Source organism: Lissotriton helveticus, chromosome 6 (genome assembly GCF_964261635.1).
Source record: "Lissotriton helveticus chromosome 6, aLisHel1.1, whole genome shotgun sequence".
Lineage (NCBI taxonomy): Eukaryota > Metazoa > Chordata > Amphibia > Caudata > Salamandridae > Lissotriton > Lissotriton helveticus.
Window position 1 is genome coordinate 312,720,537 of NC_136067.1, and position 144,179 is coordinate 312,864,715.

Below are 144,179 nucleotides of genomic sequence, written 5' to 3' on the forward strand. Positions count from 1 at the left end.
TTATTATTTTAAAGATTTATAGGATTTATAAAGCGCACAGCTACCCAACAGGGTTTCCCGCCGCTGACAGCGGAGCAAGCAAGCTGGAAGCTCAGTTGGCATTAGGCCTGGTTAAAAAAAAAAAGTCTTAAGCTTTTTACGGAAGGCAAAGAGGGATTGACAATTCCTGAGTTCTTTCAGAAGAGAGTTCCACAATTTTGGTCCCAGGAAGGAAAACAAACGCCCACCCATACGGCCAGCCGTACTCTAGGGACTGAGGGAAGGAAAAGATTGGCAGATCTTAGATTGCGAGATGGTCAATAGGGCTTGACAAGATTGAGTATGTATGCGGGGCCAGGCCCTGCTGAGCTCTAAACATGTAGCAGAAAGCCTTAAATTCAATATGCTTGCCAACCCAGCGCCAGTGAAGTTGATAGAGCAAAGGGGAGATGGAGGCGTAGCGAGGCAACCTAAAAAAGTAGGTGGGCAGCTGCATTCTGAATGAGCTGGGGATGGCGTACAGGGGTCTTGTCCTCACCCAGATACAATACATTGTCGTAATCAAGTCTGAAGATCACCAAAGCCTCCAGGACAGTCCTTTGAGCTGCAGATGGAATTAGCCAGAGAATGTTCTTTAATCACTTGAGGACCGCAAAGCAGGCCACGGTGACTCCCGAGATCTGAGTAGCGAGAGAGAGCTTGCTATCAATGGAGAATCCCAGGTTCTTAACCTTAGGAACCGGCGTTGGTAAAGGTCCCAGAGATACAGGCCAGTGGTTGGCTCCCCAAAGCTCAGGATTTTTCCCCAGGATGAGCACCTCAGATTTAGAGCCATTCAGACTTAAAGCATTGCTAGACATCCACAAGGAGATGTTACGCAGACCAAGTTTAAGTGCAGAAGGATCAAGATGTTGAGCAGATGACAAAGAGAAAATATTCTGCGTATCATCCGCATATGTAAAAATGGCCAACACGGATTTTTCTGAAATGTTTGCTAAAGGGCGAATGTAATGATTAAAAGCAAAACACACAAGATGATGGACGGAATGTTGCACAATGGCAACACATTCACCCCCAGTCACAGATCTGGGTTTAATCCATCGTAATTTTGCTCACCAAGCCACCCCAGTTCAGACAAGGCCATATGCAAATCAGTCTTGACCCTGTGCCTCATGGGAACAGTCCAGCCCGAACTGCCAAGCCATGTCTTCCCTGGACCATAATCAAGCATCCTAGGAACGGTTTCTGGCTATCAGCCGTCTTCAGCCAGGATAGCTTGACTTCAGTGGCGTAGTGAGCAAGGGAGCCACGTCTGGGCATACCCTTCCCACATAGGGTGAACAGCAAAACACACAAGATGATGGACGGAATGTTGCAAAATGGCAAAACATTCACCCCCAGTCATAGATCTGGGTTTAATCCATCGTTATGGATCTGTGACTGGGGGTGAATGATTTACCATTGTGCAACGTTCCGTTCATCATCTTGTGTGTTTTGCTGACATACCACCTTCTCCTCAAAACCACAAAGAAAATGGGCCTCCAAGACAGAATGAACAACAACACACACAACAGCAAATAACTCTTTGCTATTGTCAAGGAGTTTGCCTGGCCCAACAGTGAGACTATAGACCTCCCACCCTCCCAAAAAATGTGTCTCCTTCTTCCACCACAATATCAGGCAGATCTAGGACAGCTTCAGCACCCAAGAACCTACCACAATGCCCGTTACCATCGCACGCAACCATACCACATCCCAACAGATCCTACTCAACTGGACTCCGTTCACCACAAATGGCACACTCAAGTCCATGAAGAGCATCCAATCCAGAGCCCCATAAGACTCAAGCCATAGAACAGCCACCTCCATCACCCCTGAGCTTTGCCACACCATCATCGGCTCCATTGAGACCACCACCTTCCCTGACTACTGGAAACATGTTGAGATCAACCCCCTGCTAAAGAAGCCATCCACTGAGCCGACATACCTCAAGAACTTCAGACCCATATCCCTTCTCCACTTCCCAGCCAAGGTCATCAAGAAGTCTCTCAATGCCCAACTCTCCGAGTTCATCGAAGAGAACCTGGTCCTGGACATCTCCCAATCCAGCTTCCTAAGCAACCACAGCACCGAGACCACACTCCTCGCTGCCACTGATGACATTCGCTCCCCCCTCAACCAAGGCAAAGCCGTTGTCAAGCCTGAACTACTCATCCTGCGAACCGCCCTCTCAGCCTGTGATGACTCCTAGTGGCACATTTACTAGGAACCCCCCCACCCTCACGGACCACTCACGTAACCTTTGCATCATACTGGACTCATCGCTCACAATGAACCACCAGATCAACACTGTACCCTCATCCTGCTACTACACACTTCACCTACTTCGAAAAACCTTTAGATGGATCTCCACAGAATTGAGAAAGACGGTCACCCAGTCACTAATCACCAGCAGATTCGACTACGGCAACCCATCTTCGGTGGTGTCACCCAGAAACTGCTCAAGAAACTACAGAATGCTCAAAACAACGCAGTCAGACTGGTCCTGAACATCCCAAGCCACAGCTACATCACTGAACACCTTTGACAACTCCACTGACTCCCAGTCAACAAGAGAATCACTTTCTAGCTCCTCACACATGCTACAGAGCTCTCCATGACATAGGACCAGCATATCTAAACTGCCGCCTCTCATTTCACAAACCTACCAGAAAACTTTGCTCCTGCCCAACTTGCCCTGACCACGGTCCTACGGATCCATAAGATCAGAACCGGAGGAAGATCCTTCTCCTGCCTCGCCACCAAGACCTGGAACGCCCTGTACCTCCACCTCAGGCAATCCCCGTCACTGACCCAATTCAGGAAGGATCTCAAGATCTGGTTCTTCTACTGAACCTCCACTCACAGACAGATTAGCAGCCCCTCCCCACTCAGCGCCTTGAGACCCTCATGGGTGAGTAGTCGTGCTATACAACCCCCTGATTGATTGATTAACATGTTGTTTCATATCTTGCCAATTTTCCTACAAAGAACTATATGGAGTGTAACAGTTCTCCCGAAAATGCCTTTAGATGTTGGGTGTGGGAACCTTTATGCGAAGTTTGGGCATTTTGCGTTGCGTACTGTGGCAAACAGATCTATCTGTGGAAATCCCAAAGTAGGGAAGAAGTACTTGGGAATGAAGTTCCCACTCGTGTACTTGCTGCCTGCTTCTGCTGAGCAGATCTGCAATCTGATTGTCTACTCCTGGAAGGTGTTCTGCTAGGAGATAGACTTTTGTGGTGAATCACCCAATTCCAAATGCTTTGTGCAAGGCGCAACAGCTGGAGAGAGTGTGTCCCTCCCTGTTTCTGTAGGAAGTACATATCTGTCATGTTGTCTGTGCGAACTAAGACAGTCTTGCCTACAAGTTGGGTGAGAAAAGCTTTGAGTGCTAGGAACACTGCTAGAAGCTCCAGGTAGTTGATGTGTAGACACATTTGTGATGGTCTGACCACAGCCCCTGTACTATGAAATGTTGAAGATGGGCACCACAATGTGTTAACAATGCGTCTGCTAAGCTTTGAGGATTCCACCACTGCAGAGAGTGATGGGTGCGGCTGTCTACCAACACTAGATCAGTTAATAGACCCTGTGATTGATTCCACTGATGAGCTAGACATTCTTACAGAGGATGCATGTGAAGCCTGGTATGAGGTACAATTGCAATGCAGGATGCCATCATTTACAGCAGTTGCATTAAGACTCTGGCTCGTAATGATCGATTGGGTTGAAATTGTAATATTGTGGCCTGAATATTGTGAATCCTGGCTACATTAGGAGTGGCTAGAGCTTTTAGAGTGTTGAGGGAAGCTCCCAGATAAGATGGTACTTGTGCCGGACACAGGTGAGATTTTTGTGTATTTATTGTGAAACCCAACTGATGAAGTAGGTTACTGTTGTCTGAGTGTGTAGTATACAGTTGTGGTAAGTGCCCGCTTTGATAGGGAAGGAAAGACATGTTTAATTTGTCTTCTGAGATGAGCGGGTACTACTGCAAGACATTTGATGAACACTCTGGGGGCTGTGGTGACACAAATGGAAGTATCTTGAACTGATGTTTGCCTGCATTCACAAAACTGAGTTACATGCGATGAGTGGGATGAATTGGAATATGAAAGTAGGAGTCTTTTAGATCTAGAGTAGACATAAAGTCGCCTGCTGCAAGCGGGGAAGTACTTGTTGAAAAGTTACCATATGAAAGTGCTCTGAAAATATGTATTTGTTTAACTCTCAGATCTAGAATAGGTCCCAAGGGGCCATCCATTTTGGGAATCAGAAGGTGAAGGGAATAAACCCCTGACCCTTTGTACTGAAGTGGGACTGATTCTATAGCCCCTTTGAGTAATAAAGATTGAACTTCTTATTGAAGCAAGTGTTTGGAGGATTTTTGATAAGCTCGAGGCAATAACCATGTTGGATAATTCCAAGCACCCATTTGTCGATTGTTATTGATTTCCAAATGGGGAGAAAGTCTTGAAGTCTTAATCCGACAGGTGTGAAATAGTCGGAGGGAAGGGTTGGGAAGTCACTGTTTACTGGAGGAAGTGGAAGTGCGAGGTGTGGTGTTTTAACCTCTGCACCTGGAACTATTTCCCCTATAACCTCCTCTGAAAAATCATCTTGTGAAAGATGATTGGGAATTGCCTTTGTAGGAGGAAGTGTTCTGGTCAGTGCCTGTGGACTTGGACCCTCCCCTATGAAAAGAGCGCCGTAAGGAACCTCTATTTGAGGGAGACTGAAGCGCTCCCATCGATTTTACTACATCAATGTCTTTTTTTATTTTCTCGCGAGCTAGATCGACTTCAGGGCCAAAAATATGTTTTTTATCAAAAGGTACATTCAGGATGGATTTTTGGACTTCAGGTTTGAATCCTGATGACAGTAACAATGCATGTTGTTGTAGTAAGATGCTAGTATTTACCTCTCTATCTGCAGTGTACGCTGCATCTAGAGCTCATCTCATAGAGGCATTAGAAATTAGTTTGCCTTGGACTAAATCCTGAGCCTTTGCCTTATGCTTCTCTGGATGAAACTGAAGTAATTGTTCCATTTTGTCATCGTGGGCTTCATAGTATCTTGCTAGTAAACCCTATTAGCAGTACACCACTGATTAGCTGCTTGCGCAGCTACATGTTTGCCTGAAGCATCGATAAGCTTTGATTCTTTATCTGGTGAGGGTCATCCCAAGATGCTTGAGAGTTAGCTCTCTTTCTAGCATTTGATACAACTATAGAGTCAAGTGTCAAAGATGTAAATGTAAATGTGAATGTGTGGGACTTGCAAAGCGCACAGCTGCCCGTAAGCGTCCCGGCGCTGAAGACCGCTGGGGAACCCGTCCTGGCTTTCCCTGTGAGATGGTCCCTTCTGGGTATCTCCAAGGTGAAACCAGGCATCCCCGGCATCTGTGGGGGGCCGGTTTAGAGATGAGCCCAGAGTTGCCGAGTGTGATCCCTAGTTAGAGTAGGCACCGAGGCGAGAATTGTCAAGTCCACTGACCCTGGTCCACGACCCTGCCGCATCAGGAATTGAACCCTGGTCCCAGGCCGTTCCCTGCTTCCGGGTCTGCCGCCTCTAACCAGTGAGCCACACCACTCCAAGAGAAAATATTCCACTAAAGACTCTTTATGTAACTTCACCCTATGGTATTCTGCTGCTCTAGAAGTCAGTTGCTGGTATGACCGATTGTCCTCAGGTGGAGATGGCCTGACAGGATAAAGATCTGGGTCTGTATCCTGTGTAGGATCAGTTGTGTATGATCTGGTAACTGTGCATCATCATCGTCAGTATCGTCAAATTGAGGTGGAGGAAAGTGACTGGGTGTAATCTGTAATGGATCCAGCTGTGGTGGAGAGGGAGGAGGAGGAGTAGGAGTTTGAAGTGTATGGAAAGGACTAGTGCCTACATTTTTTTCCTTCAAATTAAGAAAGCTTGTGCTTAGATGGTGGTATAGCATGGATATTCTTTGAGTCAGGGTGAATATACAGTTTTTTCTGTTTCAGATCCAATTTAGGAGGTACAGTGTCTATGTTTGGATCCGGTTGTGTTGTAGACAAGTTTTTGCTTTTCGGCTCCAAAGCTTATGGAGCCAAGTTGGAATGTCCTTTCGGTGCTGAGGGTTTCGATTCAGAAGGCTGTTCCTTGGGTTTCGGTGTCGAAGGTTTGGGTTCCGAAGGTTTGGGTTCGGGACCCATCTTGGGATTTGAGCTCGAAGGCTTTTGCTCAGAAGTTGGCTTTGGCCGACTCGGTTCCGAGGCTGAAGGCATTTCAAAGTGTTTCGGGGCTGAGCCATGAGGCAGAGCGTGAGAAACCGCTTCTCGGTGCTGACCTTGGTCTTGAGGCGGAGGTGGTGCCGAAGCCTTAGATGTTTCAGGGACAGTGGTAGGGGGGAGAAGGTGTCTTCATTATTCATGTCCCCTTGTACCTGAGGCACATCATCGTTATAGAGGTCGATCTGTAAGTCTGATCCAGAGTCAGACTCAGCTGAAGACAGCTCTTCCTCTGCAGCTGATACATCTTCTTGTTCGGAATCTTTGACAAAGTGGTCCAGTGTGACATCCAACCGCTGCCGCTGCATCTCTTGACATCAAGCCCGACGACAAAGGAGAGTTTTCTCGCACGCATTGCAGTCTTGCTCTTTGTGCTCGGGGGACAAGCACAAATTGCACACCGGATGAGAGTCCGTATGCAGATATTTAAAGTGGCACAGGGGACAGAATTTAAATGGAGACTGCTCCATCAATGAGGAGCAGAACGGACGTGGATGGGCCAGAAGGCCACCTGCACATCTTCCTATTGAAATGTTGAAGTTTTGAAATTCGAATCGAAATGGGGAAAGAGAAAGCGCATTCGAAAACAATACCGTCGAGGTAGAGAGAAGTACGCATCAAGGGGGAACCCGAGGATCGATCCCGAAGCGGAGCGCAGCAATACCTGTCCAAAACTGATGGCGGAAAAAAACTATTTACCAATGAAGTCGATGCCCATACGCACTATCACCGAAAGGAAGAGTCACCTGCCTCGTGACTGGAAAAACTTCTTCGAACAAAAACAACTTGCAAACATCCAGACCCAACATTAGATGGCAGGAGTATGCAAAGCATGTGATCGACAGCTCACATGCCTCGAACATATATTTTCCTGAGTTGATTATGTACAAGGCATTGAAACAGTGGATGTCCTTACCATAATTGTTTTATTTGTAGAGATTACAAATAGTAAGTCTTTTTAACCTAAAATGTGTCAGGAAACTGTTTGTGCCACTGTCAACTTGATGCTACATGGCCATATGGCACCCTCTTTTGGCATTTCTTTATCCAAGACATTCAAATTTGCCTAATATTAAGAATATAATGCTGGAATTTTGAAATATACAAGTGCCCAACACAGAGTGAACCCTGTACAAATTCTTCAAAATGTTGAGATGATGCCCAAACTTTTCAACATATTTGGGGTGATTCCCTACCCCTCCAAATTCATCTGTTTTATAGCCTTTATTGGACATTTTGTGACAGGAAATTATATATCATATTCTTCTCTGACAAAATCTGTCAATTTGTGTAAGTTTTATCAATACCTTCCTAATTATTAATGATGATTCTTTTGTCCCTTAAGACCTAGTTTGTGGCAAGACCAGATGTAATATTGATAGTTGACCCTGTCGCACCTTTTTGCTGAACTTTAAAACAATGTTGTCTGGATTAACAGACCTGCTTGTTATATATTGTAATATGTATTTTGTAACTTTAGCAAACAATCATTCCTAGAACCCTGGCGTAAGATAGCATCATCCAAATAGAATGGGGCAAATTTTGTCTTGATTTCCTTCACTTTCTATTGGTGTTGATAAAATAGGCTAGATTGAATACTATGCATGGATTCTTTGTTGCTGGAGCCACATAGATACAGCTGTATGTCATACACATGACTGGAATAAGCCACTGCTAAAGTATGAACAGTGGGTCAATGTCAATAGTAAAAATGGTACATGATAACGAAGGGCCCCAATGAAAGTAAAAATCTAAATAGAGCTTAAATGAAGATGTTTTAAAACAAGGGCCTGCAAATGTCCATTGCCATGTACCTCACCAGGGTCCAGCGTCTATAATTAAACCTGATTGACTACTGTAAATAAATACAATACATAGTTCAAAATGACTGAGATGGTAGAACGTTGCCCTTAATTTGCATGTTATCTCGGTATCCTCGGATGCCACCTTAAACCAATGGTGCAATCAAAACTATCACTGGACTGAATAATGACCTCGGTGGCAAAAAGACTTTCCTAATTTGTAGGATATACTAGATCCATGAAGTAGTAGACTCTACCAGATCTCACAATAGAAAGCCTGATTCGATTAGAGAAGGGCAGTGGTGAATGTCCACATAGGCATTATGCAAAAGAATGACAACAATCCATATTTCTTGCAATATTAAAAAGATTAAACATTTCTTCAATTAGAGAAGCGTCATCATAAAACATGCTATGCTCTCTGGTATTAAAATTATTGCAAAACATAATGCCTTTAAATAATATCATGTTTTGAACACATGTTTAAGGTGAAATTGAATGCCAATTTATAAATATCAGCAGGATATCTCCTGTAGGACACAGGTTAAAACCAGTATTATAAAACACGCTAATGTCATAGCAATAGAATATCTTTATGGTTAAGTAGCAATCACACTACTTCACTCTTTCTATAATTAGGCCTCTGTATTAATTCAACTGGTAGTGAAATCTGAAAATAGAACAAACTTTTAAATTATTTTTACTATTATTAGTAGTAATGATTTTTAGAACAACCTTTTGCAAGGTTTTGTGACATCACCTCTGAGCAGAACTAATTAAACATATTACATGCTAGACTCAACTACAGTTGCTTATTGTTATAGTGAAGCGGACATGGAAGGAAGCAAGAAAAAGAGTTGGGCAACTTTAACTGATGAGCTCAACAAAAACATGTCCAGAGGTTTTAAATAATCTACAAGCAAATCCTCCACAAGTGCTATGTATGCACGTATGCAGGCAATTCATTTGTTTCACCACCTTACTTTTAAAATACCCAAGCCTTTTTTTTTCCTTAGCAGTTAATCGGGCATATGTACAAGGAAATGTAGGAGCGTGGAGCTGTGCCAAATTTGACAGCTCTGTGCTCATACATTGCCAAAATGAAGGGATGCGGCGTATTTACAACAATATGGCATACCCTTGCGTTTCCCCTGGCACTGGTGCTAAAATTAGCTGCCTAGCGCCATGGAGGCACCCTTGCACCATAGTGCAAGGGGGGCTGCAGTGCAGGGGATGATTGTTTGTGTGCAGGAAGGTGTCCCTTCCTGCACATAAACAATCCATAATGGCGATTTGTTACTTCTATGTGTGCTGCAGCACACATAGAAGTAGCAAATTGTCATTATTTGTTGATAGTTCATGTGCAGGAAGGGAACCCTCCCTGCACATAAACAATCATTCATGGCATTTTGCTTTTTCCATGTGTTCTGCAGAATGCAGCACACATAGAAAAAGCTAAATTGGGGAGAAATAAAAGTATTTTTCCTAGTATTGCCATTCTAAAGCCTGCCTTTGCATGGTGTTAGTTTTTGGCGCTGCCTGAGATTCGCACATCCTTGTAAATCTGGGGCAGTGTCAAAAAGCAATGGGTGTTGCAGTGGAATACCCACAGCAACACCCATTGTAGGCCCTTTCAAGCAGATACCTGTGTGAAAGGGTAACAATTACAAAGCGGCGTTTATCCACAAAAAGTGGCTTAACACCACTTTGTAAATATGGAGACTGGCATTGAGCCACAGGAACATCAGTAAAAGTGATATTCCTATGGCGCAATGCCCTTGTAAATATGCCCCTTTGTTTGTTGATGCATGAATAGCCTTTCATTTAAAAAAGGGGAAAGAAAAATTAATATTAGCGGTATATCAAAGCTTCTCCTTTGAACTGGTCTTCTCATTTAACCCGTTGCGTGCTTGCGTCGGTCAACGGCTGACACACGCACTACCTCGCTGGAGCTGCACACGTCCGTTGGACGATGCAGCCCCGCCCACTCTTTAACTGCGGGAGGATTTGCAGCTCTGTTAAGGGGTTAAGAAACATTAGAAGCTCAGATTGTGGCTGAACACAAACTTTAGTGGGTAGGTCAAGGTAGTATCTCTGATGCTCCATGAAGTGTTTATCCAAAAAGATGAAACATGCAAGCTTTGGAAGTATATGAGGAGGATTGGTGATAATTCACATAGTGAATATTTTCTAACACTCCAATAAGTGCAATAAGGGTTGATTGCACCAAACTGTCAAACTTCAAGGCAGTGAAGCCTTTCATTCCCTGTGCTTATAAACCAAAATTTCTTTACAAGGGTAGAACTTATTCATGAAACTAATAGTATATAATTGTATGGAACATCAATAATCCACACTTAAAGAGAAGTAGAGTACAATTAGCGCTGTCACCTAGTGTTACTCTAAATAAGAAACAAATATTTAAAAGCCATCATGGTACACATCTCCAACCTCTCCCTTATAGTTGTACATGTGTGCACACAAGAAGAAATATATCATAATGCATTGTCCTCTTCTTTAAAGGAATATCTGAAATATTGATTTAAATCACCAAAACATTAAGATTGAGCTTGAAAGGTTTAGCTAAATATAGAGAACAGATCCGAATTTGCACCCAGGATTCTCGAAAAAAATGTAAACAATTTAAACTCCTATGTTTATTTAGTTCTTTGAAGTAAATTTGAAATTTTTTGAGGTCTCAAATAATTCCAGGAGTTCTACACAAACTTAAATACTTCTGAAAAAGAGCATTCTCACTTTAAAATGTTATTCTATTTTGTGCATTTCAACTTTGAAATGTTCCACTAATTTGAGGTGTATCCTCTCCAGATTCTCATGTGTGCATATTGGTTTCCAATAATGTCCAGGGAAGGATATTGCTCCACACAGTTTTTTGAGTAGTTGTTGACCTTCTTTTCAAATCAACACCCTCCTAAAATAATCACTCCTCAGCGATGAGCCCAAATGACAAAGCCCTGAGTCACAAAGCCACCTGTCCACATAAACTGCACTTTAGTTTGAGCATGCCATGGTTGATATTTAATTTTGCAGTTTGGATTCACAAAACTTGAATTTATACTCACATTTGCGTTGTCTCACAAATAAAAATTAAACCAGTATGCCAATTTTAAATAGGAGCAGATCGTATTACTAGCCCAATTGGCAAAAAACTGTAAATTTACACTTGTATGCCTACTTCTGTATTTGGAGTACGCTTACAGTTTTTGGGAATTAGCGGCCATTTGGCTAACAGTATGCCAACTGGCCCCTGTTGATGCTTTATGGAAAGTGATACAAACCTCAGACTCTCACTTTTATCAAATGTCGAATAAAGTTCACAATGTTGGTTGGGTGGTAAACAACAGGATGACAATTACTGAAATGAAGAAAAAAGACAATCAAATATGGAATTGAGATACGGGGGCCCTGTGAACAACTAACACCATTTGTTATCCTAGGAATTGCAAAGAGATTCTTAAACTTCAAATCCTCTTGTCAAAAGAGCATGCTGCATTTGATGATGTGTATTTAAACCCTTTAATAGGATGGGCTAGGGACATTGAACTTATGTCAAGGATGCTTGATTCCTGTGGAATTTTCAGTATATCCACATAAGATAAAGTTACATAAATTAACTCTAAATTGTACTCATTTAGAAAGTCAGAGTTTATCCTTAAATTTTGCTATGGACACACCAATCCTGGATGAACATTAGTCACTTGTGAGAGGAGCAATGTCTTCCTATCACACAATGTTGATATTCCAGTACCCTTCTTAACATGTTCTGTGTATATTTTTAATATTCTCTACAATGTATAAACACAACAAGCTCACTGAAAAATGCTGCATCACACAAATTGAACTGTTCACTGAGTTAGGAGGTTTATTTGGTGCCAGAATTTCATATCCGCTCACTGGGAATGGATCTGCATGCATTTTTTGCATCACCGTTTATCTCGTATTCCATTTTCACGTTGCACATGCAGCGCATGCCATGGACTTAAATGATTGGATTGTGGCTCTCTCTTTATGTCACAATTTACTGCCACGCGACTGCCAGAAAGTGCAAGCACACATGCATCCTGAAGTACTAGGCTGCAGGTGCAGCGTGTTATATCATTTTTCTCTTTTTCTATAAATAGCATAATATCAATAATGTAAAAAAATAAAACATCAATGAGGCATTTATCTTATCCTTATCTAAACAATAAAGCATATATTATTAAAGAAATTCATGTTGCAAAAATATGGCTGTCATACCCTGAGAATTAAGTGCTTTTTAAGAAATCCAGTGTCTCTAAAGCTGTAATAATGAAAATTGCTCAAAACGACACAGTGAAGATAAGATAGAGACCACATTTTTTAACAGAAATTGCAAGCAGGAAATTGGGAAGGATGATGAACTCATTTTGCAGGTCCTTTGTCAAAAGATGTGTGGCAAACAGCTTCAAGCTCCTGCATGCTAGATGCATCTGTAGAGTCTTCCTCGCTTGCTATAATTCCAACAGAAGAAAGGCTGGAAATAAAGGAATTCATCCTTTTTGCATAGATATCCCGGATGTTAAAGTAAGGTAAGTCATTGCATTTTTCCTTCGCCTCTTCCTCATTACATTCGTCCACATCTATAACCTTTTGCTTCTGATAGTATTTAGAAAACTTGTTAAAAATAATGGTAATGGGTAGGGCTACCACCAATATACCACAGAGAATGCATACACTGCCAATAAGCTTTCCAAATAAAGTGACCGGGTGAGTGTCTCCATAGCCCACAGTGGTCATGCTGATAGTCGCCCACCACCAGCACATGGGAATGCTTTGTAGTTTTGACATATCATCATCTTTTTCAACTGAGTAAACAAGAACTGAAAAAATTGAAATCCCAACAGCCAAAAATAACAGTAGTAGCCCAACCTCGTGATAACTATGTCTCAAAGTTGCACCCAAAGAACGTAGCCCCACTGAATGCCGGGCAAGCTTCAGGATGCGGAATATTCTCATTAAACGAAGAATTTGAACAACTTTTCCCATGTTTTCAATTCCTTCATTTTCTTCGCCTTTTGTGTCTACAGCGAGAGTTGCATAAAATGGAATAATTGAGACAAAATCAATAATGTTCATTGGGTTTTTGCAGAACTTCTTTAGATTTGGAGCAGCTGCAAGTCTTACCACAAGCTCGGTGGTGAACCAAACTATACAAATAACCTCCACTACTTCTAAACCAGGGTCTTCAATTTCCCTATCATTGACATCAAATCTTTGAAACTCAGGCATACTATGAATGCACATAACCACAATAGAAGCAAGGACCACACTTATGGAGAAAATTGCAATCACCTTTGCTAATAAAGAGTATCCTGGGTTTTCTAGTCTAATCCATATGTTTCTTCTCAGTTCACCAAAGCATTGAGTATCAAACTTTTCTAACTCTTTTTCAAACATTGATGACTCGTCGATGGAAGAGTCTTCACTCCTTACATCACTTTTTTGATCCCAGTCTCTCTCATTATTAAAATCCTTCCTATCATGATATTTATTGGTGCAGCAGGCCCCAATGAAGAGCTCATTGATCCCCCAATACTCTATTTCTTGACAGAAGGAAAAAATGCACAACTCCTCCATGACGTGAAGTTTTCCAGTGTAGTAGAAGTTCAAGATGTATTTAAACAAGGATGGATTCCTGTCAAAGTAATATTCTTTATTGGTGCCATTGTAGTCATCGCATAGCTCCAATATGGCCTCTTCTGAGTGGCACTTGATCAGTTTTCCAAGTCTTGTGTGAGGAAATCGAAGGAGGGTGCCTTGATGGATAGATTGTTTGAAGCCTCCAACATTCAAGTTAACAAGTTCATCACTTTTTCCATGTCTGTGGAATATATCACCATACACCAATTTGAATGTAGGTTTGTCGCTACCAATGCGTAAGCCATATAGGCCACATTGCACCTAGAAAAGAAAACATTAGTGATTAGTCAATTAAATGATATTCTTACTATTGTGGTCTGTCATCAAAATACTTTTTTTAATCAAACATTCTCAATTAAGGTTAGGAAAACAGAGTCTGATACACAAAACAATATAAACCCTCTAAATATATTAACATTCATATGAATTGCTAATGCAGAAAATTGAGTATCAAACTAAATGGTCATAACTGACTGATATCCGAACCTCAAAGTGTCTAATTATATGATGCTTGCTATGCTTTTGTTGGGCAATAAATTATATAATCCGTTGTTTCTCCGTATACAAACATTATTTTTTTTAACTTGTAGTACCACTTGCATCTAACATCTTGACTAATACCCAGCAGGTACTCTTATTAGTACCATTACCTAAGACAAATAATTACAAGTTGGTGTACATTAAGGTGTGTCTATCAAACACAGATAGAAACATCCAGTCTTGCTTTGCTGTGAGGGTGACAATTTTGAGTGAGGCATAAGGCAGAGGCTTTTAAAATGTGCATACATTGGCAAAGTAAATAATAGTGACCAACCATGATAAAAACATGGAAAACATGGTTTATTAGACATTTCTGTCACACAAGATGGTGGTCATTTTGAAAGATTATAGAAAATGTTTTGCCAATAGTGTAATACAAATAGTCCACTTGATCAGGACAGGAAGCTGCTTCTGACAGTTTTTAAAATCAGTCTGAAAAGCTGTGGTTTAAGTAAGAGGAAGAAAAAGCCATTCTAATGTTCTTCTGACAGACTAGAGAATGTTGTATTACAATCAGCAGAGATGTATTTATTATTTTGGATATATGCTGGTTTGGGAGTGCCAGTAGCATGCTTTTTTTTAAAAATGTGAAGTGGAATACGAATGGTAGGTGGACCTGATTCAATCCCTAGAAAGTTCTCACACTCAACACTTCCACTTCTACTTCATTCTGGTGTACTTGCTACTTTTAAAGGTGGCACCTACATTTCCCCTAGGACTGCTTGCAAGTTCAAATCCAACCAATGAAGACAGCCATTTGGCTTAGGGGCTCCTTTTGGTACTCTAAATCCAACTTAAAGACTAATTGCCGGAGTTTTCTGGCGGTATCCCAACAGGTTGCATGGGCAGAAGTGAAGAGTGTTGCATGAGTCTACCTTCGTGTAAGAAGCTATTTATTGGCTGTGCCATCCACTGGTAAATGTGAGGGCAGTAGCTTCGGTTTATCACTCCGCCAAGTGTTTTTAATTGGGTTTTATCATTTGCAGCTCATGGATGGCAGATCGATTAGATAAGGTCATGAAGAGCAGTGAAATTAATGGCCAGTTGGCAGCTCAGACTTTGCATTTTAGGTATTTTGTTGTAGGGAGTCCACTGACAGGTTGTTAGAGAGAAGAGCTGGCTGCAGTCTTGATGTCACCTATAACTGAGATACCACAGTGTTCAACCAGAAGGATCACTAAGCTAACCAGGCTTCAATAAGGGAATCATTGACCCACAGTTGGTTTGCTCGCCTCAGCCCGGCCTGTAATTTCATAAGGGTAATCCATAGAGTAAATATGTTACTCTTGAAGATGTCTTCCAATCACAAGCGTGAATATTTCATAATTTCTCTTATGCTGGCCAGTTATTCAATCTTCCAAGTACCAAAAAGGAGGTATTCTAATCCGAGTTTAGATTTGATCTTTCTCACCAAATTATCTACAGGATTTGACTTTCATACCAATCACTGTCAAAATCTAAATTAAATATTAATTAATATATCTTATTATGAGGCAAGGGTCTGTACCTCAGCTGTCAGCAGATAGTGCAATTGTCTAAGTTGTGATAGAGCTTTATGATATTCATAGAAAAATTGCAGGGGTGCATCATAATCGTGGATAGCTCGCACCCGCATATATTCTTGTGTTATACTAAATGATGTTCGTTAAAAATGTGGGGTAATAACAAAATGTGTAAGAGTATTGATAGAAAATTAGTTCATGTCAGTCGAGAAGTTAAAACAACATTTAAATGTGCTCATGTAATCATTGATATTCATTGCAAATACTTAACGAAGTAGTTCACGAGTAATGTAATGCATTAGATTTAAATGTGCACTATATTCAAGTTGCACATGTACGAACGATTAACTGTGTTTTAATGTGTTGAAGAGTGGTGCATACAGATGCAACATTTATTACTGTGTGTTATTCTTGTTGTGTAAAGGTCTTAAATGAAGGTTCACGTTTGCTATGAAAGGCCTATTCATAATTTCTTATGTTAGCTGAATTGTGTAGGCCGAAGTGTATTTTCCCCTGGTAAAGCTCTCATTTGAAGGCAGTCAGCAAGATTCATGTGTGAGCAATGTTGTTCCATTCTCATGCTTCTGTTGCAGGTGCAAGGACACCGTTCTCGTTAGCTAGACTGATGCTCTTTGTTTTAGAAGTTAGGTATGGAGGAGACCTGCAACACAGTGTCCAGGAATGGCGATAACTGGAAGCTCGCTGAAGAAGTCTGAGACCCAAGGACATACCAACCGTTGCTGGATTGAGTACAAGTTTTGGTGGGAAATTACCTACGAGATGTGCCTGGCCAGAGGAGGTGTATCGGAGGCGTGTCCTATCTATTGTGGATTTTGTATTAGGGACAGTGCCCCGACGGATGAGTTAGCAGAGAGCCGTTTGGTAGGGTAGAAGAAGGGATCGATTCTTAGAAGGAAGATTTCGTTTTGGCCACTGACCCTTGCAATGTGAGTGTACTTCTTAGGAAGTCTTCATGAGCTGACACCTTTTCTTGATCTTGCCTGGAAGATGTTAAGTAGGGATGCCACTTTAGTCATAGTGTACGAACAGATTGACAGATTTATTTTACAGCTACTAATGAAGACTGATTTAGATGTTGGAGCATTTGTTGCCTGTTTAGTATTTTTAGAGTTGCTCATTCTTTTTATGCTACACCGGATCAGACTGGTGCGTAGGATGAACTTTGTATTAGTGCCTATGCATGTCTTCAACCTCGTCATGAGGTGCTTGTATGTCTAGTTATTTTTGGCTTTGTAATAAAAGCCCTAAATTGTAATGCAGAGTCAGTGATCCTTTCCGAGTCTAAATGGATTGGTCATGCTGTTTAATTGTGAATGTATTGGTTTTCTCCCCTTTACACTTCCTAGCAGATAACAAAGATCCAGTCGACCGAGGATTCTTAGGTAGATTTAGAGATAAGAATCCGGCGTTATCAGTTGTATGATATTCAATTTGAATTATGGGCAAAATAACCTTGGTACACAAAATCTTTCCTGACTCACAGACAACATGCAGTGTGATATGCACTTTTACTGTTGTCTTATAATAGGGTAGTGATTAATACTGTATTATTTTCCAGTGTCATCCTGATCCCCTAACAAGCAGCCTCGCCATTCCCCAAGGAGAGTCACTGAAATGGGCGAAGAAAAGCAGTCAATTTCAGCAGTGCATATGTGGCCGAAGGTTATTTAGCATGCCCAGTCTAGAGGTTTAATTATAGGGCTCAAAAAATGAAACAAGGGGCCAACACACATGCCAGGTGAAGTTCCTGTTGAAGTACAATACAGGAAGTCTTCGAGATTAAACCCATTACAAAAAAAAGGTTGTCAGAATGAAAGATGAAGAAAAACATGTCACATATAAAAGTGTTCTGAGTACGTTTTACTATCCATAGTCTGTTACTTGTTGCAATATTCCTCTGTTTATTGTGCTAAGATGTCTGAGCAATGTTCCTGAGTTAAACGTCCAGAGTGCCAAAATGATATTCACAACGTTGCCATCCATTTCCACAAACCGTGAACATCACAGGACAAAGATATGCCTCTGTCTAATTAGTTTGTTGACTGGTTTCCAGCAGCTAGTCCGGAATTTAGACTTATATGAATTATTCCTTTAAGGCAGTCCTCCGTGCTCTGTTGTTTATATCTACACTCACTGAAGGTTTTTATTAGCAAGACCTGTTCCGATGGATGCGTGTGTGGCTCCTTTCAAAATGGCTGCCTGACCACGGAGCTCCGTGCTACGTCGGGAGATCATCAGGGGATTTTGGGAGATCATCAGGGGATTTCGGCAGATCTAGCACTGTTTTCTGGACTCCAGGGGGGAGGTTTCCATTGCGGAACATCCCCTTACCATGAGGCTGTCTTGTGGACCCTTCCTCCTACCTTTTGATAAGTAAAATGTTGTGGGACACCTTCTCCTGCCTTCCAGCCACCATTTTGTTTCTTCTCCTGACTGGAAGTTCCTTTCAGCTCTGCTTCTCACATAAGGTACTGTGTTTGTTCACTGGCTTTTGAGATGTATACCTCTCTACTGTTGGTACCTTGCTCCAGCTACTCTTGAAAGGGCATTTTTCAAGCCACAGGTCTTTTTATTTTTTATTTCTCACTAAAGGGAGAACATATTATTCATTTATCTCTTCTACTCTGGTTCTACTGCAACTTTGTATTACATGGGCAGATCTAAACGGCTGCGTGACAGCGTGATCCTTCTTTTTTTGCAATTCACAGACCTTTTGCAAGTCCAAACTTAAGAAGCAATTAATATGGTCAGGATCTAAAGTGTTCATATCCCAAGATGTCTCAACAGTAACAGCTAAACAACGGAAGGAGTTTCTAGATCTTAGACCAGCTTTACATTCCATTGGTGCCAGATATGCTTTATTCCATCCATGCTTGTTCAAAGTAACTTTTGCAAACAACACCTCTACTTTTGAAGACCCTGCAGGCCTTTGAAAATGTCTTCATTCACACTCTTCAGCTACCATGGATACAGCCGGTCCTCCTTCCATAACATGACTTTTATGTGAAAGTCTCTCTGATTTTTTAAAGGCTCAAGTAACGATCACTCTAACCCTCATTAATCATTTTTTTTGCAGGTTATGTTTTGGTAATTATATCTGTTAATAATCATCCATGTTGTGTCTTTTACTTTTATCTTTTTACAGATAGTTTGGATTCCCTACATATTCATTTCCACAACTTCCCCTTCCTTTTTGATTTCTTGACGTGGTTCATCTCCCCTGTCTGGTGCCGTCTTTGTTGTCTGTAGCCAGTCCTAGTATCTGACTATTTCTCCTTCAGGTATGTATTTCAGTCATCATTTTGTGCATGACATGTACTGTCTTCTCTTACTATCTCACTTATTCTTTCTCTTTTTTCCTTCTCTTTTTCTCTTTCCTTTTTCTTAGTGATTTCATTGGATATTTTACTCTATAATTCTCTTTTCTCAAGACTCCTCTTCTTTTTCCTCATCGATGTTGATCGAGTTTCTTATATTTAATCAGTTTTTTTGCATTCAAAGTTGTTTCATGGAATGTGAAAGGTTTTATTAATCCTATAAAGAGGCAGAGAATACTATCTCATTTAGCCTCATAAAATCCTGAAGTAGTTTTATTGAAAGAGACTCATTTGACAGAGACAGAGGCTTTGAAGCTTAAAAGACAGTGGGTAGATTTAGTGGGTAGGTTTAGTCTTGATGTCTCCTACTACAACAAAGAAAACTAGGGTAATTATTCTTGTTTATAAATGTTTGGAATGTTCTGTTATTTCTAAAGAAATTGATTTAGAAGGTAGATGGATATTAGTTAAGTTGCCCATTAACAATATTTATCTTACAGTTTTTAATATTTATGGTCCAACTCAACCGGATTATTCCTTTTGGCCTAATATCACAAAAAATGCATTCAACATAAAAACAAATTCTTTATTTTAGGAGGTGACGGTAACCAAGTGATTGACCCTTTCATTAATCTACAATGCCAAGTCTGTTTCCTCCCTCATAAGACCCACAAACAATTTCAGAGTACAAAATCTCAGACACACCTTGTGGATACTTGGAGGCTCTGTAATTCTGACAACACAGAATTCTCCTTTTTCTCTCCCCCACATGGCACTCTGACCTGATTAGACTATATTTTTCTTTCTCCTGCTTTAACACAGAACCTTATTTCCTCCTTAATGGAACCCATTGTCATTTCTGACCATGCCAACCCAGATCTTCTAGATGGAGGCTTAATAATTCTATCTTGCAAGATCCACATTTTTCTTTCTCTTTTATTTCCTTTACAGAGGAAATATTTACCTTAAATTTGTCTCCAGATACCTCTTCTTCATTACTTTGGTACTCTTTTAAAGCTATGGCACGTGGTTTCATTATAGATTTTGTTTCCAGGAAAAAGAAGCAATTACTTAATCAGCAGAAAGTTTTGATAGCCAATATCAAACATTTGGAACACTAATTTTAAACATCCTCAACTGAATCTGAATCTGCCTTACAGGAACTTGTTCGTGCGAAATTTGACTTTAATAAAACATCAACTGATAATGCTTTGTCTATTCTTCTCCGAACGATTGCTTGGCTTTATGGGGGACGTAATGAAGCTGGCAAGCTTCTGGGTAAGTACCTTAAGTCTTGTAAGGACCGTGGTTTGATAGATTCTATTCATTCATCAGATGGAAAACTCCTCTTTAAAGACCAAGACATCTAAAATCATGGAATTTTATAAAAAATATATATACACCCCAGAATCCGCCTCACATCCCCCTTCTATCAATACATATAGGTACATATCTTAACCGAGTCCCGCTTTCATCTGAGGTAGACATGGATTTTGCTCCTCTAGAATCAGATCTAATTACCGTCCATTTCCCTAGTGAATGTGGACTACAAAATGTTCGCCAAAGTGCTCGCGTTACGCCTTGAACCTCTTCTTCAAATATTAATTGGTTTAGAGCAATGTGGTTTCATTAAAGGTAGATTAACATCGAACAACTCTTGTTTATTATTTAATGTTTTGAATAATGCCTCAACTCTTCCTTATCCCCTAGCTGCAGTCTCCAACGATGCAGATAGGCTTTTGATAGCGTAAACTGGTCCTTTTTATTTAAAGCTCTTCAATGGCATGGTTTTGGTCCTAAATTCTTCTTTCTGATTTCTCCGTTATACTCAGCTACTAAAGCTTCTGTTGTAGTTAATGGTCTTGTCTCTCAATTTTTTTAATTTGCAGCACGGTGTACATCAAGGTTGCCCTCTCTCACCCCTTCTTTTAATTTTATCACTTGAATCCTTTTTATCTCACATTCATCAAAATACATCTATTTCTAGGTTTGTTTATGGTGATCTACATTTGAAGTTACCAATTTATGCAGACGACATCTTACTCTTTATATATCATCCTAAAACTTCTGTCCCTCCCCTTATGCAAGAAATTTCAGACTTCTCCCTTGTTTTAGGGTATAAAATTAATTCTGACAAAACAGAAATTCTACCCATTACCAAATTCTGTTTCAAAACACATTTTGACTGTGACGGTGCCGCTGGACCGGCTTTCTCTGTATTCTCATCGGAACTTTGCCTGCTTTGCCTGAAATGGTTACTGTACTTTCTGGATCATCCGGGTCACGATCGCTACAACTTGAGTGTATTTTTGATTCGACTTCCTGTTATTCACCTCCTGTTTTATGTGATCTGGTTCCTGGTGCGCTGGACGATTACAGTTTGCGAAAAACGAGGACAGGGTTGAGCTGATCTTGCCTCTGTGGACTGTTATTTTGTGGTATGGTTGGGTGATCCGTTCATAATTGTATGATTATGTTTGATACGTCTTTACGTTCCTGGAGCTTATCCGTGTGTTTATTATCTTCCCGTGGGCTCTGAGTATTTTCGGGCGGGGGGGTGGGAGCTGAAGGGGTTTTGATTATGTGGCTCCTCTCCCGCTGTTTTTCCCTGTTTTCCCTTCCCCCCCTTTTTAATCTAAGTTATTCTTTCTTTCTTATATTTCTCTATATTTCGGGTTATAATTAGGGCGACAGGCACGCTGCTGGGGGGTAGGGCATAGCCTTCTGCAGGGGTGCAGGGTGGGCTGTGCGGGGTGGTGGGGGGGGTCTGTTTATTGTATCTTTCCCTGTTCCTCTTTTTGGTTCTATGGCTCTTATGTATCCCCTAATTTCGTGGCGCGGTGTTGGCACGTAGCCCCCCGGGGTGTTTGTGCTGGCATGGCCCTTTTGGTATGTCTGCTGTCACGGTTTACTATGCACTCATTTCTCCTGTTGCCACTAGTTCCATGTGCCGAATTAGTATTGGGTGCTTTGTTAGCCGTGGGGGGCGTGCACTGACGCTGCGCCCTCACTTTCCCCTCCCCTTTTTTGATGTCCTCTTCCTCCCCTTTTTTCCCTTTCCCCACCCCATTTTCTTTTCCTCCCTTGGGTTGTTGTAACGGAGGGCTTTTAGTTTTGTAAGCGTATTTTTCGCTGTTTTATTATTATGTGCCCTGGTAGTGGTGGGTGGGTGCTGAGCAGCGATTGCGATTGTTCTTGATGTGGGACTCACGTTCTGCCTTTGCCAAAATGTATTGCTCTGTTGGTCTTTTCCTGTATTCGAGACTTCGGCTTGCTCACGGCCCACCACGGCCCTCCGGACTATACCGATTGTCATTATCCTGTGACACCCCTTTTTTCTATTATAAAATTATCCTACTTTTATCCTGTCCGTGATGGCGACTTAGAGACTTGTTGCCTTTGCTTTTCATATGAGCTACTTAGAAATCCTGTTGTCTCTTCTGTATTGCCTCGTATGTCTCTTAATTGTGGTGGCCGGCCCGGTGGGTTGTAGGCCCGTATCTGTGCACGCCTTCTGTACAATAAAGGTTTAAAAAAAAAAAAACATTTTGATGCCACTGGGTTTCGTTAGAACAGTCCAGAAATCAAATACTTAGGCATTTGGTTTAATAATTCCATATTAGACTCAGTTAAATTCAATATGAAGAAAGTGATTAATTGTATTTCTAAACTTATCTCCTCCTGGAATCCTCTCATTCTCTCTTGGTGGGGACATCTTGATTCTATTAAAATGATAGTTACTCCTATTTTATTACATATATTTTTTATGATTCCCATTCACATCCCAAACATTTATTTAACTTGATTCCCTTCTCTCTAAATTTTTATGGGACAATAAAAAATCAAGAATTTCTTTGTCAGATCTTTGTAAACCTAAATCTGTGGAAGGAGTGAAGTTTCCCGACTTCCGATTATACCATAAAGCATTTTGTCTTTGACTAGCTTCTAAATGGCTTCTTACTGAAGCCTCCCCTTTTACACCTCTGTGGGTCACAATTGAACATCCCTTACTTGCATCCTTTTCTGGTAAGAAAGTCCTCACCTTCACAACAAAGGCCAATGCTACCTCTCATCCACTGTTTAAACATACTTGTTCATTATTAAAACCTCATTATCAATTGGAAATCATTTCTAGGGATGCTTTCCTTCAGTCTCCTCTTTGGTACAATTGTCTTATTACCATTAGTAATAGACCTCTTTTTTGGAAATCCTGGAGACTTAAAGGTATTATCTGGGTTCGGGATGTGTCTGATGGTTAATCTCCATATTCCTTTCTCCAATTTCAGAACACCTTTAATTGCCCGCATTCGTGCTGGCACAAATTTTCATCCCTCATGAAAACGTGTTTTATCCTCTCCCCTCTATTGAACCTACTCCCATAGTGGATCCTCTACTCAGAGTCTTAACTGTATTTACTAAAGCCATCTTGATCTATAAACATCTTCTTACTCTTGATGTTGTTCGAGCTAAATCTAAGATAGAAACTGCTTGGGAGATGGATCTGGATTGTGATTGGAGCATAGGTTTTTGGAACAAACTATTGGCTAGATCTTTAAAGATTTCTAGATCTGCTTCCACTACTCAATACTTGTTCTTTCTTTACCATAGATTATATTATACACCTTCATCCATAGCTAATTTTATACAGGCTAATGATAAGGACTGTTGATCCTGTCTTTCTCCTATGGCTGATTTGATGAACCTACTGTTTTATTGTCCCGCTGTCTATTCCTTTTCGAAGGATGTTTGGAAGCACCATTCAGCTATTTTTAACCTACATGCGCCCTTATCAAATATTATTCTTTTTACAGGAACTTTATCAGAATCATTGGAATTGTATATACATGAAAAAGCTTTATTTGACTTAATATTGGCCTTAGCTTTCCAGCAAATCACACTTGACTGGAAATGCTCAACTAAACTTTCAGTAAAGTCCTGGTGGAATAATGTCTGTTATTATCTTAAATTAGATATTGCATTTGCCTCTTTTGTTAAACCATATGTAAATAGAGATTTATTTTGGTCATCGCTATCCAATTATTTACCTAAGATTTCAATGCATTCATTACGTTATCGTTCTGAGACTTTTCAACCTCCATAATTAATGTTTGTCCCTGCTTTTTCCTCTACTTTAATTTTCCCCTGTTTCCTTTTACTTTTGGCTTGCATTTCTGATGTTTTACGTGTTTGCTTCTTCTTTAATAGGTTTACAATTTGTTTCCACGATCTTCAATTATAGAATTGTATTATATTTCCCCTTTTATTTTTCTTTCCCCCTCCCCCTTTCTCTCTATGTTATTGATAACATGAAAACAGCTTTCTACTCTGCTTACTGCCTGTTTCTCCATTTCTATCCTATTACAGATATATTATGTTTCATGGCATATCTTTTATGTAACAGTTATTTACTTAATTAAGCTTATTAAGCACAAAAAAGACCTGTTTCGACAGGTGAAAATGCCAAAAGATGTTTCATTGCCTGAGTAGCATTTGATCTCTGTCTATCACCCTGGGTGACATAACACAAATTCTACAAGGAATAATAGGTAACCCAGCAGCAACAAGGGATAGAAACATGGCTGTATGCATTGTGGTCACTGTATCAAGGGTTGTTAACAGAACCAGCAATAGTAGGTGAAAAATGTGGCTTTGTGCTTGGAGATACCCGTATACCTAATTGTTTTCTTTTTTTTCACTTCCCTAGGGTCCAAGCTGTTCCGTGCTTCCCACGTTTGCTTAATTGATGGTGAACAAACCGAGTCTATTTGCTTCCGGTCAGTCATTGTTAGCTACCTTGCCACTCCACCATAATACTCTCACTCATCATTTTGGCATCATCCAAGGCTTACTATGGTGATCCTGTTAAATTATCAACATTTCTTGACCTAACATACCTTTCACTTTTTGAATAAACATGTTTCATTTTCTGATTGATGCCCTTTATTGTCTCATATTCACTACCTTTTATTTGGGAAAGGTTATCTTACTTAGGCTACACCTTTCATAAATCAAAATGATTTCACATTAAATGATCGAGGATGCTTTCAAGAGAGATTTTGATTGAATGTATGACAAGTTGTAGCTTAATTGCTGGTCCGTGAGTTGCATATTAGCACCAAGCATGTGAAGGTAAGGTGCACTAGGTGCCATGATGTATTGGTCTCCAATTAAACACCCATTGGCCTGAAGAAAACAGATTTTTTTAAAGCAGGATTACCAGTTTCTGATAATCCAAAATGCTATAAACTATTGCCGAATTTAATGTTACTTAGCCTTGGCATTGGTCAAAACTGAAAATTCTCTAATTTCTACAGACAACTCTATATCTATGGTGGAAGAAATTAAGGTAGTGGATTTTATACCATATTTAGAGTTGGCAAAACTCTAAAACAGACCCATAGTTCTTTTTTGGGAGTACTGGATTCAAGATTAAAAAGGCAAAAAATACAGGAAATTATACCTCCAACTAGTCCATAACCAAAGTCTGAGGTAGCACTCAGACAGAGTAAATTTTCCCATGTGTGCGCCTGTAGTAAGAGTTCCTTTCATAGCACCTTCAAAACATTGTGGGAGATGTGGTCCTTGCATATTTCACGTTTGCTTTCATTCTTCCTTTAGCGGTAAAACACACCATGAGGTAATTGTCTTACTTGGAACCAGGAAAGGTTAGAATTTACTGGGGTAATCTGATATCATAAGACTTCGCTTTCATTAAAGCTCTTCAGAGGAACATAGGGTTATGTTGACTCTGAAGTCTGCAGAAGACTTTATATGGTAAAATACTCAAGTACCTCTTCCAGCAAAGAAGCAACCCCTCAGTGCAGACTGTGGACAGGTGCCATGGTTTTCAAAGCCAAACACAACTTTTTGTAATACTCATATAACGCAGCACAAAACATTTCAGAAAGATCAATAAGGTTGCCTTCAGTAAGCCTTCCTAGCAATGTGGCATTGGCAATGTGGCATTGTATTAGATGTATACTATTTGATACCTCTTGAAAAGTAAAGAAGTGGCCATGCACTTCATAAAATAAATCTACAGAGATGTAAAGCCCTTTGAAATAAGGAAATTTGAGATGATTAGAGAACTTTCCATGCCATGGAAATAAGAAAGGAGGAACAAACTACTTATATAGAGAAATAGCTGGGAATTTAAGTTGTGAGCAGGCACCTAAACCTAGAAAAGGAAGATTGAGAAAGGCCCTTGCCCAGGGATATATGAGTCACTGTCTTCAACTACATCATCAAATGAGGAAACAAATAGGTTCGAAGAAAGACCCATATTTAAACATACCTTACAGAGTTTCAAATCAACCCATTGGAGACATGATGCTGAATACCTTCAAGTCATAGGAAGCAGTAATATATTCTGGTCACCAACTTTGGATTATTGCTGAAATGAATGAAGCCATAAGCATCTATCTACTCTCAAGTACATGATATGAATAATGAATACTCTACCATTATTTGTATATTCATTTCATGCCACATCCTGTCATCTACCATAATATGTTGTTTAAAAACCACTATGGGCCAGATGTATCAAAGGGTTTTATCAATTCTCTGCCTATGGGAAAAGGTGCTCATACATATGGCCCTATATGTCTTAATTACCACCTTTATGTGAATAGTCAAAAAGACCTGTAGGGCCTAAAAGTGTCTATGGCCCCTATCATGAGAGGGGCCGCTATCAATACAGCACTTTATATATTATTACTGATCATAATGGACAGCCAGATTTCCAAAGTTATGAACATGTCTGTAAGAAAGTCTATGTATGTTTGGGGTGGGTGGAATAGTAACACTGACATGTCAGGGTGAACCGCAAAAGTCATTAAATTAAAAGGAGCTCAGCCCATTGGGGGCAATGGCACAAAGCAGACAGGCTTAACTTAAGGCAATGTGTAAAGTATTTATGCAGTACTAAAACAGTGTTAAAGTCACAACAGCAAAAAATAAAAATCCTAAAACAAGTAAATTGTAATAAAAAAATGATACCAAAAAGAATAACTGCAATTATGGGGATCAGAGATATACATTCTTAAAGATTTAAGTGAAAGCAGCACCATGAAGTACTATATACCAATCATAAATCATAGTCTATGGAGGCAGTAGTCTGGTATCTAGGCACGCTGTTAGGCTGACCGTGATGGAGAGCGGATCTGATATACTAGTCAAAGATTTTACCTTCTTACTTAGTCTTACTTATGAAGCTCAAATCTTTCAGCGAGGCAAGCCTGAAACTGTATCTTAGAAAATCACACTGAAATTGGACACCTGTGCCACAAGGTCACTCTGACACTCCGGAGGTCTTGGAAGTCTAAAAATACTCTAAGTCCCAACTTTTCAGGGTTTTTGTAACAGCTATTCTGGGTCACTTTTAAGGCTCCAAGCACCTCATGGGCAGCAATTAGCTGCGAGGACTCATTGCAGCACAATACACCAGCAGGGTTCAGTCTAGGTCCAGTTGGTACTGGTCAAATTGCCACTTCAAGAAAAAGGGCTCTTGCAGCTTGATTTGTCCCTGCAGCCACACAGAGAGTCAGTCAACCTACCCTTGAAGTCCACTTCTCAGTATTGGGTAAATTAGGGAGCAGGTCCAGAGCTTCAGGTATCCACACAGGTCACAGACAGAAGGTTCAGTCCTCTTTTGATAATCGGCATGTTCAGAAAGTGTTCTGATGAAGGCTCCAAGGGCTGCCATATTTATATCCTGCGGAAGCCAGTGGGTGGGGGTGACTTCTGGCCCCTCCATAGCCAATATGATAAAAATTCCCAGGTGTAGCCCTGCCCACTTTTCCAGCAGTTCGTGTTTGATCTACTGTAAACAATCCCACAGTGCACCTTACTCCTAAACTCCAAAAAGGGGAAACCCTTCCTTACTTATGAAAGCCCTTGCGTACACCGAAAGGTGTCTCCTTTCCAAGCTGGTTCTGGGACTAGCTTCCATCACACTGGATTTGGTACCAATCTGGCTACTTTTGGTCAAGGGAGCAAAGGCTTTGCTTGTCTGAGGTTTCTTCTTACACTAAAGCATTAACAGGAAAGATCTCACCCCTGCCTCTTTCAAGTTATTGAAGTACCTGCAATCTCCACAGTTGCACTTCCTGAACTGATCTGGATTACATGCTCCACATCCAGCCCAACCTGTCACCAGGCCTAAGCCATTGTTCTGCTTTGAGAGTAGTTTTCATGGTCAAGAATGGGCAGGGCAGTTGCTAGCAGGCTAATGCACATTTGCCTTGAGGTACTTCAGAAAGAGAAACGATAACTTTGAAAAAAGTTACTTATCGTACATATTTATTGAAAACCTAACTTCACCAATTCATTGGATTTTTAAGAAATACGGAAAATCATCTTTGAATGATTATTCTACAAATATTTCTATCAAAAGTTATAAATTACTTTTAGTTTATAGTCTGTACTTTTACTTTTTCTGGGATACAGCTACTGTCATTCCTGTCAAAATCGCTTTTGAGGGCTAGTCATTGAAGGAACATGCAATTTTAATGTTGCATATGTTCCACTTTTAATTCTAAGGCATTCTACCTTCAGAGTAACAAGGTGAACCTAGGGGTGAAGAATTAATATTTAAAAGCAAGGATTTCCAGGTGTCAAAGTGAATATTTTGACAGGTCTGATAGCAGGTTTTTAGGCTGCTGTAGCCAGACTACACGTTGTAGAAATGAAGCCTTATTTTGGGACAATTATTGAATGTGTGGTGATTGACAGAGTAGGCAGGATCTTCATGCCTCCAACTCTAACTGAACAAGGCAGTTGAACATTTCTGCAACTCTGACCTCACCATTAAACTAAGTATAATCCCATATACAGATAACAGGAATGTATATCCACTGATTTACATTTTGAATTATTTCCTTGTTTGTCAAAAGGTTGAAATATTATCTACAAGGAGTATCTTAATACAAACAAAAGTCTGTGAGCACTCACTTAATCCTGCTGGTATCCTCTCCAAGAAATATCCACATTCTTTACTTATTCTCCAGCATTTATGAATGTAGAAAAACTCCATGCAAGCACATTCTAAGTGTTCAAAAATGGACTGAAATGAAATGAAAAGGAAATTTGTATAGCGAGACTAATACCCAAGGGTGTCTAGGTGCGCGCTCAGGAAAGACATCGCGGGAGGCCTAACAGTGGCATTACAGGCTTAAAAAACAGGTTTTGAGTGCTTTCCTGAAAGCTAACAATTAAGTTTCCTTTTTTAATTCAAGCGGGAGGGAATTCCAGAGTTTGGTCGTTCCCAGAAGAAACGTCTGCTACCCCAGCCCGATTTTTTTATTTGGGCACTACGAGGTTGTGAGCTGGACTTGGAACGTAATGCTGAAAGTTGCGTTTAAAGTAAATCGGGCCAATGCCACGCAGGGATAATGCTAATTGTTGCACAAAACGTTGTGCGTGAGGCCTTTCAGCACCAAACAGAGCAGCATGCACAGAGGTAGCTGAGATGTTAGGAAATCTGTAACCAGAATCCTGTGTAGAACAGGGCAATGGCAAATGAGGACCAATTGTATTATACGTTTCATACAATCACCTATCTTGACTTTTGTAGCTCTACACGTTAATAAAACAACAGGTGTTACTGCTGTTTGCTCCAACAAGGTAAAATGTATAATGCATTTATAACTATAAATTATCGATCCTCACACTGACATTTATTGCAATTTAAAGTTATCACGTCATTTTGTGCAGTAGTATGTCTCATGTAAAGTGTTGCTGATGTTTTGGAGACACACAACACAAACATACTGCAAGCCTTTTAACACTGTACTACAAAATGCACAATTCATCTGAAGTAGTGGGTTTAATGAGTGGCATATCGACTCCTTTATTTGTTTTCTGATAATTCTTTCTAACAGTGAAAATGTAATATTTCTGAATTTCACATTATGTTCCAGGGCACTAATATTATGCTGCTGGACTGCACTGGCAGAAACACTAAATAATTGATATGCCAGCACTTTCCATTTTATATTATGTTGTAACAGTGTCTGCAAAATTAAATTCCCTTGAAGTGGTTTTGATGGCTTAATGGAACCTCGGTAAATGAGCTACAGTGCTTTAGTGAAACATAGCAAATTATTTCAGACACGTTCAACTACTTACCCTTATTTATAAAGTGGGGGCTAAACATAAATATGAAATTCGTTTTTATTCATATACACTAGCAATTTCCAATTGTTCATACGTTTTAAAGGTCAACCATTACATTTCAGCTGTGCAAAAATATCTTTAAAATTGAAAAATAGTACACGCATGTTTCTAAATCATTTGAAAACGTCTAATCATTTTCCCTTTATAGCACTAAAACATATCAACCAATGGCTTAGCTTCACAGCAAAGTAAATAAAAAAACGTCCACGCCACATACACTACGGTGTACCAAAAAAGGCAGATGCAACAAATTAAGGCACATAGACAACACTGAATGTAATTTGGGTTAAGGTATTCTGTCCAACACATAAACTAAAAATAGGCTACTGCACTGTGTGAAGGTCAGCATTGCTTGGGAAGAACCATTAACATAAAAATTGTAGGTTTGTGCTTATAGATTTAAACCAATGAATGATGTAGGGTAGTGGACCTGGCAAAGCAGATTGTTAACCGCATGCGTGCGGCCGCTTTTCCCGCTGTATGCGGCATTTTTAAAATTACCACGATTCATGACGAGCTCAGCTCGTCATCAGCACACGGCAGGTAACGCTGATGACGAGCTGAGCTCGTCATCAGCATGGAAGGGGTTAATTGCTCGGCCACTTCCACACACTACAAAGACTATTTCTGAACTTCTTCTGTAGTTGTGGACTACAAGGCTACTTCCTTACCTTGTCTTGTGGATATGCTGGCACTGTTGACATTCATGGGTGGGCAGATATAACTTCCTCACCTCACGATTCAAGACAAAAATAGTGTAAGATCATTACAAATCTTAGGCCAGAAGTATGGTTCATGCTTCCCTCCTATTATTTTTTTTAAACAAATTTTATTGGCATTTAATATCAAGCTGTGTCATTATACATCATGAAACACTCAGATGCTGGTCTTATCCCCTCATGCTTCCCTTCTTATAGAACATTTCTTCATGATGCTAATATCAGCGCCATCTTCTTCCTGAGATGTGCCCAGTCCCCTCAGGTGACCTCATTCTGAATCAAAGAACAGACTTTGAAGTGTATTGGGGGAGCCTGGCTCTCACTTCTATAGTGGGTTCCAGGAATGCAGCAATTACAAATCTGTCTGGGGAGTTTACTTTACCTCCTCATGTTTTGCCATGCAGCCCTGGGTTTCCTAACATGCAACCCAGAGTAATCCATGTATTGTACTATTCACAGGCACACATTCACCCAACACATGAAGATAAAGTACATGCACTGCACAGCACTACATCCTTCATGTATTGTGTCACTCACAGGCAAATAATTCCAGCATAGGTACACTACACATGCCCTGCACAGCTCTATACACCAAACCAATGTCGACCTAGGATATATTAGGCACACAGCAGCAGAACTTTAAATAAATGAGCCTGTAGGCTTCACTCTAAAGACAGGTAAAAATGACCTGTTCACTCCTATTGTTCACTATAGGGTATGTTGTGACCACCACACTTAAGCAGCTTAACTCCTGGCATTGGCAGTAGTCTTTCACCTCTATGAGGTCAACGCTTTGGGCGCTCCTCCTGAGCCAACAAGACTGTAATCCATGAGACAAGCCTACGTCATGGCACAATTGAATGATCCAAGTTTACCTATAACAACAACCATTAGCATTAGGGATCCAGACATCAGTACAGCTGGGCACTCAGGGCAGGGATGCTCATCTATTACAATGTGGATAACTTTTCCATATCAGCAGCCCATCTCTGCTCAGCTTGCCAATTTTTAATCCAGGGCCCATCATTTCATGGGACTTACAGCTCATGTAAAGAAGTGGGTTTTAACAGCTCAAAGCCCCTCGATCTTTTTATTTTGGAATTCTGTGTGCACTGTGAGTCTCACTAATTTAGTCCCACTCACCGTAAACTTGTACTAAGATGGACTTGAGTAGTAACTGCTAGTGCTCACCTTTTAAAATAAAGCCCACCCCTGAATAGCTGGGATAAGAGGTCCTGCAATGGTTACACATGAGACCATGTACACATGTTTGCACAGTGTGCAGGCTGAGCGAATAATTCAGCAGTCTAAGTCAGTCAGGCATCTGCATACATATGGTCTGCCACAAATGGGACCTTGAGAACAAATTGATCATGATCAGTGAAGGCTTTTAATTAAAAGGAATATCCTAAAAGAAATTATATATCGTTATTCGTTTACTACAATGTGAGTCTGTGGTGCTTAACTGTGGTTCTCATACTCTAGGTGAAAGCTGTGCTAAAATATTAATTTTGATCAGGCTCACCACAGAGAAATACTTAATGCCACTTTACCCATGTTCATAAAGGTCCAAAGTATACATAAAATATTAATTCTGTTATAGATGTGCTGCTATATCTGTGCAACTTCACATGCTTTGATTTTTGCATTCTTCCTCTGAGCCAATCCCGAATGAGAAACGGGTTTTGAACTACCCTGCTGTTGTATATGGAAGGACTTTACTGATAATACATATATTTTACATACATATAGCGACTCATTGTATATGAGCATGAAAGCCCCAAGGGCCTGAGCCACAAAGGCAAACTTACTTTTGTGTAATGTATTCACAAATGTATTCACTAGAAGTACCTTTACGACTAGGGAGTGTCCACACATAAAAAGATAAGATAGACTCTCATAGGTGTTGTAATCTATCAATTGTCACCATCAGACTGTAAGAAGAGGTAAGAAAAAACTCTGTGCTGTGGGGCTTGGTCTCTCACCAACCGCATTAAAAAAAAGATATCCTAATAACTAACCCTACTGTACTTGAGAAAGGTTTGCAAAGTGAGCAAAACTCTAAACCTCACAATTATTAAATATAAGAGTTAGATCAAGCCTAATTGGGACATCATAAGTCAACTTTGACAAGTTATTATAGTACCTCATTCATCTCTTTTATTTGTAACACGTATCATTGTCACAAGAGGTTAACATGTAGTTTACAGGCTTTGATATGTATTGCAAGATTCAGTTCATTATAATAGCAATAGAGAAATGGACATTAGGGCTCTAGTGTCAATTATTAGCCTGTAAGACTGCAAATAGCCCTGGGTCTTCAGCCTTCTGCCCAAATACACTGGAGACCTCCATCTAAGACACATACAAGATACTGTTCCTCCCTATTTAACAGGAGGTTCACAGGAAAGGAAGTTCCACTGTTCCTGAAGAATCACTGTGTCTTAATTGTTCACAGATTAAAACAGAGAAACTGGTTGCGACCATCTTACAGGACAGGAATGTGAATGCAGAATACCCTTTATAAGATGGTCACTGTTGGTTCTGAATGTGAATGCATCTCAGACCATGTCACAGAACTAAGAGTCACATGTGGCTCCCCCATTCGACTAAAGAATGAGCAGAAGCGATCCCTTGTGATGCTTTTGGTGAGAACAAGGCCATGTTAGAGCTGCAGGAAGTGGTTACGGAAGCAGTGGACCACAGGTTAACTGCATGACCATTTTGATTGTGGATTGTGTGCCTGATTTAGACACGCCTTAGGAAAAGTAACTGCCTCAAGGTAATAGACGGAATTAGAAGGCAAAACCAACTGGTTGACCTAAACTGTCAATAAACATTGAAAGTATGAAAAACTTCCATCAGAAAAAGTTGAAGCCTGGTCTCTTCACCTTTTTAAAGTCCAAAAGAGTATGCATTCACCAAGAATCAATGCAGTTTTCAAGGCACAGTTACAGGGCAAACAGAAGCAGCAGAAGTCTCCTCAAAACATCTTGTTTGCCCAACATTTCATTGAATTCCATCTGTCTATAAACCACAGTTTAGAAGGAACCCCCCCCATGACTCGAGGATACACTGACACTAGTTCAGAATGACAGAATACAGTGCCACATCCAGGATCTTAAACATTACTGATCATAACCCTTAGAAAAGTTGCTTTAAGATTTAAAGACACCCAGAAAATGTAAAACATTCATGATTAGATATGCGGATAGTATAAGATTCGGATTATGATATGTTTTCTGATTTCAACCTTCCCAAAACACTATGGAATCTTTGGTAAAGCAAGTCCTACACAATAAAAACAGATACTAAATGCTCTTTTTATGGCCAATTGGACAGTTCTGGCATTCAGACAAACCGATTATGCCAGAAACAGAGAAACAGCAGTTTGCTATTACATTTTGCAATAAGGCGAATTAAATATCTTTTTTAAAAGATTGGCCTAGGTCTCTTTCCCACCATTTCTAACTACATTATTACGGGGAGCCATTCTAAAGTCCTTTGCCAGTTCTCTTCTCAAATTCTTATCGCTATTGAGGACTGGGACATCTCTACTTGCGTAAGACATCTTGGACTTCTGTTAATATAATGAACAGTTCCTTATGAGCAGAGCACACTGGGAACCGAAGACGGGACCAAGTTAGGCTATGACAACATTTGCATGAGGGGGTTGTTTTATCAAAGGTATGCATGTTAAATGTATCAGTTGTATATCTGTCTGCTGCTCCACCACAGTAATGTGCTGGGTTTACAATACACTGGCAAAAAAAAATATTTTTGTCTTCTGGATACCGTGCTTGTAATATTGTCCTGAGCAATAGGAGCGCGAGAGCAGACTAGAAGAAGCCAGTGTGTAAGATAACATAGTTTAGTAATTGAATTAGAACTTCATTTTTCCTGGTGGCAGCAGACGCTTTATGCATATGGGAAAGTACAGTAATTGTTCAGTTTCTGAAAGAGATGAATGGCCCTTCTTTGGCAGGATGGTATTTCTAACTGTTTAGATTCTAAGAGGTAATAAAATAACCTGGACAGCCATTGCGGTATATATATCATCAGTCTGAGACTGCCGTGGCTTTCAGGAATATGCTGAATAAAGAAATATATACTAATGGCCCTGGTTGTAGATGCCTCTCACTATGGCATTATGCAGCCGTGCAGGACCAGATGATCAGGCAGGGTTGGCAAAATTACGCAGCAAGAAAAAGCAAACAATGCGTCACAATCTGCAGCAGAAGCAATTATATAAAGGATCCCACGATACGAGTAATATAAAATATTCGGATGAACTCTGCTCAAGGTTTAAAGCGGTACCGCATTCACAACCCTGATAAGTTGCAATCTATCAAATAGCAGCAGCACCGCTAATACGTCTTGTCGCCAGTAATAGCTCCTTTATATAATTGTGGAGTGGTGACATTACATATTGATACATGTTTTCGTCTATGACACCACGTCGTCCCAAATTGTTATGATATATTTGTCAAGCTGACTATGCTGACGCTATTATTCAAGTGAATCCAGTTACAAATTTATTTCAATCATTGTTTTGGGTATTCTTCTATTTTCACTCAACGCTGTTTACTCATCTTATGAACAGATCAACATACATCTTCCAAATATTTTCGATGCCTTGATGAAGTCTCTGTGGGAGACGAAACACGTGTTGGCGATATGTATGCTGGAAAACCTGTTTTTAATGAATTTTGAATAAAGAAGAATAACATCATATGAAGAGGACCTTTTTTTGATTCTGTATTGGATGTTTGTTTACCCTTATACTGTATGTTTTCTATGTTGTTCTGTGGACTTAATTGGTGACAACTGCTAAATGTTCATCCGTGCACAGGTTACAAGTAAACCTAAATGAGCTAAACACTATTGGATGTGCTGTAATTAGAACCTCACCTCTAAGCATTGTCTTTGGTTACACACTAGTGTGCACCATTATAGTACCTTTAGGTAGTAGGTACTTTGAGTTTCTTAAGCACCCATCATATACTGTGATTTTGTCCATTTACAATACGCATTTAACTAATGATATGATGAAATATGTCTCTCTTTGAATGTTGCTGACTTTTCCATTTTTTGGACACTACTACCGCTTTTTGTTAAAATGCTGGTCTATAGTGTTGCAATATATTTCTGGTCATCATATCTTCATATCATATGACTGAGAACATCAACATGTCTTGTTTTTACTTGAAAGTTGTTCTTTATTGATTTATCAAACCATATCCTAAACACAGCCAACATGTTTTGTCCCGTATAAGGACACTTCACTAGGGCTTTCTTATACATAGACATGCAAAAATTAGTCACAATCCAGTCAGAGCTCATTGTTTTTCATCGCTCACTCTTTTCAATCCATTGTAATGTGTAATCCAGTCCGCACTTCATTACTGGTTATAGTCTATTCCTTGACAATAGTGATCTGTATTTCATGTATTTATAATTAGCTCACACGCACGCTTGTTATTTCCTCCTGGAATTATAATTGCAGGAATTGACACTTTTTTCAGATTATATTATCTAACTCGGTGCACATGACCGGGCTCCCTCTTTATGAAAGACATGAGGTCTGATTGACATTCTATCCTCTGCATAATTTCTCATAGTGATTGCCAATAACTGTTCCTAACATTGATGGATTAAAAACCACACCAAACAAACCTTGTACTCCATGAGTCAACTTTTAGTTTTGTATTGTTCATCTATTACTGAATTTCGAATATCCATTAAGTTTGGCTCATGAAGCTGTTTAACCAGCTCATTTTGAGTAAATCCGGGTGTTGTCTGTGTATTGCTAAATGGAGACATTGTATTTTTACAGGCGCTCAGCATGAGGGTCACCATGGATGTTGAACAAGATGGGGCTAATAAGGCGCCTTGTGATACACCAAAAGGTGAGAGGGCTAGTTTTAAGGTGAAGCTGCCAATTTTCTACAACTGAAATTGGTTTGTAAGATAGGACAACCAATTTAGAACAGTGTATTTGAACCCTAAACATTTAAATAAACGGTGAGAAGGATGTCATGAACATTTGTATCAAACATTGATGGTAAGTCAAGTAGCGCTAGGAGACGAGTTCCCTTTGTGTGGGAGTTGAAGGTTATTGCCAAAGACCTTGATGGAACTTAATTCAATAATATCCCTAGAATTAAACCCTGAAAAGAACCTATGAGTGCATTGTTTTTGAAGTGGTCAATAGGCTGAGCGGCCACACGTTTTTCAATACTTTTTGCACGATAACGGAGGCCAATCATAAGTGTGAAGGTGACTGTTTCAGCTACGAGAAGTCTTACCTGGCTGATATTGAAGGCACGTGGGCAACACCACTACAGAGAGAGGCATTAATGATATTTAACCAGACAGGTGTGAGGGCATGAAGGTGGGGATTGTTCCATCCTTCTGAATACGGTGATGAGCTACTTTCCATGATTACTTTCTCTTGAGTTTGTATAGTGACTGGGGCTGAAATATACTCATGTGTTGAGATTTCCCTTTGGAAGAAGGCCAACAGCGTATATTCAGTGGTTAAGCAATTTTCGTTCTCTTTCTTGAGTGCAGTAATTTTTGCTGCAAAAATAGCTAATACGTTCGTCAAACCTGGACAAATCAAATTTAGTGAGCAGAAATAGACATCTGTTGCTTTAGAATGCTGTAAAGAATTAGATTGGTTTCTATCATTATTTAGTTTGTTTTGAAGGAAGATACGCTTACCTTTGTACAAAAATGTTTTGTAGTAACTCCTTGAGGGTTCGAACTATGTGAGAGAAATGTGCTTCCTTTCATTTCCGTGCAGCTGCTCAATCAATCAATCAATCAAAGTGCTTGTAAAGCGCGCTACTTACCCGTGAGGGTCTCAAGGCGCTGGGGGGAGGGGGTGCCGCTATTGCTCGAAGAGCCAGGTCTTGAGGAGTCTTCTGAAGGCGAGTAGGCCTTGGGTCTGCCGTAGGTGGGTAGGGAGGGTGTTCCAGGTCTTGGTGGCGAGGTAGGAGAAGGATCTGCCGCCGGAGGTTGTTCGTTGGATGCGGAGACCATCGGCAAGGGAGAGACTGGCCGAGAGGAGCTGGCGGCTCGGGGTGTAGAAGATGAGTCTGCTGTTCGTGGAGTGCTTTGTGTGCGTGGGAGAGGAGCTTGAAGGTGATCCTCTTGTCGACGGGGAGCCAGTGTTGGTCTCTCAGGTGGGGGGTGATGTGGCTGTGGCGGGGGACATTGATGATCAGTCAGGCGGAGGCGTTTTGGATGCCATGTAGTAGTCGTAGGTGTTTGGCTGGGATTCCTGCGTAGAGTGCGTTGCCGTAGTCCAGTCTGCTGCTGACGAGGGCCTGTGTCACCGTTCTTCTTGTTTCAGTTGGGATCCACTTGTAGATCCTGCGGAGCATGCGGAGGGTGTTGTAGCAGGAGGAGGAGACAGCGTTGACCTGTTTAGACATGGAGAGGGAGGAGTCGAGGATGAATCCTAGGTTGCGTGCATGGTCTGCAGGTGTCGGTGCTGTTCCCAGTGTGGTCGGCCACTAGGAGTCGTCTCAGGCTGAGGGGTGGGTCAGAGGATGAGTACCTCCGTCGTGTCCGAGTTCAGCTTCAGACGGCTGTTCTGCATCCAGTCGGCGACGGCTTTCAATCCCTCGTGGAGGTTGATTTTTGCGACGTGCGGGTCCTTGGTGAGGGAGAGGATAAGCTGGGTGTCTTCTGCGTAGGAGATGATGTTGAGGTCGTGTTGGCATGCCACTTGTGCGAGGGGGGCCATGTAGATGTTGAACAGCGTCGGGCTGAGGGATAAGCCCTGGGGGACGCCGCAGATGATGTCGGTGGCCTCGGAATGGAAGGGCGGTAGGCGGGCGCTCTGGGTTTTGCCGGAGAAAGGAAGTGGTCCAGTCAAGGGCCTTCTCTTGGATTCTGGCTTCTAGGAGGCTTGTCTTTAGAGTGCGATGGCAGACCATGTCGAAGGCGGCTGACAGGTCCAGGAGGATGAGGGCTGATGTTTCGCCGTTGTCTAGTTGGCGCCTGATGTCGTCTGTGGCGGCGATGAGAGCTGCTCTAAATGATACCCATATTCTTCAGCTTGAAGGACCATTGAAAAGTATTGGTTTCCCTTTTTAGTTTTCTGATGAATGGGCAATGGTGCCAAAGATGTAACTTGAAGTTGCACTTATATTGTCAGATACGTATGTCTGGGTCAGTAGACAGAGTTTGAGTTGCACTTAGGGGTTAATCATGATATTATTGACCTCAGGTTTGATGTTTGTAATATCTCTAGTAGTTTTCAGGTATTTATTGGGTATAACTTTCTTCATCAGAGGTTGGCAGCTGAAACGGAATGGGAGTTAAGTGGTAAACACCAGTCTGCAGGCAACAGGTTAAACATCTGTATAGTCCCATTTCTAGCGATAATAAGGTTAATGTTGGATGCTTTATTGTGTTATGTGATTTGGAATGCTCAACTAAAGCTAGCAATTATCGGCCCATATCGCTCCTTCCTAAACAAGCCAAAATACTGAAAGAAGTTGTGCAAGAACAACTGGCCAACTGCTTGGAGTCTAGAGAACTCCTTTATGACTCTCAATCCGGATTTAGATCCGGATACAGTACGGAGACCTCGCTGTTGGAGGTAACCGAGACCATCCGTGAGTGCGTGGACAGAGGCGAGGTAGCCATGTTGATGCTCCTCGATCTGTCCGCGGCATTCAACACCCTCTCACATACCATTCTACTCGATAGACTATAAAGTCTTGGGATAAGGGACACTCCCCTGGCCTGGATAAGATCATTTCTGTGTGGCAGAACTCAGCAGGTTTGCTTTCGGCCCTTTGTCTCAAAAGAAAAAAAAAACACTCACTTGTGGAGTCCCTCAGGGGTCGGCATTGAGCCCCCACTTTTTCAATGTCTACTTAGCACCTCTGGCTTTTGTAGTTGAAGCCTGTGGGGTCAGAGTGGTCTCCTATACTGATGACACTCAGCTTGTGTTTTCATTTAGGGATCACTCTGACAGTGGCCTGGCTAACTTTAAACGCTGCCTCTCCAACGTTGTAGCTTAGATGACTGTCAACACCCTCAAGATTAATACTGACAAAACTGTTTTTCAATCAAAGGGCCCCCACTTCCACTTCCTCTGTAGTGGCCGTCAGAGCCCAACCCCCCCTTCTCCGGTTAAATCAGCAGGCAATTTGGGCTTCCAAGTTGACAATGAATTGTCTTGTAAGGCTCAAATCAAGAAGGTCACTTCTGCATGCTTTGGCAAACTTCGCATGATTAGCAAAATCCTCCCATTTCTCCCTATGGATTCTAGGACGACGGTCATCCATGCCCTATCACCTCCCACCTGGACTATTCAAACAGCCTTTACGTGGGGGCCCCAGCATATCTGATCAATCGGTTGCAGATTGTTCAGAATGCCGCTGCTAGGCTAATATATAACATCCCGTATCGCCATTCAATAACCCCTCATCTGTTGAAACTCCACTGGTTTCTGGTGCCCATTCGCATTCAGTTCAAGGCCCTGGTCTTGACTTTCAGGTCTCTGAATGGCATGGGACCTGCGTACCTTTGACGGAGACTGAAGCTGGTGCACTCTTCCCGTGCTCTTAGATCCAATCACCTCCGCCTTCTGCTCCCCCTGTTTCCAACTTTCCAGAATGTGGGGTAGAGCATTTGCTGTGGTTACGGCTAAGCTCTGGAATAGTTTACCTTTAAGTCTCTGACTAACTAAAACTGAATCCTTGTTCAGGTGCAGCTTGAAGACTTGGCTGTTCTCCAACCTCTAGCCCACTAGCTTTCTTTGCTGCGTAGCTGCCTGCAGCGCCGGGACACCCCCGTTGGGGGTAGCCGCGCGCTTTATAAACTTCAAAATAAATATATAAAGGGATTTCTTGTAGAAATGCTTGTAGTTGACTAATGGACTTATTTACTTCTTTGTGCCAGTATAAGCTGAAGTTGCCAATGAATACATTATCATAACAGGAGAGGAGTTTTTAGGCCATAAATTCAGCAAAATCGTCTGTTAGTGAATTGTTGTTGACAGGGCTGGTATATGTTCTTTGCTGGAATGAATGTTGGTAGTAAGACATTTAAATGTATGTATGTATCGCATACTTCTATAGCGCAGACTGTCACCCAGAGGGTATCCTGGCGCTTTGACTCTACCTGACCATCACGCAGACCTAAAATTATACCACCCTAGGAAAAAGATAAGTCTTCAATCCTTTTTTAAAGGAATGAATTCCCCAGCACTCCTTAAGAACAGAGGAAGGGAGTTCCAGAATTTGGCAGCAGTGAATCCAAAGGAACGGCCGCCCCTCCGTATCCTCTGAATTCTTGGAACTGTCGCCAGACATGCCGATGTAGATCGCAGAAGTCTAGCTGTGGAGTACCAGGAAAAAAGCTCTTGCAGCAAGACAGGCCCCTGTCCATGAAGGGCTCTGAAGACTAAGCAGGACGCTTTGAAACAAATGCGTTGGTGAACAGGCAACCAGTGGAGATCTTTGAGCGCCAAGGATGAAGAGGCTGAGCGCAACCGAGAGAGGGCCAACTTAGCTGCCATGTTCTGTATGCGCTGCAGCTTACCGATAAAGGTGCTAGGAGCACCCAGAAGTAGTGCGTTGCAGTAATCAAGCCTGCTAAGAATAATACTGCGCACTACCTCAGGTCTAGCTTGAGCCGGAAGCATGGGAAGAATTTTACGTAGCATGCGGAGCAACGACATACATGTGGCAACTGTCTTGTTAACAAAGACATCCAACTGTAAGTTTGGTCCAAACATGACGCCCAAGTTACGGGCGGAGGCCACCGCCGCAACTGTGCCCAGGGAAGTAGTAGGCCAGAAGTCCGCCGGCAGAGGACGGGGGATACGATCCATAGAGCAGTGCAGCACCTCAGTTTTAGAGCCATTAAACTGAAGGGAGTTCTGTCGCAACCAGTCCGCCGTAGCTGTCATGCAGCGCTGAAAAGACTCCTGAGACACAGCATCTCTGCCTTCAAAGGAGAAAATAAGCTGCGTGCCGTCAGCATAATTAATTACCGTAAGCTCGAATGATCTGATCAACCTGACCAAAGGACGGAGGTAAAGATTAAATAGGATAGGGCTGATTGCCGACCCCTGAGGCACACCTTGCCCCACTTTTTTAATGTCAGATCTAAAAGGCGGCAGGGCCACTACCTGGTGCCTATTCTGAAGATAGGAGATCAGTCAGTCCCTTGCCAGGCCAGCCACCCCAATTTCCTCAAGTCTGCTGACGAGAATGGCGTGGCTGACCGTATCAAACGCGGCCGACATGTCGAGCAGCACTAAGAAGGCTGCCCGACCCGAGTCGACTCGCAAACGAAGATCATCCAAGACGACCACCAGCGCAGACACTGTGCCGTGAGCTGGCCTAAAGCCGAACTGGGCCACATCCAGACAGATCTTAGTTTCCAGGAAACTGGATAGATGTTTAGTGACCAGCTTCTCCAAGATTTTCACAGGGAAGGGAAGAAGCGAAATTGGCCGGTAATTCGCCGAACATGTAGGGTCCAGCGTGGCTTTCTTCAGAAGAGGAGAGACCACAGCAAGGTACCAGCACTCAGGAACCATGGCAGTACTGAGGGACTGACAACAAATGGCATGGAGAGGAGGGAAAAGTTCCTCTTGGAACAGCTTCCAGAGTCTGTGGGGCATCGGGTCCATAGGGGATCCTGAAGACACGCTATTGGCCAGAAGACAGAAGTCCTCATAGGAAGGGGGAGGAAAACTATCCAGGCGTACCTGCCCTACAACTTCCTAAAAAATGCCAGGGTGGGCAGTGGTGCCTGGATAGACAAAGGCTGGGGGCAAGGGGTAGCTGGGTCGGAGAGACCGCTCAAAATGGTGGCAATCTTATCCTCAAAAGCAACTGCCAGGGAATCACATAAGGACTGAGAGGCCGGAATGTTGTCAGTAGCACAGGCCGGATGAGCGAGGTCCTTAACAATTTTAAACAGAGTCTGAGACTTGTTCGCTGCCTGGGTTAGCGTCTCCTCAAGAAACTTAGCTTTTGCGCACTTGATCTGCGCTTTATAGTCCAGAAGTGTCAGTTTAAAAAGGGCTTTATCTGGCTCTAAATAGTGCTTCCTCCAGGCTCTTTCCACCTGCTTACAGTGCAGCTTCAACTGGAGGAGATCTTTAGTATACCAAGGCATGGCAAGTTTTGACCTTTTCCTTGCTTTCTGCAATGGAGCCACTTTATCCAAAGATTTTGTAATTTGTTGGCAGAGGCTCATATAGCTCTCTTCCACATTTCCTCCCAACATAAATCCACCAGATAGCAGAGTTGGTAGGCTAGGATATTTCAAAAGTTTAGGCCATTGTCAACTAAATTTGGTGGCCCCTGAGTTGCTACACCTCAAAGTGTCAGCAGGGAGAAGTAGGGAGAAGTGAACAAGGGCATGGTCTGTCCAGCCTTGGGAAATTATATCCCTGATCGTAACTTGAGTTGCGCCTGCAAAGACTAGATCCAGAACATGACCCTTCAGGTGCGTCTGGGATAGCACCAGCTGCTGTAGATGTATGTTACAGCAGGCCTGGCACAGATCTCTATAAGCTGAGTCCGAGGGGCCGTTAGGCTATAAATTTAAATCTCCCAGAACTACTAGCCTGGCATGAGTATTGGCAAGATCATAAATAAGATCTACCAACTCAGGTACAGCTGACAAGGCATTGCTAGGTGGTCTATAGCATAGCAACCCAGAGTACAAGACTCTCCCCTGGCCTTTTAAAGAAAAGCCCAAGAGTTCAAAACCTTGGACCTCTTTAATCTCCATCTGAGATAGGGCCAATGTGTCCCTGAAGATGAAACCCACACCTCCCCCTCTGCTCCCAATTCGAGGGTTATGCATAATTTTATAACCCGGGGGACAAGCCATAACGAGTTCTACGATGCTATCGGCACGGGTCCACGTCTCTGTCAGGAATAGCACGTCTAGCTCGTACGATTCGATGAGGAGTACGATTTCCACATGGTGCTTGCTGAGGGATCTAACATTCAGCAGGCCACAAGACAGCATCCCCGAGCGGCAGGGGGTAGTGTCTGGGCGGCAGCTGAGGTTGGAACGCTGGTCCATCTGAATAAGCTCCTCCCTGGAATAAACTAAGCGGGGTAGGGCAAAAGAGGCAGCCTGGCTGGCGCTGGGCGCGACCTGTGCGCGAAAGGGCGCAAACGGGCTTACCTCTGGCGCACCTCCGGCTCGCCAACGGTGCGACCGCTGCGCGCCGGCGCTGCGCGCTTGATGGCTGTGCATTTTAAGTGATGATAAGCACGGGAGTCCTGCGAGGGGATCTCTAGACCCACAACCAAGATGGCGCCCGCAAATCGGCACCCACCTGGTTTCCACCACCCAAGATGGCGGCCTGAATCGCCGCGACGCGGTGAAAGCGAGCTCTAATTCGCCCTAAATCCCGCAAAGTACGGGGTGAGGACCAATTAATGTTCAGGTAAGAATCTAATGAAAATAAACACTCCCCAAGGTAGCAAAGATTAAAAAAAGGGCCTGTATCCTAAGCGCGATAGTGTAAGTGATTTTAAAAGAGTAAAACTCAGCAGTAGTAGCAGAGTAGGCGTGCGCGCTGCGGTAGTAGAGTCTACCTGCCAGTAAGAGGAGTCTGCTTTTAAAAGCTCCTCCAAACGCGGGAGTCCAGCAAGGGGACCTCTAGACCCACAACCAAGATGGCGCCCGTAAATCGGCACCCACCTGGTTTCCCCCAACCAAGATGGTGGCCTGAATCGCCGTGACGCGGTGAAAGCGAGCTCTAATTCGCCCTAAATCCCGCAAAGTACGGGGTGAGGACCAATTAATGTGCAGGTAAGAATCTAATGAAAATAAACACTCCCCAAGGTAGCAAAGATTTTTAAAAAAGCGCCTGTATCCTAAGCGCGATAGTGCAAGTGATTTTAAAAGAGTAAAACTCAGCAGTAGTAGCAGAGTAGGCGTGCGTGCTGCGGTAGTAGAGTCTACCTGCCAGTAAGAGGAGTCTGCTTTTAAAAGCTCCTCCAAACGCGGGAGTCCTGGGAGGGGACCTCTAAACCCACAACCAAGATGGCGCCCGCAAATTGGCACCCACCTGGTTTCCCCCACCCAAGATGGCGGCCTGAATAGCCGCGACGCGGTGAAAGCGAGCTCTAATTCGCCCTAAATCCCGCAAAGTACGGGGTGAGGACCAATTAATGTGCAGGTAAGAATCTAATGAAAATAAACACTCCCCAAGGTAGCAAAGATTAAAAAAAGCGCCTGTATCCTAAGCGCGATAGTGCAAGTGATTTTAAAAGAGTAAAACTCAGCAGTAGTAGCAGAGAAGGCGTGCGCGTTGTGGTAGCAGAGTCTACCTGCCAGTAAGAGGAGTCTGCTTTTAAAAGCTCCTCCAAACGCGGGAGTCCTGGGAGGGGACCTCTAAACCCACAACCAAGATGGCGCCCGCAAATCGGCACCCACCTGGTTTCCCCCACCCAAGATGGCGGCCTGAATCGCCGCGACGCGGTGAAAGCGAGCTCTAATTCGCCCTAAATACCGCAACGTATGGGGTGAGGACCAATTAATGTGCAGGTAAGAATCTAATGAAAATAAACACTCCCCAAGGTAGCAAAGATTAAAAAAAGCGCCTGTATCCTAAGCGCGATAGTGCAAGTGATTTTAAAAGAGTAAAACTCAGCAGTAGTAGCAAAGAAGGCGTGCGCGCTGCGGTTGTAGAGTCTACCTGCCAGTAAGAGGAGTCTGCTTTTAAAAGCTCCTCTAAACGCGGGAGTCCTGCGAGGGGACCTCTAGACCCACAACCAAGATGGCGCCCGCAAATCGGCACCCACCTGGTTTCCCCCACCCAAGATGGCGGCCTGAATCTCTGCGACGCGGTGAAAGCGAGCTCTAATTCCCCTAAATCCCGCAAAGTACGGGGTGAGGACCAATTAATGTGCAGGTGATTTTAAAAGAGTAAAACTCAGCAGTAGTAGCAGAGTAGGCGTGCACGCTGCGGTAGTAAATACCAGAAATATATGAGCCATTACTATGCTGTAGTTTAGATGGTCTTTCCAAACAAGAGAGACTGCCCCAACTGCCTTGACTGTTTTATTTTCGTGTACGATGTTGTATCTATTTGATAACAGTGTGTCAATTAAAAGTTGAAAGACTATGTTCAACCAGGTCAGAATGAGGGTCAGAAGGTCAAGAGAATGCATCAGTGTTGTTTATGGTGCATTTGCAGGTAATTAGGGCACATATTAATGTGTGCTTGTGGGTGGATTGGGCAAATATTTTGGAATAGGCTGAGCTTGTTGTAGTCTTGGGTTGCTTTTGGTTTGTCTGGGAATTTGTATAGGCTCCACCTGTAGGCAGTGCCACTGAGGATATTCTAAAGCTTTTAGATTTACTTGGTAGGTGTGTGAAGTTAACCAATAATATGTTGATATCAGTGGCTGTTGCTTCGGTTGTTGAGTTAGTCTAGGTGGGATATTTATTTATTTAAAAGTTCTATATAGTGCAAGCTAGTCCAGATGGTTTCAGAGCACTTTACAACAGTACATGTTCACATCAAGGATAACGAGTACAGACAGAACAGCTGAGATGCATCACATCAAATCAGTGGTTGAGCATGAGCGAGGAAGAATAACAAGGAAGGGATAGAGGGAGGGATGGGGGTAGAGAGTCTGTCAAGTTGGATGATAGATGATGCGCTAGTTGAGATGCCGGCTTAGGAGGAGGTCCATAAGCTGTCTCTTGAAGCTCATGAAGGAAATTTGTTCTGATATTAACTGGGATGGAGTTCCACATTTTAGGGGCATTCCTGGAGAAAGATCGTGCAAGTGTTTTTTGTTTGTGACCTACACGCGGAACGAGGAGTTGAGTGTTTGAGCTTCTTAGGTTTCTCGTCTGACCTGCCTTTTTAGTTTTGAGGTGAGGTAAGCTGGTTTCCCAGGGTGAAGTGCTTTGTGAGTAAGACAAGCGGTTCTGAAGCTGCAGCAAGCTTCAATCGGAAGCCACTTCCAGGGCTGGGATATTTGGTCATATTGTTCTATTCCGGTGACCATTCTGTCGGCTGAACTGAGAGCGGGTCTGAGGGTTGCAAGGTGCAATTTAGCTGTACCTGTGAGGGTGGCATTCCAGTAGTCCAATATAGAGAGCACCATAGTTTGCGTGGCAGATTTTAGATCATTCGGCGGTAAGTAGTATTTGATTTTGTTAAGAAGTTTCAGGTTGTAGAAAGCGCATTTCGCACTACTCTGTATATGATCTTTGATGATCAGTTTTGGATCCATTTGATTCCTAAAAATCTGATGGAGTCAGCTTGGGTTAAATTGTATTTGAGAGCGTCTATGGAGTTTATTCATTCTTGCATCTGGGGGATTGTTCAGTCTTTGATAGGAAGAGAATTTCTGTCTTGTGTTGGCTCAGTTTTAAGTGGTTGCGACTGCTTGGAAGGTGGCATTTTAACTTTTGTATGTTGCCTAGTGAGGAGATTTTCATGTAGAGCTGGGTGTCATCTGTGTATAAACGGAAGGGGATGTTTGCTTGGTTGAGGATGATACTAAGGGGTTCCATATAGATATTGAACAGTGTGGGCAAAAGGGCAGAACCTTGAGGGACACCCTGGATTATTGCCATTGTATCAAAAGTCTGATTGCATATTTGTATTTGTTGAGAGCGGTTTTGAGGAAAAGATGTGAACCAGAGTAGAACCACTATGTCCGCACCTACCCTTTTTTGGAGGGAATCCAGGAGAAGCTGGTGGTCAGAATGTTGAAAGCCAGTGATAGGTCAAGGGGTATGAGAAGGCAGTTTCGGTCCGTATTCAGGGATTTGTGTTTGTCATCTACTATGTTCAAGATAGCTGTTTCCATGCTGCGTCCTTGTCTGAAGCCCAACTGGTGCAGGTCCAGGAGATTGTTGTTTTCGATGTGTTGGTTAAGTTGTGTGAGGACACATCTCTCTAGAGTTTTGACTAGGAAGGAGAGATTGGAAACAGGTCCGAAGCTGCTGAGGTCGTTTGGGTCTGCTTCCAGTTTTTTAAACATTGGTGGGACTTGGCCGAGTTTGGACAGCCTGGCATCACTCCAGTCATCAGTGAGATGTTTATAATCTTAGTCCTTATTTGTAGGACAAGACAATATTGAGTTCTAAGGGATATTCAGAGACTATGAGGAGATTTTCATTATTGTACCATTTGCTATGTTGTCCTGAGGTGCCTATTAGATTTTTTCATATTGGAAAGCTTGGCATCACTCAGACACAACAAATACCAAAACTAGTGACAATACAAATATTACAACTTTTAAATTTATACCGCTGCATTCTTAATTATTAAACCTTCTATGAGGTTATTTCCCAGTATCACAGGATTTATTTAATGGGGTTGAAGGTCACTTCAAAAGATCAACTGCTTAAAAAAACTGCTACAGTGGCAGTCACTTCATTAGGTGTATGGGTAGGTGGTGACAATTGAGAAGTGGAGAATTGCTTGTGGCTGTTGCACTTGTCAGTTGAGTGAGTTACTGAGGTCTAGGAATGTGTGTTGAGACAGCTTTTCATGGGTTTGAGGAACGAACTGGTTCGATTTGAGTCTGTACAGATGGGTGGTGTGCAATAGGCAAATTTGGCTACTATCTAGGGATCAATCTAGGTGACAGCAGTGGAGGCAACATTAACTTATTTGTTCAATAGGAACTTAAATGGATGAACACATTTTATGCTGCAGAAGTGGGTTTGATGCCACAGAATAATTATGTGCACTAATTGGGTCCACAAATTGAGTGTTAGTACAATTTCCAGATTTCTCTTCTATTATTATGTTTCCTAATATCAGAACCCCTTACATATAGGGACTAAGGGCCACATGTATGAAAAATCCATTGTGCATTCCCTAAATAGTGAATTTTAGGTAATCAATATTTAAGGAATGCAAAATGGTATGTAATAAAATAGCGATTAACTAGTAGCGATTCCAAAAGATTCGCAATCGCACCAAGGTCATTGTTATTAGGTAATACTACTCCATTCGTTCCTGTGGACCTAAAGGCCCATAGGTGTGAATCGTTTTGCATTACCCAATATGCGATTTAATTACTGGCGTAATAGATAATGCAAACCCAAGGATGCCCGGGGACCTAAGGCCCTCCTGAAGCACCTCAAAAAGAAAATGTGCACATGTAAAGCACCCACATTCCCTAGGGGCGTGCGTGTGCTACATGGCACTTTGAAAAATGCATTTTCAAAAATTGCACATGGTTACCATCGAACTGGAGTCGATGGTAAACCCATTTCGGAAATGACCGCTTTGGATTTAGGAAATGCTTGGTACATGTGCCTAGGAAATCACTTGTCACATTTTTAGGTAATCACAGTTTTTTGCAATTCCCTAAAATTGCGACTACAAAGCCTTTCATACATCTTGAAAGGCTATTTTGCATCCACAAATGGTCTAATTTTGCGATTCGCACAGTTTGCGAATGCAAAATGGTTTCATGCATGTGGCCCAAAGACTCATAACTATGATCTTGTTCGTTTGTCAGATGAATTTTATTAAGGCACTGAATGGTTTGCATTTCTCTATGGAACAATATCTTTCCACCAGCATTATCTCTTGGAGAACACTTTTAATATTGTATAGCGGAACATAGAATTATTTACTTGTTTTTCCAAAAAGACTTGGCACCACTATGCTTCTAAAAATACTTGCATGTGTTTGAAAATAACCGTGCATCCTTATTTTATGATGTTATTTGTTGAATTTTTATATAGCGTGTACCCTGATCATCAGAATACTTTACAAAGGACGCTGTAAATAGCAGGATTACAGCAGAGACAAAACGTAGTCAGTAAGCAAGAAAAAATATATACACACACAAAACAATGAGAGACAAAAACAAGGGGGTAATATGTGAGGTCAGATCAATCACAGATTAGCATAATGTTTATGTTCATACAATTTCCCACCAAGTACTTTACTATGCAAGAGAACACCAGTAGACTACAATATTTAAATGAAGTCTACTCTATTAATTTACCAGCAGCGGTAAAGGAGTAACAGGGATCAAGCGTGCACACAGTAAACACAGCTCCAAAGCTGTAAGTCATCAACCTTGCTTGTATACATTTTTGAGAAGTTACGACCACAAGTAATGATTGACAGGAGTCACTAATGTAACTGTCACTGCATCTCTGGCGGGTATATAATAATGCTACCAAAACAATATCTGTTCCTGCAACTGAAAATTTTCTGAGTTCAGCATCAACCATATAACATAAACTTAAAATCCCATCAACGTTGAATTAAAATAAGAAAACACAGCAATCTGAGTATGTTTAGAATGAACAATGTTTCTGCTGAAAAAAACCCAGATCAAAAGAAAGATGAACACACTGTAAATAAAGTCCTGTGCACAGAATCAGCAAAAACACTTGACAGTAAATGATCAACCTTTAGAAAAACAGCACTTAAAAAGCAAAAGTTCTCGTTCCAATTCTAGGATGCGGATCATCTACCATCACTCACGTTGCAGGAGAACAAGGCAATGCTGTTCAGTTTTACAAAGACGTTAACAGGTAACAATGCAACCCACGGAAACGAATATCAAAATCAATAGCTCCGCCATTCAAAGCGGCGCATAGGGAATAAAGTCTGATGATCAAGTAGTGTGATTGTACAGGAAAAGTGGGGTATTGATTAAGCAATAACAGGCTCATACAAGAGAATACAAGCTTAGAAATTAAACTACAACACACAGGAAAGCTGCTAACATTTTATGAACTATAGCTCACTTTTGTCTCACGAAGATGGCACCCCTACCCCACACATACTGAAATGGTCGACATTACAGAAATTACCATCACCCACTTGAAAAGATCCATGGTCAGGTCACCTGAAAATGGAGAGTTTGGTGAGCATATAATTGGCATCACAATAGTGCAGGAGAGGCGTGAACACTCAAACACACTTTTGGCCTAGGTGCCTCAATTCCAACTCTGATAGGCTCTGCTGCTCCCCAGACCTGATAACACTCATGAAAGGGTGAGCTTGGCATGGGCTGCTCAGATGGGCACTTGCCTTCTCTAGGTGATTGAATTGATTAAGGGAATAACAGGATGCAGTTAGGTGTTTCTTCGGTCTGGTGGCCCCAGGTCTGACCAGGCAATCTTTGCATGAGTGGGACAAATAATGGGGCAAATACCTTGTTGGGCTTTTCTCATGGCTATAACGCTGTGTTGCTCCAGTGGGCTTGATCCAATCAGAAGAAAGGTAATTCAAGGGCCTCTGACCTGTCATGGTTTGAGGTCGCTTTCTCCTTAGTGATTTCCTTGAGCTTTTCATATGTACATGTCCTACTACACCTCAGCTACCGGCCACAAGCCTTCTAGCAGCAGCACCCATTGCCCCTCAAGGCAGACTACTACACTAACCTGCACCCATCCTGCATGCCAGGTTCCAGAGTCTACTGGCCACTTGCAGGGAGTCTGGAGTACCCCTCCATAGGACACCTACAGTGAGAACTGGTCCATGATATTTTCAGGGTCCCTAGCAAGTCCACCCACTAATGTCCGCCCACAGGGAGTGAGCAGGCCAGTGCTAGTCACCCTTGGGGTAGAGTCTACAGAGTCCCAGAAAGCACAAGCGTCATGACTTCTTCAGGTAGGGGTTCAAGCACATAGTGGGTCAAAACTTCATCTTCTGCAGTACCCTTTTTTCTCAAAGTTTCTAACATGTGCAAGGGTTCAAAAGTGGAGGTGGAGAAATGTAGAATGTGGGTGCCTGTGCACAAACCAGAGATGCACATCACCCCAGCATGCCTGACAGACACATCCTAGGAATAGCTAACAGCATTTTGGGTACTGTCAAAATGGCAAAGTCAAGTTGCGGTCTGCAGTTGTCGTCTCTGGGTCTTAGCTCCACCTCTAACTGACACTGCAAACCAGATCCTTCCCTCTAAGACTTCACAAAGATCCCCTGGTGTGAGTGGTGCCAGAGTTTTCCCAGTTGCAGGCTTTGGCTTTAGGCCACCATCTACTTTGAAACTTGTCCCTACAACCCACAACTGGTGCACTCAGCCTTTTCTTTGTTTAACACAGTGTATTACTTGCACCTAAGCTTTATTGGTTTGTAAATGGTGCACTTCATAACTTTCAGCTTAAACAACCACATTTGTCTCCACGACCTTTACTATTTACACTCTGTGCTGTATGTGACCATAGGCATATTACTAACAACTTCCTTTCTAAAAATGATGTAAGGGCTTATCAAGTAATGTGAACTGCAGTATCTAGGATGACGTCATATGAAATATTATCAGTGATGTAATGAGAGTTGTCATCAGTGATGTTATCAATTATATCATTTAACATTTCATGAATTATATATGTGTGAGGTCATATGCAGTGCATGACGGGCACAAGTTATAACTAACTTGCATATCGGTGGCTTTGTTTTGTAACCATAATTGCATTTTAACAGTTTTTTTCTGTAAATTTCTGGATTTTTATTTTTACCTATGTTAATATCTTAGAATCATACATACCACCACTCTAAACTTTTTTCCTGTAAATGTAAGTTCATATTACACATATGTAAAATAGAGTTATAGGCAGGTCAGAGTTTCCATAGCAAGAGGGATTTTTGTTTTGCTAATAACATTGGCACCATTTGACATATTTTCACCGCCTTTTCTAAAACAAACGTTCATCCACCACAGCTCCTTCCTGGAAAGTGTCTCACCGACTCATCAAGAGGGGGCAAATAAAAAGGGGGGTCCAAAAACATTAACTTGTCATGTTAGTCCTTTTAGGAAATTTTTGGAAGCGATATTGAAAAAAGGCTTAACATAACTTTATTCAAAAAGTATGCTTTCTGGTATTAGGTGTAAATCATTTCAGCCACTTGAGGAAATTGTGTGTAAAGGGCTGAGGATGGTCAGGAAGGGGTTAAAAAGATAGCGATATCTGGACTATTGGTGTCTAGCTATGCTTTGATTGGATACTAAAGGGGACTAGGCATTTCTGATTGGCTTGCCACAACTTCAACAATATACTCAGGGACATGGTTCCTGTGTCCTAAAAATGTTCAAAAAATATATAGAGAGGTGGGTGAGCACACTGTGATCCCAGGCGGCTTGTGAATGGGGTTCTAAAGGGCCCTCCTTGACTGACTGGCCACAACATAGACAGTATGTTGTAGCAACTATTACACAACATGGTCCCCAATTAAGTACATATAGTGAACGCCTGTTCAACATGGTGACAAAATGAAGCACATATCAAGGGTAATAATAGATTTTAGTCACAATATAAATTATTTGTTGCTGGTCTCATACTAATTTTAGGTATTTCCTGATGTTCTAAATTGATTTTACCCTGTGAAAAATGACAATCCTCTGCTGGGATTTCATGAACCATGTTTAAGAGAAAACAGTTTTCTCTCATAATTTATTCATAGAGGTTATAGGAAATGCACCAGAGTTAAATATGAGCACATTTTCTATAAATTCACTCTATCTTCCTCAGCCATGTACTTCCATTATCAGCAGCAGTCTTTCAGTTTATTTCAAAGTGTTCTCCTGCAGCTTCATACAGTGTACTCATGAACAACTATAGTGCTATCATTCTGTATTTATGACAAATGCATGGCACATCTAAACCATTTTGATGAAATCAAAGCTATAAATGTTACAGCATTTTCCTTAGAAATAAATACCAAGAATGGGTTTTTTTTGTTACACAAATCATGGTTAGTGCTTTAGAAAGCTAAAATTAGGACACATTTCGTATGAGGTCTCAAATATCTTGCACAACCATTTCAGTAAAACATTCTGACACTGTGACACTCTGTGCTGGACTCAACATTTAACAGGCAGAAGATTTCAGACCATACAAAACGTTTTAGCCAAGCTCTTCCTCACCCCCTCTACCCCCCACACTCACATCACCCCGCACCTCATGGAGCTCCATAGGCTCCCAATCCACAAGCAAGCACTCTTCAGACTCTTCAGGCACATAAACAAAGCCTTGTATCACATTGGCACCCAATTACCTCACAACCACATAAACTGACACAAACCTTCTAGATACCTCTGCTCAGCATGACTCTTACATTCATACACAGAAGCATATGCAGAGCCAAATCCAAATATCGTACCTTCTCCTACCTCATTCCTAAATCTTGGAATGACCTGCCCCTGCACATCAGAACCTCATGCTCAGTTACTGAATTCTGCAAGAAACTGAAGACTTGATTCTTCACCTAGTCCCGTTCCAGGCTCGGCCCATATATAACATAAAAGACAGAGTGACGCATGTACTTCCAAGACCAGCACCAGTAAGTGAAAAATCTGAGGTTTAAGATTCGTTTTAGTCAGTAAAACCTAATTTATAATTTCAATACAAACCCAACATAAACTTAATAAACCTTAGAAATTCTAATGTTATAGTAATAGTTTACATTTTTAGTTTTTGATTCACCCAAATCTTACCATAACTCGCTTACTTCCATACAAGGCTAGCTAGATTACATTAACTATAACTCATCTCTCTACTATGCATACTCTTGTTGTAAATTATGTAATTTCAGATGCAATAGGTGTTATAAATGCTATGATTTAACATGTTAAAAGTGATGTAATTTGAAAGGGAATAAGCAGTGCATGGGGAAGGCACAAGTTATGGTTAATTTGGTCTGGCTAGAGATTTAACAACACTGCGTTAGTTATAGTAAGATTGGGCTGGGTGCAAATTATAACTAAGTTATAACTATAAATTGCTAAACGTTTGTCTAGTTTAGGTTGGTTTTGTATAGAAATAATAAATACAGTTTTGCTAGTTACAACTAATCTTAAACCTTTGGTTTTTTGAGTGAATATATAATTATATATTCACTCATGGACTCTTTTACAAAAAAAGGTGCTGGCACTCTCTCGTTTAGTGGGAAGTGTTCTCTACACACCATCATAAAGCTCAACTCATTTCAGCTAGAATGTAGCCTTGCTCATAATAGCGAGAACCATCTTTGGAATGCTTTTAAACACCATCTGTTGCCACAAACAATGAACACATAGAAAATACTTAAATCTACATCTGAACATAAACGTTGTAATTAATTTTTAAAACAGTGAGCAAGGTTATCAACAATAATAATCAATGCAGTGGCACTAAATATTTACTGATGTATCATAATTCTTCCTGAGTTCTATACAATGAATCATTCATTCATGGCAATAATAAACATAAAGTGCTCAGTGCATACCAAAATCCCATATGTTTGGTTAATACACACAATTTGGCCATTGTTGGCAATATCAGTATATTGTACGCAGAAGCACAACAAATATTAGTAAAAAATGTGAAAGATGAAATGTCCAAGATCCTAATATCATGCTGCAGTTGATCCACATGTACTGGTGCCTCGGTTAAGAGCATACAGTCTTCTGCACAGTTCGTTCATTATTCATAGTCTTTCCAGTACTATGTAAAACTAAAATCTAAAATTAACACACCACATATTACAATTCCAAAATCAAAAAGAATGATCAAGGAAAAGTTGTGAAATTCCATTCCAATAACATCTCATAATCATAAGTGGCCATGCATGTCCGCATCTATATTCAGACTCATAGACTCATAGAGTCCTGTGGGTCACACTCGAGAATGCACCTGCTTTCCAGTTTCCTCAATACTTTTCCAATTCCCCTCCCCACTTGGTATTGGGTACACTATCTATGACACTGTAAGTGAGAAGTTTGCTGTTTCCCTGTGGTACCTGCCTGAAGTGTCTCACAACAGGATATGTGTTGGCTTGATTATCAATAGCTCTTAAATGCTATACTATTCTTTTATAGACCAGCAGTTTTGTGCTGCCTATGTACCTCTTCTGAAAAGAACTTAAGCATGTGGGCTACAAAGTGATCTTGACAACTACAGTAACTTTTAAGGTTCTTCTTGGTGCCATAAGTGGATTATCAATTGGCTTTCGGTTTTCTCCATGTTTGCAGGCTTTACAGTTCATACATTTAAAGAAGCCTTGCCTCTTTCCCTCAGATGTCCCTATGCACTAACAAACCTGCCGGTTTGTTCATGATTTTAACCCCTATCACTGGATCGCTCTTGAAGGCAGGTCAATAGTATGGATAAGATGTGCCTCACTAGCTTGTGTTCCTTGCTGCAAGTGGTTATAAACCTGTGAGGGGTCATGCCAGTTTCAGATGCAGTTTTTTTCTTTTTGTCTGTCTTAAATAGTATATATTTCCCTTCAGTAGCTCTATACAGGGCCATTTCTTTGTAGCCATGTTCCCTGAATTCCTGCAGTGTCTCCTCTCTGGCTGCAGCACATAATACCACATAATACCTCATTACTGCTGTTGTTTTTGGATTTGGATTTTTGGATTGTAAGAGCTCACCTACAGTATGCTATCTTTCAAACAGATAGGCCGAAAGCTGTCTGCATATAATAGGCTGTTTCCAGCGGTGGACTTCCTATATATTTTTGTACCCACTTTCTGGTCCACTATCATTACTTCCAGATCTAAGAAGACCACTGATGTTTTGCTGATGTTAGCTGTGAACTGGAGATTTAGATTTGTTTCTATTAATGTTAGTTATAAATTCCTCCGCAGTTCTCTTAGGGCCTTTCCATACCAAAATTAAGTCATCTACATATCGCAACCATAATGTAATGTGGTGCAACCACCGTTCCATTGGGGTGCTAAGGATCACCTATCCCTCCCACCAACCCATATGCAAATCAGCATAGCGGGGAGCAAAAGTGTCTCTTTTCTGCCTGAACTATTTGTTGTAGAATATGAAGATATTCTCGTTCAGACAGATTTCCTTCATCTGAAGTAAAATGTCTGTTTGGTGAAATATCTTCCTGAGTCGTTATCTCAAACAGTGTCCAGATGCTTGAAGACCATCATTGTGTTAAATACTGGAGTAAAGGGAAGATACATCCAATGTCATAAACAGGAAGTCATCCTCCCAGCTGATATCAACTATATGACTAAGAAAATCTGGTGTGTTCTGTAAAAAGGACAGCAAATTCCATGTAAATGGTACCAGAACAACGAGATAGAATTATCAGCCCATATTATACATGGTGCCCATTATGTATTTTTAATATTACATTTAGTTTGTTGCAGGTAGCTTGAAAAGGCTGTTTTCTTCAAAGTGCAGCTAACAGTTGGTGCTAACAGACATCACAATTTGTAGGCTTTCTCAATGGTCGAAGTGCTTAATGCAAAAGTATGGAACGGTGATCCCAAGAGCAACAGGGACAGAGGCTGTGAGTGTTGGAGGCGGGTCAAAGAAGTGGCCAAAAAGAATACAATATTCTGCAGCTGTTTTGTTGGTCTTTCAGTTTCAGGTAATTGCATGCAAATGAATATACACACCTTGTATGAAAATAAATGCAAGTTCAACTAATCCGTGGGAAATTCACTCTTTTACATTGTGAAACCTCAGTTAATCCAATCACTACAGATGTATGTGTGTGTAAAAAGAGTGTCACAGAACTGAATCTTGGTTGGTGCAGAACGGAACAGTGCATTTATAACGATATAAGGTAATAGTCAGTGACAGAAAGCATTATTTAAGTCATTATTTTAAAATGATATTACACAGTATAAGATAGGATGCCACAAAAAGATTCGGGGGCTGATTTAACAAAATGTCACGCAATGCTATGTTGCGTTATATGACAGGAAGAGAGCACAAATGTGTCATATCTACTAAGATATCTCCAACAAAGGCACAGTGTGGCATGGTGCAAGGGGGCCAGCGTTACAGACAACATTGTTTTGTGCAGGAAAGGTGTTTTTACATGTGCTGTAGAATGCAGCACACGTAAAAAGAGGAAATAATATGAAGAATAAAATATATTTCTTGCCATTATTCCTCTGTTGGGAAGGCGGATAATTTTGATGCAATCCCAGGCTTATTAACCATAGTATATATGGGATTGTGCCAACATTAATAGATGGATGCATGGGAATGCCCTTCCTCAACCCATGGAACACTGCTAGACCTGTCAGCCTTAGGGTAGTGTTCCCCCAAACATTTTGCCTATTTGCCTCCAATTTTGCTGGAGTTTTGCTTCTTTTGACCTTAGGACTCTGTGCACTTTACCACTTTACCACTGCTAACCAGTGCTAACGTGCTTGTGCTCATTCCCCATAACATGGTTTGATTGGCATATACCTAACTGACATATTTAATTTGTTTGTAAGTCCTATGTAGAGTGGTGCACCATATACCCAGTGCCTGTAAATTAAATGCTACCAGTGGACCAGCAGCACTTATTTTGCCACCCACCTAAGTAGCACTCTAAAACCTTTCCCAAGCCTGCCATTGCAGCCTGAATGCAGTTACACTGCCATGTCCACTTTGCATTTAAAACCAAGCCTGAAACTCCCCTTTTATTACATATGTCACCTCTGAAGTAGGCCCTAGGTACCTACAGGGCAGAGTGCAATGTAATTAAAAGATAAGACATGCACTTCTTCATTTTACATGTCCTTGTAGTGAAATATCCCAAATTCATTTTTCACTACTATGAAGCCTACCCCACTCATTGGATATCATTGGGGATTCCTTATTACATGTAATATGCTGTAATTCCTAATTAAGAAGAGGTGGATCTGTCATGTTTGGTGCCTATGAAAGTGTAATGATAAATCCTCTCTAATAGCAAAGTTGAATTTATCATTACAATTTTCAAAATGCCACTTTAGAAAGCTGGCATTTTCCTGCTCGCAGACCTGTGCACCTGCAGCTTGTCTCTGATTGCATGTCTGGGGTTGGTGATACCTAGGCTTTGTGCATTTGTTATAGACAGTCACCTAAAATGGGAGCTTAGGTGTGACTTGATAGGCCATACTGGCAGGATGGGAGGGAGGAGCTGGGCACTAATTCACATTGTCCACACAGAAAGGACTGCATACTCCCCATGTATTGAGTCTGGAGCCAGTGCAAGAAGGGAGGACATCTGTGCACTTCAAAGGGCTGTCTTTGAAATCTCCACTACTTCAAAGGCATCGCTGGGTAAAAAAACTGGTCTCCAGACCCCGCCAATTCCGTTCACCTCTGGACCTGTGCATACTCTGCCAGAAAGAAGGACTGGTGTGTTGCTGAAGGACTCCCACTCTGCTCGATTGCTGCTCTGGAAGAGTTGCGGCCTTGCAGTGCTGACCTGCTGCCCTCCTTGCCTGGGTCGCTGAGAAGGACTGGACTTGAATCACTTGAACACAGAACACAGAGTGACTCCAAAGGCTAATTGGCTGGCTTCCTGATCTGAAATCTCAGGGACATACAAGACTTTCCACCACCCTGCTTTTGCAACCGGACTGTGCCTTCTGTGGGGCTTCCCTGCAAAGTGGTACCACCCCAGTCCTGGACTCGTGGAAATGGCCCTAAGGTGCTCCTCCAGCTGAACCAATGCGTCAATGTGGCTATCAGAATAGGCACGTTATTACCACTGTGTGGGTCAGCATCGACTCATTGCTGCTGTTGTGTGGATCAGAACTGGTGCATCGTCATCACTCCGTGGATCAGAGTTGACGCAACGCCTGCAGAACCACCACTTTGCAACGCTTCTTCCCAGGCAATGGTCCTCATAACCCTGTTGATGGCAGCCTCAACAACACAGAGAACTTTGTGTCTCAGCCCCGTGCTAATCGTAGCAGAGGCATTGCTTCTGCTGCACAGATTCGAGCCTACGCATCACCTCGTTTGCGCCCTGCATCCTCGCCATCGACAGGATCCCCCACGTTGACGCAACCAGATTAAGGTACGTTTGCTCAGTGGGCCAAGCCTGGTCCCTTTAGCCAACCCACGCTCCACCGCAGTTGGCCTGAACTTCTGATTTTGTCACAGTCCAGCAGGACCATAAATCCCAAGTAAGCACAAATTGCTTCCAATCGCTATTTTACAGTTTATTCTTTAAAAATCAATATCACAAGTTCTACTTATTGGAAATGTGTTATTTTGGTCTTGTTTTCTTGACTATCTATTCTCTATTGTATTGTCCTAAACTAGTGTGGGATAATTCTATGTTGTTTTTACTGTTTGAAGTGTTGCACAAACACTTTGCCTTCAAGTTAAGCCTGACTGCTCTGTGCCAAGCTACCAGGGAATAAGCACAGGTTAGTTCGGAGAATGCTGGTGCCTTACCCTGACTAGGATTGTGGCTACTGCTTGACCAAGGCTCACAGCCCCATCAACCAGGAACCTCATTTCTAATAAATGCCTTCCCCACGCACAGTAACCTAAGGCAGCAATTTGCACTACCTTGTGTTACTCTGGATTTACTAAGCCATGCAGAGCTGCGCAGGTTTGCTTTTCGTGCCTTCGTAGATCTCTCTTAAGCCATCATCTTACCTTGCATCGACTTGTGCAATGCAAGGGCTTAGGAAATCTAGCCCCAAATGTTTAAGCAAAAACAAGTGCTTCCAAAATATTTATTTTAGTAATATGCAATGAAACTGTACCTAGTGCAACATTAGAGTTAAAAGGACACACTTCAGAACTCAGCCGGTAAGATCTCTACATTACCTCCGAAAAAGAATACATTTTTGTCAGCATGAATCTTCATTTGACTCCATCAAATAAAGCCTATTCTGGCTTCCAATTAGACTTTAACCCCCAGATGCATCAAGCACCCACTCTGCGAATTCTAAATAGCAAAAAATACCGAATCGCTAACTAGAATTCGCAGAATGGGATGCATCATCAAAATCGCTAATCAAGTGCGAATTGCAACCACCCGCAATCGTCGTATCCGAATTTCACAAAATCGCTATTAAATCGCAGAATCGTCTGTTTCCCAACCCCAAATTGTGATTTCGCAAATACCGAAATCGCAAATAGCGATCTCGCAGATTGCGAGATCGCAAAAACGGGAAGTCGCATTTTGAGCACAATGATGACATCACAACCAGGAAGTAAGCAGCTCCATGACTCATTTGGAACACAGAGCTGGATAGAGGAGGAGGCACAGCACTGAGCTCCAGGAGACACACCCTGCAGTCCCAGGACAGGACACACATTGAAACCACAATGTCCCAGGATGCAGCAGGATCCAGTGAAACTGGCAGGAAGAGGAAAATCAAGTTCTCCGAACAAGAGCTGGAGTACTTGATCGAGGGAGTAAGCAGGGACCATGACAAGATTTTTGGAAAGCTTTCCAGGAAGGTGCCCGAGGCTGACAAAAGGCGCATCTGGCTGCGCATCAGGGCGAAGGTCAATGCCGTAGGAGTGACACAGCGGTCAATCGATGACCTCAAGAAGAGGTGGTATAACCTCAGAGGCCGTGCCAAAGAACACATTGCAGAGAGGCTGGGGAAGAGACTGGCCACGGGAGGAGGAGACTCCACAGTTCCCGCTAACACACCACTGGAGGACTTGGTTGAGGACACCATCAACCCTGCAGCCTGCATGGGGGTCACTCAGCTGGACACCTCCTGAGCCACACACCAATCACAAGGCAAGAGCCATGCAACTGCGAACCCGTCCCCTAACAATGCCCATGCCCCCATAGCTAGCCATTTGATAAACCCAGTAATGCAGTCCCTGCCCATCAGAAACGCCCAATTGCATTGTGGGACCTGTAGTGTGACAATGTGCCCTAATAGATACACACAGCCAGAATAGTCAAGTGAAACATACCCCTAAAGCCAGTCAGGGAATGCAAGCCTGCATGCATGTTGCTACATCCCAGGTGCCAGAATCATATCATTAATCATGCACTCATTCACATCACAGGTGCTGCAGATCCTGAGACCTCACATAGCGAGGAACTCCATATCGTGGAGACTCCAGATGAGACGAAGGGAGAGAGCCATACAGCCCCAGCACCTGGACCGTCACATGCACCTGCACCTGCACCAGTACCAGCACCTTCCCAAATGCACAGGGCCACCCCTGCAGCCTCAGGAGGAGTTCAACCACCCCAGGTGTCATGCATGGGAGTGGATCAGACCCCACCACCACCCAGGAGGCAGACAACAGCCACTGTGCCGTCCCAGGCAAGCGGCCGGTTGAGGCAACAGCGCACTGTGGCCACACGACCAGACAGGGAGCAACAGGCCCAAAATCTAGGGCTAGGAATCGAAGCCCGGATGCTAGCTGTGCACCGCAAGCAGGCACAGCACATGGCAGCCATGCAGCTGCAGCTGTACAAAACTGCACACATTATAAACCAGCTGACAGAAAGTGTGCAGGAGCTAACGGCTGCAGTGAAAGAAAACAACCAACTGATGGTGGCGCAGCAGGACATCACCCGCCGACGCCACCGCCAGCTGCTGACCCGGCTATCTGCCTATACCCGGTCGAACCACCTGATTGGGAACGCAACATCACAACTGTCGCGCAGGTCACTGGCCATGCAGCTACAGATGGTACAGTGCTGCCAAGATGTAGCAAGGGCCCTGGATCAGGTTACCGCCGCAGTTGAGAATCAGCAGGTGTGCGCCCATGGCCATACAAGGGGGGGTGATGATGCCAGTGAGGGCACATCGAGCCTGAGCAGCCTGTCTGTGCAGGTGCTGCCAGAAAGGCGCCGCAGTTCCAGGCCCAGTGCTGCATCACGGCCGGACACTCCCAACGTGGAGCTGGAGAGGGTGCGTCCGGCAGGAGGTGCCAGTGACTGAGTAAACATTACCGGCAGTACCATGGTGATGTAACCATGCACACCTGCTCTGGATACAAGAGCCTGTATAACGCAAAACAGTTGTGATATTTGTTTAAAATTTAAGCACATCTAGAGCTTGTTGAACATAAAAATAAGATTTAATTTGGAACACAAAACTTCCTCATGTCATTAATTAATGTGGCATGCATGAGTACAGTGTTGTGTGAGGGGTATGGGTGCACTAGAAGTAGTTCAGTGTGATGTTGTTACGGCGCCTGTGTCCTTCAGCAGGATTCTCCCCGCGTGCATGATGCACATGTGCAGGTGGCAGGTCGTCCCCTCCGACTCACTACCAGACATCTCCACAGGTATCCTCCGCTTGATGGCAATATTGTGGAGTATGGCACACACGGCCACGATGTGGCAGCAGACCTCAGGCTGGTATTTGAGGGCCCCGCCAGTCATGTGGAGGATGCGGAATCGACTCTTTAACATCCCAAATGTCCGCTCAATGACATTTCTTGTGTGTATGTGTGCAGCATTGCAACGCCGTACCTGTGGTGTAGCAGGGTTGAGGTATGGGGTGAGGAGGTATTCACGGAGGCCGTAGGAGCTGTCACCTGAAGGACAGGAGCAGAGGGTCAGTGCCTGATATGCGCAGCTACATGGTCTTGACATACTGAATGTGGGCATGTGTACTTACCTAGGAGATGTCCTTCGCAAAAGTCACCCCAGGCCAAGTTTGTGTGTATGCTGCTGTGCCGGAAGATGAACGAATCATGCGTGCTCCCCGGGTATTGTACCACAATGTCTGTGATGATGGTTTTCGCATTGCAGACCATCTGGATGTTGAGGGTGTGGTATGACTTGCGGTTGCGGTACATGTATTCGGTCTCAGCGAGTGGACAGATGTGAATGTGGGTGCAGTCAATGCAGCCAATTACATGGGGGAAATGTGCGGTGTGATAGAAGTCCAATTTAGTTTGCGTTAAGTCCTGTTGGGTTGATGGGAAGGTTATGTAGTGATGGATCCGGCTCAACATGGCGTCCAGGAAACTCCGTAGGCAGCGTGACAGGGTACTCTGTGATATACCCCCTGCATTTGCAACTATCCCCTAGAAGCTTCCGGAGGCCAGGAGGTGCAGGCAGCACAGGACCTGGACATGGGTGGGCACGGCATTGGTCCTCCGTGTTGGGTGCTGCATCAGGGGGTCAAGTTCTCTGATGAGCATAGTTATCATTGCCCCATTGAGCCTGTATTTTGAGTAGATCTCCTCTTCAGTCTGTCCCAGGAGTGTAATCTGCAGCTGGAAGATGCGCTCCTGAATCATGCGTCGGTTCTGGGCTGCAGCCTGGAGCCTCAGCCGCCTTGCCACGATGTAGAGACCTGGCATTGTGACTTTCCTCATGCTCCTACTGAGTCTCCTTAAGTGTGTTTGCTTTGTCCTACACCTGATTCTTGTTTGCATTTTTTTTTTCACAATTAGACTTAATGGTTACCACGTGGTTTAGCTTCTCCTTCAATTGCGACTCTTTTTCTGCGATTTTGGTGTTTTTCGCTATTTGCGATTTATGATGAATTGGATTAGCGATTTATTTGCGAATTCGCAATATATTTGCGAATTTGCATTTGAATTCGCAGAAAATGTGGGTAATCACTGTTAAGGAATCGCAATGGGGGTTCCACATGGGTTTTGTGATTTTTTGTTTTGGAATTCGCTATTTGATGCTTTTGTTGTTGATGAATTACGGAAGCGGAAATTGCAATCGCAGCTATTGCAATCGCAATTTCGCTTGATGAATCTATGCCTAAGTTTGCTAATTAACAATTTGCATACCATTCACTTTGTAAGGTAGTGGGCACCATGGTGAGACCGCCTGCTTTTTTTTAGCTCTCTGTCCCTGTTTCTCCCTCAGCTTCAGAACACAGGAGAACCCTCTCTCTTCACCTTCAGCCACAGACACTTCAAATTCAACCTTAACTGTTCAGGATGGTTGCTCTTTACCCAAAAGTAGGGAGCTATATTTGTAAAATTAAACAAAAAGCCTGGGCAAGTCCTTCCACACTGATTCTGAGCTGTTTGCCTTTCTTGAATAACTTGTTACTAAACAATTCGAAATGAAGAGGATCAGCAGAGTTAGGTAATTCTGTGGCTGCAGAATTTACTGCATATTTATGTATTTAGATTTTCACAAAAAACGTTGTTTCTATCTCAAATGAGTGAAAGTAACATTGACAGAAAATCTGCGCATAATTTGCATTTCTACCTCATAATTTTATGATAATTTAGATAATCTTGATGCATAATTTAGTCCTCCATGTCATATAATCTTAATAGTCTTGACAATGATAAAGCTCTGAAGAGTCCTTTGGGGCTGTCATTGGGATGATGAAGTTCATATTTCAAAGGCAGCAGTGCATTATCTCCCATATTTCATGGATCACTGTGAAATATGTTTTTTACTACTGCATTTTGTGCAATAAAAGCATAGAACATGTAACGTAAAAATAAACATGGAACACTGCAATGGCAAACAAACACAGATGTCTCACAGGATATTATGGTACATAAGACCATAAAGCTCAGATCATTATTGGAGATTTACCTGTGACAAACCCACCTGTTGAAACATGATGAACATCTATGAACCTCCCTCTCCAGTTCACGCAGCAATGGCCTCATAGACTAGTGCAGGCATCCTTGTTTGCATCAGTTGATGACCTCAAATTGGCGTTGCAACTTGTGCAATAGAGGTAAGAAAAGTCCAGGACCAAATATAATTTATAATGGAGCTGCCAACAAGTTACCTGTAAAAAAAACTTGCAGAAATGAAAAAATACAAAATAACATATTTTTCTGCAATGACAAAGCTAATAAAACATGTATAAGACATTGATATTAACAGTAAACTTGGCAATGAATGTTGAACTTGGTACAACCATTAAAAAATGTGTTTTGCCCAAATGTTGTAAATCAACATACCTCAGAGGACTGTGTTAGAAAGTTTAGGCATATGGTTTTTAAGTATGACCTTAACAGACCGCTCCAAAACAGCTCTAAAACAATACATCATGAAATATAAGGGCTTTTGGTCGGCTCTCTCCACTGGTCAGTTAAAGTGTAAGTTACACTTTGCTTACATCTACCATGGGTTAGCCTACTTTAGTCACTGGTTTCCTTCTGTTTGAGTGATGGCATCCTACCAGTGCACAATGTGGTCATTCACAAAGAAAGTAATCTAAGGGCTTGTGAGACAATCTTCTTTTTTGAATGATTTGTTTATTTCTGTCATGCAATGAGGCATCAGCTCCCTGAACAAGGCTACTGTGCCACTCACTTGCTTGTACTTTATTATTATTGCTTTAAAACCATCCTACACTAGCTGACTGTGAATCTGCATGCCTGCACGTGTTCGCTTTTCATGGGTGGCTAACTTCAAATGTGTTTTTCACTTTTTACAAAAAGCATTTGACGATGGCAAAGCCAGGAATGGAAATGGCCAACCTCGAGAGAGCTGTGCAATTGGTCGCACTGTAATGCCTTAATCAAGTGTGTTTTGGGTCACAAACAGACAGGTATGTTGGGTAGTCTGTCTTGGAAGACAAGAAAAGCCTGAACCAGCCGCTCAGTTAGAGCACAAGAATTGTGAGCTGCCCTAGTGCCCCACAGCCTACTTTGATCATCATCAATATGAACTATGGGGTGCCCAGCACCCGGGACCCTGGGAGCTGCCAGAAGCTTGGAGCTACACCTCTTTTGGATTTCTGCTGTCGGGGTACTGCGTCCATCAGTGTTGCTGAAACCCACCTTTCCCACCGCCGTCTGAGCCCCTGGCACCATCATATAGTGGGGCCTGCTCACGTTGCTCTCTTCACGATGCCACAACCACTTGCATCTAAATGCTGCTTGCCCAAACTCCGTCTGACCTCCACACTGAGAGTCTGAAGATGGCAGACATCTTAGGATTGGGTAATCAGCAGGGGAATTACCAAATTTGGCCAAAGGTGCTTCCCCTTCCTATTACACATTATCACCGTTCCTGTCTAAGTAGATGATTCAATCTATTGACCGATTTGAGGTATTACATCTACATAGGCATTCTTTATAGCATATGCCCCTCTCAAGTACAAGATTACAATGACCTCTACCTTGTCTAATACTGCAGCTTTACATATGTCCAAGTGATTGAATGGCACCCATAATACTGCTGATCATATAAATGTTGGAGGGCAAAGCGTCTAGATACCTCTCTTGCTCAAATGGACCAGCAGATGGCAAAATAAAACTCTTCAGAACCAGTCATGACCTCGATAACACTAGAAACAATCATGACTAAACTTAAAGGCATTAAACCTTCAAAAAACACAGTAGAATCTGCATCTGCAGAAGCAATCCTGGCACATAGTTAATCAGAGAGAGGTAATAAACGTTAGAAATAATGGTAATGTTAATTGGATTTATAGAGCACACTGTTACCCTGAGGTATCCTGGTGCTAAATAAAGATTTATGAGACAACAGACTGGGGTACGGTACATACAAAAAAAAAGGTCACAGATCTAGAAAACAGGAGCAGTAGACACAATGTTCATTTACAGGGCCTTCCTGAATTAGAAGAAGGGGAAGATATAACAGGCTTTTCGGTAACTCTCCTAACTCAGCAGCTTGAATTTGAAAGAGCACACAGACTTCATGCAAAATGATACCTACACAATAAAAATGAGAGAAGCCATTGTGTGCCTTTGCGGTCATCAAAATGCACTGTTTATTCTCCAAACAGTCTTGGCTCCTACACCTACAAAGACACTTATGCTGTCCTTTATCACTGACTTTTCCCAATAACTTGATGTGCTGTAGAAAAAAAATATTTGCCCTTTGTCCAGCACTTAAGCAAAGGGGCATTAAATATGGCCTTCTGGAACCAGCGGCATGCTAATAACGACTTAGTGAAGAGCACAAGAATTCCATGATCATCAAGAGCTTCAGTCTCTTATAGAATCCATGGGTCATCTCCAGATGAAGGTATTGTTCAGCTTATATGGTGAAAATGATGTACGCACCTTGCTCCACAACAGAAACCTCCAAAACAATAGTCATTCTTACACAGACAGCATCCTAGAGATGGATGCTCAAGCATACCTGACCTCTAGAATGGTGCTGATAGAGGTCTGCTCCAGAACTTAAGTTCAGATTGCTCCCTTGTTGACCCGTGTTGATTCCTGCACCCCACAGATCGGGAGTACACATTCCTGTCCTGTAAATGGTATTGAACCCAAGACAGACTATGTTCTGACCCACATTAGCACTCCTCCTTGAATTCTTCGCTGTACGATTGATAACAGCTGTGTATCTGATCATGCTCCGATCAACCTACAATTGAACTTGCAACTTCTGAACCTAAGAGAGAGATTGGCACTTAAAAGTATAAATTGCCAGTCTATAAGAAAAAACAGCTTGAATACTTCAAAGAATACTTTCTTTGAAGGCTCTGCTTGCCCCCTACCTGTCTACCGACCACCAGGCCATGCCGGCAGATTTCTAGGTACCCTTGAGGACATAGTAATCCCACGGGCATTGAGATACTCCAGATACCTTCTTCTGGGGGATTTCAATATCCATGTGGATAATCTGGACCTCCCTGACACTTCTCGCCTGAGTGAAGCTCTTGCTACTGCCCAGCTTAAACAATGGGTTAAAACTCCTACTCACTCAGGTGGACATGTCCTTGATTTAGTTTGCACTAACTTCGACATTAATTTAACCACCCCCGAAATTGTGCCCTGGTCCGATCACAGGCTGATCAGATTTTCTTGGCCCTTGACATGCCCGGTTAAGACTAATGACCGAACTGTTCACAAACAAAAAATTAATGTAGAGATCATGTCTGAACATCTCGACGCTTCCCGCCCCACTCTATCTATGGAAATTGAGCTGGCCGTTAGCACATTTAATTCCTGGATAGAAGATGGCTCGGCCGCATCAACAAAAACAGGTCGGGTTTGCCGATTGCGTACGACTCCTTCCAAACCTTGGTTCACCTCCACCCTCCGGGATCTTAAGTCAGGTTGCAAAAAACTTGAACGGACATGGAGACAAGCCTATCTCCCCGAGGCAAAAAAGAACCTACGGACGGCGCAAAAGAAATATTATGCGGCGATCAGAACCGCTAAAGGCCAATATTTTGAAGGGCGCATAGCTAATGCCAATAATAACAGCAAAGAAATCTTTGCTATAGTGAAAAGTTTTACTTCACCCTGTGCCGCCCAACCCATACTTGCTTCCACAGAGAAATGGTGCGAAGAACTCTCCGTTTTCTTTGTGGATAAAATTACCAAAATCCAGGATGATTTTCTGACTGTATGTAACAGCTTTTCACCCATATTGGCCATCCCGTCTCCTGTGTTACCTACCCCCATGGATTGGTTTCACCAGTTCTCCCCAGTAGAATATGCGGACATTGTCAGCATCCTCACTTCCCTACACTCCGGATCCCCTTCTGACCCGTGCCCTGCCAGTGTGCTTGCACGCCTCGCGGACACAGTGGGCAATGAGGTAACGCATATTATCAATTGCTCTTTCCTCACTGCCACCGTCCCGACATGCTGGAAGCAAGCTAAACTGCTCCCACTTATAAAGAAGAATGGATTAGATCCTGCTAGCCCTGCTAATTTCCGGCCTATATCATTGCTGCCGGCCCTGGCAAAAGTATGTGAAAAAGTCGCCTTCACTCAGCTGAACAAATTTGTCGAAAATTCCCAGGCTCTACATCCAGCACAGTCAGGCTTTAGAGTAGCCTATAGCACAGAGACGGCGTTGGTGGAAATATCCGAGGCCATTCGGGAGTGCCTGGACGAAGGTGGCAGAGCGGCTCTGATTTTATTGGACCTCTCTGCCGCCTTCGATACTGTCCCCCACTCCCTTCTGCTTACCAGATTAGCGGCCATAGGCATTACTGGCTCTGCTCTTGACTGGCTAACGTCCTTTCTGGACAATAGATTCCAACAAGTCTGGATGCCGCCCTTTGCCTCCTCCCCCAAGAATCTTGTAACGGGTGTACCGCAGGGCTCCACTCTTAGCCCCCTGCTTTTTAATATTTATTTAACTCCGCTTATTTTTCTTGCTGAACAACTGGGAGCAAAAATAATGGCCTACGCTGACGACACTCAACTCCTGTTTACTTGGCCCAAAAACAATCTGGATACATCTGGAGCCTAAACTTGTTTGTCATCTGTCTTTCGTTGGCTTGCCCTCGCCCAATTAAAATGCAACGAAAGCAAATCCGAGATTTTGCTTTATGGCTCCTTCCCAGACAACTTTGGCAACTCTCTCTGGCCAGCCGACTTACCTTGTCCCAAATCCATCGGTGGCCCTGCTAAAAATCTCGGAGTCTGGTTTAACAATAACCTTAAATATGAGGATCACATAAAAAGACTCACCGGGATCTGCTTTTCCACACTTAAAACTTTACACAGGTTCTTTCCTCTTCTCCCGAGAGCGGCCAAAGAGACCGTCATCCGTGCCCTGATATTATCCAGATTAGATTACGCAAATGGCCTCTTTTGCGGCCTTCCTGCTTATCTGATCCATCGCCTCCAGGTTATACAAAATGCCGCTGTACGGCTTTTGTTTAACATTCCAAAAAGTTCAAGTGTCCGTCAACCTCTCCGCACCCTACACTGGCTCCCGGTTGCTCACAGGATTCTATTTAAAATCCTGGTCCTTGCCTTCCGAGCTGTCCATCAAGCTGGTCCGGTATACTTAAGGAAAAGATTTTCCTTATATGTTCCCAACCGCCCCCTCAGATCAGCTAATTTACACCAAATGAATGTTCCAAAATTCAAATACAGCAGGCTTGGCGGCCAATCCATCTCAGTCAGAGCGGCGAGAACTTGGAACACCCTCCCACAACAGTTAAGAACAGCTCCTTCCATTACTCTGTTCAAGAAAGGACTGAAGACCTATCTTTTTAACATCAATGCATAGGATCTCCCTCTACCTTTTCATTCTCCCTTTTCGCGCCAGGATACTATTTTTTTAGTAACAGAGCGCGCTATAAAAGCCTATAATAATAATAATAATAATACTTAAATCTCAATTTGGAATGTGTCTTCTCATCACAATCTCTGTGGATGGCAGAAAAGTCCTACATCCGTGACTTGTTCATGCGAGACACTCCCCCAGCACATAAAAACACCAGGAACAGAAAATCTTATTGGAAGTTTCTCAACTCCATGAGTTCTATAGATCTGATCCATTGAATGGGAACTTACACTTGCTGACTAAAAAGTAATAAAAGTTTAATACATTGCTGACCCATCAGGCTGAAAACGTCTTACACCGACTCAAGGAACAACGTCAAGAGCAGGGAGAAAAAAGGGAGCTGACCTCTTGCGCTATTACAAAAACAAAGTTTAGCTAAATCAACCAGACAAGAGATACACAGCAAATGTGATACCTTAGTCAGTTGTTCTTGGGACTTCGCTAAGCTTTTCACCACTTTCTATTCTACATTATACTCATCAAAAGCTCAGACGAATGATTCCACTGAAAGGTTATTTAATGGTCAGCATCCAGCTTCTGCAACTTCTGCTTTTTTTTATAGGTGATATTGGATATGGAACTTTTGGATGAAGAGATCACTGTAGAAATTAAATAGATGCTTAAAAGGAAAGCCTCCAGAAAGATGGCTTCCAGTAGAATATTACAAGATCAGCGTCAAATACATGGTCTCACACTCCTGGGAAAGGTGTTCAGGGGCGCCAGGCAATCAGAAGGTTTGCACACAGAATTTAAGAAAGATTTCTTCTCCCTAATCCCCAAATCAGGAAGAGGTCCATTAGACTGTAGAAACTATCCCCTAATAATTACCCATATTATCTGTGATATCAATTTTCTAGCTGAACTTGTGACCTAAAGACTGAAGAAAGTCATACCCCTCAATACATAAATCCATGTGGAATTTGTCCTAGGCCATTCATCTTGCAATCATATGCAAACCCTGTGGATTCTGCTATGGAATACCTGTCATGATGAGAATGAAAAGGTGTCTCTCTCCCTCGGTAAAGAAAAGTTAATTGATCAAGTAGGGTGTGGTTGTCTCTTCTGCATGATGGCCAGAATGGGTCTAAGCCCAAAGACTATACAGTGACAAAGTGTCTCCACAGCCGTGTTTAACTGTAATGGTTTGCTGTCAGATAACATTACTGTCAGTATAGAAAGGCACTAGAAAGGGATGCCCCCTATTGTCCAGGCTTTTACTACTTGCCAAAGATCCTTGGGCAATTGCAATCTACCGCTCTGACAAAATATAGGGAACTGGTTGCCCAGCTGGCAACTTTAAGATAATGCTTTAAACCAATGACATACTTCTTGCAGTAGCTTCTCCAGAACCTTTCCATTACTGCACTTATGTCAACCATATCAGCCTCCACTTCTCTCCACTTACACTTACAAAAAAAACGGGTCTAAAGGGGAAGCCCCACATATGACGACACATACTACACTAGGCTCCCTCAACGCAAATCCGTTTTCATGGCTTCCTACCAAGATGAAGTACTTTGAATACTGATTAGCACCAGCTATCATGCGATAGACAAAAATAACATGGCAGTGTCAATTGATTAAATGAAACGAACGGTATCTATCACTATGGAGTTGTATTCAAACGGTAAAGATGGTGGTGACTTCTCGATATAATTAGGTCTTTCGCATGCTGCTGTTACCTGTACCCAGAAGATAACTTAGGTAAATTGAAACTCTTGTCAAACACTACATACGGCAAGGGCGCTGGACATGTCTAAACTACATGATATATCTACGCCAGGTCCCACCAGAATGAAAGGGTAGTCCTATCAAGTCAGAGTTTATGCAAATCTGGATAGAAGCATGCAGATCTCTGAAGAGCTCATCTCTGGAACAATGCAGGAGTACGTTTAGCTGGCCAGTCACTATACTGGCCATCCTGGATTAAAAAGGAGATTACAACAATGCATCAAATCCTTACTAACTGCTGCTACAAACCCTTCCTGGTTCTATGCGAAGAATTACAATTGCGCACAACCAATTTTTATGTTACTCATAGCTAAAGCGATCTCTCTTCAGTGCAATGAGCAATCAATTAATCAATCAGTAATTTTATAAAGCACGACTACTCACCCGTGAGGGTCTCAAGGTGCTGGGATAACGCTCAGATAACAGCCATATCAAACTTCACCCTCCATTCATATTTGGTGAAATGGGACAGTTATATAAAACCAATCAATAGCCTCTACAAAATGCTGATTGATAACCTGTTCTCTAAATCTACAGTCCTCCATCTTATAAATAAATGACAGTCCCACGTCCAAAATACATCCACTGACGAAGAGTGGACTGACCTACACGAAACTCAGCTAATATTCAGTTTCTTCACAATTCTACATGACTGGCACAAGTCGCTGTGAACAATTCACAAAGCAAACGTAGTGCCGAATACAAACTGCTGGCAATGCAAGAACAAGCAGGAGACATGGCACAGCCTCTGGAATTACCCGGTACTAAAAGATTACTGGAGTCAACTGTAAGCAGTAGTGGTTTAACTATAGTTTCCTCGCTGGAGCTCATACGAATCTACGATATGCAAAACATGGAGGGAATGAATAATCACAAGAACCGTTGTCTGGACTCACTCAGCCCTTTAAGTGGCAGAGCTATGTATCTTAAGACACTGGAAATCCAGAGTTTCATGAACGATACTGGAATGGAATGATACCATAAGATTATTGGCATCATATGAATGTACGATTTATGAACTTAACGATCAATTACAAATGTACCAGGAAATCTAGAACACAAACTTTCGAAGAATTGGGATTTAATACATACTCCATAGTCCTAATGCAGGGGTGACTGCCTGCCTTGCCTGTATGTTGTATTATAAGCCTGGGGAGAATGGTCTTCGCTGGTCGAGAATGTTCGTCTTGTCTTACTGAGTTTTGGCATGATGTGAAAGTGATAATAACCACCGTATGAGAAAATATATAGTCTTTATCATTGTTCTGTTTTTCTCTTTGTGATTCTATTAATCTCTTACAGTTTTTTAGTCTGTAATATTGATTAATGCTGCTAACCTAATAAAAATGATTTTAATGAAGCATTTGAAGATGACCAAACCATGAGCATGGGTGGCCAGCTTGAAATGTTTTTTGGGAGTGTCACAGCCAATAGCAGAGAGACGAATATTAAAGGCCACACCTATTGATTTTGCCAATACCTGTTGTACAAGACATGTGCAATAGTTGTGCAATCACAAAGAGCATAGATTCCTGTTGACTAGTGTTGTCATGCAAAAACTAAAAGCAAATAATAAAAGGAGATTTCAGAAGAGGACCAGGAGTACTGACTTGCAACTAACTTTAAGTGCAACAACACGCGTAATTGTGCCGCGGGCACCCTGAGGGGCACATTAAAACGTAGTACATGTGACGCAAGTCTCTTAGTGAGATGTATGAGGCCACGCCAAGCCACTCTACGTGGCTTTCAATGGCCTAAAAAATCTGGTGTAAGGCAGCACAGCGCAAATCGCTTAGTTGCTTTACTCTGCGCAAAGAAAGTGTTCCATGAGCATCTCCCATGGTTACTGACACATTATCAGATTTACAAGGACTTGTAAACCTTAGAATGCGTCAAAAATATATGAGGCGTAACAAGAAGAAATCTCTTTATTTCTCCTCTTTTTTTCCTCTTTCTATGTGTGTTGCATTCTGCAGACCACATAGAAAAGGAAAACGTCTCTTTGGATTGTTTTTGTGCAGGAAGGTGCCCCTTCCTGCACAAAAACAATCTTGCCTACAACACAGGAACTCTGCATGATGGTGCAAGGGTGCCTGCATTGGTGGTAGACTGCCAAAATGGTGCCAGCGTAAGGGGAAAGGAAAGGATTGCACCCTATTGGATAAATATAGTGCACTCCTGTCCTTTTCATGTGACGCAGGGCACCACAGCAAGGTAACTTGCTGTGCTGTCATGCAACACAAACCTAATAAATGTGCCCCCTACTAGTATGTAAGTTGCCAGGTTATCAAAGACTGACAGGGGAGAATCTCTATGATGACCACAGCAACAATAAGCTGGCAAGAAGGAGAAGGTGCTTAGTCCTACTTTAGCGTTTAGTGTGCCCCATTCAGCTTAGCTCTGTTCCCTCTTTACCTACCCCGATGGACAGAGAAGGCTCATTCATTCACACCACTTCCAACAGGATTTTGTCTGTTTGTTGGCTTGCTCCATTGCACAGCTCGTCTCTAATCCTGCTGTTCACCCATAAACCAAAACTCCTAAGACCAACAGCAGCCTGCCACTCACAGTCAAGTCACCTCCTCATCTAATATCTGAAAAGAAAACAGAGCAAGAAGGGTGGATGGAAGGGAATGTCGCAGAGGTGAGTAGACAGACAAGCAGAGACTGGGAAATGAAGACTAGAGGACAGAAAGTTGGGTAAAAGAAAGATAGATGAGAGGGGCAAAATATAACCTATGATCCGATTCATGGGCATAATTATGGTTCTCGAAAATTATGGCACTTCAGATCTCGGTGAACAGTGCCCCCGCAACGCAATCTTTTCTGTAGCACTACTTTAAAAGGGGAGGAGGGACTCACGGACCACCTCCCCTGAGTCCCCTGACTCCATCCCCTGGGGCCCAATGTGACAATTAAGGGGAGTGGAACTCTGCAGCGCCCCCATCCAAGCCTTTAAAAGGTCCTGGGGACCCAATCCCCAGTGCTGTATTTTTTAAAGGGCAGGGTGGGACTGCACGGTCCCCCCTTCCTGAGCCTCTTTTGGCCACAGAGATCACATACTCAATACTTCTCATTCTAATAAGTGGGTTCCCTGATGGCCACCCAGAGTACCCACCATACATTAGGGGTTTGTAGAGGGGAACTTCAGGGCCCCAGCCGGCTACCTGCATGCTGCGGGAACCAGCAATGCTCCCACCCCCAGGGAGCAGCTATCTATGCTGCTCCCTCCGGGCGGGAGAAATCTCTTGATCTGTTTCTCTACCCACATCAGTGCAGCAAGGAAAATGGTAAAAAAATGCTCCCAGCCGGCACCAGCATTTTCAAAGCTCCTGCCAACTGGGAGCAGGCTTTGTGTTTGCTTCTCTTTGGCAGGAATTTTGAAAATGCTCCCACTGGGCAGGAGCACACACTAGTTTCCCTACCCAAGCCGGTGCAGGCAGGGAAAATGCTGTCCCTGGTTGGGGGGGGGGTGGAGAGAAGGGTGGACGGTGGCCCCCCGGGATACAGCAAGTGAGTCAACTCCCCAGCGCACCCATCCCTTTTACAGTAAATAGCAGCCTTGGAGGATGGGGTCCCAAGGACCTTCAAAAGAGTCCCCTCCCCTTTTTTTGGTACATTTGGAGTGATCTCACAGGGGTCTATAACTGATGATTGCAGAAACGGCCACCGTATTGTTTTTCTATGGCAAAAATTGCTTATTTTTTTGTTTTTTGGCCCGGTGGGGGGATCCCTTTCGGTCCCCCCCCAACGGGCCTAGGGGTATCCCTACTTTGCCCCCTTATAACACTTTTTGTTTTTAAATTCAGGAAAGAAGACTAAGTCCCCAAGTCCTGTAATGGCTGACAGTAACATTTTTTGCATGTTGCTGGCAGTTATTCAGAGCGCTCGCTCACTCCTGTGGGAGTCTCACTCCCACGGGAGCAAACTGGCCTAAGGAAAATAAAGCTCCTTGTGCCAAATGGAACACTCTATTCTTAAACTGGTGCTCCTGCAGGAGTTTCTCGAACCCATTGATGACCCAACCGCCAAGATATACAAATATGTTTGAACCTTAATTTCTCAAAAACTATTGTACGGATTTACATCAAATCACAAAAAGCACAATAAGCAGACGAAGCTCTAACTTCCTGTCATATTTGGCATAATTCAGTTTTTGTGGGAACACTTCTTAAAGGAGTTGATGGAAAAAGCTTGGGAATTTTGGGGCATATTATCAAGGGATTTATCTCTGCTTTTTTGGCTTTAAAAGCCAAGAAAGCGGAGATAAAATCATCTCCCTATCAGCAACAGGGTGCTAACACGCAAATTCGCATGTTAGCACCCTTTTTCTCTACGCTTCCCCTTGTATATCTAATGAGATGCAAAGGGGGCGTTGCAGAGAAAAATAATAGGAGAAATGTTGTTAAGCGACATTTCTCCTATTATCAAGTATTTTGCTAACCCTGTTAGTGATCAAAAAGCAGCGCTAACCGCGGTTAGCACTGCTTTTTTACACCTGGTATTTTCCTGACTTAGCTATGATATCCTATGGAAGGTGGATATCATGGCTAAGTTTGTGAGCCCCTATCAGCAAGCTAACGCCAAACTTCGAGAGATTATCGTTGGTTTTCCAGCGATAATCTCTCATTTGGCAGTTAGCGTGAGGATTTTTATCACTTCTGAGATAAACCTTGCTAATAGCAAGTTATCTCTGCGATAATTTCCGGCGATGCTTAGCGTTAAAAAATTCGTTGCTAAGCATCGTTAGCGATAAATATCGCTAATCGTTGGTAATATGCCCCTTTGTGTTTTGGAAGCCTAATTTTTTCTCGCCCCTTCTTGACAGAACACTCTGAAATTTTCCATCCTCAAACCAAGAACAAATTGGCATTGTTTTGGAAAGTTTCATGGAGATTTTTTTATTTGGGGACACGGTATAAGTAACACAAAAAAAGCATTTCCTATGAATGCTCTCACTGATCTTTAACTACCCAGTGGCGACAATTTTATTCATACATGTAACATGAGTAGGAGCCCTTTTTGATATCTATAAATTTTAATTATGAATTGAAAATCAGCAGAACTGACGCATCCCACCTGTGAATTCTTTTGAATATGGGACAGCACAGATGTAGATGAAGGTGTACACCTATAATTTGAATAATTTTATTAGGAATAACAAGATCTTAGATTACTCCAGTGGAGAAGTGTGGCTCAATGGAAGGAGAAGTGTGGCTCAATGGTTAGAGCAGCAAACCCTGATGCAGAGGTCTAGCCTGGGACCAGGGTTCAATTCCCCGCCTCGTCGGGTCTTGGGCTCAAAAATTCCACGGACCTGATAATTCTCGCCTCGGTGCCTATTCCAATCATGGAGTCCCACTCTGCAAGTCTGGGCAATAGCTTGCTAAATCTCCACAATTGCCCCCACAACACTAAGGATGCCTGGCCTCCACCTTGGGGGTGCCCAGGAGTGGACACCTCACAGGGAAAACCAGGATGGGTTCCACAGCGGTATCGTACAAGCACCTTGAGACCTTTGCGGGTGAGTAGTGCGCTAAGTATCAATTTAGTGGAACTACAGCTTTCAGCTTAACCCTCTGATTGGATTTTCCACATAAAAGAACATCCACAGATGTAGGCTTAGGCTAATTTACATATGTTCCTTTTTCTGTTCTAGTTCTACAGGACAACAATTTTCCACATGAAGAAATCCATTTTACTGCATCATCTGATTTGGTGGATGTGGCTTGGGCAACGTGAAGCATGGTATTATAAAAGACTGTGAATACCCAAAATGCATTTGCCACATTTGCAACTCCAGCACTCAATGCACTTGCACCAATTTTCCAATCACCGGTTTATTTTTTGGCAATGGATATTACTGCCACCTAAGAGATTTTCTGCAGTTGAATTGGTCACCTGTGAATGAAAACCTCTGCAGATCCTAATTAGAGAATGAGTGTAGGATCTGTCGATTTATGTGTTTGTTTTAAGACAAGAGCGTAAGGAAGGTGCTTTAGATGATCACCATCAACACCTTAAGTAAGGTGCTTTAAATGATCAGCTTCAAACCTTTGTTTGCTGGAATCAAATCCTAATGAGGTGCAAATATATTACCACCCGTGCTCATTTTGAACAGAGGGTGGGATTAAACTTCTGGAAAGGAGAATTTAACTGCTGGGAAATAACATACCGGGAGATGAGGAAAATAATAAACAATACTTGCAGTATCAAATTATGGGGAAAGTCACGGAGACAGAATAAGGAGCAGTGAAGAAACAACGGAAAATAGAAAAGCCAAATGTGTTATAATTACTGGAAAAACATAATTTCCATGATTTTTTACAGAGCAAAACAAGAGTTACCACCATTAAATACTGATTTTTGAACATATTGGCAAACTGAAACAGACATATAAAACAATCCTGAATAATTTCCAGGTATCTGAGCAAGAGCTGCAATGTGCTCCAATTTCTTTTACAAAAAGGAGGGTGCTACAATATTTATCAGTGCACAAGTGCAACATTTATCTCACTGACATACTCCCTCATAGCAAATTCTTATGAGAATGATAGCTTACCCTCGTCCTTCATCATAACTGTCTCTGGGGATGCTCTCCTTCTACTATTTACGATTATCAATGCCTCCATTACTCAACGCATTTTCCAAGAAGTTCTCCAGACAGGCCAGATCCCCACTCCTAAAGAACTCTACAACAGACCCGGATGACCTCACTAGCTACAGGCCCATCATCTACCTACCATTCATCGGCAAGATCACTGAAAAATCAGTCTCAAGATCACATCAGTGATAACCATCTCCTGCATGACTACCAAACTGGTTTCAGACCATGCTGCAGAATGGAGAAGAGTGATGTACATATCATAGACAATGCCCTCCTGACCACAGATGAAGATGATCCCTTCTTCCTGATGTTGCTGGACCTCTGAGCTGCCTCTGAGACAGTCGACCATCCACCCTCATGTACACCCTAGAGTCCTGAATGGGATTCACAAGGAAAGCCCTAAACAGGCTTTCCTCCTACCTTTCCAGCCAACACAAGCTTTGTCCATGCTGTCTCCTGTCATTTACATTGAGCCGCTTGATGGTCTACTCACAGATAACAGCATCAGGATTCATCAGTTGATTCCAATTGCATCTTGGGGTTGGATATGTGATGTCCAAACCTGTATGCTATGTAATTAGGTACACTATTTTAAGTTGCTTTTTTTTCTCTAATGGTACACATACACCCATAATTAGCAGGTGGTTCCAGTAGAAATTATTCATAAGCAACCAGCTTGGATTTCTATGAGGCATGCAAAATATATAACAGAAACCTAGTGATAATTTTTTTGAAATTCCATACAAGATACAGCCCAGAATTGGGTTTTCTAAACCTTCTGTAAGTATAAGCTCTAAGTGAACTTACTTGCTACAATCATGTATAATGGTGGACTTAAGCCCATGAAACACCTAAGCATTACATGAGGGCAGTCCATTCTGGGTAATGACTAACTGGATCAGTCATGTAAGGTCTTAAAGGACTATTTGCTTTTAGTAGGTTCATAATGTCTTTTCCTCATGATTAGACACACTAAAGAATGCACAATAAGGATACATGGTATGATATTATTAAAACCACCATACCATTAGAGTGCGTAAAATGTGCTTAGCTGTAATTATAAAAATGAATAAAACAGTGGCAATAAAAATTAATAAATAGAAGATTAAGAAGAATTGCAACAATAAAATGGCATTTTAAAATTCAGAATTTTTATGCAAGAAATGTTGTGGTCTGTCAATCTTCTCCCCCCCTCTCTTCTTGCCTACACCTTAGATGTCTTAGCACCAAAAGGGCCAGAGCAAATTTCTAAAGTGGCCTCCCACACGCATACCATAATGGAACAACAGAAATGTTGTTCTATGTGAAGAAGGTCATTGTCTACTTATGCTAGGTAGCTAAGGAATCCCAAACAGCTGATATGGGTTGGCTGCCTCTCTGATGCCTTCCTATTGCCTTACTAAAAAGTGTTTACAGTTTCTGCTCGCTTAATCTCTGAGTCGCTCATGAAGTTGAAGGTTTCCTCTATGCCTTCTATTCGACTGTACACAGCTTAAATACACTTTCCTCATTATTTAAAGGATTACATTCAAGGGAAAGGTGCGAAGAAGAGAATTAGGTGCAGTAACAAAAGAAGAAAGCATTGAAAATAGAAATGGAAGATGTGGGGAAGGAATTGAATGCCATGTTATTTTTAAGAACCAGACAAACACATTTCCTATAATCTTTTACTGAGCAAAAAAGAGTTAACACTGATAAGTATATTTATTTTTACAGTTTTTGAAAACATTGGAAAACTGAAGCACACAGACATATAAAACAGTACCGAACAATGTCCAGATATCTGAGCAACAGCTGCATAAGTTTGCTCCACTTTCTTTTACAAAAAGGAGAGTGATACTATATTTATTGGTGCACCAGTGCAACTTTTATCTGACTGACATACTCTGTCAAACCTACTTCCTTTGAAGAGGGTGGTTTACCATCATCCTTCATCAAAGCGGTCTCTGGAGATGCTATCTTACTGCAACTTACTATTGTCAGTGTCACCATCATACAAGACATTTTCCCAGACACTCTCAAGAAATGCCAGTTCCTTCTACTCTTAACTAAATCTGGACCAGACCATGATGACTCTCCAGCTACTGACCCATCACTCACCTTTCGTTCATTGGTACGATCACTGAAAAATCAATCTCAAAATCACAATAATGATAAACATCTCCTGCAAGACTACCAGCCTGGATTAAGATCATGCTGCAGCATGGGGACATCTTAGACAATGCCCTATTAACCACACATGAAGATGACCCCTGCTTTCTGATGTTTCTGGACCTCTTTTGCGACAGTTGACCATCCCACCCTCATGCAAACCATGGAGTTCCAAATGGGATTCACTTGCAAAGTCTTTCACTGATTCTCCTCCTACTTTTCCAGACAACACCAGTTTGTTCGTGTAGGCACCTCCAGTTCACAAAAGATCACTATCATCAGTGGCTTCCATACTGTTTCTGTCATCTTCTACCATTTCATTGAGCCACATGGTGGTCTACTCACAAATACCAGCATCAGGATTCACCAATTTACCAATGATACACAACTCTACTCTAAAGTCTCCCCTGCTACAGACATCCAATGCCTCAAAACATCAATTGTACATGTCCAGCGCATACCTGAAGCCAAACCCAACCAAGACAGAATTCCGGTTATTTTCCAAGAACAACAAAAATGAAAAAGTACTATTAGACCTGTCAGCCTTAGTGTGATCTCCCACAAAACATTTGCCTTAACCCCTTCTACTTTTGCAGTTCTCGTTTTTGCTGGCCTTAGGGCTCTACACATGGTTAACCAGTCCTAAAGTGCTTGTACTCCCTCCTTAAAACATGGTGGATTTAGCTTATACCCGATTGCCACACTGAAATTACTTGTAAATTCTTAGTAGAGTAGTATCATATGTACCCAGGGTTTGTAAATGAAATGCTACTGGTGGGTGTGCAGCACTGAGTGTGCCACCCACTTATGTATCCCTTCCAAACATTTCTCAGGCCTGTCATTGCGGCCTGTGTGCAGTGCTAACACATGACACGTAAAACTTAAAAGTACATATCCTACTTTTTAAATACATTACACCCTGCCGTCTAGGCTGATCAGGGCCTATCCTAGGGGTGACCTATGTGTATTAAAAAGGAAGGTTTGAGCCCAACAAAAGGTTTCTTTTGTTAGGGCAAAATGGCATTTTAAGCACTACCCACAGATATGGTGCTCAACTATGTGGGGGGGATGATATTAACAAAATGGTTTGCTGCATATGACGTAGCTCTTAGGGTACTCAAGATCCAAGAGGAGAACTGGAGTGGCTTGTAGAAGCATATGCCTACAGCAGGGAGGACACACTACTCACACTAGTGGTAAATGACCAGTCAGTATGCCTCCACGAAAGCCATTCTTGTCACCAGGTTTGGGCTGACCCCTTAGAAGGGCCGTTAGAGATTCCAGGACAGCCACAAACTCCCAAACCAGTCTTGGGTAGATTTCTTGGATTAATCCAGTTCCAGTAAAGCACTGGATGGCTAGGTGAGGGGCAGCAAAGTTAATGATTATGATGGACTGTACAACCTGATTCTGAGGGAGCACATGCTCACTATTTGTTTTACAGAGCTGCACCAGTACCACATGGATAGAAAGTTGATTGATCCAAGAAAGCTTGCTAAGTAGGCCGCCATCTGGGTTAATACCAGGGTGTCCAAAAATGCATCTGGGCGGGACTCCCAAAAGGGTGGTCAGGTTTCTCACCAGAAGGAGGGGGGAAATAAAAATTAAAATGAGTCCTCCCAAGGCCCCTAAAAAAGTTCACAGGGGAAAAGGTCCCATTCCCAATCTGGCCACCAAAGAAAGGGTTTGTGAACAGAAATACTAGTAAGTTTGTCCCTAAGTGCTACCAGTATGGGCACGTCAAGGGAGATGCTAAGTGCTCAAAGAGGGCACAAACCCCCAGTTGGGGGCAGTTCCAGGGGGTGACTAGATGGTCCCAGTCACTGTGGGGCAGAGGCAGCTGAGGTTACCTTAGTTTCCCTAGGCTATGGGGAGATGGTACCTAAGGCCCACAAGCCTGCCAATAATTCCAAGTACAGGTATAATGTTGTTGAAGAAGCCAATAAAACGAGTAGATAGGTAGTCGAGTAGCAAAGTGGGTTTATTACAACCTCAGCCAAGCACAGCCACAAGTAACTGCCACAAGAAGAATCTTACAGGTAAAATGCGTTCTTAGAACTTGGAATGAAGGGGAGGATGACATAGTTTAAAGGGGAAGTAGGGAACCACAGGAGAGAACATCACACATCTCCCTTCCTTTACAAAAATGAAAAAAGAACATCATACATCTCCCTTCTATAATAAAACAAGTAAAGAGAAATAAACAAAAGAAAAACAATTTAAACGTAATCCTTCAAGTAGTAGGGTGCACTACGAATCCTTTGACTTCTTAAAGAAGAAGACGACAACCTGTCAAACGAAGAGTTGGAAAAAAAGAATGAATTATTGCACAAGCCCATACCATTATGAGTTGTGTCAACAGACAAATTAGGATTAACAACTACAACACGACTCTTGTTCCAGATTCTCCCATCATCAGTCTTAACAGCATTTTTGAACACTTTAATAACAGATCTAACATTGGTATATTTAGACCATGGTTTGCGTCCTACAGGAGTCTTTATTTTTACTAAATCACCGATTTTGACATCTTGAAAATTTACGCTCTTCCTTTTATCAAAGTAAGATTTGCGAGCGTCTTGCTTGAATAACTCCCTTTCCCTCCAATCACCTAAGTCATTGTTCACCAGGCCTTTGTTTAAACACATCCACCCTGGACACAACAAAGTATTGGGAATCCTCCCTTTGAACAGTTCAAATGGAGACCTCCCAGTAGTGGAATGGGGAACAAAGCGATATGTATTTATCCTGTCCTGGAGAGTGGTTTTCCAATTTAGACCTGAAGCACGAGCAAGTTGGATTGACTCTTTTAGTGTTTTATTGACCCTCTCTACAGCACCATTAGTCTCTGGATGATAGAGTGAACACCTCTTATGGGTAACACCACATCTTTTTAGAAAATCAACAAAAATAGAGGAACAGAACTGGGGACCATTATCGGACAGAATACTATTCGGGAAACCTTCCTTATAAAACAGAGGTTCCAAGAACTTAATGATGGAATTAGAAGTGATATCCCTGACAGCAGAAACCTCAATCCATCTAGAGTAGAGATCAATAAGTACGATGAGGTAAGGAGTATCAGAAACACCAGATAAAGGACCCAGGATGTCAATGGCAACTTCATCCCAAGGATGACCAGGCAAGGCTCTTTTTACCATGGGCATTTGTTTGGTTTTAAGAATCTTATCGCTAGAACAACACTCAGAACATTCTCTAACCATTCTTTCTATATCAAGATCCATACCTGGCCACCAAAATTGCATACGCAGAAACTCTTTGGTTTTCACAATCCCCAAGTGACCACAATGAGCAAGAGACAACAAGTTTCCTCTAAGAGAAGATGGAGGAACAAGTTTAGTGCCTCGAGTCAACAAACCATCATTTACGGAGAGCTCATCTGAAACCAAACACCATGGTTTAGATAGACGAGATTTACTCATCAAAGAAAGAATTACTTGAGAAATTTCATCATCTTTTCCCAACTCCAACCTCCATTCAGTTTCATCAATTGCACCATCGGTAATTTCACAGACATTAGTACACTCATCCGGTTCACAAAGGTCATCCTGGTCATTATTCTCACAGTCAACCAATCTAGACAAACAATCAGCCGATCTGTTGGCAATACCAGGAATATAATCAACTTCAAACTCAAATTCCTGTAGAGAAACAATCCATTTCCTGATTCTGGAGGAAATGGCATCTAGACCTTTCTTTGAAAAAACTTCTTTCAAAGGCTTGTGATCAGATAGTACACACACTTTTGTTCCCCAAATAAGATTCTTGAACTTTCTCAAGGCCCAGAAAATAGCAAGAGATTCCTTCTCTATTACGGAGTAATTAGACTCCGACCCTCTAAGGCAACGGGAAGAACAACAAATGAGGTAATCTTTACCATCCCTCTTCTGGACCAAAATGGCACCTAGGCCTTTATCACTAGCATCAGTGAACATCACAGTGGGTAGTCCCGGAACAAACGCATGAAGAGAAGGGGCCTTGCTCAACTCTTTCTTAATACACTCAAATTCATACTTACATTCCAGAGACCAGTCATATACAACATTCTTTGCAGTTAACTTCCTCAAATTGTGTGTTTTGTTTGCAAAATTGGGAATGAACTTCCCATAAAATTCTACCATGCCTAAGAATGAGAGAAGTTCTTCCTTACAAGTTGGTTCTTTAACTTTACCTATAGACTCAACAAGTTCTTTCTTTGGGAAGACACCAACTCCAGTGATACAATGGCCTAGGTAGTTAACCTCTTGAACCCTAAATTTGCATTTGGTTCTTTTCAAAGTCATACCAGCACCATCTAACCGTTTCAAAACATCAGACACACGACCATCATGTTCAAGAACACTACTTCCATAGATTAACAAATCATCTTGATAGCACTTAACCCCTGACAACCCTCTTAAGATCTTGGCCATGATTCGTTGGAAAACCGAGGCAGCTGAGACGAGGCCAAAGGGCATTCTCTTAAATCTAAACGTGCCCATTGGTGTAATAAAGGCGGTAAGGTCTTGCGAAGAAGTGTCTAGCTCAACCTGATGGTAAGCGGAAGCTAAATCGAGAGTGGTGAAATACTTTGCACCTTCTAACGTGCTGACTATCTCATCTATGTTAGGAAGGGGAAACCTATCAACAACTACCTCCCTATTTAGAGCCCTTAAATCAATGCAAAGACGAATTTCGCCAGTAGGTTTCTTTGCGATAACCACAGGAGCAAGCCACTCAGTTGCCTCCACGGGTTCAATAATATCATTTTTCACAAGTTTGTCAAGTTCCTCTTGTACCTTTGCTTGTTCTACCAGGGGAATCCTCCTTACTTTAGCCACTACAGGAAGAGCATTGGCTTTTAATTTAATATGGTGTTTGTAACCACGCAGACAGCCTAACTCCTCTTTAAAAACACCTGGAAATTGTTTAGCCAAAGACAAAGATAACTCTTCATCACTCTTGTTGTCTCGTACAGGATTGGATATTTCTTGAATTCTGACTTGGGGAGTGGCATTTGGATCAAGTGTCACACCTAAATAGCGTTGATGTAACCAACCTAAAAGTGCATCACCTTTCTTTGACACGTAGACTTTACCAACAGTGAATTTTGAACCAAGTTCTATCTCTGCCATGAAATAACCCACCATCCCAATGGGTTTCTCGCTATACCCCAATGGTAAAATGTCACATTTAAACAGTTTAACTTTGTCTTTAAATAGCTCATTATACAACTTTTCATCAATTATAGTTATCTTTGAGCAAGAATCAAATTTTAAATTTATCATTGAGCCTTCCACACTAACTAAATGAGAGGGATGATCAGATTTGTCATCCTTAACTTCAAAACAAATTGACCTCACTTGAGGTTGAGACCACCTCCTTCTTGAGTTGTCACCATTATACGTTTTGCTCCTGCACAGTTTTGCAAAATGACCCTTCTTATTACATACATTACATGTTACTTTCAATGCAGGACACATAGGTGAATTAGCCAAATGATTAATTTGACCACATCTAAAACAAGAAATTTTGTTTCCGGAGAAAGAGGAAGAAGGATTAGTTGTCCTAATGTGTTTTTCATCATTAATTACATTTTCTACTTTCTTTAATTGATAAACAGTCTCATCAACTTTTACTTCATCCTTAGATTCAACAGTGGATGTTTTTTCTTTCTCTTTCTTTAGTTCACCAACACATCTCGTCATGTGTTCTACTTGTTTTGCAATAGTTAGGACTTCATCTAAGGGAGGTTCATCTTTTAGCCAGAGTTCCTTTCTTATATCATCATGCGCACATCTTAAAACAAATTGATCACGTATACGTTCATCCAGTGTCTGTCCAAAGTTGCATGACGAAGCTAGTTTTCTCAATGAAGATACGTATTCCTCTACTGTTTCATCCCTTTTTTGTTCACGCAAACCAAAATGGTATCTTTCCATGATGGTGCTAAGTCTTGGTAAATAATGTCTGTCAAGTTGAACAATGGCTATTTCGTATTCATTAAGATTTCTTTGTTCAGCAGCCGACAGATCAGGTAAGTGCTCGAGAACATCTTGTCCTTCACCACCAAGACAATGTAGTAGAAGTGAGTGCTTTCTTTCAGCACTTAAGTTGGTTCCACAAACTCTGGCATAATTTGCGAATATTTTTTTCCATTTTTTCCATTTAACATTAGGCTCGCCTGGACTCGTCAGAAAAAATGCAGGTTGAGTTACATTTTGCATTTTGAATTAAGGCAAGTAAGATGAATAAAAATATATATAATTCTTTTTTTTTTGAATTAAATGTGAGTCCTTCTCTCCTCTTTTTTTTTTTATATATATATGTATCCTTAACTTTTAATCCTTTTTTTCTGTGGATTGATTATTCATGTTCATTAGTTATATTCTGCAGTGTTGGAGTAGTACAGATGCATCAGTAATAAAAAAACAATGGGAAGACTCTATTACTTATTCTTCCCTTTTTTTTTTTTTTTTTTTTTTTAAAGTCACTTTAACAGGACAATTGAACACAGGCAATTCAGAGAACGATGGGAAAAAATCGTTCTATTTGCTTATTGTGTAGGTTTAGATAACGTTCTGTTTACACAGAATGCTGAATTCTTGAAGCGCAGTGTTGATGAAATAATGCCCTGGGCGTTCTGTTGACACGCAGCGCAGAACTCCTGAAACGCAGCGTTGATGAGACAATGCGTCACTGCTCTTTTCAGTTAGCGCGTTCTTTCCGTTGTGTGGAACGCACACGTGAAACGCAGATTGACGTCACAGAAATTGAGTGCGGAGTGTAAACGTAAGCAGAGTGCGAGCTTAAAACGGCTTTCGTTTCTCTACGCAAAGTTTTTTTTTTTTTTTTTTAAACAAATCCCTTGTTAAACACCTCCCGCTCTCCTCACCAACATGTTAGTATGAAATCGGCCGCTGGGAAGTCTTCGCTTCACTTCACAGAAATTCGGACAGCCGCTGGAGGAGAAGGTAGGACGGGAAAAACTTCTGTGTTGTCCTGTTGAGGTTGTTTTTTTTCTTTTCCAATCGTCGCCAGTATAATGTTGTTGAAGAAGCCAATAAAACGAGTAGATAGGTAGTCGAGTAGCAAAGTGGGTTTATTACAACCTCAGCCAAGCACAGCCACAAGTAACTGCCACAAGAAGAATCTTACAGGTAAAATGCGTTCTTAGAACTTGGAATGAAGGGGAGGATGACATAGTTTAAAGGGGAAGTAGGGAACCACAGGAGAGAACATCACAACAGGCACTGGGTAACCATCAATGGGCAGAGGTTGGAGGCTTTGAGAGACACAGTAGCCAGTATGACTACTGTCAGGTGCCATCTGGTATCTTCAGAGCAGACAATACTCAATACATTTCACCAGGTTGTAGTAGCTGACAACTGTGAGTCACTACCTGGTAGTCTGGTTCCCTTTGAGTGAGGGAGGAAGTCTCAGGTTCTCCTAATGTAACTCTGAGTCCTGCCATACCTGTTGATTGTTTTCTAGGGAATGACTTGGAGCACACTGCCTGGGAGGAAGTGGAGCTCAAATCGCACCTGAAAATGTTGGAGTTGCCCGAGTGGTTTTACATGATTACTCGGTCCGTGGCTTCATGAGAGGGAAGTCAAAAGAGCCTGAAAGAATGGCCCAGGCAGCTCCAAAGAAAGGGAAGGGCAGGAGGTGTGGAAAACCAGCCTCTGAAGCTCCTGTGGTACTGGTGTATAGGGCGCTAGAGGAAGTGAACTTGGAGCCGACTGGGTAAGACATTGCCTCTCTGAGCTTGCTGGGTGGCATAGTGAGGGTGGGCCCACCAGGTAGGAGTTCTGCAAAGCGCAGAGAGAGTGCCCAACCCTTAAGGGGCTGAGGCAGTAGGCCAAAGCCCAGGCAGCTGGTAACACCTTTGGGATCACCTTATTTACTGGAAGAACAACCTCTTCTACAGTGAGCCTAGGGCACCTGTGCATGGGCAGCACATGTGCTGGTGGTCTCCCAATGTTACAGGACCTTCCTACTGGGTCTGGCTCATTAGATACCCTTGGCAAGACATCCCAGGGCAAGAATAGACCCTTGACAGGCTTGTCACCCGGATTTATTGGTATCAGATGAGACCAGCCTCAGATGCTTTCTGTATGACTTATCTCACATGCCAGGCGAGTGGGAAGACAGGGAAGAAGCTCAAGTCTCCCTTGAATCACATGATTGTTATTGACACCCTCTTCAAAAGGATGGGCATTGGCATTGTTGGGCCCTTGGAACCCCAAACTGCGTGGTGCAACAGGTTATCCGGGTTTTGGTGTGCCATGCCGGGAAACAACCTTTACAACACAGTCATTACATCACTCTACACTTACAACGTAGTCATTACATCGCAACATCCCTAACAACGCATGTCACTACACCGCAGGCATTACAACGCATACCATTACAACGCATGACACTACATTGCATGTCACTACAAAGCAGGCATTACAACGCACACCATTAAAGCGCATACAATTACAACACATAATACCCCTACACTATCCAACACTTACCCTACTGTTGCACCCCCTGGAGTTAGAATAGTAATTTTAACCCCTACACCATCCAACACTTACCCTACTGGTGCACCTCCTGGAGTTAGAATAGTAATTTTTACCCTTACACTATCCAACACTTACCGTACTGTTGCATCCCCTAGAGTTAGAATAGTAATTTTTACGCCTATACTATCCAATACTTACCTTTTATGCAATGTAATGTATGCATTGTAATAGTATGTGTTGTAAAGGCAGTATGTGATGTAATGGAAGGCTTTGTAAAGGTAGATTTTTAATGTGCGATGTAGTGTCATGCAATGTAATGAAATGCTTTGTAGTGGATGTTGCGATGTAAAAACTGTGTTGTAAGTGCATGCATTATAAATTTATGTATTGTAACATCATACATTCGCCATGCCACATGGTACCCAGAGGTTATCCCTTTGAGGACCATAACTGCACCTACAGTGGATAGGGCCTTGATGGAGATTATTACCAAAGTGGGCTTCCCCAAGTAAATGGTGTCAGGCAGGGGCACCAAATTCATGTCCGCATACATTAAGTCCATATTTAGGAATGTAGGGTAACCTATAAGTTCTCCACACCATACCATCCCCAGAATAATGAGCTTGTTGAGAGGTTCAACAAGACCCACAAGGGCATGATTATGGGTCTACCGGAGCCCTTGAGGCAGAAGTGGGACATCTTCTTGCCCTGCCTATTTTTTAATTCAAGAAGGTACCACAGAAAGGAATAGAATTCAGCCATTGTGAACTCCTCTATGATCACCCTATAAGGGGACCTCTCAGTTTGGTGAAAGAGGGGTGGGAGCAAGCTCCCAAGAATCCCGCTCAGGATGTTGTTAGCTACATGCTAGCCCTCTGCAACCAAATGCAAAAGTTCTGGAAGAAGACTTCCGAGAACTTAGAATTTAGCCATGAGGTGATGAAGCAATGGTATGATCAGAAAGCCACTCTGGGCGAGTTTCATCCCTGCCAGAACGTGTAAGTGATGGAGCTAGTTGAACCCAGGGCCCTCCAAGATTGTTGGGCTGGGCCTTATGAGGTTATTGAGAGGAAGTGGGAGGACACCTACCTGGTAGACCTGAAGGCCCCCAGAAACCTGTTACAGGTCACTCACCTCAATCTCCTGAAACCCCACTATGAGAAGTCCAAGGTCACCTTGTTGTTGGCGACGGAGGATGAAGTAGAGGAGGAGAGTGAACCTCTGTCATATCTCCTAGAAAGATAGGTTACTGGAGGTTGTCAATCTCTCCCCTACTCTGAACCCCCAGAGCAGCAGAGGGGTAAGTCGCCAGCTATTGGGCAGGTTTGCCTCTCTGTTCTCCCGTATCCCTGGTCTTACACACTTGTGTACCCACGATATTGAGTCAGGTGACAGTCCCCCATCAAAAACAACATCTACAGACTGTCAGGCAAGGTGATGGCCATCATCAAGGAGGAGATATCCAAGATGCTGAAGTTGGGAGTGATTGATCACTCCATTAGTCCCTGGTCCAGCTCAGTGGTGCTGATTCAAAGGCCCCACCAGGCACCACACCAGCACTTCGGTTCTTTGTGGACTGTAGGGGGCTCAATTCAGTCACAAAGACTGATGCTCAACCCATCCCCGAGCTGATGAGCTTGTGGATCGGTTGGCAGCTGCCAAGGCCCTGAGTACTCTTGACTTGACTTCTGATACTGGCAGATTGCCCTCACTGAGGAGGCTAAAGAGAGGTTAGCATTTCCCACACCAGAGGATCATTTCCAATTGAACGTAATGCCCTTTGACCAGAAAAATGTCCCAGCCAGCTTATAGAGGCTGACAAACCAGGTTTTGGCAGGAATGGAGTCATTCAGTGCTGCTTACCTGGATGACATAGCTGTCTTCAGTAGCAGCTGGGAGGACCACCAGTGTCACCTCCAGAAGTACTTCAGGCTCTGCAACAGACAGGCCAGTCCCAGATAGGGCAGGGGTTAGTGGGTACCTAGGATAGCCCCTCCAGTTCAAGATCAAACCCATCATGGCTTGGGAACCCTCCATACTGCAGACAAAAGTGAGGGGCTTCCTGGGCCTCACTGGTTAATACAAGAGGTTTGCCAAGGGATATTGCACCATTGTTGCCCCGTTTACTGAGATAGCTTTGAAGAAACAGCCAAAGAAGGTGATCTGGACTGAGAACTGTCAGAAAACCTTAGGCTCCCTCAAACAGGCCATGTCTACAGCCCAAATGCTCAAACGCCTGACTTCTGATGCTTCAGAGCATGGCACAGGGCCAGTATTGTCGCAATTAGATCAGGAGGGCATACATCAACCTTTAGCCTTCATTAGTAGGAGGTTAGTTCGCTCTCTTATGACAAACATTTTGTGACCTGAAAATCAAATATCTTAATTGTAAAATTCTATGATAATTTCAAGTGCAATAAAACTATGTTTTTGATATTCTATAGCTGTTAGCCTTCCAACTTGCTGTAAGCCCCACACTATAAATTATGGGAGCTTTAACTCCAATATTTACAAAGATGAAAGCATGCTCCGGCACCAGAGCAATAATTATCAGGCATTCATCAGCGAGAAGCATACTGATATATGTGCACACTCTACATTAGGTCAATTTTCCATTAATCAAAACTAGTGGGCAGGGCCGGACTGGGAACCAAAACAGGCCCTGGCAAAGTGCTCGGCCCCCGGGGTGGGGGGGGGGGGAGTATGCCCGCGATGCCAGGGCCGGTTTTCAGCCGATTTTGTCACAGGGCCGTTTTTTCAGCAAAACCGGCCCCCACCCTTGCGGCGCGCAAGGGGATTGCCAGGTGCCCGCAACGGCCAGTCCGGGTCTGCTAGTGGGGCCACGCTGCTCTGCACTAGGCCAACGAAAATATAAAAAACGGCTGGAACAAAAATTAAGGACCGCACTTTGCATGTTCATGTTCTTGGATTTGCATTTCTACACCAGCGTAAATACTAATACCACATGGTTGGGCATTATTTTAATTCCAAATTCCATAGCTCAGAATGGGGTGACATGGTAATACTGAACGTGTGTGGACACTCTGCATATCTTTGGTATTGACCTGCACAAACTATGGCAGGTTTTTTTCTGGATAAAATGGTGCAGGGAAAAGTGTGGTGTTTTCAAACAACATGTAAATCTCGATCTGGGTGATAGCTTTCATTTGCACCCAAATAGCATGTCTCCATGTGTTCTCAAATGAATCTCCCACAAACACAGTGGCGGTTTTTGCGTTAGGGCGTCGGGGCTCCGCCCCCGTTACTTTCACCTCCGGGGTCAAACATTAGATAAAGGTTTTCTTTACACTTTTCCATTTTATTATTTTGAAAAATGTATCCATACCTTTTGTTTTTATTGCTGTGGCCCTGATAAGTCTTCTGTCACAGCAAGCGTTGCTTACGCTGACCCGGGGCATTGCCTAATGCTGCCTGTGGGCGAGCCCTACTGAGTCTATAGTATTTGCCGGGCTGACGAGCTCACCGACCTGAGGTCTGTGAGGTCATCAGCTCGGCAAAGACATAGCCTCGAGGACCAGTCTCCACCCCCTGATGACGTGTGGGTAAAGTTTGCCCCGGGCGCTTCAGGTTGAAGCCCTGTAGCACCAGGGGCTTCACGTCAGTAAAGGAATGGAGAGGCTGGTCACACCCACCCTTTCCCAACTCGTCACAGGGGGAGGGTGGTTCCCTCCCTGTGACGAGTTGGGAAAGTGGGATCGAGGCTTCAGGCAGGCCGAAAGCAAAGAATTCGAGTCTGCCCAGGTTTGTCATCAGTATTTCTGAAGACACACTGCGCAGACTCAAGGTGTCTTCTTCCCGCGCTCCTGTTAATTGCAGGACGGTGTGAACGCCATTTGCAGCTCCAGTGTCTGTGCTTAACTGGCAATGGCAGTCAGGAGTTTAGGCACTGCTGGTGTGCGTCAGCATTACCTAGAGGCAGGTTAGACGGTTCGCTGCAGCCCCAAATCGGTCAGTGGGCCAGGCACCTAGTGAAGGTAGGTGCGTAAAAAAAGCTAAGTGGCTAACGCATTTACAAATAAATACATAATCACATTATCACAGTCAAGTAACAAAGCATAATGCTCTGACAGTAACACCGTAGTGTTAAATCAAACTCCGGACGCTGCCTCAGCAGTACCACCAGCAGCAGCGAATTTAGTTCTTATTTTTAAAGTTTTCAGCACTGTTGTAAGAAGTACTGACTCATCTGCTTGGGGGAGAAGGGGAGGCGAGGGGTATCACAGGGCAGATATCAGAGTTTATCACTGGGCCATAAAACAGCCACAGTGATTGTGCGTTCCAATGGGAAGTCTCCCCACAGCATACAAGAGGAAGTAAAGCAAATTGTCGACTTTATCAAAATGTTTAATGTTCATGTGGCTAAATAGTTGTGCTCTATAAATTGCTGCTGCTTGCACTGGCTTTCTTTTATAATACAAGATATCTTTGCATTAATGAGTAAAAGCATGATCATCCTTTTTTTAAAATAATTTTTGGAAAACTAATTAGGCAACAGCAGCTTTTTGGTGAAAACATCGAATCCAATGAATGTGTTGTTAGTGTGTGATGTTTGTAAAATCTGGGCACATCAATTTTCGGGGGGGTGGGGGGTAGGAAGATAACACTTGTTAGTGGTCATAAATCAGCAGCAATGATTACGTGTGCCAGTCTGCAGTCCTGGCCTAAGCATTTGTTAATTAGATTTTACTTCTAATGTGTTCCTGATCATACATATTTTGTTGCACTTTTCTGAACTTCTTCAAGCTCAGCCATGGCCTGCATGATGTTTTTAAAAGATCTTTCAACCATGTACTGGAAACTGCTTTACTTTGTTTCAAAATCTTTGTCCATCAAAAGATTGAACATCTTTGAGAGATGTTTTAACTTTTTGTGATTTGACAGCATTGCTTGAAACCGTATTCTGTATTTTAATTAAAAATTCAAGTCTGTTCATTTTGGAAAACTTGCTAAACAGCTGCTTTTTTGGGTGAAATCATCCAATCCAATGAATGACTGTGAAGAGTGTGTGATCTTCATATAATCTTGCTGACATCGATTTTTGTATATTTATATTTGGTCAATGGTGATCAAGTTAACGTATGAACAGACAGAAGTGCACAACAAGTCCTGTGTGGCCTTTGTGTAGAGTGTTCTGGTATCACTTAAAGCATGTTGCTGTGCACATAAAGCAGAGCCCAGACTTTGCCTCAGCAGTAAATTACTTGGCTTGGTGCATGAAATATTTCTTTTCAGCTTTGTGGGGGCAAGGCTGGATCCAGAAGAGGGGCAATTAGGGATGCTAGGATTGTTTGCAGCATCAACCCAAGAATGCAATTACTCTGGAGGGGGTGACTCTTGGACCACATTTTGCTGTTTAGTTAAATAAGATGCTCATCCCTCACAATGAATCACTGTCTACTAGCCATTGGTCAGTCAGATCCTTGAAACAGGTGTGGTAACTGGCATTCAAGTTTGAGGTATCTCCCACTGAGAAACCTATCACGAAACGTCTTGCCCGCTGCACACATTCCTTAAGAAGAAAGTCTGGCTTACCTACAAAGCCAGGAAATATCCAAGGTGCTATTGCTTTTTGTTCCTTTTATTTTAAAGTTTGCTGGAAAATGCATCATTTTATCTCATTGTTTGTTAAAAAAAGATTTGCATGGGAAATGGTGACTGGCCTCCCAAAAATTATGTATCCTGTTAAAGTGAACCCCGATGCCACACCCCCACACACTTCCCACCCCCACACACTTCCCAGCCTCACCACTTTCAAATGTCACCAGCCGCCACTGCACAAACAACCTTTCATCAATACTTATGGAGAAAAAAATCCTGCATTGCATTCTCAAGAACTGCTCAACATTAAAACAGTAAGCTCCTGCTTTTTAATGACAACCTTTTGTAGGGCTAACGATAAAAGCACTGGTGTTGCAGTACAATTATCAGAGCACTACAAACAATTTATTATCAGGAACTCTTATTTGATGCATCTGCTATAGAACACTGTTCGAATTTTCCATCCAATAATGTATACATATTATCTTGCAGATATCTGTTCATCCAAAAGGGCAAAGAAATGTTCAGTCTGTTTACCCAAATTTACATTGAATGTATAAATATATCCTTACCTTAAACTAGTGGTTCCCAAACATTTGACTTTTGGGGACCCCCACTTAATCATTAATGGAACCCGGGGACCCCAACTGAATCATTATTAAAATCCGGGGACCCCCCACGAGTCATTACTGGAAGCCAGGGACCCCAGCCTAGGCAATGTTGACGATTTGAACTGTTAAACAATACACACAAATACATAAAAAAACATTCACCAAATAAATTCTAAAATTACACATTTTATTTAATTAGAAAACACAAATAAATAAAAAAGAAATCAAAATGTAATTTTAATAGAAAGGCTGGCGCTTTTCTAAATTCAATTGAACCCACTCATCATCCATACTTTATCCAGTTTGATGCACCTGAACTGCTCCCACGAATCAATCTGCGGATACTAATTTAATTTTTATCCCCCAGTTTTTAAATTATGTGTTTTAAAATGTTCAATTGTACATTTAGCTTTTTATTTATATGCACGTTATTAATCTGTTAATTAGTCGCGGACCCCCTGGGGAAGCTTTGAGGACCCCCAGGGGTCCACGGCCCCCAGTTTGGGAACCAATGCCTTAATCCATAGCAAAATCCATGCGTACTTCCTCCTTATATTCTAATTAATATTCAGTTTCCTACACTCCTATCTCCACCAAACTGCTTAAAAAAGGTCACTGTGCATGTTCTGGAGTCTGACAAAACAATTAACCATTTGGGCAACTGATAGTCCAGTTTCTGAACTGAACAGGTCTGAGAGATGAACATATTATATGTGAATGAACCTTACTCGGTGCTGCTAAAATCAACACATTTTACCTACTCCAACCCCAACAATTGTCTGTTACCTTTAAGAACCTTGCCCATTAAATAATTATCTGTCTGTACTAGAAATGGAATTGACAAATGCAGTGGATTGGGTGTCTGTTTCGGCTTGTCCAATTCCATGGGCTTCCACACAGCCTTTCATTCCCCTGAGGTCAATAAAATAAGTACCACTTAGTGGGGTAATGTAGCAAAATGGGTTCCGCCCATTTAGCCCCTCCCCGATTTTTAGGTTTTGAATAATTTTAGGGGTGGGTGGAATTTGCAGAGTTGCGCTACGCAAAGCTCAGCGAAATGGTAAAAAATCTCCGCGAGCATGCAAAAGTTCAGCGATCACGCACAATTGCTTGTTCCGCCCATTCGCGATGCTTTTTTCCTGTTCGCAAAGGCTGTTTGCGTGCTCGGGGAGGAATATCTCACGAACACGCATTTTGCAAGTGCGAACAAGTAAAAAATTCTGCAAAGCCGCGAATCACGAAATTTTTGGCAATTCCGCGTTCTCCGCAGAACGCAAAATTACTCAAATTCCGCGAGCGGAATGGAATTTACCGGCCAGGCCTAGTTTTGATCACCCAATTTTGCGACCTTTATTGTGAGCGAATTTCACTGCCTACTGTAATTTCCCAGAAGTCGAACTGTGTGTATTTACTGTCCGTGCCCACCTTTTCGGAGAAGGCTTTTGTGCCGGAATTAGGGTAAAGGAACACTGAGTTGGTTATACAGGAATATGTGTGTACATGTGTGTGTGCACATATGCAGGCTTTGCGTCAGCCTACCATCATGCACAGCCCAGTAATTGCACACAGGTAGCCCAGCACAGAAGGGACTCTTCCAGGGTAGGCCTTATTGTATTAGTGGGCATCCAAATATGTAGTATAATCCCCCCGGACAACCAGATAGGGGAATACTTGACCTTCACTACCCCCTAGTTGCCTTGCAAGATGTCATGGAGGCAATGGGGCTTGCGAAGGACAAAGCAGAGGAGTAGACTGGTGCATGAAGCCAGTGAAACCAGCTCCCCGCAAGGTGTGACCCTGTTGAGAATAGGAGACCTACGGAAATCTCCTATTGGTTACAACCCACCACCAGGAGTAAAATGAGCCCAAGGTCATTGAAGTCGGCCCCCGGGTGCTGAGTTATGGAGCTTTAAAGAATTTGACCTTTGACACCCTGCTAGAGAAAAGCAGAGCATGGGGCTCCGTCTCAAATCCAAAGATTTCCCCTGGGGTGAGCCAAGCCCCCATGACGGTCGGTGCAAACCAGTTATTTCATTTCTACAGAGGTTCCTTTTGCCTTGGGAATCTCATCACTCAAATCCAACGCAACGATGTTTGGGCCCGGCACCCCAATCCGAGGCCCCAATGCTGCTGGAGGAATGGAATGAGGCCCACACATGGCCCCTCCCATGCGGAGTGGGAGACAGGATGCTCTAAGGAAATGCCAGCTCCCGCACACCGCATCCTAGGCATATGCAGCAGTGGGGTTTCAGCAGGTCAGTCAAGAGGGTGTTTCCTGCGCTGCAACCACCGTCCTTATCTGCACCTGGATGGCCAGTGAACTAGACCACCCACAATTAAAAAACATAAATAAACAGAAACCATGCTGCACAAAGCCACCCTGCCTTCCTACAACCAGGGAGGGACCTCTCATTTAATATGCACAGTCTCCAGCCTGGAGTGCCCCATAATACCCTATTAAAACACAATTTGCATATTTCTCTTCCACGCTTTGCCTAAAGGAGGGATAGGGGCAATATGAATGCAAGAGCAAAGTGTTGTGTGTAGGCTGCAAAGAATGCAGCCGTCCTCCAAGAATACCGGGTGTGGTGGCTTAGTGGACTAACAAGTCCACTATAGGGGCCTGTGATTGACCTCATTTCCACAGGGACAAATCCTGGCAGGTCCACTCAGCCTTTTATCCTTCTGAGGTGGATAAAATGAGTACCATTGAGTTGGATTACAATTTAGGGGTGGGCGGAATTTGCGTAATCGCGTTACGCAAATCTCCGCGAAACGGTAAAAAATCTCTGCAAACACGCAGGAATTCCGCGAACACGCGGAATTGCTTGTTCGAGGTGCTTTTTTACTTTTTGCAATTGCTGTTTGCGTGCTCGGGGGAAATATCTCACAAACATGCATTTGAGAACGCGAACAAGCAGAAAATGTCACGAAGTCGCGGAAAGCAGAATTTTGGGCAATTTCGCGTTCTCCGCCGAACGCAAAATTACCCAAATTCTGCAAATTCCGCGAGCAGAACGGAATTTACCGCCCAGGCCTAATTACAATAAACACCTGTTATTCAACTCCAAGATACGTTTGGGTGAACATGTGCTTGACAAACACATGTTATGTTACTTTTACAAACAAAACCCCTAAGTCAACAGGGTCACAGAATTCAGTACCCCCACTCGCCCAGGAGAAGTATCAGTGTTTTAAAGCAGTCTCAGTTGGAGCATGTTGCTTTTAAATACAAGAGCACAGGTGTTACCTAGGGGTTGGGACTATGACTACATTAGGTGGCCTGATGAGTGTGAAGAAAGATTCTGTTGTTATTCTGTTTTTAAAAGCTTTATTTAGAACGCTTTAAAAACAGTAGTGATGTGGGAGGGCAGGTTTGATAAACAGGCGTGGAGGCTGCAGTAGGGGTTTAGAAAAAGGTTTATTAATAATGGATGAAGTTGTGATAGGGCGTGAGGACTGTCTTTGGGCTCCTTCGTCTTCTTCAGATGATTCCTGTGAGCTGGAATGGCTGGATGTGGACAAAGAGATCTTTCTTCCTGGTTCCTCTGGGCCGGGGTGATTACCCCGGAGGCGGCTCCTGCCGTAACTCTCCTGAGTCACGGCCGCCCCCCAGCCACCTCCGGACACCACCAGTCCTCGAACCAGCTTTCCTCTTCGTTGTCAGGATTCCCAGCTGTTCGGACGTCCGGCACGGTTTCACTGCTGCACTCGGGTCCCACGTCTTCCTCTCTGTGATCGGGTCCCGCGTCTTCACCTCTGTACTCGGGTCCCGCGTCTTCTCCTCGGTACTCGGGTCCCGCGTCTTCTCCTCGGTACTCGGGTCCCGCGTCTTCTCCTCGGTACTCGGGTCCTACTCTCGCGCCCAACCTTTCCGGGTCACGGCTATCTGCCTGATCCTGTAGAGAAACAGCAGAGGGACATGGGTGCCGTAGTCCGTGAGTTCGACGCTGCGCTGACATCCGCAGCGGGACACCCTTCCTTGGGGTAAGTACCCGTACCTCCTCACAAGTGATTGATAAGCATTATAATGGTTATAATGCCTTTTAACATAGTTATTGATTTCTACCTTCAGGCATGCGGAACTATACCTTACTTCTGGCGCTAACCCTCTACATCAATTTATTTTGACTTGTTTTAGGCTTAACCAGTTGCAATGGTTTTTAGCAGATCCTATTGGGTAGAATAAAGTCAATAACCTAAATCCATGTACTTGTGACAACTTTTCAGATAAGTACACTTTCCACTTTGTGTTGTTTTGCGACCTTTATTGTGTCGCTCTAAGACATGTTATTTAACTTTTATTGCTTTTATTGAAAGGGAGACTGTTCACTCAGGCTAGACCCGCTTTTTTTTCTAAAAATGTTATCTAATGAATTTGTCTATTTTAATTTTGCCAGATTTTTTATGACCGCTGTGAGACTCAAAAGAAGGAGTTGATTTGTATTCGGAGCACATTGTTTGCCTTTTGCTTGTTTTTCACTCCTGAAGATGTTTATTATGGCTATTGTGCCCTGGATGTTATCATTTTAATTTTTATATTTAGGGATTTTTATTACTCACCTGTTTTTTTAATGTGCCACAAACATTTTTTCCCGCGATTGTTTATTACCTGAATGTAACTGTCTGTCTTGAATCTTTTTATTCGATTTTATGTCTGTATCTTTTATGGATTTTAACAACCGAATAAATATTATTTTGACTGACTGACATAGTTCTTTATTTCTTTGGTGAGATTATTGTTTTTATTTTTATTAATGTGGTACCCCTTGAAAACGTCAATAGGCCTGCCTAAGATATGTGGTGCCTCTTTGACAAAGCCAATAAGCTTGCCTTACATGTTGATGTGATGACCCCTTAACAAAGCCAGTATGCCTGCCTTTTATATGATGAAAACCCTTACATTGCGATGTTGCGTCTGATTATGGGGGGTCATGATCCACTAGCGGTCAAATGTGATTTGTACAAAAGGTATTTTCATCTACCTGATTTATATATTTGTAAATTAATGCATAGTATTTAGGAGGGTGTGTGTAAAACATTTACCAATTTCTTACGGGTAACAATGAACATCTAGTATTCAGGTACCAAGATGCCACAAGGGAGTAGTGTGTGCTGTACAAATACAGGTTATGATACTCAGCGAATAGTAAGATAATTAATCATTGAAGATTATATTAAACAATTAAACAACGTCTGGCCAAGTCAACTGGGCTATCATACCACCTCTGAGGTGATGGAAAATCATTATTGGAACAATCAGATAGCTTAAATTTAGGCTAGACCTGGTGAAGACACAAATAGTACAATTTAGAATTAACAGCTGCAGTACGTCTCTGCTTTTTTACAAAGTCTATGCTGTTACAAAATAAGTAGCCTTCCTCAGCGGTAAAGAAAATTCTCCAAATTACTCGGGCCAATTATTTCTAACAGTCATGGATACCTGTAACAACTCCTTCTCCCTTCTCTTTTTTTCATTATTAAACTATTTGTTTTTCTGTATCTATGTTAAATGTTGAGTTATTTGACAAGGACCTTCTGTTGCAGGGGTGATATGTGAAACTGTTGAATAAATACTTTAAATAAATTATAAGGGTCTGTGCACTTGGTGTCATGAAGAACTGTAAAAATGTTCATGGCGAGCTCCGTCAATAAAGCTTTTGTGCTTGTCACTTGGGAGCACAAACAAATGGGCTTGCATTCATCAAATGGATAGCTTAGTTCAGAGATGCTGGACTTTTTATGAATGCAAATCCACTTTCTCTTGCTAAAGAGTAAATTACCTGGAGCCACATGAACGTATCTTAGAAAATGTGTGTTCCAAATTGCAGTTCAATATGAATCGCAATTAGGGAATCGCACTTTCAGGAGGGTGTGGCTTGACGCACAGCGGAGATGGTGCTTTCGTCAGAGCTCCGTAACACTGAAGGTTCGGACGCTCATTTATGATGAGCTACAGGTGATTTGTAATCGCCTTTAAGCTCAGGGGAGCGCAAAACACCTAGGGAACATCAGGGAGTGTTTTGTTGCCTCGTGTCATTTAATTTGAAGCTGCAACACGAAAAAGAGCTCTGTCACGATGTTTTTCAAGGTGGTGCCCGTCGGGTAATTCTCCACACAACATGACGTAGTGAAGCTAAATTTCATTCTTAAAGCTCCTAAATGCTATCTTGAGCTGCCTAAGGTACTGTACTGTATTAGTTTTGCTTGACACATCGCTGTTTTCATAAATACCAAGTATTGCGCAAGGCTGCTTTCTCTTCATAATTGGAGACTTCAAAATGGTGGCAGCTGAGTGAAACTTCGTCTCATACTGCGATCTCCAATAAAATATCTGGTATTGCACCTGGTTGTAGTGCTGGTTGCTCACACCATGTGACGTATTGTGCCATGATAGTGTTTTGCTTTGGCGCTTCCTATTAATTTGTCGTCACGGCAGGAAGAATTTGACTGGCTTTCGGAGAGGTTTATTCTTCACCCTGCCCTTTAGGGGCATACTTCGCCTTACTTGCTCCTTCTAACCATACTATGGCTATCTGGCTGCGGTTGCTACGAGCCAATTCAATGGTGGAAGGCATGGGTGTGAACACCAAAGACAGAATCTCCGAGGGAAAATCTAAAGCACTCCAAACAGACCTCACCTACTCTGTAATCACCAGCCAAGAGTAGTCTTGAGTCCGCCTCAACGTTGGAAGCTATATTACTCAAGCTCAATACTGTCCTAATTGGTATTCCTATTTACAGGTCTATGCAATCCTCTGTACTGTATTTAGTTATAATTGGATTTACATCCCTACAGTTTTGTTCTGTCCAAAGCTGGTCTATGTAATTGATATGCTTCTTTTCAGGTATACTATTTCAACTGATTGTCTGTATGCATGTATTTATTTTTCTTCTCATCTCTCTTTTCCTATTTTTCGAATCCCTTTGCTATAAGTAGGTATTCGATCATTATTTACTTACTAGACTTTTTATTCTTCTTCCTTCTCTATCTCTTTCTTTCTTCAGTGGTTTTTTTTCTAGGCGATAATCCATTTACAAGTATATATTATTTCATGGTATCTTGGATCACCAATGATCAGACAGTTGTACTATCGTTTTCTATTTTAGGTATGATGTTCCACTTATGAAATGATAACTTATGATAGGTCTTCTATTTCGGTCTCATCTAATACTTGTCCTTACGGAATGATATTGCCCATGATATTTTTATTACACAACTTTACAGTTGGTTATTCATGTTATATATTTTGCATTCACTTTTTTTTTTAGATTTTATTTGAATGAACTCAATAGTTGGATTTCTAATAAGTGTAGGTTCATATTTATGTCCTATTCGTGTCTTGTTCGATTTGCTTATGGATACAGGACTATGCAATTTTCTGTTTTGTATTTAGCTCTATTGGGATTTATATCCCTATAGAGTTTATATGATTGGATGTCTCTATCTATTTTTTTGCCTTATCTTTATCTTCTCTCTCTTTAATCCCTTTGTGTTAGGTAAGTATTTTATCCTCTTTTCTTTCCTCTACTCTTCCCTTTATTCTTATTTCTGTTCGACCTTTTAGTATACCTTTAATACTACTTATTTCTTTTTTTTGGTGCTCTTTTTTGGTGGTAATTTATCTATATGCGATATACTACTGAATGATATCAGTGATCAACATTGGTATAATAATTTATATTGTTATGTTATACTAATATATGTGTTGTCTTGGAATTTATATGCTTAATTTTCGATTTAGCTTTAAGTATGTCCCACCTGAAGCTATAGGCTGTTATAGTCATGACGGTTTGCTTAAGAAAATATATTTATGATAAGACTTTCTATTTACATTTAATTCTTATCTAATACTTGCTCTAATTATATAATCTTGTTCATGATATTTTTATTCCACAATATACAGTTGGTCTTTTATTGTAAATATTTGTGTACCCTTTTATTTCTTATGTATATGAACGTGAGAGTTGTAATATCTTCGACTGCTATTTATCTGCTATTTATAGTCTTGTTCTATTTTATTATGCAATATTATCTTTTTTCAAATGTTTAAAACTCTCAATTTTCAAAATGCTCAAGTATATTATCTTATATCTTCAGTCTTATGTTTAAAACTCTCAATTTTAAAAATGCTCAAGTATATTATCTTATATCTTCAGTCTTATGGTATTTATTGTTATTAACAAGAGTTATTAGTAACATAGTAATACAACTGACAATGCAATACTAGTTCCGCTGCTCTGTGGCCTGTTTATCTTTGAGCTGTCTACACTGTTGTTGATAGCCTCTGTTGCTGCTCCTGCACGTTGTCCCCACATGCATTTTGTCTCTTACAGACATGCCCTGTTGGGGTTGAACTTTGTTGTTTCCCTGTTTATTCTTTGATTATATCTATTGTTAGACCTGGCATATTTGGCGTGGTTTCCCCTGACTTTTTGTTTTTGCTGGTTTAGATGCTTTGGGCACTTTGCTACTGCTGATCAGTGTCAAAGTGCAAGTGCTCCCTGAGTAAATTGTTATTGTAATTGGTTATCCATGATTGGCATATTTGTATTACCAAGAAGTCCCTAGTAAAGTGCACTGAGTGTGCCAGGGCTGGTGGTTCAAATACTACTGGAGGGCCTGCAGAACTGATTGTGCCACCCACATGAGTAGCCCTAAAATGGTGTCTCAGGCCTGCCACCGCAGTGCCTGTATGCAGTCTGTGGACTGCCATGTCAACCTGGCCAGTGTCCCCACTGACCAGGCCTAACCCTTCCCTTTCTGTACACATTGGACACCCCTATGGAAGGCCCAAGGTACCCCCCTGGGCAGGGTGCAGTGTATGTGAAAGGTAGAGCATGTACTAGTGCAGGTGACATGCTCTGGTAGTGAATTACAGCCATTTTTGTTTTTCACTATTGTAAGGCTATCTTGCCCATAGGCTATAATTGGGGAATGCTGTGTACAGTGGTTACCTGCACGTCTTCCCATAGGAGCAAGATAGGACATACAAGTCTAGTATCCCTGAACTCAGAATTTAATAACACATCTTTTAGGAAAGGTGGTTTTTAAATCCTGTGTTTGAGAACAGCGCTTTTTGAAAGTGGCTGTTCTCTTGTCTGACCTTTCTGTGTGTCTTGGCCTGTTTGTGAATTGACTGTCTGGTTTGTGAGTGACAGGGGCTGGGTGGCTCCCAGAGGCTGAGTGAGCCATCCCTGGGATGAATAGCTCCATCTGTATCTAGAGTGGTGGGAGGGGGTAGCACCTGGGCCTGAATAGGGCTGTGCCTGCCTTCCACAATGCTGGCTCCACCTCCTGCTGGGCGGCTGACGACCCTGCCCCTCTCTCTGAAAGGAAAGGAGAAGCCAGGAAAACAAAGTGCTCAAGGAACACCCAGAACTGGTTCAGACCGGGCTCAGAGCCCTCCTGCACAAAGGGAACAAATACTTTTTGGGGTATAAGTACAGGACCCAAGACTACAGAAAATTAGATTATCCTGGAATCAAGAAGGAACCTCTGCCAAGGAGAAAGCTGGAAGACTGAAGGGGAAGGACTGTCTGCTGTGTGTTTGTGGGCTGACCAGCAGTTGCTTTGCTGCCAAGGAGAGGGGAAGGACTTTGCTTTGTGCTGTGTCCCCTTGCTTGAAGAGATCTCCAAGGGCCTGAGTAGAGCTGGCTCCCTGTTAAGAAGTCCCAGGAACAAAATGAATGCACCCCCAGCTTCCCCCTGAACTCTACTGAGAGAGTTCTGTCCTTCCTAGAGTGCTTGGGCCAGTTGTGGTGCCTCTGGAAGTTGTACCTGTTGTTGGGAAGCTGGATAAGAAGAAACTAAAGAAAATCTGCAAAGTTTGACGTATCGCTTGCTTGCGGAGCGCATCGCCATCAGTGCGAGGAAATTCCCGCTGCCGCGAAGATCGAGATCGTCGCAGTGCCTGTTGCCGTTGCAAGAACCGACGCATCCTTCTCTTGCAGCATGCATCGCTCCGGGGTGTGGGAAGAGTACCATTGTTGCGAGTATCGTCGCCGAGCCTGTCATCACTGGGTGACATTGTCGCACCGCTTCCTTGCGGATCGCATCACTTCGCTGCAAGAGTCGTCACAGAGCCATCGCATTGAGGGGCTGCGAGAGGAGAAGTTCGACGCTGCGCATCGCCGCCGCACCTGAGATCATCGCCGTCCCGAACATCGTCGCATCGTACCTTTGCGAGACGCTTCCTACGAAACCAGCGCACCAGAATCCATACAAGGTATCGCATCCTCCCCAAACAGAACGGAGTAACTGCAACACGCCCGCTGCGTCCAGCGGGGTTGTTGCATCGCCTCCCCAGGGTCTCAGGAGTGACGCATTGCTTGTTTTTCAACGCTGCAGCTTTCCCTTGGAACTTTTGTCGCATCTAAAGGTACTTTTGGCTAAAACGTGATGCAACTGTGGATTATTTTAAAGCAACCTTAAGAACTCTTTTGAAATCATATCCTTGAACTGTGTATGTTGGATTTTTGTTGTTTTGGTCTTGTTAAGCTTTGATTAAATACTTCTATTTTTCTAAACTGGTGTGGAGTCCATTTGTGGTGTTTTCACTGTGTTACTGTGAGTGTTGGTACAAATACTTTACACATTGCCTTTGATAAGCCTGTTTGCTCATGCCAAGCTACCAAGGGGGTGAGCAGGGGTTATCTAAGGAGTGTATACCCCTTACCCTGACTAGAGGCCAGGCTCCCTATTTGTCACAAGTACCTACCTGTGCCAACTAGAGACCCCAAATTGTAACATCTATTCTTTATCTTCCTCCTAGTCTTCATTTCTTTTCTGTTTCTTCACCTTAATTTTGGGACATCTACATCATTTTATTTTGGGACATCTGCTTCATTTTATTTGGGGATATATGCTTTATTTTTTATTTATATTTTGACTGCACTTGTATTCTCTTATCAGAAGTATTTTTTTATGTTCCATGCATATCTATGTCTGGCTTAAACGTAGTATTCCTTAATGTTAGGGTTTTGAATCATCCTGTTAAGAGGGCCAAGATTTTAGATTGTCGTAAGAGCTTATCTGGTGATGTGGTCCTACTTCAAAAGACTAAGATAGGTTTAAAAGAGGCTCTTTTTATGAGGAAAGATTGGGTATTGATATTACTTGCTCATAAGCTTCTGCGAAGGAGAATGGGGTATTACCCTTATTTCTAAAAGTTCTGGTTTGTCTATAGTGACAGCTGAACATGATATTAAAGGTAGATGGTTATTTACTTGCCTGACTAATGGTACAGATGATCTTTACATTATGAATTTGTATGCTCCAAACATAGATGATCCACTTTTTTGGCAAACAGTAAATAAAACCTCACTGATATTCCGCAAAACTCAAGAGCAATTGTTGGAGGTGACTTTAATCTTCCCTTGATCCCATTTTGGATAGATATGCTTAATATGTGCTCTTCCCACCATCTCGTCAATGCGTGGAGATTGCATAATCCTACGGGTATTGATTTCATGTTTTTCTCCTTCCCACATTCTAGTTTCTCTTGTATTGATTATCTTCTGGTTGACGCCTCTCTTTTAAAACATACTATAAATGTTATGATTTATCCAATAGTTGTTGCTGACCACTCAGCAGTTTCTTTGACTATCCTTAATCTCACGAATACTAAAGGTCCTCGTAGTTGGCGTCTAAACACAGAAATCTTGGAAGATAATGAGGAAGTCAAAGAGCTTCATGATGAGATTGATAATTTCTTCAGAGATAATGAATCCTCTGTGAATTCTCCGATAATATTGTGGGATGCTTTTAAATGTACTATACGGGGTCACATTATTAAAAAAATGGCCAGAAGGAATAGTGACATAAAAAATTCCCTTCAGTCTTTGAGGAATGACATTAAACACAAAGAGGAGTAATATAGACATTCTAATGATAAATTACTCCTGCAACATATCAAACATTTGAAGTATTCCTTTATTTCATAGTCACTAAAAGAGCTTATATTGGTGTGCACGCTCATAAATACCGTCAGTTATTGTTACGGAATAGAGCTGGTAAGTTGTTGGCGGCCACGCTAAAATACCAGAATACGAATACCAATGCTACTCATATTACTCACATTACCCAAGAAACCCTTGGGGTATTTTGAGATTTCTATGAAACTCTTTATACACCTCGGAATCGGTGTACTAAGGGTACCTGCCAGCAGTTTCTTAATTCGATCCCCACTAATACTATTTCGCATGCTGATATGAGTGAACTGAGAAAACCAATTAATACTGATGACATTATTCAAGCTATTAAGGCTACATGCTCAGGTAAAGCTCCTCCAACGGATGGGATTCCTACTGCCTTTTATAAGGCATTTACTCCTTCAATAGTCAAATATCTTAAGAAGATTTTTGATAATTATGTTCTTTCAGGCAACGATTCAGGATCAGCTACTATTGTAGTCATCCTGAAAGAAAGGTAAAGATCATTCTGATCCTAAAAAAGTGTGGCTCAAATCTTCACCAAAATCCTAGCTAGACGCCTAGAAGGTCATATCCATGATTCCCAAACAGGTTTAGTTAAAGACATAATATTTGGACTTTCTGTCACATTTTAGAAGCAAAACTCCCCTCATTGCCATCAGGGGGCAATCGCCCTTGATGCCGAAAAGGCTTTAGACAAAGTTTCTTGGCCTTTTTTACAAGCAGCATTAGAATCCCATAACCTTGGTTATTCCTTTATTAATATGGTTATGGCTCTTTATGCACAACCAAAAGCTTAGATCAGGATTAATGGCACTACGTCTTATTTTTTTAATCTTCTCCAAGGTACTAGACAAGGTTGTCCTCTTTCACCCCCTCTTTTTCTCCTTTCCATTGATCCACTTCTTTGTTTACTTAATCTGAATCAGGTTATTAAATGTTTTCAATGGATTGTATACACTTAAAATTGCCACTTACACCGATGATGTCCTCATTTTTTCAGAGGATATTGTATCAGCAATTCCCTCTATCTCTAATATTATCAGTGATTTTTCGTTCGTCTCTGGGTATACTCTTAATAAAGAAAAAACTGAACTGTTCCCCCTAAACTCTCTGTGTTTTCCTTCTCACATGGGTGATTCAGATTTTAAATGGCAATCGACTCTTATTAAATATCAAGGGATTTGGTGCTCAATCTCATATCATATCTAAGGTTAAGGATCTTTTATCTTTCTGGTCTCCCAAATATATTTCCTGGTTGGGCAGATTGCAAACTCTTAAAATGATGATAACCCCGGTCATCATTTTTTTATCATCAATGCTACCTATAAATCTTTCCTCTGCTTTCTTTCCTGAGATTGATTCAATCTCTTTGAGATTCCTATGGAATGATAAGAGAGATAGAATTGCCTATAAATACCTTAGGAAGCCTTTTGTCATGGGTGGTTGTAACCTTACGGATTGGAATGTATACCAAATATCCTTTCTAGCATCTCAAGGTGCACTTTGGTTTTTACCGGATTCTCAACACATACCTCCTTCGATTCATATTGAAGGAGAGCTATGAACACCTTTTTCCACTCTTTCCTTTCTCAAAGCCTCCAAGCTTGTTTTAGCTCACTCTCAATGTATTATATCAGACACAGTTAATGCATTAAAATATGTTGAAAAGAAAGTATCTAAACCTATCCATAAATCAAGATGGTCATCTTTATGGTTTAATCCTAAACTTCATACTGACATTGATCCTAACACAACGTCTTCGTGGGCTGCTAACGGTATCAGCCTGGTAAAAGATCTCTATGACCCTAATCATGATCCTCTTCCTTTTTCTTTCATAGCCAGGAAACATAATCTCAGTCATATGGATTTTTATTCTTTCTTGACAACTAAATGTTAAACTTTCTAAAATACCCCTTCCTACAGAATCTCACTTTTGTCCATGTGGACACATTCAGGGTCATACTGCTTCTAAAATGTATTCATTTTTATCCACTCCACTGCCATTGCATTCTACAATTACTTGTGTTAAATGGTCTCACCATTTTGAAGACATTTTAAAAAAACATATTTCACAAGATACTCGGCAATTATTCAGAAAATTATCTTTAGGTAATAAGATTGCTCCTTCATTAATCCAATCTAAATTCTTCACATTAAATCATCTACATTGGACTCCTGCTTGTCTACATAAGTTGAAGTTACAAGATAATGATCTCTGTTGGAACTGTAATTTACCACCAGGCACCCATCAACATATGTTTTTTGAATGTAGGCTATGAAATTCTTCTCGGGGCCAGATACAGAAACATTTATCACTAATCTTTAATACATTTATAGTTCTCTCTTTTCCTCTGATTTTGCTAGGTCGATGGGCTACAGTTATCCCTTTACCTCTTGATAATACAGATTTGTAGCTCTTAGATTTATCAATTGCAGTTAAAATTATACTAAAAAAATGCAAATCTTTTCATCTCCTGTCTTATGATACCTGATGGGCATGGGTTTCATATCTTTGAGGAGCTCATACTTTTGTTGAAAAGCAGTTTTCGCCGTTAATTTCTAGTAAAATTTGGCAATCTCAGGACAACTAAATGAACTTGTCCTCTCAGGGGTTGGTAACTCAATATTCCTTTGATTCCATTTCTTGATTTATTTTCTTAGGGATGAAGCAGATGTCCCTTCTTTCTCTCTAGTACTTCTTCTATTTCTTCTTTTTCCTTCTTTTATTCCTTCTTTTCTCACGGATATTTCTTATCTATCAAGCAATACAACTTGCATGTGTCTTTGTGTCGATATATGTTGTTGTCTCCTCTGTTACATACTTCTGGGATTTATACTCAATATTTGATGAATTTATAATATGTATTATTCGTCATGATATTTATTTTGTCATTCCTGTTATCCCAGTACTGTACTTATTGGCAATGCAATTCTTTCTTAAAAATTCTTCGTTACTATTTATTATATATTTGATTTTGATTTGCTGTATTGCTATTGTAATACAAAGTATATCTTTTTAAATAACCAATAAAGATAATTGAACAAAAAAAATGGAAATCGCACTTTCAAATGTACGAAACTCTATTGACTTTCATTTGTGATTCCCAGTGGGTTGCAAATAAACCTACCTCACTAATATTCATGAGGTAGGTCTCAATTTGTGATCCATTGGGAATCGCTAAAAACACAGGGATGGTGGCTTGCTGGGGACAGCAGACCACCATGTCTGTTTGCTTTTAAATAAACCAACATTTAAAAAAAAAACTTCAGCCCAGTTTCCTTAAAGGAAAACAGGATGCCTTTCAAAACGAAAAATGAAATATTTCAGTTTAATTTTTTAAGAGCAGGCCTGCCTCATGCATTCACAAAGCAGAAGGGAACCAAATTGAATTTTGTGGTAAAAAGCAAATGTTTTGCGACCACATTTCGATCGCAAAACATTTGTATATGGCACAGCAAGTCACTATTAGGAAGGTTACGCCCTTAACAAGCCCCTTCGTAATAATGAATCGCAAAACCAAAATTGTGATTCGGTAACAAGTTACAGAATCGCTATTTGGGCTAAAAAGCCTTTTTGAATTCGTAAACGGGCTCATTCTGCGAATCGACCCGTTTGCGACTGGCAAAAAAGGTTTGAAATGAACAAGTGTACATCAGGGTGAAAGTCAGTGAAGAGCTTTAAGCTCTGTTTAACACCCATTACATTGAAAATGTGCAGGTATTGATTAAAAATTAATTAGTGATTCCCACCCTTGACAGCATAGAGGAGACTTCTCCTGCAAGAGTAGGTCAAAGTGAGCAATCCAAGGGGTGATAGCAAATGTATTCCCATATTAAATGTAGTAGAAATTCTCAACAGAAAAAAATGGCTTCTTTATGCATTACAAATTAATAAACAAGATACACAGGCAAACATGCGTCTCTAATATACTTTTTTTGCATTTAAGTTGACTGCTAAGTTGAGATATTGCAAGAGTAAATATGATTATCGAAGAACACGACCTATGGAAATTCCATTGAGTGGTCAATGGGATTTTGGGGAGTCTATAAAAGTTCAAAATCTACTGCATCCATTGGGGAAAACTCTCAAAGAGTAGTTTTTAAACTTTTAAGAAGGCCCCACATTCAGCCAAACAGTATTACAATACTATGTCTTATATCAACAAACAAACTAAGTATTATGTAGCCCTTGAACTTCGTGTTTTATGGCTCCATAAACTTTCAATTGAAGAGTACGCCAAATCTGGATCTGGAGAGGTATTCCCTACTTAGTTGATGTCTAAAGTAACTAATTGAAGCATTAGACTGTAACATATTGGTTGGAGTAGAGGGGGCGCGTACTTTATTGCACTGGTACCAACGGGACAGCTAGCTAATGTTGTTCAATGTGTAAAAGAAATACAGCTTGTGATACAACCATACATTAGTGGATTTTCCATGGCATAAACATTGACAATATACCTTTAAACAATGTGGATGCTGTGTCTTCATTTTCAAGTGGCACGTTCATGTTGCTTCTCAGCTTCCTTGTTGTACAGTTATGCTAGAGTTCCTGTCTTCATTCAGACAACCTCCACTTGAATTCTAAAAAGAAAAATAGCCACAAATGACTCATTTAGTACATCTAATAGTCTACAGATACAGTTCACATCCTAATTCCTGTCACTACAGATTATAAAACTATTATTCAAATTAAGTGATGAAAATGTAACTTGCCCAGCTGGTCATCAGGTTAGTAAATGCATAGTATCTTCATTGATTCAGATGCTGCTTGAGTTTAGGGTGACTGATGAGTAACAATCCTAATCATACACACAGCGCGGCTACCCCTTGGGGTGAATGGTACAAAAGGGGGTGGTGATGGACGGAGCATCTGAATCAATCAAACACTCATACCCAGTCAAAAGATCTGGGTTTAATCCATCACCGTTCTTTAGCCCACTCTCCCACGCCAGTTCAGACATGGCTATATGCAAATCAGTCTGACCCTGTGCCTCATGGGAACAGTCCAGCCACAACTGCCAAGCCATGTCTTCCCTGGACCGGAAACAAGCTTCCGAGGACCGGTTTCTGGCATTCCAGCCGTCTTCAGCCCGGCTTGCTTGAATCCACTGGCAAAGTGAGCAAGGGACTCACGTCTGAGCATACCCTGCCACACCCATGGCGGCCAAAAGCGGTACAAAAGGGGGTGGTGATGGACGGAGCATCTGAATCAATCAAACACTCACACCCAGTCAAAAGATTTGGGTTTAATCCATCACCGTTCTTAAGCCCACTCTGCCACCCCAGTTCAGACATGGCTATATGCAAATCAGTCTGACCCTGTGCCTCATGGGAACAGTCCAGCCCGAACTGCCAAGCCATGTCTTCCCTGGACCGGAAACAAGCTTCCGAGGACCGGTTTCTGGCATTCCAGCCGTCTTCAGCTGAGCTTGCTTGAATCCAGTGGCAAAGTGAGCAAGGGACTCACGTCTGAGCATACCCTGCCACACCCATGGCGGCCAAAAGCGGTACAAAAGGGGGTGGTGATGGACGGAGCATCTAACCCCTTTTGTACCGCCTTGGGGTGAATGAGCACACTCAAACCACCTCGCCACGAGCACTGAGGCACCAGTGAATAATAAAAAATAATACTGAGCCGCCAGTGGATGACGTTTCCTTACTCAGTAGGGCCTGCGGGTGGAGTTAACATTAAGGCAGTGCATTGCCAATCGTAGTGACTTGCAATGCAGTCTCAACTAAGTCCACTGCGCCTGTCGGGTTGGACGGGTCTCGGAAAGTGTCCAACCCGACATAAATTAATAGAGTATTTGTAAAGCCCGAACTACTCACCCTTACGGGTTTCAAGGCGCTGGGGGCAGTCATGGAAATTAAGTGAGATAGTGCCCAGAGTCACATGGTGCTGGGCTGATCTGCCGCCAAAGCCAGGGATCGAACCGTGAGCCAGGAGGGGTTGGGGGGCCACACAGCATGGCCTTCCTGATCTCCTTTGGAATGTTTGGTTTATATGACCCAACCAGTCCTTCCTTTGCTCTCATGCAGTTTTTAATATAAAATGCATGAGAACAAAGCCTGTATTGGGGCAGGGGTGCTTACATGACAGCGCAGGGGTGGGACAATTAAAGGGCATTACCAATCAAGGTGCTTTTTTAACTTTAGATCCAGCATTAATGGTCATGCTTCCAGCATGTTGATGCAATGACAATGTTTTTCTCATCATGCACAGCACCAGCAACAACGTTGTGCATGAAGGAACTGGAGAGGAGTAGTCATGTTTTGTGGGGTGCGTCCTGCAGGACCATTACTCCACGTACGTCATAACAGGCCTGCTTGCTGTTTGCGGCCAACCAGGCTTGTGCTCAGAGGATTTGGCACCGCACTGGTATTGAAACGTTCTCTTGATGTGCCCTCATACTCTTCTGTCGCTGTTTTCATTCACTTGCCTTGTTCACCACTCACTAAAACTATAACACATACAAATAAGACACTGTTTGAGTCATACAGTTTTTTCACTCACACTAAGTGACAATGTCAGCAAACAGAGAAAACATATAGTGCTTCAAGGCTGCCTCCTACGGCGCTTCAGGAAAATGTTGATGGATTATTTTTAAGAAATCAAAGCACTGCATAGGGGAGGGATACCAGGGGAACAAAAGCTGGGAGGAATGGTAATGAAGGGAAAGTTAATGAACAGCACAGAGGGGGATTACATTGAGAAAGGATTGCTTGGAAACAGAAGCAGAGTGACAAATTACATAGAGGATGGATAGCAGAGGAGCAATAGCTGGGAGGAACGGTAGTGGAAAAGTTAGGTGCATAGCACAGAGGTAGAATGCATTAAGAAATGATTGAGTGGAGACAGGAGCAGAGACTGCAGAGAGAATGGGTAGCAGAGGAGAGGCGAGACAGCAAAGAGGAAGGTCAGAACAAGAATGACTGCAGATAGCAGGACAATATTATGAAACAGCATAGATGACTAATAGCACAGGAGAGACAGGCAGCAGAGAGGAATGATAACAGAGACAAAACAGTAAAGCATTGTAGGGAGGGAGCAACCGTAGCAGAGGAAAGACACAAGAAAGTGATAAAGGTTCTGCAGAAAAAAGGGTAGCAGAGTTAAGACCATGAGACAGACAAAAGAGAGAAAGTTTAGTAGAAAGACAAACTGCGGAGAGGAAAGACAGGATAGACTGACTGAGAAAGCGAAGAATAGACAGTCATCAGACACATATAACAAAAGAGAAGCAATAGTGTCAAACCACAGAGAAGAAGAATGGGGATGAAATGTAGAGAGGCAGACTGCAAATAGCATCACAGAACTATTTTGAGGGTAACGGTGTTGTTTATAAGCTTCTTGAATTATTTCTGCTAAACTATGAAAAATGAGCTGCAAAATGCACCCTTTCTTCAAAACATTCTCCCTCAAGGGACTCAGACCTGTTTCCTGTTACCCAAGTAAACTACCTTACACTTAGTTATTTATGCCCCACTGCTTTCATAGTTCACCAGCTGCCACTGCGTACATATGTAAACCGTACATACACCTCCACTTTTAGCTCACGGCCTACATTTCCTTTCCTCTTAATTTTGTCAGTCGTACTCCTTCGATATCCACAATTGTAGTTGGGCATGAGCAACACAATGATTCATGCATTTCCATCTTGTATGAATTCATTTGTGCGCAGGAAGAGTTGGCGGCATGGGCCAATCTCCCTGTGGGTGAGCAATGTTCAACCATGTTTTGGTGACAGTGACTGGACTGTAGCCAGGCACAGCTCCCAACCTGCTGAACAAGGCCATAGCCTGAGTGTGACCATTGGCCATGTGCATTAGTAGTGCACTGAATATATTTTTCTTTTTTTTTCAGGATTTGAGAATACTGTGCTGCACTGGCAAATCCTAAGGTCCCAGGAGGGTCGGGGATTTGCAATTCAGACATATAATTTACGAATCCCATTTTTATTTTTTTAATATGTATTTTATGATACAATGGTCCCTTTGACCTCCCCCTTCCCACGCATGGACCTGAGAGTCAGGGTAGATTTTCCTTGCTCCCTTACTTATGTCCTTTTTGTTTTTCTCAACATAGTGCTCTGGGCACCACGATGGGAAATGGTGGCCGCCACTGATATTTTTCTGTGACAGCCATCCAATCAGAGTACAACAGACTCAGTAATCCCGGCCAGAACCATGAAACCACAATAAACAATGTAAGAAATAGCTTCTTAATCCATTTGTGAATCCTCCATACAATAAACATGAACCTACAGAGGATCCACAAATTAATAGCGCAGATGTATCTAAAAATTAACCTCTGGATGCCCAGATGGGAACACTTAATCTGCTAATTTCTCAAACATATCTGAGTGGATTTACACAAAATGAAATCGAGCACAGGTATACCATTCAGTAAAATTCTGAAAATATTTCATAATTGTATAATTCCAGTCAGCCTTTTTTCTGTATTGAGATGCAAAGAATCCTAGGGGAATTAGAATGAGAAACATCCCTTTTAGGGCCCGCCCATCCATATTTTTAGGCCCTGCTTAATGGGTCAGCACAAAATTTGCAATGAATAATACAAAGTAGATGTCATTTATTTTGGAAAGTTTCGTGTAGATTCGTGGAACAAAGCTAAAGTTAACAGAACTGCCTTTTCAAAGAAAACTCTGACTTAAACTTAACTATAGAAGTGCAATAACTGCGTCAGCAATATATACATGATACATAACCGGTAACTGTGTAATATGACCCAATATTGCCATACAGGGGTTCCGGTAACATCATAAGCCAAAAGACTGAAGCAGAGTACTATATACATTTTACAAAATTTGCCCAATATGTATTTTTATAAAACATGTTTATTTGAGGGGAGTAAGCTTGAAAAAGCTGTTTCTTCACCTATGAATGGGAAGTAATTGAAATTCGAATGTGTTGATTTTGTTTGTCTTTAGGAGAAAATTGTAATGACCAATGGCTAGGGCTAGAGGATAAACACATTTTTGTGCCTGCAGTGCTTAAAGCATAATTATAGTTTACCACATTCGCTGCACGATTTGCTGCGTTCATAAAAAAAAGTTTGTTTCTTGCTCAAATCGACGAAAACAGCATTGCCAGGGGATAAGAATAATGAACCCCATATTTCACAGGGAACTGTGAAATATTTCCCATATTTCATTGTTTAGTGTGAACTGTGGGTTTAATACCACTATATTTTGTGCAACAAAAGCACCCAAACATGAACTTATCTCAATATTCTGGTCTGCATTTTGTAAAAAATTACATGTGGAACTCAGTCTGTCTACTAGTCCTCAACTCCAGACAGATGATTAAATGAATGATTTGTACAGTATTTGAGGCATCAGCATTGTTGGCAGAAAAGGATTGAAGTAAGACGTTGTGGTTAGCATAAGTAACACCCAATAATGCAGAACATTCAGTCCAAGGCCTACGTACATATACTAGTGCCACAGTTGCTAAAAGTGTATGAGACAGCAGTAGATGACTCTACACTTACTGGTACACAAAACGAAGCCCTGCTGGTATCTCTCCTCAAACCCGACAAGAACCCTAAAGCCCTAGGCTCTTATCGCCCGCTGGCACTCCTGAACACTGACTATAAGATCTTTGCATCGATTCTTGCTAAGCGTTTATCGCCTTTAGTAAAGGCACTGGTACACCCCGACCAGATCGGTTTTGTTCCCGCCAGAAGTACCTCACTTAATATACGCAAGTTCTCTCGGGTACAGAAATACGCGCTGCACAGATGGCCACGCTCTGGCTGCCTAGTACTAGACCTGGAGAAAGCCTTCGATTCTTTAGAGTGGCCCTACCTGTCGACAGTGCTCCACAAATTCGATTTAGGGGACCGTTACATGAACATGGTCCAAATGCTATATAGAACGACCCACTGTCCGGGTCAGGACCGGTCGGCTCATCTCAGACCCCATTCGAGTGAGGCGAGGGATGCGCCAGGGATGCCCCCGTCCCCACTGAATGTTATGAGCCGCATTACCTTGATAAAGATGATTATCCTCGCAAAATTACTGTATTATTTTTCGAATCTCCCGATCTATGTCCCGACCAAGGTCTTCCTTGAGCTGGAACGCATGTTCCGTGACTTAATCTGGAACAAAGGCAGGCCCCGGATAGCCTTATGGAAAATATATGCCCCTACCAGCCAAGGAGGATTAGCAGTCCCTAACATGGAGTTGTACTATATAGCGGCCCAGCTACAATGGGTGACAAAGTTGCTGAGCGGCAGGAGTCTGGAAGATACGGCAACCCTGCAACAGCCCTGTTCCCAATCCCATATTTATCATCTATTCCATCCCACTGCCAAGCCTCCACGACCATCCCAATTACACTTGGAACTGGCGCATAAATGCTACAGAAGGAGCTTGCACCTCACCGAAGGAACAATCCCATATGCCCCGATACTGCCGCTCTTGGGGACACCTAGAGGAAGGGCGGGCACCTCCGACGAGACCCTTGCACATTGGCATGCAGCGGGCATGGATACCCTGGGTGACCTATATGTGGATGGTACATTGCTCACTTTTGAGGCACTGGTAGGAGAATACGGCTTGCCAGCAGGGATATTTCTATTACACACCTCACTCACAAGGGCCCTCATGGCCTCCGGGGGGGATATGACGAAGGAGCCAACGACACATTTGCTACTACAGTACTTACATGTAATGGGTGCTGGATCACGTATAGTACACTGGCTGGTGACAGCTCTGCTTACACCCACACTGAAACCAATGCTGAGTCTCCGCGCGCGCTGGGAAACGGAAACGGACAACCATGGACGGAAAAGGAATGGAGTGCTCTCCTAGCCAGCTCTTCATTTATACAGAGAAACTCCAAATTTTAGCTTCTACAACATATATTATACAGAGAGCGTACCTCTCACCCAACAACATAAATAGATATTTCAACATTGCCTCCTCCGCGTACCCGTGTTGTCAGCAGCTTAATGCAAATCTGTTACACATGCTCTGGTCCTGCATCTCCTTACAACTTTACTGGCAAATAGTAACTACGGCACTTGCACTCTGTACTGACACATCCCTGCCACATATATGGGAAGTTTGCATACTGGGGCTATATGCCAGGTCCAAGAAAAACAGAGTCAAGTCCCAATTTCGAGACCTGGGTTTGATAGTAGCGAAGCGATTAATTACAAAGAGGTGGAAGCTCAACGACCCACCAGAGACAATGAGCTGGGAAAGATCACTCACGATATGGGAGCAGGCAAAAAGCACAAGACTGCACAGAGAGGAAACAGCGGGGCTCCACACGTATTCAATAGCGCAACAGTGGGATACCATACTCACAACCTTCACGCATGGAAAGGGTAATGACGACGACAGTGCCCCCTCCGACAGTACATAATTCGAACATTGTAGGCCCCGAGTCAACAGACGCGCTGTATCCATTGTTAGTACTGAGACCTATAGTGCAGCATATCCGTGGCCTAAACCCGCCGCTAGGAGCTTCCTCTAGTCTCCGACCAGTCATTTAGAATGCCGAATTCCTCACTACCCTCATGAGTCATAGTGCCACCCTGGCGAGCCAGCATGATATCATGTACGAGACACACATGCTCATACTCAGTCGTGCTATGTTCCTTTTTTTTTTTTCTCGATGGCAGTTTCTTTAATAAGTTCTTAGTTCTGTGATTCAGATTCTAACGGCCACATGCATCATTGTAGGATTTTGCGATTCCTAAATTGCGAAAATTAAGGAATCGTAATTTAGGAATTGCAAAATCCTATGCATCAAGAAATCTTAAAAGTTTTTAGGATTTCTTAATTTTCTGTATTTGCGATTCCTTAATTGCGAATCGCAATTAAGGAATGGCATTACATTGATTCCCATGGGCCTAGAGGCCCATAAGAATCAATGCCTTTTTGTAATTTTTATATTGCGGATCGCAATTTGTTGATGCATTTCAAGGGTGCTGAGGGGGTTCCAAAGGACCCCCCCCACTGCACCCTTGAAATGTTTTTTTAAGTGCAAGTTTCACACACACATGTCCAAAGGACATGTGTGTGTGTAACATGACACTTTCAAAAATGCTTTTTTGAGCATTTTTGAAAGATTTTGCAAATTAACACGAGGGTCAACCTCGTGTTAATTTGCACCTCCTAATTCCGAATTCGCATTTAAAAAAAAAAATTCATGCATTGCATTTAAGGAATCGCACAAATGTGATTCCTTAAATGCAATCGCATTTTTAGGAATTGCAAAAAATTGCGAGTTTTGTGAAATTGTTTAATGCATCCCAAAAAGTGATTTTGGAATCGCAAACGGCCGATTTTTCCGAATTGCACCGTTTGCGACTCCAAAATCACTTGATGCATGTGGGCGTATATGTCTTATCGGCACTTTTTGCAGATCTCCCAGTGTTATACTGAAACGGGCGCACATTCACAGCCCCCATGTAAGCCATCACTGTACACTCCACGTAACAACTGACTGGATTCATACTAGCTGCCTTCGCATATTACACAGACGTTATTATCTATCAATGGGGAACTGAAATGCAGTGGCACGAAAAGGGAGTAGCATGCAACTGTTTATCGACATAGGCCCACCCTGTATTGTAACCACACTTTTGCTATACACCCCAGTTATATGCATTCTACTACAATGTTGATCCGTATATGTATGTATGACACCTTGTTAAGCTACAATTGTTTGACATAGAGGAGCGTACTGTATGATTTCGAATTGATAGCAGTATATAGTATGTTTTCCCTGTTTAGTAAAAGAATGGTGCATAACAAGCCTCACTTGAGTAAATTTCTGCTTGAACTTAGTACCCAGATGCTGCGATGATATCGAGAGGGGGTGACTGCACGTACTGAGCATTTGTGGTTCTTGTAGCAGGGCTCAAAGGGGATTCATTTTGGATAGTCTTTGGTACAACACAGCACAAGCTGGAGGTGGCTAGCCTCCCCAGACATGAAAGTGTATTGCTGGCTACTTTGGTCTGGAGGGAACAGCCTGATACACTTAAGTTTGAGAGGATGGAGACAGGATTCTTTAGAAATGAGACAACTGGAATGTGGCGGAGGGCCTGAAGATTATCTCTCATTGAGGCTGATAGTGTGCAGAAGATGGACAACAGGTTCATTTCAAGTGTAATGAAAATCTTTCAGATAGGGCCTAACCCTTTTCTCTTTCCCTGAATGCTACTCCCAGAAGGGCCAATGAGATCCAGGTCTACAGCATTCCACTAGGTTGTGCTGCTGTTTAGGTGCGTCCGATGGAGACACTCCTGAGAAGAGCCTTAGCAGAGGCAAAGACTATGCCTAATTCTCAAAGTTGGAATACAGAAAGGCCAGGAACCGCCTGTTCCAGGCCTTTGACAAAGGGATCCACAACCCCTTTCTGGAACTAGGGAGGTGGGATCCATAACCAAGTCAGGTGTTACTACGTAGACCAGTAAAAGACATCATGAAATCCAGCACTGGTGTCTTGTGCAGCCAGTCTTCCAGACTTGAAAGGACATCATATAAAGCCTGCAACAGTGCTGAGAAGCGTCATGGGTTTCGTGTCGGGATGGTAAATACTCGTAATCCCGACGGGTGAGGAAGATCACGTTCTGACACGATATGCAGCGCGCACAGGCCATGTGGTACAGGCCGCAACGAAGAGAGCACACGCAGTGTGGTGTTTACTTATGCTCGAGTGTCTCGGCTCTGCTGCAGGGCGCACGTGTACAACTATTTATTTCAACACGCCCACGTAGCACGGGCCAAACCATGAACAGTGGCGTAGTCGGGGGAGATCACAGTTCACCCCCATGGCTAGTCATCACAATGGGCACAACTCACAACCACGATGAGCGATACAACATTCCTCCCCAAAATAAACTCAAAGAAATATAACGAAAACCTTACCTTAGAAAAACAGCCACACTATGATAATGTCCATCATTACCATGCAGCATATTGAACACCAGCCCCAGCAGGTTAGTTTATAGCAATGATAGTCTTGTAGTCTACTGGACTGCTCGGGGTTCTTCCTCAGTTTGTATTGAGTGTGATTTTCCCGGCACTCGCTGTTCTCATCAGTAGTCACGGGAGGCGCAGATGAATCTCGACTAACCTCCTGATGTTGTGTAAAAGGGTCCATACCGCCAGCTCCAGTTGTTTCAAGGTCGGCTTCTGACCTGTCCCCCCAGACTCGATCACGGGAAACTCCATCTGGATGATTCATCTCTGCGTCAGGACATAAGTGAAACTTATGCCCATGTCTGGTAACCAGTTCCAGGCCCCTCTTTGCTTTGACTTGCTTGCCACGAATTTGGGTAATACACCAGGTATCTTTTTCAAAAGGAAGCCTGAACTTGCTACCTGGGTGTCTGTCTTGGACAAGGACCAGATCTCCTACTTTGAAACGTGATATTTCCACTCAGTGCTGCCGGCTGACTTGATCATTCGACCTTTTCCTTCTGCGATCAACAGCTTGATCATTTATCTCCTCTGGAACCCATCCAGGGTGGCCGTGGATGGAATCACTCACTACTCGGCCCATTGATAGGTGTCCAGGAGCATGACCAGTGGTGGCATGGGGAGTTTGCCTGTAATCCCTAAGAAAAGAATATATGGACTGTTCCACAGAATCACCATTGGCCACTGCTATTTGGATAACTTTGTTTAAAGTTCTCATGAAGCCCTTTGCTTCTCCATTGGCTGGTGGCCACTTTGGTGTTATTGTTTTGTGCAAAATTCCTAGAGACGTTAGGTACGATGCAAATTCCTGCCCCTGGAAGGGAGGACCATTATCAGTTGTTATCTCTTTGATGAGTCCTTTGATAGCCATCACCTTTTCCAGCTTTGGTGTTACCTCTCCGGCGCTCAGGGATAACAACAACTCAACTTCTGGATGTTTCGAGTAATCATCTATTACTACCATGGTATGTCTCCTATCAGGGAGAATCCCAAAATCCACGCTTGTGCTCATCCATGGGACTTCAGGTCGCCAGTCAGTCGCAATGGGTGCTGGAGGATTCTGTTCACCAGTGGTTTGACACCAAAAACATGATCTCACCACCTCCTCTACTTTGTCTTCCATGAGAGGGAACCAGACGTTGGTTCTGAGCCTAGGTTTGGTTTTTACCATTCCCTGGTGACCAATATAGGCTAGCCCGACCACTCTGTCCCCTAAGATTGTCAGAATAACCACTCTGTCCCCTAAGATTGTCAGAATAACCAATCTGTGACCTCGGAGTAAGCACCCATTTGGATCAGCGCTCAGTTCACGTCTTACTTGATATAGGCTCACGATTACTCTACAGGCCTCAGGAGTGAATATTCCCCCTTGATTTCTGAGAAGATGCCACTTGTTGGTTTTCACAGCCTCCAATTCCTTCTGCAGACATTCATCCTGGGTGGCTACTTGGCACAATTCTAACAGAGAGATGGGTAACGGGCGCGATCTGTCCGTTATGTATCGAACATATTCTTCCGTCTCCTCCGCATCCTCCATCTCACTGAGTGTTGCTTCTCAGAGCTGACGAGACAGGTAGTCTGCTAGATTGCCTGTTCCTGGGTGGTATTCAATCTTACAATTGTATTACTGCAACTGCAGCATCCATTTCTCTATGCGAAGCTGAGGCTTTGACACCATTCCGGTGAACAGAGGAATAAGGGGATTGTGGTCAGTGGTGACAAGGAATGGTTTTCCATACACATATGAATGGAAATTCCGGTACCCACAATGCACCGCAATCGCCTCCTTTTCCATTTGTGAATATCTTTGTTCTGTGGCAGTCAATGATCTGCTTGCAAATGTCACTGGAGCCCACTCATCCTCTTCCTTTGGCCGTTGAAGAAGAACAGCTCCTAGCCCTTTTGGGCTGGCATCCACGGCAACTTGAGTGTGCTGTTTGGGAATTAAGTACCTCAGCGTGGTGCTGCTAGACAGCGCGTCCTTGGTGGCCTGAAAGGCAATCTCTTGTTCCGGGCCCCATACCCAAGGAATAGACGCTTTTTTAAGCTCTCTCAATGAGTGGTTAGTGAGGAGAGGTCCTTGATAAATCCACTGCAGTAATTTACCATCCCCAGGAAACTGCACATTTCCGTCACATTGGTGGGAGCCGAGGCCTCTTTGATATCCTTTACTTTTTCGGGATCAGTAGAAACTCCTTCTGCCGAAAAGATGTATCCAAAGAACTGCAGCCTCTGCTGGAGGAACTCGCATTTGTCTCTGTGTAGCGTGGGTCCAGAGTCTTGTATTCTTTGGAGCACCTGTCTCAGCCACTTGTTATGCTCCTGTATGGACTTTGCATGGACGAGAATGTTTGATGGTATTTCGGAACACCTCTGTTGCGCTCGATATTCCAAAACTCAACCTCTTGTAGCGTCGCAATCCGACATGCGTGGAAAATGTTGTGATGTATCGGGACTGTTCGTCGAGGACGAGTTGATGATACCCAGCTGAAGGTCAAGTTTTGAGAACCAGCTGGCTCCACTTCGTTCCCCTATCAGGTCGTCAATGGTCAGAGGTAAGTGCCTTTCTCTCTTGATCTCAGTATTGGGGATTTGCATATCCATGCAGATTCTCTCTTTCCCTCGGCTGCTTAGACTTTCTTTCGACCACAATTGGTGATACCCAGGGGGTCGGACCCTTCACCTTTTCAATAATCCCTGCTTCTTCGAGTTTGCACAGTTCTTTTTCTACCAGGGTTCTCAAGTGAAATGCGACTCGCCTGTGTCGAAGGGCCACTGACTGCACCGAGGGATCAATGTGTAGATGTATCTGCTTGTCGCGTAAGCACCCAATGCCACTGAACACTTTCTGCAATTCCTCTAGTAATTGACTCACTCCTTCTCAAAGTATTCCGAAAGCAAACGTGAATATGCCCTGGGCATCTGACTTGCACCCAAGCAACATTTCATGTCCTTCACCTTTTACATACACTAGCGCTTCCACTTCCTGTTTGTCATAGGCGATGGTGGTCCTGAATTGTCCCTCTGTTGGCCAATGATTTGGTTTGACTATACGCAAAAACTTTTATCTTGGCAGGTATCAGTTGTGGAGGAGGTGTCATCTCTTGGTAGGCCTCATGGGACATGATGTTTATGGTAGCTACGGTGTCTACTATTGCAGTCGAGGGGCGTCACCCCACCAGGACTTGGTGCTGTGGCAGTCGACTTAGATTAGATTAGATGCTGACCCTACTTTGAACACCGAGTGTATCGTGTGTTCTTCTCGGTCATCATCGTCCATATCACTGTTTTGTTCCTGAGCCTCAGTGATCATGTTCACGTGGGACCTTGCAGTCCGTCCTTTGCTAGATTGACATACTTTCATGAAGGGGTTCATTTTCCCACATGCCGTGCACTTCTTTCCCCTAGCTGGGCACTCTGACGGTCGATGGGAGGATCCCCCACAGTATCCACTTTATCATATTCTCGGGCCTCGTGTCCAGATTGGCGATGCCGTGGTAGTCAGGGTAGTGAGGGTAACTACATTAACAGGCTCAGTCTTGATGTGAGCTTGAAGAGCGGCCTCCATGTGTGTTACCCGCGCTTTTGAGAGTTCTTTTGTTCTTCCCAGGGTATGTATATTTGCCAGCGACTTCCCCGACTCCTCGATGATTCGCTCCCTCAGTTTTGCCGAGGCACACCCCTGAATAAGCTGGCCCTGGATCTCTTCTGTCTCATCTTGAAAACCACAGGTGCTTGCTAACTCCTTTAAACGTGCATTAAATACATCTAGCTACTCTTTGGGCTGTTGCCTCGCTTGTCTGAACACGAAGCGTTCAAAGTCTTGATTCACCTTGGGTTCGAAGTGAGCATTAAGGGCTGTAATGAGTGTGAGGGGAGTCTTTGGTGCTGCCTCTGCCACTGACTTGGCTATCATATATACCTCTTTCCCTCCAAGATGCAGTATCATGGCACGCTTCTGTTCATCTTCAACTTTTTTGGCCTCAAAGAAGAAGAGCACTCGCTCCACCCATTCCTTCCACCTCAGGGCCTGACCAGATGGGGCCCCGTCTACCACAATTGGCTCTATTGCAGAGATGTGGTACATTGCATACGCACCAGCGTCACCGGTATGCCGCCCAGGAAGACACTTGCTGTGGCCATGCCGCAATGCAGCGGTATCTGTGACCTTACACTTTTCCGCTGCTACTCACCGTTAGCTGTGCATACCGATGATCCCAGGACACGCTAGATCAGCAGTCAGTGCTCGATGTTGGCACATAAATTCAGTCCAGATGTTGCTGCTCTTAGTTCCCCACCTTGGTCATAGGTAGCTTGTGGGTGTGGCGCCAATGCAGCACAAGCACCACCACGCACACAGGAGAATGTGCGCGCCTGCCGCCTAATGCCACGTGGTTCCTTAGCACCCTTGTCGCCAAATGTCGTGTCGGGACTGTAAATACTCGTCATCCCGACTGGTGAGGAAGATCGCGTTCCGCCGCAGTATGCAGCGTGTGCAGGCCGCGTGGTACAGGCCGCAATGAAGAGAGCACACGCAGTGTGGTGTTTACTTGTGCTTGCGTGTCTCGGCTCTGATGCCGGGCGCGCACGCACAACTATTTATTTCAACGCGCCCACGTAGCGCGGACCAAACCATGGACAGTGATGTAGTCGGGGGAGATCACAGTTTACCCCCGTGGCTAGGCATCACAATGGGCACAACTCACAACCACGTATCGCGATGAGCGATACAACAGTGGGTTTGCCTGTGAACATTAAGTTGCTGGCCTGCTGAGAGAGGGAAAGGAGTGGTTGGCTCCTACAGGACGACAACTACCAACAAGGAGAAGCACAGTCACTGTTTTTAGGAACACTGGCGAAGACTCCAGCTCAGACACACTTCCGATGCAAGTGTCCCAGTATCTCCTACCTAACCTCAAGTCATCCGTTTATTCAGTAAGAAGTGCGATCACTGCTTTGATGATCCGCCCCTAGTGTTCTCCATCTACAAGCGGCTGTAGCCTGAAGTACCAACAGCTAGGAGAGGCCGGTACCAGAGGCACCTACAGCTATGAGAGAATGTGACCTGTAGCACCAAAGAGTAGCCACTCTGATCCCTCCTGAAGACATCACTTTCACGCCTCAAAGTGACTGGTGCTAACACTCCCAACTGGTGTAGTGTAAACTCAATGCTCTCACATGCCAGTGGAGTACGCAAGCAGATTGAGAGTGGCCCTGTGAGCTGGCTGCTAGAGTGCTGATGTGCTGAGAGAATCTTAAGACCTTGAAGGGGATAAGCTTTATTTAGGTTTAAGGGATGTGTCATGAATATAGAAATGTTAGGTCAATATACATGAGTAAAACCCACCGGAAAAATGTAATTCAGGGCCTCGGTAGGGAAAAATAGGAAAACTTCAGGGCTTTTGCTCATTGTTACAGTTGCGGGTCAGCGTGCCTTGGAACTGAGTGCAAGGAAGGAATAGGCCGCCTGGTTGCTGTTTCAATGATAAAATAGAGCAATAATTAGAATTCGGAGGCCTCACATGGAAGCAACATCACTGAATTGATACAGGCATGATAGGGTACACAGCCATGCTCAGGATAATGAATGACCTGATTACTTGTCAGCTCTGGAAAGCCAGGTCAGCAGTATTGTCTCTGAGACAGAATGAGTTTTATGCACAGATAGGGGCTTATTTACGGCCCCTTGCGCAGCCGGTAAGTCACTTTGTATGTGATGAAAAAAGTAACGCACCGGCGGCGCAAGGGGCTTCTAAATAAGCCCCTTAATGTAGAAGCTGATCTGTCAGGATTTGATACCTCCCGAAGGACAAAACTAATAATTACGTTATCTTGTGGTATTGAAATGTCTAGGCTTAAGAAGTTTTAATGAGTGTGGTGGCAAACCTTTGTAAATTTCATCTCGCAAGTAAAAGACACGCATTTTACTAGCATTTCATTTCTTAACCTTTAGCTGAATTAAAATCAGTGAGTTTGATTTTGTTTCACGCTTCGTACTCACAGAGAATAGTTCCATGTTTACTGCACCAAAATGATATGTGTAAACAATAGAAACCTAAATGTCCTCTAACTATGCACTAAAACAGCATTTTTGTATGCACTACTGCTACATGTGTTTTTATTTTATTCTCTATAAATGGGCATCTTTCATTTCTTGTGCTTTTCTTTCAGCTTTCAAGGACTTCGTAGATTCTCAAGGAAATGACTTCAAATGTCCCCGCAGATGGATTATTTGGTACATACTCCCCGGCTCTCGCTGACACTGGCTTCATTTTTTCACAAGAACAGATTGTACCCTTGCTGGGACAAATATGTTGTCACACTGTGACAAAACGATGTTTACCTCGGTAAGTGGTTTTTGCTCAGAATTTAAGGAATAAACGACACTTCTTGAGCCATTATTGCAAGCCCATGGGCTACACAGCTCTACATTAGTGTTTAAATAAAGCAACTGGTTTGTTTGATTACTTTGATTTTATTGATTTTGCAACTGCAATGTGCACTATAGAAAAAATAAACACAAACGTGTTGTGGTAAAATCTAAGTCTTTGCCTAGTTGCTAGAGTAGAGACCTATTTTAATCTATTTTGATGTTAAGGCTGACTTTACTCCAGTGACATAAAACATGTGGTATAAATGGCCACATATACATCTCCCTTTAATATAAAATGTACACTGTCCACCATTACTCATTTTGGCTTTATCCTCCAACATGATATGAAAGTTGCTTAGTAGCTATTGTAAAATATAAAAACACAAATAGCTGCATAACTTTGAACACACTCCAGTATTTGATGCATACCAGGTACACGGAAATGGAAGCTGGACCCACAGGCATTTGGGCACTGAGTAAAGGGGCCCACTTTAAGGTGGATTGCCATTGATTACCATTTCTTAAACTCAGTCCCTCCAGTAAAAGAACACTGTAGAAAGTAAAAGCAGAAATGAACAATGCTAGCAATGCTTGAATTAACCCTAGCCACTAAGAATCCCTTTTGGTACCATTCCATTCCTTCTCTTCGTAGCTGGTCTCCGACATTAATGAAGAGGACCAATATATGCAAATTGTTTTTTGCTGACGTCTGAATAGGACTGATCTTGTCCAAGCTGCAAAGCCTGATCCTATATGAAAGGTGCATTTCTACCTTGCTGTTGAGGCGAGGCACAGCTTTGGTCTGTGAAACAGTAAAAGCACCAATGCCTACCCACACAACCAAAAGAGTGATGTTTCAAAACACTTGGGTTAACCTTAATCTTTATCATGGAGTGATATTTTCGTAAAACATTATTTTGGACAAGATATTACTATCAGGCAATATTTTAGTTAATTTATTCTGTTAGTGTACCTCTTTATCATAATGAATTACGTTTTGTTGCATTCCATTCTCCTTTCTGTTAGATTGTAGAATTGGGGAAAGGGACGGTTGGATGCAAATCAGTCATGGCCCTTTCTCCTACCAAGTATTCTGGCCCAAACTGCTAAGCCACATCCACTATGAACAGGAACACAAGCAAGTCTAGACATGTTTCGGCTTCAGTAGTCTTAATTCTCACCCTATTTTCACCCTCCATTTGGTGCTGTGTCTGACCGCCACATGTTTCCAAGTTGGAATTTGCAGCTTGCTGACAAGGAACCGCTCACTTTTTGGCACGATTCCATGTGCATTTTTCAGTGAAGGGTACTTCTTGCAGCAGGAAGTTTGAAATGGTAGTTGCACCCCAAATGGTAGTGTCAAAAGGATTGGGAAAAGAAAGCGGTGATTGCCACCAATCTGACATAAACACTTAAGGATGGAGTACCCTCACATTTCCACACACTGAAGTGCAAAAAGTCCTAGAGGACTTGCCAGCCCAAACACAGAGACCCTCAGGACAATCAAACCAAACTAAACACTACTTGTTTGAGGTGTTGCTTTTCATGACCAAGAGAGCTGAATTATGCCCATCAACCATTTGTGTGTAGACACTGCCTCATGATCTCCATCATTTCTCTTCATTTGGCATAACATGGCTCTTGTTACATTCTTTTTCTTGCTGTCTTCTGTCAGCTGTGTTGGCTCGCATTGCCATGGCACTCAGCATCCTGCCCATTTGTGACATTATACTGGCCTTGTGCCCTGCCCGCCCACTTTGGTCTTCTGCAGCGCTTCACTAGGCAACATATACCTACAGCACTATAAAGGTCTAGCCGGTTTCTTTGTCTACAAGCCCCCCTTTTCCGGGCCATGAGAATCTGCAACGAGAGAATGTGCTACAGTCCAATGCGGTTATGGAAAATGGTTGGGGTGGGACTATTGAGTAGAACACTAGCTGCAGACAGTAAGCCATAAGATCTGAGGGTTAAAGTATTGGATCAACATGAGACATTCCTATAGGAAATCAAAACCTGGAAGAGCACCCATTTTGTAATAGGTTAATAATATGATGAAATTAAGGAGGTAAACTAAAACACCTTCAATTATGGTATTAGTTTACAAGTACGATTTCAACAACCATTTCTGTATTGCTTTGTGAAAGGTCAATGTCATGTTGAAGTGTGATGTGGGACCCTTCTACAGGGTATGCTAGGCACAGAGCCTTTAAATATGCCATTCTGTCTCTTCTTCCTTGGCTATACAAATGTGTAGAGGAGATAACTATTTCACTATAACAATTAACGGTTCAACGCCAGAGGGTCCAAGGGAAGATCTAAAAAACGCACAGGATTTATTCCCCAAAATCAGACTAAGAAACAAAATGCAATCCTGAGGTCTAAAAAGGAATGGTATATAAAGTGTGGCAATGCCACTACTATCTCTTTTACATATCTAGTATATGAGATGCCAATCAAAAAACAGTGACTAGGCCCAACAGAAGTATCTTTGGGCATTTCCCTTTTAAGGACAAAGGATCGCCGAGGTACTGACGGATAGAGCAGTGCCTTTTTCCTGAGCGGTTGCCAGGGAGATGGGTGTTGATTTACCCAGTAGTTACGGGTAACTTTTTCCTCTGTTTTTTGACACACCACGAAGAATTGTGTCTCTGTATCCTTTTCTGTTTACACTTTTTGCAGCAGCATCATAGGTCCTGATGAAAGCCTAGCCCACATACAGGCTTTTATGGCTGAAACATGTTGACCAAGTCATTTTTTCCACACCACCGCGGTTTCGAATCCAGACCGCTGGTGCACTGCTTTTTAATCCTAGCGGAGTACGTCCTATAATAAAACGTTTTTTTGACGCCCTCAAGCTAGTTTTAATTTACATCCTTCATGGTTTTTCACGACATTTATTTTGTGCTGCGCCTCATTCACACTATTGGCTCCTCACTTGTGGAATTAGTACATTCTAGATAGCATTCAAAACATCCCTGAGCTCCACCCTCTCAGAGAGGGAGTTGTAGCCCCCAGAGAAACTAGGTTTTTCTCTGGGAGGAGAATCCCTATGATGAAGCATGTCACCTTTGGTGAGTGAGGGATTTCGTCCTTAAAAGGGAAATGCCCAAAGATACTTCCGTTGGGCCTGGTCACTGGTTTTTGATTGGCATCTCATATACCTTTCCTTTCACAAAGCTTTATTCGACAGTGTTGTCATAAAAGCACATATTACAATACAGTCAAACAATTTATAAATTAGCAAAAAAAAATTAAAATACAATTAAACCATTCTTTAACCATCGAATAAATAATCACACACATATTAAAAAACTCTGAGCATAAAAATTTAACCAGTTAATTCATTTGTCGGCCAATAAAGTATTACACAATTTATAGACCAAAAGTGACAAGTAGCGCAGATAGATGACCAGAGCATTATGCAAACATATACCCTGAGAAATTAAAGCAAAAAAGAAGGAAAACACAAAAAAAGTAGTATTCACTCATCAGAGCCTGGGTGCAATGTGCTCAACCTGATTCGCCAAGCCCACCCCACAAACTTGGCATCAGCTAGGGAAATTGGAGGTTCAGGATCAGAGCACAATATTCTCAAAGCTATTGCGTGCCTTCTGATTACCATCACTCTACAAATAGGCTTTAAACAGATTTTACGTGGCACAGTGTACAGCGGGCAAAAGAAAAATATGTGCCCCACTGTTTCTGGTTGGTCAGTACACTTGTGACATTTGTCATTGCTTGCACCCTCCCATCTACAAGTGAATACACGGGTTGGCAATGCCCCTACTCTAAGTTGAAAATACATTTTCCGATCATTTACTTTCTCGATCGTATCCCAGTATCTTTCAAAAATTGGGCGAGACTTAAGCTCGAGAAAGCGGCCTGTAAGATGGGTTGAGAGGACTCTGGAGGTTTCTGCTGTAAATACCATTTCCCAATAGCGTTCCTTCAACTTGTCCTTCGAGGGGAATGTCGCATTGGATGGATTGGTCCAAAGTTCAGATAAACCAAGGTTCCTCAAGAGGGATCTAATTTTGTTTAACCATTTAATCTTGTGGGACGAATCAGCTCTTATAACGTCCATAAGACCACTAGAGTAATGAGTAAGTTCCTCTGTACACCAAAGCCTCCGCCAATAAAGAAGGGGGCGAAGTTTTACAAGATGTTCCACAGGCTTCTTACCAAGGTCAAGTAATAGTGGTCTTAGGGGAGTGCTTTGAGGGAGGCTTGTTATTTTGCGTAAAAACGCATTCTCCAATGTGATCAAACCCTTTAAATTCTCAAACCCCCACAGCTCCGCTCCATAGAGACAAGAGCTCAAAACATTCGTCCCGTAGATATCCAGAACTGGACTGATGGGTTTTGTGAGCGAGGTTTTGAACTTGGTTAAAAGAATTCCAGCCTGTTGTTTATGCGACAAAACTGCCCGGTCTAATTGGCAGTTCCATCGCATATCGCTCTGTAACGTGACCCCCAAGCATGTAAAGTAAGTGACCTGTTCCAGGGGCATATTATCCATAAGTACATTTTCCTTGAACGACTTATGCACGTTAAAGGACATGAACTTTGTTTTTGCGGTGTTCACCTCCAAACCACGCAATTTACTGAATTCTTCGAAGAGCCGGAGGGCTCTTTGCAAGCCACTAAGCGTCTTGGAGATTATTAGGGTATCATCCGCAAACATGAGGATTGGAATGAGTGTCCCTGACAGCCTCGGGGCGTCCGTGGGAGACAGAGCGAGGAAGTCGGCCACCCCGTTGACAAAGAGCGAAAACAGGGTAGGAGCCAAAACGCAACCCTGTCTCACACCCCTGCCAACAGGGAAGTCTTCTGTCACTTCGCCCATGCCCCCCCACTGGACCCGAGCAAAGTTCCCCTCATGTAAACGGATGATTAGGGATAGTAGTTCTGGAGCCATCCCCATTTCCCTCAAGACCTGCCAAAGTTTCCCTCGCGGTACTAAATCGAAAGCTGCCCTTAAGTCGACAAATACCGCATAAAGGGCACCTCTACCTATAACCACCGTCCTCCAATACAAATTGATAAAACAAAATACTTGGTCTATTGTACTGGTTCGAGACCGAAACCCTGCTTGTACAGAACTTAAAATATCATGGAGCTGAATCTTTTCTAAACCAAGTCTGCCCATCACCTTCTGCACAGAATCTATTAGACTGATTGGTCTATAATTAGCAGCTAGGGACTTGTCGCCGTTTTAAAAAACGGGGACAATCTCTGCCCCCTTCCAAGAGGGTGGAATATCCGCCCCTTTGTCAATTGCATTAGCAATGCGCGCAATGTAAAGATGCCACGTTTGGATGTCATTTTTAAAGACGTCTGCCGGGATGCCATCCATACCAGGGGCTCTACCCTCAGTCACTGCGTCTAATGCCCTATCTACATCTCCTGGGGTAAAGATCTCCACGCTATAGTGTATGTTGGGGGGCATGTCAGCGGCCACTGCGTCATCACTTCTAGCGTACTGTGGCTTAAAGTAGTCGACCCAATCATTTCGTGCCACATTGTTCTGGGGGCGATCAGGGCGACCTCCCTTGTCCCAATTAGCAACATCCCAAAATCGTTTGGGGTTCCTCGCTGCACTAGCTTCTTTAAGCTCCTTCCACATTTCTTCGTCCCAAATTTTCTTTGCCTCTATCATCACTTTCTTATATTGGACACGGGCAGACCTAACCGATGGTACATCTCCAAGCTTGAGTGCTCTGCCTATGTTGGCCCGAGAGTTCCGACAGGCTTGGTTGTACCATCCCTCTTGTTTAGTTCCCTTTATTTTCTTCTTTGTGTTTGGTCTGCAGAAGTAAGTTTTTAGCCCTTCAAAAAGTTTTGTATGGACATCAGACACATAATGTCTGTTGTCCAGACTAAATGAGACTGATCCCAGCTCTACTAATGCATTAGCTACCTCCTTGTGAATCGCAGCTACAATTTCCGGGATCTCAATGATTCTGCACCATTTTAGATGGCGCATATCGTTGGATATAACGTGATCAGGTGCTAAAGTCCCCTGTAAGGCTAATATACCCGCCGACATGGTCAAGTTAAAGGCGGATGGTGATCAATCTCTATTCGTTCTATGACCTCCATATCTACTAAATGGGACCAGAGCTTTAAATGAACTAAGAGTTAATCAATACGGCTCGACCTAATGCCGTTATCGAAAGTATTTCTGCCGGACTTATCTGACAAGCTACGCCCATTAGCTGCCCTCAACTGGCTGCCCATGCACAACCCTCTCACCTGAATTGCTGCTTCAGTCCACCTTTTTATTGGAACTGCCTCAATTATGGGAATACCCCATCTTAGATCTTCTTCTGTTAACAGGGGGTCATCATGTCCTAGGGGCTCAAAAGTGGTGTTAAAATCCCCTGCTACCAGGGGAAGGGAATTCAGGGGCAATGCCCCTAGTAACTCTTCTAAATCATCAATGACCTCGGATTTCTTTCCCCCTGGGGTACCTCGCACATAGACATTGATAATCTCTATACTTTCCCCCTCGGTAGTAGTCACTCTAATTGGCAGTATGTCCTTATTTGGGGCAGTCATTTGCTTAAATTGACACCCTAGGCCCTGCCTAACCCATGTTGTTCATCCCCCGGATGGACGGCCCCTGTTTTTTTTTGTTGCCGGAATATAAAAGTTAAGGTAACCATCACGGAAAGCAGGTTCTAGGAGCCAGGTCTCCTGGAATAGACGTATGTCAAATGTTTCAATAAAATCTATCCACTCAGGCAAGACTAGCTTTGAACCCAATCCCGCCAAATTCCATGCGATTATCGAAATACTTCCTTTGTCCTTAACTATACCTCCTACACAGTCTGTCCCGGATGCGGGGTCACACCCACCAACACAGTTTTCAGGACCCAAATCACTAACCATCCCCTTGTCCACCCTGTATAGGAAATCATGGCCACCGTCTTTAATGGTGGGACTAACAGAGGGCGGTTGGATCTCTATTTCCCTCGATGTGTGTGTTACACTCTCTGATCTAGGTGGTGGGTGTACACTAAGTTCTGTCACCAATGGGATCTTATTATAGATAAACAATGCAATGTTCTCATCCCCATTCCATTCCTCCCCCCCCTTCAATAACTTACTTCCCCTAGTTTCTACTAGCTGGGGATAGGCTTGAATGTTAGACTCTGGTCCGGGCGAGGAGACTGTCAATCGCAGTCTTCCAGCACCGAGAGTATGTCAAACCCATTATAGGTACTGACCCCACCCATGGTTGCTACCTGGTTGCCTAATCCTCTTGAAAGTAGGTTACTTGAGCTGTGTTGTGGTGGAGGATGATAGAAGGAGGTAAGGGGCAGAGAGTGAATTGAATGTCCCGGACTTACATCGCGCCAGTTACAGATATATTCAACTGCCTTCCTGTCCCTAAAGTTAATGATTATACAATCACCCTCTATGGACTTGCGTGGGGGGCCCACCCAATCCACACGTCTCACAAACAAAATTTCTGATGAAACAAACGGAGGTAGGGGGCGATTTGCATTAAGCCAATGAATACACTTATTCTTCAATTCCCGAATTTCCTCCCTCTTGTCCTGTCTTAATGGGGGGACCCCTGCTAGTATCACAACATAGGGAACGGATTCCGGAGGGAGATCAATGCGAGGCAACCTTTTCATAGTTTGCATGCTAGATGCCTCTCCCCTTGGCTGCGAGGTAAGTGGACCTTCACTAACAGCCACCCTCCTTCCGCCCCCACCATCATCAGCTGAATTACTTGCTACAACATTAACATCAACGTTAGTTCCTGTGCTCAGAGACGATGGTAAGTGCCCCTGCGGGGCAACGACAGCGTTCGCAGTGTCCATGGATGTTGCACAACAGTTGTTAGTGGTCTTATTCTGCGGTAGACAATTGCCCGGGCATTTAGACCTGGATGTTGTCCGAGCATGGGACGATGCATATGCTAGTTCTAAACAAACCAGTCTGCTCTCGATGGTATCTAGCCTGTCGTAGATTGGAAGGCATGTTTTATGAAAAATGGCTTCCAACCTGGTCCAGAAATCCCTTCCCACTTCCATCGGGGCCTCATCAATTGGAGTCGGGGGCAAGGTTGTTATATCATCTGTAGTACAGTCGGGGTCTGGTCGCAAGTTCATTGGAGGGGTGACGTTATCAGAGTCTTTGTTAATTTTCCTGGACTTTGGATGTTTCCCTTTGCCAGCCGCTACCCCACGTTTTCTCTTGATGCTTTGATTCTTCCCCTTACCCTCGCTTTGCTGACTAGACTGTCCCTGCTTGGCATGGGTTGCGGACCGAGTTGTAATACACTGTACCACTTCTCCTTCAAGCCTGGCACTGCGTTGTTTCGATGTTGCTCTGTCGGTGAGGTTGGCTTCATCAGACTCGGGGAGGCAGCGATCAGACCCATCGTGCTCTAGCGTACAGTTTGGTGCCTCATCTACTATAGTGCTTCCTTGGTTAAGCTCCACACTAGGGGGATGCAATGGCGATCGTACTTGTGCCAAAGGACCCAGGGAAGAGTGTTTTTCCGATAGGATCTCGATGGATAATCTTTTTTCCGCCATAACAATTTCCTTTTCAACTATATTGGTAGATCTTCTCAGAAACTGGTCAAGAGTTCCCACTATTGAACCGCTCGTTAATGATTTTCTACCTTTCCTTCCTGGCGGTGATGCCATTATCGGAATCACAGTACTTTTCCTTATTTTTGTGTTAAGAGCAAACCCTATCGTTGAATGTCCAAGGATGGTAAGGAAGGTACAAATTATTTGATGTATATATTATACTGTCACTGACCTTTTATATGGAGGATGAAAGGGAGTAGTCCCGTCCCGGCCTCAAACGGTCGTTGTTTTTATAGCGCCTCCGTGCGCGGAGCTGCAGGAAGCGGCTTCCGTCGCAAAGCTAGCTGGGAGATGTAGTCTACCTCCTCTCGGCGGCCGCTGGTCACAAGCTGCGGTGGCGGGAGGGAGACCGGGTGTAGCCTGGATTGTCCTGGTAAACTGCTGTGATCGAGATTCGATTATTTACTGCCCCCAGAGTTGTTGAGACAGCGCCCGCTCCACCGTGGCTGTCTTTGTTTTTATAGCACCTCCGGGCGCGGAACTGCAGGAAGCGGCTTCCGCCGCAAAGCTAGCTGGGAGATGTAGTCTCCCTCCTCTCGGTGGCCGCTGGTCACAAGCTACGGCGGCGGGAGGGAGACCGGGTGTAGCCTGGATTGTCCTGGTAAGCTGCTGTGATCGAGATTCGATTAATTACTGCCCCCAGAGATGTTGAGACAGCGCCCGCTCGACCAGGGCTGTCGTTGTTTTTATAGCGCCTCCGGGCACGGAACTGCAGGAAGCAGCTTCCGCCGCAAAGCTAGCTGGTAGATGTAGTCTCCCTCCTCTCGGCGGCCGCTGGTCACAAGCTGCGGCGGCGGGAGGGAGACCGGGTGTAGCCTGGATTGTCCTGGTAAGCTGCTGTGATCGAGATTCGATTAATTACTGCCCCCAGAGTTGTTGAGACATCTCATATACTACATATGTAAAAGAGAAAGTAGTGGCATTGCCACACTTTATATACCATTTTTTTTTAGACCTCAGGATTTCGATAACTATTTCGCACCACAAATTTGTAGTTGATGTTTTTTCCACCAAGCATCATTTCAAAGACCTTCCCTTTGGTTTCCAAGGCACATATGCGTTTAGAGAGTCCACTGTATTGACTCTTGGGAAGGCACAATTAATAACCTGATGCATATGTGGATGGCAGAAATGTAAAAAAAAACTGGAGGAAGTATTCCCAATATTAAAGCTTTGCCTGGTTTGGGCATCTGACAGTCCTAGGGGCTATAGAACCTCTGTTTTATTTAGTATATACATGCACTCCAAATATCTTTCTCGATCTATCAGACCAAAGGAATAGGAACATGAGAGTGCTGTGGTTTAAACTTGTTCTCCCAAATATGCCCCACCAACTAATGGTTAAGTACGGAGTCACTGGCACTTTTTGATGAAGCAAAGCCCTGACAGGAAGAAAGCAGAGTAAGGCAGAGAACAGACCACCAAACCTCAGGAGAGAACTTGTTCTCTGTTCTTTAGCAGCTGTTATTGATTCAAGGCATAAACAAAAAGTGGGGCTCTTGGGCTTTAGCTGGCAGGACATGATTTTTAGGTTGAAGCCGAGGAGACGGCAGAGCTGTCTGGTTTGCTAATGACATCTTGGAGAAATTCAGAAAGCTTCCCTGGGAATGCGTTCCACCCGTTGTTTACCATTGGTTTTGTGGTTTGTAACTCACATTTGCTTGCTTCTATTTGCTGGCAGTCTGGCTTGAGTTGTCCCTTCCCTTGTCCAACCCTATTTACTGTATTCTTCCACTAGTACTGGATTCTGTAAACAGGTGTTTAAATGTTGTTTTTATCTTGTCACATTAGGTGGGCAGTCAAAGACAAAGGTCAAATGTCAGGCTCTGTCTTCCAGGGAATTAGTTATTTACTTTTCTTTCTCTAACTTCAAAATGAGTGGATTTATGTGACAATCATGCTGGCTCCAGGGGAGTGCTTGAGGAAGGCTGTAGGATGTTAATATGTTTCTAGCTCCCAAGAAAATTTAAATGTCTGCAAATAAACTGTGCAGAAATTTCAGAATTAGAAAAGCCCAGATGAATCAAATGTTTTGATCATTCTGAAGTGTGGTGGAAACAAATATTTTAAAACAATCAAAACAAATCAATACACTAGGTGGTGGCATTTCCACAAATTATCGTTTGTGTACTGTATACTTTTATCAGTGAAACTGTATGTCTGTGCAAATGTAATGATGATTTCAATTGAATATGTGTCATCTGTAATGGCAGTGCTCTACCACACCATCTATACTCCACTTTATCCCATTCCACTCTACTCTGCACCACTCCACACTATGCCACTCCACTCCACACTGCATCACTGCACTCTACTCTGCACCACTCCGTGCCACTGCACTCTACATCTACTTTACACCACGTCATTGTTCTCTACTGCACTCTGCACTACTCCTTTCAATGCCACTTCACTCTACTCCTCTCTGCTCTGCACCACTCTACTCTATGTCAATGCACTCTACACCACTCTACACCACTGCACTCTTCACCACTGCACTGTTCACCACTGCACTCTATACCACTTCAGTCCAGGCCACTCCAATCTACATAACTCCACTCTACTTCACTCCACTCTAGGCCACTATTCAACACTTCACTATATGCCTCTGTACTCTATTCCAATGCACTCTACACTGATGCACTCTATTCTGCATCACTCCACTCTATGCTCCTGCACTCTTTGTCAATCCCATGTACGCTACTCCAACCTACTCTACATAACTGTACTCTATGCCACTGCACTTTACACTATTTTACACACTTAATTTATGCCATTGCACTCTACCCTGCACCACTCTACTCTACCCCCCTCACCCACCCTGCACCACTCCACGCTACTTCACTCTAATCTGAAACAATATACTCTACACCACTGCACACTATGCCACTCTGCGCCACTCCACTCTATGCTACTCTAACACACAGCACTCTGTGTCACTGCAGTCTATGCCAATGCACTCTACACCATTGCACTCTACATTACTGCACTCTACACCACTGTATTCTAGGCCATTGCTCCCTATTCCACTCTACTCTATGTCAATGCACTGTAAACCACTCTACACCACTACACTCAATGACACACTACTCCTTTCCACTGAACTCTGCACCACTCTACTCTGCACTACTGCACTCTACAGCACTCCACTCTATTCCACTGAACTCTCCGTCACTCCACTCTTCTCCACTATACACTCCATGTGTTGGACCTGCGATGGGCAAGCCCAGCACAAAGGGGGGTAGCTTGGCTCAAGTGTCAAGGCAGTGAAGGCTGTAGTGCTAAGCCGGCTCTGACCCAATAATAACCCCCTGCACAGTCACACTAAAAAGAAGGACACCACACCATTGCTGTAGAAAAATACGATTCATTTATGTAAAAGTTCTCTGCTTGTGAATAGGGATCAATTGGAAAGCACAGTTACATTTCACTTTTCACAAAACTCTGGGATTCAGGTTAAGAATAAATACAGGGAATAAATACAATACATAGGAATTCAGGAATACTGGTATTGCATAAATATTGAGAATAGCTCTGTTCAATAAATAGATTAAAAAGCAGGCTCAACTGTCACCATTACATGAATTAAATACCACTTGTACATAGCGCATTACTTTCTAGTTCATTTAGTCTTCAAAGCCACATTTCCATTTTAATAACGCTGCCACCAATTAGAGAAAGTCATGCAGTTGACTCTGGTAAGTATCACACTTTTAGTAAATGGTTGTTTACAGTACTTGTGGAGTTCTGAGGACTGCCTGCGGTCACACGGTGAGCGGGGACTCCTTTTAGTTCACTCGGGAACTATGCGCGTATGACTGGAAAAACAAGGAAACCCAGTAAGTCCTTCATTCGGCCCTACGCGGCCACCGGGGAAGGATGTCCGCTGCAGGTGGGGGTTGACTCGAGCCTGCAGTGCTACTGCGGGCTCCTAGGCGGCTCAGTTCGACGTCGCTGGATGGACAAACGGCCGCACACAGGGGTTCTTGCCTTCAGCGCTCACTTAACTCAATGTCGGGCACAGTTCCACTTTACCACGGCGCACCAACAGGGGAATCAGATTTCCTCACAACGGCTGGATCGATTAGCGATTCAGTCGGGCACAGTATTCTCCTATCATCAGGGAATTCACGGGCTCCCGGGACCTCCCTCCAACTTCCTCACACGAGGGCTGGTCCCGCCCACGGCAACAGTTTCCCGGGTCTCGGAAAGGGCAGGGACGCAGATCCCGCCCAGTAAAGGCCGGCCTCTCCCCGCCCCGGCGCACCACCTCACCTTCTCACTTTGGGCACCAGCCAGGAAGCGCGCAACGCCGGTGGGGCTCGGAGATGTCCGAGTCCCTCGCGCTTGGCGCTACACGTGAAGGGGGCACAGGATGAGGTCACGGTCACGGCGATCGGGCACACGCCTCGCGACCCGACTTCTTCCTCAGTCTGACGCCACCGGTGGGGGGGGCGGGGAGGCACACAAATTCGGCCACAGTCTTCTGGGGCACAGAGGTGCTAGCTGGGCAGGCGCTGTAGGCGCAGGGGTTCAAAATTACGTCTGACTGGAACGCCAGTCAGTATCCACAATATTAACCCTTGCCACACTACTGCCTGTTCTCTCAGCCACCTCCAGGGTAAGCAGGGCAGGTGTCTTCTCTGGTGTCAAGTCAGGAATAGGGGTCACACCTCTTCAGCAGCTATCAGCATCTAGGTGTAGTAGTCTAATCAACTCCCCTCTCTCTTCAAATAAATGGCCGCCAGGGTCTGGGCTTTATATAGCCAGAGCCCTGAGGTACTGGCACCAGCCAGAAGGTTCTAGAACCTTCCCTGGCTGTGTCAATGGGTTGACACATTCTGAGGTGTCTTATGGTCACTCACAGCCACCGTACTGGGGCTCTGGAGCGGCCATTTTGTGTACCTGAAGAAATCTTAAGAATTCCTGTCAGGAAAGCGCGCCAACCACAAAGAGCGCCAAAACCTCAGAAGGTCAGGGTTCAAGGAGGCTCCAATGGGAGTCACTCTCATGAGGAAAATATGTGTCCACCATTTTAAGGTTAAACACACACAGGTTGCCAACCTCAGTTTTAATGGCCACAGGTTTCTCCAGGCGCCTTGTACATAGGTGCCAGAAACCTTGTGAGCAACTGGGTGTCAAGGAACACCTAGCCCCATGAAACAACACACAAAAAGGTCCTGGTAGACAAATGAAAAGCGACAAATTTTGGGAGGTACAGGGGAACAAAAGAAATTATAGTGGTGAGGGGACTCTCAGAAGCAGACGGGTCCAACACGCGTCCCCCCCAGCTGAAAGTGGGGAGAGCTACCCAACCCCTTGGGAGTTCTCAACACTAAGGCGGAAATACCTGGAGAGACCGTCTGCATTGGCGTGGTCAACTCCGGGCCGATGTTCCACCCGAAAGTCCATTCCCTGTAGGGAGATATACCACCTCAACACTCAGTTTAGGGTATTCCCCCTTCATCTGCATGAGCCAGCGAAGGGGTCGGTGGTCCGTCTGAACAAGGAAGTGCGAACCAAACAGGTATGGTCGCAGCTTCTTCAGTGCCCAGACCACCGCAAAGGCTTCCCGCTCAATGGTACTCCACCTCTGTTCCCGGGGAAGCAGTCTCCGTGACAGAAAGACCACGGGTTGATCCAGACCCTCTTCATTGAGTTGCGATAGCACCGCCCCAATGCCAATATCGGATGCATCTGTCTGGACAATGAACTCTTTCAAAAAATCTGGAGCCTTCAGGACTGGAGCTTTACACAATGCTTGTTTCAGAGTGTCGAAGGCTTGCTGGCAAGCCTCCGTCCAGATGACTCTCCTGGGTTGCTTTTTGGCCGTGAGTTCTGTAAGGGGTGCCACGATAGTGCCATACCCCTTCACGAACCGTCTGTAGTAACCTGTGAGGCCCAGGAAGGCTCGGACCTCAGTCTGGGTCTTGGGGGGTTTCCAGGCCATGATTGCCTCAATCTTCGCCTGAAGGGGCTGCACCGTTCCCCGGCCCACCAAGTGACCTAAGTACACTACCGACCCCTGTCCAATCTGACATTTGCTGGCCTTGATCGTCAAGCCAGCCCGTTCCAGGGCCTGGAGAACGGCTTGCAAGGGCTGCAAGTGATCCTCCCAACTGCTACTGAAGACAGCTATGTCATCCAAGTAAGCAGCAGAGAATGACTCCATCCCGGTGAGGATCGTGTTCACCAGCCGCTGGAAAGTGGCAGGAGCGTTCTTGAGCCCGAAAGGCATAACGCAGAACTGGAAGTGTCCATCAGATGTGGAGAAGGCTGACCTTTCCTTGGCTCCATCAGTCATGGGAATCTGCCAGTACCCTGCAGTGAGGTCAATGGTACTGAGATATTGGGCAGCTCCCAACCGGTCAATCAATTCATCCGCCCGAGGGATCGGATGAGCATCGGTTTTCGTTACCGAATTGAGTCCTCGGTAATCCACACAGAATCGTAATTCTGGTGTGGTGCCAGGTGGGGCAGCTTTGGGTACCAAAATCACCGGGCTGGACCAAGGGCTGCTTGAAGGTTCAATGACTCCTAGCTCCAGCATCTTAGCTACCTCGCTTCGGATACTGGCCTTCACCTTGTCAGACAGCCGATAAGACTTTGACTTCACAGGTGGGCTGTCTCCTGTGTCCACGTCGTGGGTACACAGATGGGTCTTACTCGGGACAAGGGAGAACAGCGGAGCGAATGTCCCCAGGACCTGGCGACATTCCTCCTGCTGCTCAGGAGTCAGGGATGGTGAGAGTTTTACTCCCTCCACTGACCCATCCTTTTCTTGAGACGCAAAGAGGTCGGGGAGAGGCTCAGTGTCCTCTTCCTCCGATCCGTCAGTCACCATCATCAGCATGACTTCGGGCCTCTCCTAGTGGGGCTTGAGGCGATTGGCATGTAACACCCGATGCGGATGCCGAGGGGTCCTTACGTCCACCAGATAGGTAGACTTGCCCATCTTCTCCAATACCTCATAGGGGCCTGTCCAACGGTCCTGGAGAGCACTCAGCTCCCCGGCTCCATCACCCACACCTTCTGTCCAGGCTCCAACTCCACTGGGTGAGCATTGCGGTCATACCACGCTTTCATGACTGCTTGACTGGCTTCCAAGTTGTCAGAAGCTTGCTTCCACAATTTAGCCATTTGGCTCCGGAAGGCCAGCATGTAGCTCACCACATCCTGGGGAACTTTCCGGGGAGACTTTTCCCAGGAGTCCCTCACCAGGCTGAGAGGTCCACGTACAGGGTGCCCGTACAAAAGCTCGAAGGGGCTGAAGCCCACTCCCTTCTGTGGCACTTCCCTGTAGGAAAAGAGCAAACAGGGTAGGAGGACGTCCCATTTCCTCCGCATGCTTTCGGGTAGACTTCTGATCATACCCTTTAAGGCTTGGTTGAACCTCTCCACGAGGCCATTGGCCTGTGGGTGATAAG

General features: G+C 43.0%; 1 protein-coding gene across 1 annotated transcript; it reads right to left on the reverse strand.

Moving 5' to 3' along the window:
* Positions 1-10,803: 10,803 nt before the first annotated feature.
* Positions 10,804-112,380, reverse strand: KCNS3 (potassium voltage-gated channel modifier subfamily S member 3). The gene is made up of 3 exons (XM_078646773.1): positions 112,256-112,380; positions 65,268-65,454; positions 10,804-14,032 (listed from the first exon to the last, which is right to left on the reverse strand). Exons 2-3 carry the CDS (start codon positions 65,286-65,288, stop codon positions 12,494-12,496), a joined length of 1,560 nt encoding a protein of 519 aa, XP_078502899.1. The 5' UTR covers positions 65,289-65,454; positions 112,256-112,380; the 3' UTR covers positions 10,804-12,493.
* Positions 112,381-144,179: the final 31,799 nt, after the last annotated feature.

Bases quoted from the DNA above. Each gene is read 5' to 3' on its own strand.
- KCNS3 (XM_078646773.1), bottom strand. From the start codon at position 65,288: ATGTTCATCATGTTTCAACAG. The intron at 14,033-65,267 runs GTGGGTTTGTCA...TTTCTTTTCTAG, and splicing joins TGTTCATCATGTTTCAACAG to GTGCAATGTGGCCTATATGG.